The sequence below is a fragment of the Symphodus melops genome, assembly GCF_947650265.1.
Source record: "Symphodus melops genome assembly, chromosome: 14".
Lineage (NCBI taxonomy): Eukaryota > Metazoa > Chordata > Actinopteri > Labriformes > Labridae > Symphodus > Symphodus melops.
In genome coordinates, this window is record NC_136704.1 from 24,093,003 (window position 1) to 24,224,564 (window position 131,562).

Sequence of the window (131,562 nt, forward strand, 5' to 3'; positions counted from 1 at the left end):
ACAGATTAACAAATGAAAAATGGAAGTAAGAAAACAGTTCCCCTATTCTTAACTAAATTAGACATTTTAAAGGTAAACAAATACCACCTGTGTGCTGTTAAAGTGTCGTTTAAACCGTGTAGATGTGATCATTGATGATGTTTAAATATAAAAGGTGTTAGTAGTGCAGTGTGTAGATCTGATCATTTATATTAAATGTTAAATATAAAGGGTGTTAGTAGTGCAGTGTTCCAGTTATAGGTCATCCATTGAACGCTGCCCCTCCCCCACCCTGCTCCATTAAACTTCACTAACCGTCTTCCTGGTTCACTAAAAATTACACAATTCACTCACCGAGCGATTCTTTCACCACAGGCAGGAAGAAAAATCAAGTCCCCGACTTGTCACACTCGGTTTATTTAAACCTGAGAAGTCAAACTGTGAAGATAAAGACTATAACGGCCCGACGCTTTGTTGTTGCTAACCAGCTAACGGTGGGCTAACTAGCGCCTAGCTCGACGTGCTAAAACAAGCAGCTCCTTGTGTTTTAATTTAATTTAATTCGCATTCGGACGTAAGCATCTCCAGCAAGTACTCGGTCGAGGATGAGTTATACTGAGGCCTCTTAAATTTATAGAAAAACTGCTCTTCCCGATCAAATGCGATGAGATTAAATCCAAAGACTGCTGGCGTCCGTCGGAGTCTGTCTGCAGCGGCATCCCTTTCCACCTGGTTATTTTAAACAAACGACTTCGTGTTAAATAATCAAGTCGCTTTTTTCTCCTTCCAAAAGCGACTCGATCGAGTGGCAGCAGCGTAACGAGCGAACTGTTCGAGCTTTTTTCCTGTGAAAAATAGTCGATTTCTTCAGCGGGACATCTGTTCTCATCAAAACAACGGAATCGACTGTGTGAAGAAACCCCGCCCCCTTTTTTCTGGTTATATAGTCTTGGGAAGACGCGCACGCCCACGCGCTCCAAAGCCCCTCTCGTGATTGGCTCGTTGGAACGTCAGTCTTGATCCCAACTGATATGATTGGTTAATGCTAGCTCTGTAAATCCCCAGGCTGACGCTGTCAAATGTCTCAGCCGTTTGTCAAAACGAAACTGCTGTTACAAGGTAATTCTTCTCTCGTATCGTCTCTGAAGGTCCAAACATCGGAACAGCGATATAAAAGCACACAACAAAGACATATAATGAAGTATAAGTGCATATTGCTGTACCCTGGAGTGGCATAAAAACGTTAACATGGCCAGTTTCCCTTGTTGTGGGTCTATTTTACAAAGAACTTTGCACTTCTTGTGAACCAGTTTTGTGGCTTTTCATGCAATAAAATCATGATGGATTTGATCTAAATTGCATTTCAGTAAAGGTTTAGCATTGCCTTAACTGCCCTGAGCATCATGAAAACAGAACAATATTCTGAAATGAGAAATCAGCTTGATTCCTCTCATCATTTGACTGCCCACTTTAAACACAAAGTGTTCATTTGAAATCAGCACAGTGGCATCATCAGCGTCCGGAGCTGTGGATCGTGGGCTCAAGTCCCACCAGGTTCATTTGCCAACTTTTATTTTCGCCGTGCTATAATGTGTGAAGATGCAATTTCAGGCACAGCAACGACAAACATGTCAAAAGAAAACACATCCGTCATAAAAACAGGATCCTGCGGGATATAAAGAATCTGACATGTCTTTCAAAGAGACATTTTATTGACAGAAATACACACAGCATATTGAAATCATCTGTACAAAAAGTGAGTGTCAGGTCTGTGCGATATAGTCAGAAACATCCTCCAGGCCTGTGCTATCATTGTCCAGGTACTCCAGGATCACGTTTCCCCCGTTGTACAGGGGAGCGTCTGGGTGAGCGAGCAGCAGGAGTAGGGTGTCATCCATCCGGAGAGCGTCGCCTGTCTGAGGGTGACACAACCGCAGCTTCTGCAGGCGTAAGAGAGACACAGTTCAGGCATATTCAAGAGCTACCGTTGCTTTTTTTGAGGAGGAGTATTTATCATCATTCTTGTTTTCATATTCTTAATGTTGCAGTGCGCTGTTGCAGATTTGTTTACGTTCTGTGGAAACCTGATGACATCCAAGAACAAATTATAAATAAAGGCAAACATGAGCCAAGCTTCAAACATAAAAGTCATTTAGGTTTATTCAAAGAGAATTAATCTGCTGATCTGTATTTAAATATACACATATCATGTTGAGATGTTGGATGTCCAAACTAAACTTCTGCAAAGTTTGTATGACACACAGCACGAGGCTTCCTGCTGCTCAGAACAAGACGCTCTGGGAACTTGGTGAGACTTGGCAAGAAGCTGAAGTCCACCCTGGCAGCTTCTTGGAGTACACAACCTGCTGGAAGCTTACTCGACATTCCCTGAGCCGGCCAATCAGAGGAAAGAGGGCGTGTGGCGAGCGTGGCCTTAAAGAGACAGCAGCTGAAATGAAGTGATTCAGGCAGAGGCTGAAATGAGGGATTTTATTGACGCCAGTTTAAGATTAAAAAAAAAAAAAAAAAAAGGTTTTTAAGCTCCGGATTCTGCTGAGCCACTCAACAGGAGTCCCCGTCTGACATATTAATAAATGTCATTCAGGGAGTTTCACTCAGCTCTGAGCTGAGTTAACTGTCAGCCTCAGTCAACAAGCACTTATTTAATCCTCATTTCAAAGCAGACTTTGTGTTTTGTCTTCTTTGTCACAGTACTGGTTCAACAGCAATCAACAAATAGAGAGCACAGAGGAAAAACAACAGAACACATTACTCGACACTCGACAGGACGTAACGTGAGTGCAAAGAGAGGGTCAGGATTTTATCTCAGGAAAAAAAGGAGGTTATGATGAGGAAGCCCAAGATGAGGTGGTGGAAGGAGATCGCGACGTGCATTTCTCACCTTGGCAGTGAGAACGTTGTTGTTGTTCTTAAGTTTAGCCAGTGATGCTGCATAATCCACCACTTTGCCCACACTCCATTTGGAGCAGAAGAACATGGGCTGGCTGGAGTCATTGGAGTCTTTGGGAAGATACACCTGGAAGTAGGTTCTTTCTGTCTGTGAGGCAAAACAGGAGGAAGATAATTGGATGATAGACAATGAACAACACATACAAGAGTGCTGTGTATTTCATATGTGACCTTATTCAAGTCAAACCGAGAACACTGGGACTTCACCTGAGGCAGCCCCTTGTCTCCTGCAGCATGCAGCTTCAGTTTCATCAGCGCTACCTTAGCTGCGGTCGCGCTGTTCTTTGCTCCCTTTCGTCCTTTTCTTTTGGACCCGTCTTTAGACTCTGAGTGGTAACAAGAGAGTCATGACAAAGGAGAGACGGCGAGCGTGAATACTGATCCCAGGTGGACAACCAGGTCACCAACCTGACACTCACCCACGATCTTTTGCACCAGCTCCTTTGTGGCGGCCATTCGAGGCTTCTGGACCTCTAACTTCTCACACTTGTGATCGTCTTGGTGGCGATGTCTGCGAAGCAAGAACCAAATAATAAACCTACCAGGGAAGCTGTTTCAGCGTTTAAAGTACTAACACTAAGTAAACAATGACTCCTTCTTAACAGAGACCATACATGAGGGTTTAAATAAAAGGTATGTTGCTGAATCAAAAAGTGAATAAAAGAGATAAAACTATGGGGCACCGATGGCCTAGTGGTTAGTTTGTTTGCCCCATGTACGGAGGCTGTAATCCTTGCAGCGTGCGCTCCACTCTTCCACTGTCCTGTGTAGCTAACAGAGGCATGCGTAACCTCAAAATACATCGTCAAGGAAAGAGGAAAAACTCCAAACTTACGCTAAGCAGAAATGTTTTTCGCAGTGTGGACAAATTACTGGCAACAATTCTTTCCCCTTACAGTCTTGGAATGAGCACGGATAACTTTTTGTACCCCCCTCAGTCCTGGGTTCCCTTTTCGCTGGCTCCTACAGAAAGTCAGAGGAGACAAGAGTATGTAAGAAAACAGGACACAGGGCTCATCTTATGAGACATGAAGAACGCTTAACGTACCTGTGAGCACGAATGAGCATCTCTGCTTCTGTGATCGATGCTGCAACGGACAGATGTTTATAATCAGAGCAGTTTGTGTTTGAGGTGGAAAGACTTGTGAAATAGATATGTGCTGTTTCATCTTCTTTATAAGTTTAATTAGATTTTTGTACAGTTTAGTAAATGTACGTATTGTTTTTTTTATTCAGAGTAACACGTCTGAAAACATCCAGACTTTCGTTCAAAATTAGAGGAACTCCTACCAGTAAACACCGCTGCAGAGATCACAAACAAACGGGAGGAAATCTAAAAAGGAAACAAAATCAGAGATAAGAGAAGAACCGAACAAGAATCAGAACACATGGACTGATCTGTCTGCGTATCGATCGGAGTCAGAGTCAGCAAGGAATTTAACTAGACTGTGCTCTCTGTCTGAACAATGTAAACAGTAAATAATAACAACTAACTAAAAATATAAAAGTAATTAATTAAATACGAATGTGTCCAAGTCTGAAACTTAATAACAGTACTTATAAGTCAATCTAAAGTTACTGCAGTTAAACAGTAATGCACATGAAGTCAGATCAGCGATGATGATGAATGTACGCGCTATGATGAAATGTGGTACATAGTGATGAATGTGTCATAACCTGCATGATGATGTTCACACAGTTTTACAGCTTTAAGTCACAGGATTTTTCTTATTTTTTTTTTACATTTTTGTCTCAATTTAATTCTGCACTGTGTGATTTTCTTCTGCTATCCTGCTTTGCTGCTGTAACACTGTAAACTGTGTCTGTCTGTGAGATGACTAGAGGATTAGTTTATCTTATGAGTGCTTGTTTGTGCAGATAAAGCAGAGACTGGATGCTCGTGACTTGTTTTACCTCTGCATCTGAACACATGGCTCAAACTGATACTGAATATTTATTATCAGTCTGTTTCTGCCTCTTGAAGGAAGTCTTTCCTCTCACTGTTGTTTGTTTATTTTTCACCATGCTGTGTTTTGATTGGTTGCTGGTTGTGCTCCACTCTCTGTAATGTGCTCCGTAGAAAAACATTTTTTATTAAAACCAGTCTGACTGTCAAAATGTGCTAACGCTAACTAGCTGTTATGCTACATGCTAAAGAGTGAGCTGTGCACAAAATGACGTCATTAAACGGTCAAACATTAAAATCTCATCAGATGAAAAAAATAAAACACACACACCTGTCTGTTTGCAGGAGTCAATCTGACAATGCTTCCCGATATCTAATTCAGCCATTTGGTTTTTCTGTCTTGAGCTAACTTTACTTTACAAGTCAGTCATTGACGTCAACACCGGAAGTGACGTCACACGACGGGGATTTTTGTTTTTCTTCTTCATGAATTACTTGACAAACTACACAAAATTATAAGAACTAAAAAAAAGCTTCAGAAATCAACTAAAATGTCCAAATTTTGATTACAGATTATAACTCAGATTTTTACGAGGCCTGGTTGGCTGTTTCTTTCTTCTTATTATTATCATAATGATAAATTATTATCATTATTATTATATATTTTTATTAGATATGACACAAGGTTGGCAAGCAGGACTTAAAAGTAAAGAACAGAATTATACCGATAGTTAAATGACATGATGTTACATACTCTTGTACAGCAGGTGGCGGTATGCAACTTTAAACTGTCTTGGTCCAAAATTGGAGCGTAGAAGAAGAAACAGTTAATTTTTTTCTATTAATGTAAAATAATAATAATAAGATTAAGTAAGTATATTGATTTGCCATTTTAATTTAAGTAGGCCTATATAGATGATATAACTGCATTATGCACGCAATGAATAAATCCCATAAATCAAAATAAGTTAGTATCTATGGAGTCAGGTGTCTCTACGTCACGCAGGTGTGGTGAAAGGTGCGTTCAATGGCTGGTTTGAATTGAAGGCAGAAAGCGGTCGAGCAGGAAATTCTTCCTGTTGAATACTTGTGAGCTCGTGCCCGCAGCTGGAAGAGCTCGTGTGTATAAACTACCTGTAGAAGTTTACCTGCGCACTTCACACCTGAAAGCTGCTGCTGAAGAAGAAGAACATGAGTAAAATCTCTAAATTATTCAAGGGGAGCTCCTCCAGCTCGTCGAGCTCGTCGAAGTCCAAACACCACCGGTCCCGGGGGGGAGGAGGACCTTCTCCCCAGGAGGCCATCCACAAGCTCCGAGAGACCGAGGAAATGCTGACGAAGAAACAAGACTACCTGGAGAAGAGGATAGAGCAAGAAATCATGATCGCCAAGAAAAACGGAACCAAAAACAAGCGAGGTATGATCATTTCAGTGTGGAAATATCTGCCCACCTGTTCCCCCCGTGGTGGCCTATATATTTGAATGATGTGCTCTATTACTTAAAGCTGAAATTTATAAGCAGCTCACAAGTTAATGGGCCTAGATGAAACTATTTACATAATTTAAAATCATGAAGGAAAGAGGTGCAGGTCCCTGTGAGGTCATTAAGCCTGACAGTGATTGTTTTTAATCTGGTGGTGATGTGTTCAAGTGTCATTGATTCATCAGGTTGACGTAACACTCTTTATACAGTGTTATGGAGAGAAGGCTCAGAGTTTCTCTTCTCTTGTTGCTCTTTGAATCACACCAGACTATAAATAAACAACGCCTTGTTAAAGGGAGGATCCTCTTTTGTTTCTTTTGGTCGGTTCACACCCAACACGAGTCGCTCTCCAGCACATAGATGTAGCAGCGACAGGTTCAGGAGGGTGTTTGAGAGTATCAGAGAGGGGCTCACATGCTTCCTTCTGTGTCTGCGTGTCAGCTGCCCTGCAGGCCCTGAAGAGGAAGAAGCGTCTGGAGCAGCAGCTCACGCAGATCGATGGCACGCTCTCCACCATCGAGTTCCAGAGGGAAGCGCTGGAGAACTCGCACACCAACACAGAGGTCCTGAAGAACATGGGCTATGCTGCCAAGGCCATGAAGAAGGTCCATGAGAACATGTAAGACGAGACCTTTAGCATTGTCAATCCCGATCCCCTCAGAGTCCTTGCAGGATCATCTACTTTTAAAATTCTGTCTTAAAGGGTTTGTGTTCGTCTCTATTCACTTTTAATTCCAAACATTATATCTTTGTTTTGATATGTATTTGATATGGATATGTTGATTAGCGATGGGACAGATCTGATCTAAAATCGGTATCAGGTATGATACTGACTGTCTGTATAGTCATTCAGATGAATCTTTAAACTAAAAGAAGACACAGTTAGGGAGGTTTTTTTGTTGTTAAGAAACTTTATTCAGTGTCATCATTGAGTTCTTACTGGTGTTTAATCCAAACTTGTCGCTCCCTCTGGATTTTCTTTTCAGGGATCTTGACAAGATTGATGACCTGATGCAGGACATCACGGAGCAACAGGACGTGGCACAGGAGATCAGCAACGCCATCTCGGGACCTTTCGGGGAGACATTTGATGAGGTCCATACCTTCATATACTCCCTCGGCCTTTTAGCTGTGTAGCTGTGGCTCTCTGTTTATCTCTACCGTGTTAGCAACACTTAACCCTGTGTGCTCTTTGTGTGTCAGGACGAGCTGCTGGCTGAGCTGGAAGAGCTGGAGCAGGAGGAACTTGAAGACAACATGAAGAGTATGGGCGGTCTGCCCAGCGTGCCGAGCACCAAACTACCCTCAGCGCGGCCCAGTCATCGTGCAAGTAAGTTCAATACGGCCAACCAACACCCTACAGACTGATTTTTTTATTTTTGTATGTGGTCGTTTAAAGGTTTGGAAAACCAAACACGAAATAAAAAATCCTAAAGGAAACTAATGAAGAGCTCAGGGAATCAGGGAAGCCAACAAAGCATGTATGGAAGTTTCCAGACAGAGCAGCAACACGTTACAGTCTCTGCTCCGACTGTCACCCAGAAAAAAGCTCCAGTAGAGCCGAAGCATTAATGAAGTGTGTCTTTATTTTATTACAGCGACCAAGAAGAGGGTTGAAGAGGACGACGACATGCGTATGCTGGCATCGTGGGCGACTTAACGACAAGAAGGCAGCCTGTGTTTTAAAGAGAGTCACACACACACACTCTTTCTGTTCAGCTTTTTTATTGACTTTGAAGGTTTCTAGGGAAAATGAAGAAATATATATACATTTTTGAAAAATACCTTATTTTGCTTCTTGGCATGTAAAGCAAGTATTTCTTTTAATTGAGATTAAATACATTCAAGTGAAGTGAACTGCATGTATTTTTAACGCCTCTTATGTTCCTTTCTGTTCTTTTCTGAAATAAAATCATTTGTAATTAGCCTGTACAGAAAGCACTACTTTCATAAGCCTTTTTGAGACATGACAAGGATATGACTTTAATGTTTTTGATACACGCTTGTTGAAGCATGACGCTTTTTAATGCAGCTGTAAATAAAGTTGGGATTTTTCCATTCATGCTGTAAATACTGCTTTCTCTATAATAAAAAGAGTCAACTAAATATAGTGTCATTTTCATGCGTGGTACAGATCACTTCCACAACATTTCTCCATGAGAGCTCATGATTTGGCAGCTTTGTTATTCTTACTCACTTTAATTGTGGCAGCATAATAATAAAAACAAAAAACAACCTAGAAAATTCAAAAATAAAATAAAATAGAAGAAGAATAGCGGGCAGTCCTTCAGGTTTGATCGGAAGTTTATTTTGAAGGATCAAACGGAAGCTGAGTTGTCATGCTCGGCTGGCTTCTCAGTGACGTCACCAAGAAGGAGGAAGTCCTTGTGCACCGGCGAAGCAGCCGCCCAAAGACGAATACTTATAAAACACCTGGATAAGGAATAAAAACCCGAGTATGGACCCTGATAGAACAGCTCCGGCGGCAGGTGAGAGAAACTTTAATCACTTTTTAAAACTCTGGCTCTCTTCAGGACGAGTGTTTCCGTGTTTATTAAAATAAGTGCCAAGTTGTTTCCTGTTGACCGAACCGGAGTTTGACACGTTTCTGTTTCTGTGATGACAGGTGAGATATGTGATAGCTCAGGTACTTTGAGTTACTTCTTACACAGTTATTAACAAAGTCTTTATGTTTATATTCCTTTAAAGTTATAACATGTAACCGCTTAGATAAATTGCATCATTAGCATTGCGGGCTAACTTTATAGGAAAAACTTAGCATTTAGGGAGAGTTGCTTTTTTTTGTCCAAAATGTTACGTTATTATAAATTTAAAAACCACCTATAAACATGTAATAACTAATAATACGTCTGAATAAATAATTAAAAACAGCACTGAATTTAAAGATTACATTTAATTCATGTTTAATATGAGCCAAAAGAGGAATGAACTTCCGTACAAATTAAAATTAACGTAATCTTTTTTTTTTTTTTTTTTTTTTTAACAAAGGAGACTTTGTGTGTGATACTTTATTTTTCTGCATTTGAAATATATCCAGCATTCTTCTCCAGGAACGGTACATATGATCAGTATGTCTTTAAATCTGCCAGAGTTAGCCAAAGGCCAGTTTTTATCTTTTTTTTAATTTAATTAATTTATTAAATTTGTTGATCACAGCAGCCTGCCAGGATCCTGGACCAGATGAGGAGACCAGAAAGGCGGCTGCAGCAGCAGCCAAGGCGGCTAACCGTCTGCCTGAAATCCGTGTGGTGATGTTAGGCTGGAGGTGGCCGGGGAAGAGCCTGACAGGAAACACCATCATCGGCCGGGAGGAGTTTCGCTTGGAGCGAGCGGCTGAGTTCTGCGTGAAGAGGCAGACGGAGGTGGAGGAGCGGCAGGTGACCGTGGTGGACACTCCTGGCTGGTTCTCTGCTCAGGATACCCCGCCCTCCTATAAAGAAGAGATCCTGAGGGGGGCGTCTCTCTGCGCTCCAGGTCCACACGCCTTCCTGCTGGTCATCCCCGTGGGCATGTTCACCGAGGTGGACAGGGCTCGCATCGAGGAGCACGTCTCCCTCTTTGGCGAGCGAGTGTGGAAGCACACGATCGTGGTTTTCAGCTGGGCAGAGGTGCTGAGGACCATTTCTATCGAGAGATACATTCGCAGGGAGGGCAAAGAGTTGAAGTGGGTGCTGGAGAAGTGCAAGAGGCGGTACTTTGTCATCAACAACAACATATTCGGGGAGCATCCCCAGGTCGGACGCTTGCTGGAGAAAGTGGAAAAGATGGTGGCGGAGGAGGGCGGCTTCTACAACATCGACGAGGTGGAGAAAGAGACGAAACCCGTGGACGAGAACCAGAATCAAGGCCGGGACGCTCGGGAGCTGGGGGCGCGGCCCAAACAGAACTCTGCGCTGAGTTTGTCTAAAGCGATGGAGGTGGACCCGCTTTCCCGTGAGTAATGAAACGACCTGTAATCAAAAGTCTGTGTGAACTTCATTACAGTTTCTGCAGGACAAATAGTCTCTTTCTTAGCATCGTATGAAGCAGATTGTCATGACTCTACAGCTCTACCAAAGATATCTAAGACAGCTTTCCCTGGGTCCTGATGCATGTAGAGAAACTTTAAAGCTTCTACATTCATGTGTTTTCCTCACAAAGGAAAATTTGAGTCCGCAGAATGAAGCTGAAAACACACGTCAGACATATAATGATAAAAAATAATAACACATTTGTTTTATGTAGCGCTTTTATAAATAGCCAAAGAGGCTTTGACAAAAAATAAATCAATAAACGAAACATAAACTATGAATGTAAGGGGGACGGAATAATGTATTAATAATTATACATTTGACTTATGTAGCACCTATCGAAGAGAAGCAGGAAGTACAAGATAAAGAAGTGGATTTCTTCCTGGTCCAGTGTTTACTCTCCTTCGGGCTGTTTTTGGTTTCCACTCTCTCCTGGGAAAAAAAGTCGTGACCCTTATTTGGCTGGTTCCTCCAGCTGACTGCGTCCTGTGTGTGAGCTGAAAGTGAAGAAACAAGGCCACGGCCGGCCTGAAGGGGGCGCTGTGGGCCGACAGCGAGGATAGTGCATGTATTCATAGCATATTAATAAGAGCGTGTGTTTGGTTCCAGATTAACGGGACACACCTGGACACGTCTGGACACGCCTGGCTGACTGACTGACGGGCCCTCGGAGCCAAGTCGAAGGGAAGCTGCCTTCCTGTTCTGACGACGGCGGCGCCCGACGTTTGTTTAAGAGCTGACATCTTCAGAATGTACAAAGTGCTGTGATTAAGTGTATTTATTTGTTCAATCAGACACTTTTCGTAGTGTTTTAGTCGCGTGCCTTCTTCACCATGCTGTACCTTCATCTTGACGGGTTTTTTTTCTTCATGCTGTGTAAAACGATATGAGACTGTTTTTGTAACATGATGATGATGTATTTGATTTCCTTCGGTTTGTGATGGTTGTCTGTGCGACAGATAGGAGAAACTGTTACGTGTGTGTGTGTGTGTGTGTGTGTGTGTGTGTGTGTGTGTGTGAGTGTGTGTTTGTGTTGGACACAACTGACAACGATTCAACACCAAATGTGACTGCAAAGGGAATATCTGTTGTGAGTGATTCCCTCTTGTGTTGTGACCAAACTGTTGATCATTCTCGTACGCTGTAATGCTCCTCTCTACACTCTGACAGTACACTTTTTTTAAAGCACTTAAAGTTACAGAGTTTTATTGCTCTGCGTCCTTCCTGGTACAGATGACGCGGACAGACTGACATGTTTTATGTGGTGGCGTTTAGAGCCGCAGTGATCCATCGATCAGCTCTTTTTGAATCCTTTTTAGACGAACAGAATCTGCTTCTCTTTCCTGTGTTGATGCTCTGATTGTAAATTAAATATATTCCCAGAACTCCTCTGCCTCACTGATTTTTATTTTTATATTTCTCTGCATCATATGCTGACGTGCTGTTTGTCAACAGTGAAGGCAGGCACACGCTTGGTAGGGGACACACTTGAAATCACAGCAGGATGAACTCCTCAGTGGGACTCATCTGACAGCGCTCACGTCTCATCATCACTGTGAAAACCAAAGTTTGTCTGTGTGCAATAAAACAGACTAAATATATACTAAAGCTCTGCAAAAAGATGAATAATGATAGAATAAAGGGATCGTGGTAATAGGTAAACTGATATCAAACAGAAATAAAGCGGAGTTGTGCAAATAGAGAAAACAGGAAGTAAGGAGAAATCATCGGGACAGACAGCACCTGAGGAAGAGCTCAGTCCAGCTCCAAACGTTGTTTTCTGAAATGCACAAAGCGAATAAATAAAGTGTGTATTTGTTTGTGTCATAACCGTGTAAACAGAAAAATACTGTGGGGCGAAACGTAGCAGATAGAGAGAGAGAGAGAGAGAGGGTCAGCTACAGTGGACAGACCCTCAAATCTGTCCTGAAGCATGTGACTGTTATGATGTGTGACACAGTAAAATGACCTGTCGGTGGAAACACACGAAACAAGTTTTACCCGACTTCCCTCTCCCCAGCTATGTTTTCCAGTTCCTCCTGGGTGATCTCTGATGTTTTCCCAGTCCAGGATGGAAATGTAATCCCTCCAGAGAGTTCTGGGTCTCCTCCCAGTGAGTCGGGCCTGGAAGACCTCCAAAGGGAGGCGACCGGGAGTCATGAGAAAAAGTGCGAAAGAGACAACTTTATAGAGCATGGACTATGAATGTTTGCACCATGCTCACAGACGAATCATCATGCTGCTTAATGTAGCAGAAAAACCTTTTTATCAAAGGATATAAAGTTTCTTCTGATCATGATGTTAGTTATTAAAACCTCAAAGCATGCATCGACCTCAAGGAGCTGACATGTTTTATGTGCAGTCTGTTTTTTGACCACTGGATGGCAGTGAACACATAGATGTTGGTGCAGCGGCTTCAGCTTGAAAAGCATCTCTTATGTTGGGTCATTTCCGAGTAACCAACCTTCTTCACCCTCCTGTCGATGTTTTTGTGTTTCTGTTGAACATCTCGTTCTTTTCTCCCTCCGTCCTTCAGTTACCGTCAAACATGTTAAAGTTATACCCACACTTTCAAGAAGCAAACATGGAAAACTCTGCCCGGCTGAGTCCATAATATTTACATTCTTCCTACTTCTCTCCTCTTTTCTCTCGTTTGCTCAACAACCTAAAGAGCTTAATCTCCTACATTTTTTCAAGGGCTGCTTTAAAGGTCACATATTCTCCTCCTCTTCAATGTAAATAAGTCTCAGAGCTGGAGTGTGAAGTGTGTTGTTGTAAATCCATGATCATGTCTATAAACCCCTCTATTTCAGCCATGCTCAGAACAGGCTGTTTCTGTGTCTGTAGCTTTAAATATGTAAATGAGCTGTGTCTGACCACGCCCCCTCTCTGGAAGGGCTCGGGTGTACTCGCTGCTTTCTGGCTCCATGTCCTATTGTTTACGGTGAGAAGGCAGACTCAGAGGGCAGAACAAACACCTAGCTGTGGGGAGTGTCACCCACCTGGGGGAGGGGCTACTGCCCTTTGTGATGTCATGAAGGGAAATCTCCAAACGGCCTGTTTGAGCACACATGTTCTGAGACGTGGAGCAGGCAGAAGACGGAGAGCTTGACTTGCAGAATGAGCATGTTTAACTACCTGACAGTCGAACTCTGCCTTGTTCAAGTTGATCTGTCTAAAACTTTTTCTTATATTTGTTTTTCATTTAAAGAAAATAATGTTCAGCTCCTCTGCAGCTTATCGTGCTTTAGGAGTTTAAGGATGAAACGTCTGCTCGGATAAAATAAAAAATACAGGAAGAAGCAGCAGTAACATTCAGAGGATTTCTTTGTATTTAACAAACGTTTATTATTTGAAAAGTAATCAAAACAACAGCAGTCACAGAAATTACAGACAGCTTCGATACTGTGTGATTTGGAGTGAGATAAAACCGTCTTGCAGGTTTTTGTCGATGTGTTTTATTGAGCCACTACGGCGCCCAACGTCGTGTAAAGTTATCGTTGGAGCGGGAGTGAAGGTGGTTAGTAAAGTCGAGTGAACTCAAGTGAAGGTTGACGTTCAGTCAACGTGTTCCAGCTTTGACCTTTCCTCTGCCTGCATTGGGAGAGTGGTCATAAAAACACTTGCAGGTTCAGGTGCGAGTGTGAAACAAGCAGATGTTCCAAGTAAAGACACCAATCTAAAATAACCCCCCCCCCCCCCTCTTAAATAGCCCTCATCAGAGTTTAATCGGAGTCAGACAGTGGAGTTTGCGAAGCAGAGGTTCGGACCTGTCGTGGTTCTTTGGATGTGTGGATAAACTTCTGATGTGTAAAAATAGATTTTATTCAGACATTGAAATGGTTCCACGTGTTAGAGATGAGAGATGTTGGACGCCATCTCAGGTGACAGTATTCACAGATTGGACTCTCCTACTTTAAGTTTTTAAAAACAAACCGCTGCTCTGACGTCATGTTGAGGACTGATGCAGACTCTTCTAGCCTCGTCGTTTTCAGTCACACTTCTGCAAACTCTGCGTGCGAAAGTCTAAAATATGATGAAGCTTTCGACCCATATCTGGATCGACCGAACGGCAACCTGTTACGGTCTTGAAAAATGAAGCTGATGCAGACGTGCAAAATCCTGCAGTTCAGTGTTCAAGTGTCTGCTTGAGTCTGTCTGCAGGAACACAGGAAGTCACGTCTCCACCCACGAGCCAAAAGAGCCAGTTTGTTCGGGCAGAAGTGGACGTGTTTACAACCTGGTACAAAAAAAACTAACCAAAATAAGTTGGATTAATTGTTGTCATGAAAGACTGCTCCGTTTTGATTTTGAAAACGCTATGTGTTCCCCATAGTTAGGGGCGTAGCTGACATGATTGACAGGTGGGCGGCGGCTGCTGGTGAGCCTCCAGAGTCCCCTGCAGGAACAAGTGTACGGGTCTGACTTATAAAATAAAAAGTCTCTGAGGACAAAGAAATTCAGGTTGCAATCTTTTATCATAAATTGCTTTTTTAAAAAAACACCAAAACCTGTCATGTAACATAGTGGTGTCTAACGTGGGGGGGTGGTTGCGTGGCGGCTGAGGTGGAGGTGGAGGTAAGTGAAAGGTCGCTCACTCAGATTCGTGTTAGTCTTTGGTCTTGATGTGATGACAGTGACATGAGAGTAAAAAAAAAAAAATCCAGATGATTTTTATTTGAATGTATTTTCAGCATCAAACTGAACAGATGGCATATTGCACACTTTATTTGTCAGTAGATTTCCATCGTGTCTGAAGTCTACAATCATTGGTGTGAAAACACGGAGTCTGCCGTGTGACGGCGAGGACGACGAGGATTTAAATCAGTCAGAGGCCGAGCGTGTTGATTGGTGACAGTAATGATTTGTACAGTTTTCACATTTGAGTAAAAAAGTAGAGAAAAAAAGGCCACTCATAAAAATAAAAAAGTTTGTCATCTGTGCTAAAAATGCTAAAGAAGAAGAAGTTTGCCGTGAATTACCTGAATCTGCAAATGTTTCGTTTGGTATGTACATGAGACGTGTCGACACCGATGAGCCAATCGTCTAACGTTAGCACGGACGAGCCCAGTGGTTACCCTGGCAACACTCCGACCGTAGCAGTGAGTCATCTGGCTCGCACAAACCGCATCACCACACCTCAGATTCAAATCATTACTGTGCAGAGCCAGATCACACAGATCCGCCATCCCAGCGTAGGAGGGTTCCCAGAAACAATACTGTACTCACACACACACACACACACACACACACACACACACACACACACACACACACACACACCACTTATACATCAGAAAATATATTCAGCATACACACTCACAAGCGCCTGTCTTGTCGGTTTGCATTAGTACCACATGTCAAATGAGGGAATCAAATGTGCTTGGAAATAAAAATGTGCAAATTCTAATCGAGGACAAAATGACACGGCAGTGATGAAATAAAAACAAAAAACTGCTAAAGTTAAAAAAAAAAAGAATCAACAAAGTGTTTTCAAGGATTCAAAGAATCAAACGATGAATCAGTCAAAGAGAGCAGAGCGCCCATCACCCGTTAAAAACCTGACAGAAGCCCTAAGCAGACACGCAGCCGATGTCAGTACTCTTCTTTATCTTCATATTTCAGGATCACAAAGCGGGTTGTTTCTGTCATGATGACTTCATTTTGTGGCGATCCGGAAAACAAAGCAGGAGGCTCGGACACTCCTCAAAATATGGAGATCATTTCAGGATGGCTTCTCCTGCTACAATTCATCCATCCTCACAGCAGGAGACGATCGCTGCGAGGCGGGACGGGAAATAAAATAACATTGCAGAAGTAGCGGATGAAGCTACTCGATGCTATAATGTGAATATTTGTCTTCACATCAATGTTACGTGTCGTATCATAAAGAGCGAGCCGATTTCTCCTGATAGCTTCCTGCTGCGTTCTCACATCAGTTCACTGGGAATTTTTTGGGGGGGGGGGGGAGTCTGAGATGAAAGATTCAGCTGTTTGGAGTTTTCTACGAGACCACAGACAACTCAATACAAGACAAAGACATGTCGAGGTCTCCAGAAAACTCCTGGAAATGATTTTCCAGTCATGGAAAAAAATAAACGAGTAAATAAAATATAAAGATTCATGTCTGTTTAAGGCTTCTGTGGAAAACAACAAAAAAAATACATTTTACTTACACTTTCTTTTTTTTTCCAGAAAAAGAAACCGCTCAAACGTCATCCACGTATTTAACACTCACACTGAGCGTGCTGAGCTTTCTCACCGAGCTGCTATCGATTGCAGTGATTGGCGTTCAGCTGGCGGCGTATCACGCTTCTGTCTGTGCAGAGCCGGGCAGTGGAAAAGTCAATGAAGCCTGCGATGGCATTGAAAAGCAATACGGACGGGTCTGCACGGATCAGACGTGGCGAGCTGTGTGAAAACAACAAAGAGAGGCGGACAGCAAAAGAAGTGGAAACCTGATGGATATACAAAGGCCTATACAGTTTCACCCCACCGACAATAAAAGTGGAAATCTCTGTTCACATACTCTGTATCGTTTCTTAAAATATATATTGTATAATTCACCACCTCAGACACACCAGAATCCAGTCAAGGCAGTCAGGCTGTACCATCTCCATGGCAACGTGATTGGAGCCGTACCAAACTTAACCCAAGCAGTCAGAGTCCATGACTTCAGTCGTGTCCCTCCCCCCGTTCCCCGTCGCTCAGCTCAACGGCGGGCTCGTCTGGGATCAGGCTTTTCTCAGTTCCTTCAATCGGATCAAGTCTGTTGTGTTACACTGAGCGTCCTCCACCAATAAGCAGATCCTGGAGGTCTCTTCTGGAGACGTCCGGGAAAAGGAAAGAGAGCCGGCGCTGAAAGGGTTGCGGGTTTGGGATGCAGACGCCCCCGCCCCCCTCCTCCTCACTCAGCACTGCTCGGACTCGATGAAGCCCTCCTTCTCCTGACCCACCGGCTCCACCTCTGCGTAGGCCGGGTGGCCCGAGCCCCGGCGAAACTTCATGGCCGGCCACCTGCTCGGGCGTCTCTGCAGAGGAGGAGAGGACATGCATCAGGAAAGAGTGGATGGAGACGCATTGTCCATCTCAGCTGTTTGACATGTGAAGTTGAAGACTCGATATGATCAACACGCTGGTTTGCCTGACGTTCACGATGCATGAAACTTAACTTCAGGCTGTGAAACACGACATCAGAGAGCCTCTGTGAGTGACGGCGACCTTGTGATTCGTGGGAGGAGAACGTCTGTGAACATGTTTTGATTTTTAAAAAGACGTTTGAGCACCATGTGTCGTACTACACGCTGCAAACAGCAGCCTGCACCTCCACCCGGGGAATTTAATTTCACTTATTAAGAAAGACTGTGCACCAAGTTTCATCATCCTCATGCATATGTATGAGCCAGGAATTAGAGGATGAAACAACACTGAGCTTCGGCAGCTCAGCGTGTTTTTGTGCAGATAACTTTTCCTGCCGTCGCACGGACGCGTCTTCACGTGTGGGAGAAATGAGACTTTGTGGAGTTTGCACTTTTAGACGTCTCCGTGCGAGTAAACAACAGTTCAGTTCCCTTAACGTCTGTTCTCACCTCGATGAGGAAGAGGCTGGCCGCCGAGGTCGGGTGATGGTAGATGTACACGGTGACCAGCACGCCGACAACCATGATGAGTATCACCAGCAGGATGCCGAGGACCAGACCGATGTGCAGAGGGTGGGACCCGGGCATCCTGTCTGCAGCGCTGTCTGCAGGCATCACTGAAAAACAAACACAGTTTTATAGATGTGTTTCACGCTTGCATGATTGCAATGACCATATAAGGTAATTAGGATAACCTATGATGCAGTGATGCTTTCTGTCTTTGTAAGGGAGGAGTGAAGGTTAGCTGTTAAAACAAAGAGCTGGTGTGCTCGACAGTTTGTGAACAGCTGATGTAAGCCGTGGACATTTGTTTCCTGGAGCTGTTGTTTACTTCCTGTTCTACTTTTATAAATCATTAAGAGTGCTGAAGACTTGAAGACAGTGTTTATAAAAAAAAGACACCTGATATTCTTATATTCTGCTGTTCATTAGCTGGCCAGCAGGGGGCACTCATCATTCAGCAATACTTTCCTTTCTTGCATTTGCAAATTGAGCCTTAAAAACATAAAGTATGTGTTTTTCCTAAAGCTTTGACGTTTGTTAAACATCAGCTCATTGACTGAGAGAACTGAGACACTTCCTTCACCTGTGATAACGGAAGTGTCCGACACTCCTGGATCATGCTCAAGGTTGGGGTTAACGCTGGGTCTTCAGCACGCTGTGGCACAACATCTTGGTTTATATTACGATATCTATGAGCCTCCTGTCAGTACACACACTCCTAAACCTAAAGCAAGGTTAGAAGCACATGTTCCTGATAGGAGCTGAGAGCTGGCCCACAGATGCAGATAAGACGAGTCTCCAGCAAACTGAAGAGGCCGTGTACAGTGACGACATAACAAGTCTGTCCTTCACCGAGTCTTTGAAGGCATCCGTCCTCTTTCAAGTATCTCCTCAGATACATAGTGGAGCCTCAAAGCCGACCCAGCAGGTGCTTTCTGTTTTGAAGACGAAGAGAGCGTCCTTTAAGGTAATATCTGTTTTCATCTACTGAGGCACATTTCCCAACTCTCAAAACAAGAGAAATTTCAGCAGCAATCTGTCGGCTGGAAGAGCTAATCAGAGAAGAAAAAGAACAAAACACAAGGGGGAAACTGTTCTGAGATTTAAAGCAGGTTCAAGAGCAGATCTACGCACAGATTCTATCTTCTCTGCCCCCCTCTGACAACCTCCTCCTGGGCTCCTCCCTGCCTTTAATTAGCAGCTCCAGCCACCGCCGAGCCTGTCAGCCAACCAGACGCTCCCCCTTGGCTCCCCGCCTCATTGATTTCCAGCTCACAGAATATCTGGGTGGTAATCAAACCTGTCCAATGCATGTGGGCAGTCACTGTGAATGCCTGCTTGTGTAATTCAGTGAAGCCTCTGTAGGATTTGGAGTCGTCGTGCCGAAACGTTCTCTGCAATGGTTTCACATTAAACTGACAATAAAAGCTGAATAAAAAGCATCTCCATAATCCAGCTCACAGCTGAGTTAAAGATGCAATTGTTCACATCCACTGAGAAGAAAATCAACCTGACAGAGAGAGAGACATTATGACTTCCCCGGAAAAAAAAAAAACATTCAGTGGAAGCTGATTTTCTCTCTCTCAAAAAAAAATTAATAAATAAAAAAAAGTGTTTTTCTTGTGTTTTTTCCATCAGAGCTTCAGAGTTCGAGAGATGTCTACGTCTCACTGAAGCCCAAACAATGTGACAGACTGTTCGCCAGCGTTGTTTGTAGGTTCGGCAGGGGGGCAAGGATGCAAACACAACGAGGAATGAAACAGAAGCTAAAGTGAAGCCAGAGACAGATCTGGACTCTTCCTCGCTCACCATTTCAACATGTTCAGGCTTCACACTATCATTTATACTATACTTGTACTACATGTGGCATAACCAAAAACACTAAATCTACATGACTGATGAAACACCATTATGTATTTTACTCACTTTAACCATTAACTCCCATACTGGAGCCCCTCCCCATGTGTCCACTTTCTGCCTTTTCTCGGTCAGGAAGGCACCGACTTCAAAAACCTATTTTCACATTTTCTCTCCATATATGAGAGGTTCAAGTTTCAACGGGTGAAGTGTCCCTTCAGAGTCATTTCTCGACGGGCTAACGAGCCTCGATTATGTGCTTGGGACTCCATTTGCTCTTGCATGTTTGCACCTCAGTTGGACCCAAACTATTCTGCACACGCTCCACATCGTCCATGCTCAGCTAAAAAGTAGCCGGTTTGCAGATTGCTAACTTGTTAGCAACTGGTTCAGTGCAAAAAGGTCAAAGAAGAAGCTCATCTCCACCTGCTGTGGTCGAGTCAGACGTGCTTCTGTGGATGCATCGAGTCTCCCTTCATACTGGGACAGAACAGCCGTTTCATCCAGCTGTAACTGTAACAGGAACTCACTGTGCGTGTAGCTAAATGTGCTCTGTATTGTCTGCATTCCTTCTCCATTAGCTGTGTTAGTCTGTCTGCTGGAAGCTGGGGAGACTAAACACTAATGGAAAGCGGAGCTCTTCAACAGTAAACACACAGGAGGAGGACTGATGAGGCCGGGACCGGCTTCTTCTGCTTCCAGCTTTTCATCAGCGCTAACAGAGGAGCTTAACAACACTGATGGAGTTTCTGGAAGCTAACAATGCAAAGTGAGCGCGTCGAGAACTCAAACTCTTTGTAAACGGAAATGATGCTACACCTCCTCCCTCAATCAAGGTGAAAAGAACGTCTCATGTGATTCGACTTACTTAAGAGTCAAACAGGTGAAACACCTTAAATCTACTCTGATCACTGTTGGAGTTTTTCAGCCTTTATGATAGTTTCAGTAAGTCCTCCGTCCTCCATTCTGTGTCTGAAATGAAAAGTAGAAGTAGAATTTCCTGCCTGATACTTCGTCCTCTCCTGGTTTAATAACCGTTCCCCCTCGATTTACATCCAAGCCAGGTGTGGAGGGAGAAGAAAAGGTTTAGTCGCATGCAGAGCGATATCATGACAGCTGGAGGTGGCGGCCTGAGCGCGCCGCGTGGCTAGAGAGAGACGCAGCAGTTTGGACGATAGAAGCGTTTGAAAGGCTATCTCTGAAAAGTGACGGAGATGGAAGTCGCTGCATAAATTTGCACGTGAAGCATGTTGACCTTAGTTGAAAACAAAAACAGTGATTTCTGACATCTGTAAGATATTTACAGCCTGCACAGCAGCGTTCATGTATCCTGTCACCAAAAAGACTTTCTGCTATTTTCATGACACAAATTCTCTTTAGCTGCAGTTATCAAGGTTTTTAAAGTCTTTTATTCCTAAAACGTTTCGTTTCCTGGGAGCTCCTGAGCTCTCATGAGTCTCGGAGGTTTCTCAGGATTGTTGGAGGGGACGGTCTGCTGCTTTGCAATCCTCTGGAGAGGCCTTGTCCTCTCGAGGAGACGTCCCTCCCATCTGGCGTCCCTGACATAAATCCTCCCCCCCCCAAAAAAGAAGCAAACTCAGGGACAAACACCTCAGCGGTTTAAAAAAAATTCAAGAGGCGGGCAAAGAAGCACGCACAGAGCGACAAAAACCAAAGAAAGTAAAAGGCTCAGTTTATCTGCAGCCATGGCAACAGCAGCTAAGAGACGCGTCAGCGGGGGGGACAGATGGGGACCTACCTTGGTTGTCTCTGAGATGCAGGGCGATCTTGGTGTCATCTGTGAGGAGACGGAGAGAGAAAGACACATCATTCAATATTTCTCCTTCTTGTTTTTCAAGCTCCGATAATGTAAATAATTCCCTGCAGAAATGAAGCTTCTTTCATTAGCGGCTCATTATCCTTTCAACATGAAACTGAACACACTTTCAATCGGATTAAAAATTGATGCCCTGAATATAATGGTCCAGCATGCATAATTCAGCACGTAAAAAGCTGTCTGGGGTTAACTGTACATGGGAAATATGGAAATGTGGCGTGACCCAGTTCTCCTCCAAGGCTAGCAGGCGTTTACACACCGCATAGGATTCACATTATGCAAATTCAGCACATACACCAGCAGATACATTTCACCGCACTGTGGTGTTCAAAAGGAGTTTCCTTTTCAATTCACAGAAGAGCCGACGCCGCCACGTTTAGGTGTCTGGAATGAGTCATTAAACGACTTATCACGCTGCGAGTGACGGCTCGAAAATACGAGCGAGGGTCATGAATATGTATCGGCGTCACTGCTGGAGGAGGAAGAGGCGACCTTAAGTCTCCCCGCGCCACGAGAGGAAGAACACAAAGCGACGGCCTGCCTTTGTTTATTGATGATAAACATTCATAAGAATCAAAGCAGCCTGCGAGCCGCACGTTGTCTCGACTGACTCCTCTGATGAACTCAGACATGTGACAGGTTTGAGCTCTGATTCATAACCAGGATGTCTTGTAGTGTAAGAGGCAGAGAGAGAGGAAAGGAGCCACAGGTTGGATTCAAACTTAGGCCGCCTCCTCTCGAGGACTTCAGCTTCTGTACGCCGGGCGCACGCACTAACCACGAGGCCCGCGGTGCAACAAATGAAGGGTTTGTTTTAAGTTAGCACACAGTAAAATACTGTCGAGTCAGTTTCAGCGCATTGAGGCTGTGCACGAGGTTCCCCGCTCGCCATTCTTTGTTATTTAGACTGTTTCATAATAAATATCACCACACAGTTATTACAGCTGTTTCCGCAGTACAAAGGTGAATGTTCCCGACTGTTACTTGCTTCTTTGACCGGACTTCATTTAGACGTTTCACGAAGGAAGTGGCAGGAAATAAATCTGCAGCCGCGTGCCTCCTCACATGAGATGAGTTTAAATCAAGCCGGCTGCGTTTGCTCTGAGGTTTGTTGTTTAACGTAAACAGAGAGAGAGAGCTAAAGTTTCTCCTCTGCAGTCTGTCCCACCCAGCCTGCTCTCTCCTCTGACCTTTGACCCCTGCAGACTGAGGAGAGTTTGAAAACTGATCCGTGGCAGAGAAGTGTCTCTGTGTCGGCCGCACAACAAACGGCGAAGAATGACCTTTTGACCTCCTTCATGTTAACTCACATACAGTCACACATGGGAGCCTGACGCCCTCTTCTTTTAGCTCCTCTGTCAGCTCTCTCCCACGGGGACACGGTCTGATCTCTGCCTCCCAGCTGGAGAGCTTTCACACTCTGCATCCTGAGCCGCTGCAAGCCCACCTGCAGCGTGAGTGTCCATTTAAGCCCCGCCCCCTGCCATGGAGGAAACGATGGGCCGCTGAAAGGGAGAGTCTTTTTCATGTGGCCGTATTTACCACATAAATCAAGACGCCACGTCAGGATAAACTTTAGAGCGTCCTTCAGAGGCTCGCCCACTGTCAGGCTCTTTAATCACATCGATAGGAGGGGACGTCGAAAATGATTGGCTGTCCATCCTCTCTGTGCATCACACGACTAACACGACAGAAACGTGAGCGTGCGGTTCTTACATAAACAGCCCATCTTTGAATTGATGACACCGGGTGAGTGGCTCCATCCCGTGCTTTTGATTGGACACGTCCACATCTGGAGCTGATTCAGGTCGACTCTCTGTTTACTTCAATAAATAGCTACGAAGCCATCAGAGGGGAAAATGAGCTGAAAATTGGCCCCATAAATGCAGCTCAGTCAACTTTCTTCAAACTCCAGAGAAGAGACGTTTAAAGGAGGCCTCTTCTCGGAGATCGTTGTGATGTCATGCAGCGCGAGGGTTCGGCTGTTGGCCTCCAGCGAACAGCGAGGTTGATGGTGAGAGGAGCTGCAGCGACGTGATGGAAGTCAGGTTTGAGAGGAAAATGTTTCAAGTTTTATCTTTATCGGTGAAAAGTTAAAAACCAAAGACCCGTGTGTACTGTGGTCTGTCTCTCAGGTCTTTCAGTTTCAGAGTGATAATTACGTCACGTGACGTGAAACCATGTAAGGAGGCTGCAGTCTTTGACGAGTTCAAGTCACCGCCCACTTAAACTCCAAACGGGATTGTCAAGTCACTCTCCAGTCCAAATCAAGTCCTTTTTTTTCCGTCTGTTTTTCTGATTAACTGTTTTTTTTTTTTTTTCCTGGCCTCCGCTGGTCTTTTGGGTTCATTTACAATCAACGCTGAAACGACGATGAAGAAGAGGAGCAGCGGCTCTGTGAAAACGCCAAGCGACGGCTCATCAGAGACGTTCTGTTTGAAAAGTGAGATTGATGGTGAGCCGGTCGGGCTGCACGGAGCCATCGCAGGTTTGTGCTGGCGCGTGTGTTTTTCAAACTGCTTGGATTTGCTCAAATTCAATCTGCATTGTTAAAAACTTTGTATAAACACAGCTGCGGCGCTCTGCTCCAGCAGCCCGCCAGCTGGAATCTTCTTCTTTTTTTTCTTCCTTTAACTTAAGTGATGAGCTTCAGAGCATATTTATGTCTCCAAAAGAGAAAAGTGTCTCGTTCATGTTGTTAAACGCATCAATTCCAATAAAAAACAGTCCCAGCAGATGCACTTCACTCCACATGCTGCATCCATCACGACTCGTCTGTTTCTTACCTTCGGTGGGGACGCTGGTGGGAGGGTGCGAGGTGGAGGACGAGTCCTCGTCCGCCGTGGCGTCTTTGCTCCTGGGTGTTGTTTTGGAGGCGACGGCGGTGGTGAAGGGGTAGAGACGCGTCGTGTCAGTGATGTCACACAACTTGTCCTTGGTCTGGAAGATTAAAAAAAAAAAAAAAAAAACAGAAGAAGAAAGCGTTCCTTATTGGAGCAGCTCCAGAGAGTCGTGGTCAAGAGCGTCTTCATTGTTTACCTCATCTGGGCAGCTGTTGTCGACCCAGTCCTGCCGATGTCGGTCAAAACCACTGGAACACCTGCAGGCGGAGGGAACAAATACTGTTCAGATTCAGATTCTTATAAGAGCGACATCGGACATAAACAAACTTGCCTTGACGATAAAATCAGTTCAGAGCTCGTAACGGAAGCAGAACTCCGACCGAAGATCGTGAAGTGTAAAGTGGAGGAGTGTGAAGGTGCAAAGAGAGCAACCTGAGGGCTGCGAGCTGGAGGCGTTCAGTGTTCCTCACAGGAGCACTGACACGACGACCTGAGGGTCAAAGGTCAAACTGTCTGTGAAGTGGGTGTTTGAAATGGTCAGAAGGTGTGACATCATTCGCCTCCACATCCAACATAAACTCCTCCTCGCTCCGTCGTACCTCGCCGACCTCCGACACCCCCCCCCCCCCCCCCCGCCCTCCCACACACACACACACACAAACACACCAAACTGGGATCCTTTGGTGACAGAGACTTCCTCCCCCCACTGCTGCATCCCCGGACATTTTCAAACATCTTCTCAAACATCACCTCCAAGACCGTCGGCCTCAGTTAACACTAATAAACACTTGTTTTGATCCCTGACATGAGCAGAGCTCCGTCATGTTCCAACAACACATCTCTTTACTTGATGTCCTTCTTGCCTGGACAACAATCCTCACAGTCAATGTGCAACGCCAGTGTGTGAGTTTAAGATCTCAGTTTGGGATCTGAGGACGAGATGGAGGGAGTTGTAGGATCTATCAGGAGAAGTTCAGCGGGTCACGGGTTCTTGGGGGGGAAAGCTGTGTGTGTGTGTGTGTGTGTGTGTGTGTGTGTGTGTGTGTGTGTGTGTGTGTGTGCGTGCATCACGGTCCAAGACTTTTAATAACCTCAAAAAGGCAGACGGGAATGGAGGCGGCACTCACTAATCCTTCATGCTGTAAACGGATCAAACTCGCCCACCGGTGAGCCGGCTGTCTCGGCCCTTTGGCACAAACAGCATCGTGTTTGGATTTAAAGTAAGAGAGTGCAGGGAGGAAACAAACCACCCACTCTGCGTTGTGTTCGAGTGAAGACGCTGGAGGAGGGAGACGTGCAGAGAAAAGACGACAAATGAAACAACATGTGACCCACTTAGGAAGCAGAGCAGCTGTGGATGTCCTCACAAACAGCCAGCAGACCCAAACTCTCCGGAGAACATATTCTTCATGTGAAGGAGTCACTTTCATCATTCCTTTGTGCCCCCCCCCCCCCCCTACTAAATCTGTTCAATCAACCGAGACAGATTCCTCCTCTTAATCCTTCTCCTCTCTCCTCCACGGAGCTTTAAACTTGGACGGACTTTTACTTGTAGTTTGACGGTTTAGGTGCATTTCACTGGACCAGGCATGATGGAAACTGGAGGGTTGCCGGTTCGAAGTCCCGATGCGGACTAAAATAATTCCAGTGTGGGCAGCTGCCGCACTCTGACATCGACGTGTGTGTTAGAAGTATGTCTCTACAATAAACACAGTGTGAACCATAATTTCCCCCTCGGGGATTAAAAACAAAAAAAACCCAACGTGTGTGATTACGAGTTAAAGAGTTTCAAATCCGTTTTCTTGCTTCGTTGTCGACTCGTCGTGTCCTTCTTCATTCCAAACATCCGCCACAACAACCTGATGTTTACAGCTCCTCTCTCCCTGTGAGAGAAGTTCATTAAGACTCTTCTTTTTTTAAATGTCAGCGCCTTTCATTAACCCCGGAGCCAACGAGGGGCCGCCGCGCCTTTTAATTAGCGTGCGTTTAAAGCGCGCGTGCGGTTTTTCTTTTAAAGGAAGTGGCTGAAGGAAACCGAGGGCAGAGTCTGGCTGAGCAGTCAGATATTAATGCTGCTGGAGAGCTAATTAAAATGCAGCTTAATGAAGTCAGTGCCACAGGCGTACAGTGTCTCTGCATGGCGTCCTTAAATTGCTGAGAGGGAACAAAATAAAAACAGGTCTTTACGTCGCGGCGCTGTAAATGAGCTCGTCGGGAGGCCGTTCAGATGCACAGCGGGCTAAGTCACATGTACGTGTTAAAGCAGATGAGGAAACTGTGCTGCACATCTCTCCAGTCAAGCACATGACTCGCAGAGTTAAAAAAAAAAAAAAAAAAAAAAAGGGCGAGGGATTAATATTTAATAAAGACTCTGTCAGACTCTGACAAGATGAGATGGGTCAACTGAACCTTCAAAATAAGAGTTTAAGATACTAATTACGACAGTTAACATTGAGTTCATTTAAATTCAAACATCCTTAAAAATCAGTCTGTGAAGGATTTGAAATCACTCTCTTCCTCTTTTCCCAGCTCGGCTCATATTTAGGCTTGACAGGAATTTCAGTGGGAGGAACTCTCACACTTTCTTCAGCAACTCAGATATTGACTTTAGTTTGAAGTGCAGGGAGACAGGAAGGGTGAGATAAGGAGCGCAGCAGAGGCTGACAGAAGGTGTGTGAGTTGAATGAATGTCGAATAAAACTGCTGTCTCGTCTGGATGGTAAAAAACTCCACTTCCTTTCTTTCCAGCTCTCTAAAAAGGACGTTAACAGAGACACAGGCACTCGGCCTTGTTTGAAAATCTTTCTTTCTTTTGGGTCTTAGTGACACAGAGGTTAATTTTGTGTTCATGTTTGGCTTTTTTTAGGACATTTAACTGACTCATCAGTGAAGCGTTTGGAGTCACCTGTTGAGCCGATGGCACCAGCTACAGTTGAAGTTGATCTGTGAGTCGATGCAGGCGCTGCAGCTGGTGAACTGGAGACAAGCTGGAGGGGAGAAAACGGGTCAAATCACAAACAATTCACACAAGCTCAAAGATGCACTGCAGCGGTCTGCAGGGTAAAACATCTCTCTTAGAGGATAAACTCTTCTTACTGGCTAAAGGGAAGATTTCCACAGCTGTAGAATTGGTGATCCTCGTCTTGGTCAGCTCCACGCGGTGGTACTCGTAGATCGTCCGCCGCCTCACGTCTGTGTTTTGAGAAGAGTGAGAGAGTGAGCAAAAGGTCGCCAATCTCCCGAGCGGAGATGAAAACTGGGACAAGGGGGGGTCGGCCGGAGAGCGAGCAGGAGGCCATGAGGGACGATGCTACCACAGCACTTTATTTCTTTGTGTCACCGTGTCAGCTCAGACTCGGCGATGAACGGGGACAATTTCCCCCAGGAGCTGATACCAATCAGAGGGCGTTGGAAAGGCCGCCTTCCCGGTCATCTGTAACCGCAATCATCCACCGGAGGAAGGATGCGGCGATTGATTAGATACGTCAGTGATTCTCATTGACGAAGAGCATGCATCAGCTGAAATGAAACTCTTAATAGTTCATGATGTAGACCGAGCAGGTGTGAGAGTCGGTTCTTGGTTGATACAGATCTGAACTCTTAACCGGACTGTGTTGTGATTTTCAATAAGTCGCTGCGATGCGATCGGCCATCGCGCCACACGTGACATTTCCGATCGCACTCGTGTTTGGCAGAGCAATGAGCTACAAAATTGAAATCCAATACTCCAGCTCGCTGTGGCTGCGGAACACACGGCGTGAGAGGAGGCTCGTTCATCACGTCGTTTCTGTGCTTCAAAAAACAAAAGAGGAATCAGTGGAGACCTTCCTCAAAACAGGAACCAACAGAAATAAATAAATAAAGACTTAAAATACTGGAGTCCGCACGAATCACTTAAAATCTAACAAAGGTCAACAAATGAGTTTAAAAACATGTTGAACTATTCATTTCTTTTTATTTCACAGTGGATGAACTGCTGACTGTGCTGCCGGTCACGTGACAGGACGTTGTCTCCCTGCAGACCTGCTCGCTGTGATTACACACAGGACAACTGATCAAAGAAGTAAATGTGAGCCAGGCTAACCTGAGTAAGTCTCCCCTTCCCCTCCTCCTCTTCCCCCCCCCGGTGCCTGACTTCCTCTTGCCTCTAGCAGAGGGATTATCAGGTGCCTAATGACACGGTGGGGGCCACAGGAAGGTCAGTCCCCCAGCCTGAAGCAGCTGATGTGTGGTCAGACTGACGCCAGGCCGGCACTCTGGTTTGTAGGTGGAAGAAAGCCAAGACTCAGATCAATTATGGCCTGGATTCAGCCACAACACAAACAACACCAAATTAGGATTTAACTACCTCTCGCTGATGGCAGCAAACGAGGCAGATTAGCAGACTAAGAATTGCAAATATGCAAAAATAAAAAGATCATTTGAGAGTCAAATTAAAAGCACATTAGGAAAAGATAACACATTAAGACAACATGCAACAACGCAGCAGCCAGTATGTCCTCCTTCTGACTTTAGATTCTGCTCCTGAATGCTCTGGATTTGATTGGACCAGAGAAGGTAGGCGGGGCTTTGAAGGCTGTTTTGGACGCCCCTGGGTTTGCCAGATATGAGAGCAGTTATCAGGTGAACAGGTGTTGCAGCCATGGAAGCGGGCAGTGGAACTGCTTCAGATAGAAGTGATTGTACCCGAGCTAAAAAGCCTCTGCATGTTTCTAATAAGCTCCAGCAGCAGAAAGCTGCTCAAACTAGGATCAATGTTGGAGATGCTTTTGAAACATGGAGAGAGGTTAGAACGCAAAAAGCTTTACAGACCCATGCAGAGCTGGCTAAACACTGAAGCTACAGTGTCCACCACATGCAGAGCTGGCTAAACACTGAAGCTACAGTGTCCACCACATGCAGAGCTGGCTAAACACTGAAGCTACAGTGTCCACCACATGCAGATGCACATGAGTGAGAGGAGGGGCGGAGCCAGCTCTCTGTGATGATGAGAGTTTAGACTGCAGTACACATTTTAAACACCAGGGGGCGGAGCTACATACTGCTCCTTTAAAGTGTAAAATATGTGTCGTCTCGTGCTGCTTATTCAACTGATCCTGACACGAGAAGACGACACGGACTCTCTGTTTGGTCCCATTCCTTCCTTCGACCTCTCATCACGTCTTCTTCATTAAGATCTCCAACATGCACACAGTGATTCTTCTTTTTTTTTTTTTTTTTTTTACATGGAGATCAGCTGTGAAACATACACACAAATATATCCAACCAAACCAAACAGACTCCTTCATGGAAGTTCTCGCCCTGGTCTGATATAAAAAAGGTCAGGGCAGACTCTGTCTTCATTTCAGACTAACTCACTGTGACTGATCATGTTTAATCCTACAGTATGGAGAGTCCATTAAAGTCAGGGGTCTTCATATGTTCTTGTCCCCTGCCTGTTAATTACACACCCCGACCACAGGACACCCACATGTCTCTCTCATCTTGACGGCCTGCCCTGCCTGCAGGAAGTGTAAAATGTTTTATTAGAGCTTTTAATCTGCAGCGAAGCTCGTGTCGGTAAAAAAGAAAAAAAGAAAAGTCCTCTGGTTGCCATGGTTGCGGTGCAGTAATTGGCTGCAGAGACAATTAACTGAGATGAAACGCTTCCTCGCGGCGCTCGCAGCTCTCCTCTCGGTTTAGCTCCCTGGAGAGATTAGAGCTCGATGTCCTGAAGACAGGGACACCTGACGCAGGAAGCAGAAAGGGTCGAACCGAATAAGATCCTTTTAAAAGGATTGAAAACGATTTAGCAGATCAAGACGGGTACATTCAACGTTTCCCGACAACTTTTGTTCCTCACACGTCGTCCTCAGGTCAGTCTCTGCGCCTTGACCTTCATGATGATGTCAAGTTTCACTCTTGTTTTCTTCAGCTGAGCAGCTGAGATGGAGATCATTCACTCTGTCTGAGCCCCTGATCCTGCTTGCACTTCCACAGTGGACTGCAGCCTCACTCGTATGGAGGCGTGATCAGGATGTACGTGGATGTATGTGCTGTTCTATTTCCTATTTCCTGGGCGAGGAAACCAGCCATGTTTGTTTTCAGCTGCAGCGAGAATAATCGTCTGACTTTCACACAAAGAAAGACACAAACACGAGCAGACTGTTCTGGTAACTCATTCATATTTAAGTCGACACGTCGGCGTCTCAATCTGCTTCAATCCAAGATTTCATCACTCCAGGAGCCGGCACCCTCGGGTGTCGTCACACTGTGACACGGGCGTCAAAGACGGCGGGCTGTATGAAGTCTGGGAGGACCGCGCTAACAGCTTTAAATACAAATCTCTCAGCCTTCTTTACAGACATGATGTAGCCTTCAGATGACACCCTGTCAGTCTTTTTTTAAAACATGCCCAAGTCTCCGAAGACGGGACTTTCTGCTCTCCAACCTGACTTTGTAAAATCCCAGAACCCTGATCACAAAGAACAACTGCATACTGGGTGAAGTTAGAGTACTTCAAATAAATGCTTTCCAAGTTGCACACACACACACACACACACACACACACACACACACACACACACACACACACACACACACACACACACACACACACACACACACACACACACACACACACACACACACTGAATGCTGTTTAAATGTTTAAATGACTGAATAAATGACGATTGGCAACTCATTACGGTGAAGGACGTTGAATCAGAACGGACGAGAGAGGGCAGAGAGGGGGAGATGAAAAGGTTTGAAGTTCTCCCCTTTCGCTCACTTTAACTTTAATGAGGCTAAATTGTAGTTACTGAAAAGCGAACTGGGGAAGAGGGAGAGGCAGATCTGGAGCTCGGCCCACTAAGAGGAGGTGGGCCGAGCGTTTGTGAAAGGACGTTTGTGAGCACGTTCAGACTAATGATATGCAGTAATCACAGTTTGGTAACATGTTAATCTTACAGGGCTACAAAACAAATAAACGCAAAGTCACAATTTTAAGTAAAGTGAAATTTGCATGCAAACTTTTGTACGCTGTCCAACTCGCAAAGATTAATTTATTGCCAATTAAATCCATTTCAAGTCAGACAGCGTGAAAGTTTTGGATTTTTTTTTATGTACAGAAAAAAGTATTTATTTACAAAGTAAAACTGTTTCAAACAGTCAGAATTGTTGATTTGTAACTAAATCCCGCCTCTGATCAGGCAAGTAGCCAATCACAGATTTGGATTGTGGAGCGGCCAATCAGATTTGAAGGCATATCTGGACACGCCCCTGCCCCCATCTTCTCAGATTTGAATGATTAGAAAATCACTCGGGGAAAGGTTTAGACGGTGGATGTTTTCTCCCTCGTACGGAGCGTTTGAGACTCACTGGGAATCTGCTGGATCTTGTGAACCACCACAAAGGCATCCGACAGGCCCACCTTCACCGGGTGATTGACAGAGCTGATCTGAGACACCTCAACGGGGATCTGAAATAGAAGAAGAGAAAATCAATTACCAGCAGCACGGCAGTCTGTCTGGAAACAGAAGCAGGCCACTCGGCTCTGACAGCACTTCAATTCAAACCGATTTATTAGCGTCTCCCACACGGGAGTCTGTGACGGCAGGATGCAGCTCGAAGAAGCATACGACCTCTTTTGTGCAGAGGATCAACATTTCAGATGAAAACAAGGAGAATACCATGAAGATAAATCAGACCTGGATATCATAAAGAACCACGTGAAGCCTCAAACATGTGACTCCTTTTTAGACCAATCACAGAGCAGCAGAATTATATTGATGAGAAAATAACAACTCACATAAACACTTCAATTATCGTGCATCATTACTTGGTGCTCGCAGTTTCCCCACTCTCACCAGCCTGTCATTTTCTATAATTAGTCTTTGTTCAGGTCCATTTGGACATCGAATAGAAAAGTCAGACGTTCTGTGTTTGATGACATCACAGCTAAATTAAGCAAGAGGAACAGTGTGAAGACATTAAGTCACGTTTTCTTCATCATATAGTGTTTTACTGTCTTCGGACTGAACGACCTGAAACATCATGTTTGTTCTTGTGTCCAGCGCTGCAGCAAATGTAACTGAAATAACATCCAGTGTGTCCTGTGTGTGAATGTGTGTGTGAGTCCTGACTGTCTCCAGTGAGGGAGAAGCTGGAGTCCCGCTGGCTGTGTTGTTGTCAGAGCTGTGTTTACATCCTCTCCTTGTGTATAAGAGCTGTTTTTAGTCAAAGACGAGAGAAGAAGAAGAACATTGTGGGATTTTCCTGAAAGCTACCGGACTGTCAAGAGGCTTCAAACCTGCAAAGAATCTAAATCTGCAAAGATCACATGACTCTGTATCCATGCTGGAGGGTTTTTAAACTGCAGGAGAGAAAAGATCAGCTCTGCCTGGTTGGATGAGTACCGACCTCTTTGTATGCAAAAACAATCCTGCCCGTGTTGTGCAGCGTGGCCTGGAAGGTGAAGCTCCCCAGGTTGTAGTTGTCCTGCAGGTGGACGTGGTCCCACTGCACCACCAGAGCTGTACCTGCAGGAGAGAGAGAGAGAGAGAGAGAGAGAGAGAGAGACCTAAAGTCAACATGTGGAACTGAACAGAATCACACGGACTGTCAGAGCAGTTTTACAGTCTACAGATAGAGATCACTGTCTCGTGTTTCCTCCCTTTTGAAATATCATCTGCCTCTGATGTAGCATGAAATGAACCGCTGACGGGGAAGAAGCCTGTGAATAAGAAGACATCAATGTTTGTTAGGCCGTGTGTTTTTGAGGGATTGTTTCCTGGCAGAGGCTTCGGTTTTTCCCCCGCGGTGGGCGTGACGGGGTCGACGCGCCAGGCGGCGTGAGCGCTGATTTAAAAACACGCAAAACAGAGAAAGAGAAACAGAAGTGAATACTTGAGGCAAAACAAGGCGGCGGCGGTGGTTACAGCGTGAGTCAGCCTGAGTCAACTGTTTGCGTTCACACATGCAAAAGGTTTCTGCGAGTGTGAACGCCCTTTATGACCACATGATCAAATGTTTTAGTTTGTAAAATTGGCGTCTTAACAGTCAGTACGAGGACGTGCGTGTTTCTAACTTTGAATATAAATAAATCAGTCAATCAGTCAAGTTTAAGAGAAATTTAAAACTACAAATCCCACTTCTCCGCATGGAGTCGTCACGAGTTGTTAGCCCGCTAGCGCTAGCAGCAGAATCACATGGCGTTCAGCCTCCCATCACTCTGAGCACCGTTCTGATTTACTGTGGACTTTGGAGAAGTTGTCGATGTGAAAGCCGGTCATTTGGCTTCCAGCCGGGGGGGGGCATAAAGGTTTGTTAACACATCTTCATCCATCCTCACTGCTTTCCTCTGCGAGCTCACGGAGGAGCGTGCTCACTGAGTCAGCAGATATAAGTCTGATAAACATGCGTCGAGTTCAGGAGGGGAGCTCGTACTATCAGGGGCTTTGTGTCTAAAAATACAGAGAGGCTGAGGCGGCGTGGAGGGAGTACACGCTGGCCTTGTTTCTAATCCCACTGACAAACTTCACATGCTGCATGAACACAACAAACACGATCCATCTCTATCACACAAAGCTGAGTGGAAATGTTCATCAGGAAGACATTAAAGGAGGATTAGACGACGGCTCCTTTCAGGGACAGAAGTAATAAACGCTTCTACCAGCTGTGTGATCATGTTATACATGCTGGAAGACGACGTCATGTTCCCTCCATAACAAATACTTTATGATAACAATAAGATGCGTCACATGTGTCTTCAGCGTGATGGAGGAGTGCCGCTCTGCTGCTGACTGATGGACGGCGTGTTGGGGATCACGCCGCCTGAGAATCGATCGGCTGCCACTTTTCTGAAAGTCTGATGAGCTCCACAGCAGAAGGTCACTCGCTGCACTGCAGACTGACGTGATGGAAACGCAGCGGAGCAGACGGTAAAGAACAGACAGAGAGAGGAGGGGCAGGAAGCCAAATTTAACTGGATGATGAACAACTACATACAATGACAAGAAATGCTTTATGCAGCTTGTCGACAGGCAAGCCTGGGGCCAATAAGGGGCCCCTGAGGGGGGGGGGGGCCATCAGACAGCATTCACTCTCATTGCTCTGCTGAGCGACATGATGGCTCTCGACTGGCTCGGCGTGAACATCTGGACTGGCGATGTAAACGAAATCCTGACATTTCTTTTTTCAGTGCTCCTTGTTGTTGCTAGGTTACGACAGTTAGCTCCTGCTTCCCCTCGGCGATGCCCTTCAGGTGTGTTTTTTGACTAAACTCGGTGTTCTTAACATTTGCTTTCATTGTCGCGGCTCCAGCAGAAGCTCTGCAGCTGCACGTTTCCCTCAAAGAAGAGGCGGACGAGCGTCTGTCCTGCCCTTTGTCGTTGTTGACAAAGCTGATATCAGAAGCCCTGCCCCTTTTTGATTTTGATTTGACAGCGAGGTTTGATTTGACTGTTTGTGTTGGTGTTTCACTGCAACACTTTGAGGACACTGGAGGAAAGATGCTGTTTACCGTTGTCAAAGTAGATGACTGTAGAGTTTCTGGAGACACTGGGGTCAAAGTTCGCCATCAGAGGAGCGATGTACTGTGTAGCTGTTAGCATCCGGTGCACCACGTCTCCCGTGTAGATGAACCCTGTGGAAGACAAAGACACCAAAAAATGAACCACAGGTACTCTGCAAACTCTGATGGGTTTTTTTCACCTGTTCAGCGTAACTTTACATTTCTGCGCCTGAGTTTGATAAACAGTTCTCAGGGGGATTTAGCCTTTAGCAACTCAGAAACAAACAAGCATCAATCCCTCCCTCCTCTGAAGCTGTTATCAGTTCAAGTCTCTCCATGAAGGCATCCAGTCCGCCCTCAAGTCCAAAGTTAAAGGCTCCTCGTTTACACACGACCTTGGCTTCTCCTCGTGCTGCAGGCTACTCAAGCAAGCGATGAATTATTGCTGTTATCTTGATCAAAAACAGAAGGCCAAATCTGAGCTGCTAAATAACCCCCCCACAGTAAAAGGCCGACTTTTACACTCATGCTTTAACTCGCCATCATCGATCACAGGCACTAACGAAGACACGATGACAACAAGAAAGGGATTATTCTAACTTTATTTATTCTCTCCACAGGGGGGGGGGGGGGGGGCGGGGGCTGCATCACTTAGGAACCTGTAAACACGGCTATAAATGGACTCCAGAAAAGGGAGGAAACACCCACAATTCATCAGGAGGGAACAGTGTTTGCATAGCCGATAAAGCTCCGAGGACAACAGAATCCAACACGCTCTTAATTTCCCTGCTGACAACGTAAACTTTAGCAAAGTCAGCTTCTAATTTCAGACGTATTTAAAGGTGATGATTTGGTTTATTTCACTGACTTTGCTTGAAAAATAACAAAACAAACCTCAGAAGAAGGAGATGAACTTTATTAACCCTGCGATGGGGATATTCGATGTGCTGATGTCACGGTGAGCGGGCGCTCCTGAGCTGGAGGCCGGGTTCGGTGCCTTGCTCAACGGCACGGCTGAGGAAGTGACCTTGCACCTCTCCAGCTATCAAAACCAAATTTCAGATTTAGTCTGCACCAGGACTTGAACCAGGGACCCTACGCCTCCTGACAGACTGCGCTTTTGGCCCCTTAAACTGTCGCTGTTTTCAATCAACGTGCATTTATCTGAGACAGTCACATGACTCCAGTGTCACATGACGTTTGATCTTACACATCACATTATTGAGAAAGGGAGCTTTGATACGTCCCCTGATTTTTTCAAACTGTGGATTGGTGCACGCTCGTGCTGCGACCCGCGCCTGAGGCTGAGAAAGAGAGGAATTTAGGGTAAAGTCTTTTTGAAGCCAGGCCTGTAAACCCTCCTTTCATGACACCATATGTCTACTCAGCCTGTAGGCGGGCTATAAAAACACATCTATCACGTTCGAAACCAGGCGCAAACAGAGAATATCATGGGGGGAATCAATCTTCCCCCAAAGACCTCCAAGCTAAAAATTACCTCGTCGAGGAGGCTTATAAATTACAGCGAGAGGTGAGGATGTGACTTTATTTAGCTGTGTGAAGCGCTGACTGCGTCCACATCCACCTGGAGGTAAAAGATCCGGTCCTTTAGGGCGCCGTTGCCATGGATACAGCAGGTTGTATTACAGTACAATCAAAGGTGACACGTTCATTTAAAGCAGGCCTTTCAGTGTCCTAAATATGAACATTTATATTTATAAAGCCTTTTTGATCGTGCTTCGATCAGTCTTTCAGCTTGTGCGAACAAAGTCTGGATGTTGGATGTGAATAAACTGGAAAATGAAAGCGACAGATCTGTGAGTAATGATTTATATTTAAGTGGACACTCGAGAGAAACAAGTCAACTCCTATTACTTTAAGTGACCATATAAAGCCTTATACACGTGTGCTTTCTCGTCCCTTTAGTCTCACACGCGCACTGACCTCCAAGCTAACGACACGCCGAGCACTTTGGAGCTGAGCGTTGTAAATAAAGTCGGACTTTCTTACTCCTGCACATCATTAAAGTCGTGCTGCTCAGTGTTTAGGCTTCAGATTGGGATTGGGCCGAAGAGTCATGTTTACATGTTCTGTGATCCCAAAGTCCCGACCTTCGTGTGTCCAATGGAAACATGAGGAGGAGTAAAGCGTCCCCTCGCTTGTCTTCAAAGTCGTTGCTCTTGCAGCCAGAAAAGCATCAAACACACATTTATTATGAGCGGTTTAAGATGAAGCACAAGGTTTTATCTAAATTAGATTTTTGTGTTTTTATGATAGTTTTTTTTTTTTTTTTTAAAGATTGATGCAAAACAATAGTGAGTCAGCCTATGATCCATCCAATATCTCTCACAGAGCATAAATCCTCTGGAGCCAAGCTAACGTAGAACTGGCAGCGAACGCCACCTTGACTGAACAAAAGAGTCTCACTTAACGGAGTGAAAAAAAGCAAAAGGTATCTGCTGACAACCAAGACGGGTGAGGACAGGAGGTGTCGTGGTGAGGAGGAAGAGGAGGCTGAGAGACCCTGAAATGGTGGGATAAGACGAGGGTCTCTTGGAGACAAAGCCCCCTGAGGCCTGCCAGACACAGATAGTCGCCTCCTCCTGCTCCTCGGTTTCTCTCTCCTCCGAACGCTCATCCCTCCATCTCTGCTTGAAGGAATGCAAATGTCTCCTTATCTCCTCCGTGCTCGCAGCCTTCTGCAGACGTCCGTCCCATCGAGGAGAGACAAACTCAACGCTGCGCCAGTGACGCGGGCTGGAGTGGGAGAAGGAGTCAGCGATGAACGTGGCGATAAGAGACAGATTTCTTTATTATTCCAGCGGCAGCTGAACGCAGCATCTCTGGAATAGTTGGATAAGAGCAGGGCTTTGGTCTTTGATGTGATAATGGCTGGTTGGGGTGTTGTGGTTTCACCGTCAAGACTCAAGTGGAAAATTGCTTTGCACACTCCGGCAAACACGTCTGCTGTGTCATGTGTGCAACCCACACACACACACACACACACACACACACACACACACACACACCTCCTTATCCATGTCTATCAGGGTGTGCGAGGCCACTTGGCACAAACGCTCCAGTTTCCAGTCCAAAACCATCCGTCTGGTTTCTCTCCCAGTGAAGTGCGGTGTGGCATTGGTGGTGCTGAGTGTTGGGAGTGGTTTGTTTTTTTTAATCCCTCGCTCCAGCAGGAGGTGCGAGCTCGTACCAGACCGACTGCGTGGGGTTTGTGCAAGACGAGACTTTTCAACCTTCGATCTCAGCTATAACAATCTAATAAACAGTCAAGCATTATGTTGGCACACGCCTCACACACTGACACCTGGAGAACGCCAAGTCATGAATATATCACAGAGATGCATCCACGTGTGATGTTGGGGCGGCTGTTTCTCAGTCGGTTATGTCTGAAGCAGAAGTCGGGGGTTCGATTCCCCAGCTCCTGCAGTGCCAACATGTCAAAACAGCTAGCGGGCGCAGCGCTCCTTAAATAGTGCTGTTGGCCATTTGGGAACTTTACGTAGCTGTCAGAAGACGAAATGAAGCGTCCAGCGATGTAACATCAATATCAGCCGATCAGCGAATACTGCGACATGCTCTGATGTCAGTTCTTAATGTGTCTTATCAATGTAATACTTAATCTAATACGTTTTCACACACTGGTTACTGCGAGTAAAAACAAGCTGCAAACACACAAAGTACACAAAGTACCAGACACACGTGCAGACCCACTTTTTTCTTCTCTGTTACATAAAGGCCTCTGCGTAGTCCAGACTCATTTTTATAAATCTCAGCACATTCCCTCCTGAATCCAGCAGCAATAAATTCAGTCTGTGTGCAAAGCCTAATATGCCAAGCACACACAGTGTGTCCAATAACAACAGTAATCACTACTGCTGAGAGAACAGTGCACACTTACCGCCAGTCGCCACGGTGATTTCACGCAGGAAATGTCCATAAAAAGGGAAGTCGAAGGACAGGTTAACTCTCTGTGAGGGGGAAAAACAGACAGATGAGAGATGAGAAGAGAGAAACTGGCACAGGAATGAGTCCTAAAACCAGGAAGTGAGTTAGCATTTTAGCGCCATGCCGTTCCTACCTCTAAAAGTCGATAAAGGATTTTAAACAGACGACTGACATAAGGTCTGGGGGTGAAGCTACTTCCGGGTTTTCCCAGCCTATATGATCACTTCCTCATCTCCTTTGTGGACGGCTTTTCACCCCGACTTTTGGTGGATTGGTTTGGAAACACAATACTTTAAAATATGATCATGCAAAGCGGTGGTTTTTGCACAAGCGGGACAAAAACGATGAGATCAAATAATTCAACTTGACGAGGTCGGTTCATGTTTTGACAGATTCTTTAAACCTTTTTATAACGGATGGCGAAGTATCTCGTTTTTTTCTTTACTTTCCTTTATTTTTCACGTTTTGTTTTTTTTTTTCCTGGCAAAAATGAGCTTCTGTATTATTCCGGACAATGTTGACAGGAATTATCACATACTAAAAAAAAAAGCCTTTAAGAAGCTATAATGTTATAAAATGACTCTGGGACCGAATGAGGAATGAACCGCTTTCCACAAACGATGGTTTATACGTGCATTATTTTACACCCCCCCCCCCCCCCCCCCCCCCCGATTATTATAGGTGATCGTGGAGCATGCCGGGGGGAGTAATCCTGAGGCCGACCACACTCGATCTCACAGACTCTGCAGCCGATCCGGAGCTTAACTTTTCTTCGCTGCTGTGATGAGGCTGAACTCTGCGGCTGTGTTTTTGTTTTTACGACCTCATTGGCCGATTCCTCTCTGCGTCTGGGGGCCAAAAGCTCGGGGTTGGAGGGCAGCTGTGCCAAGAAGGGAGCTCTTTTTTTTTTCCACTGCTCAGAGTTGAATGCCATCGTAATAAACTCTATTTACTTAAGTCTGCCGACACGCTGGGTGACTTTAAAAACAGATGGTTTTCACTTCTTCTTGCTCTGCAGTCTCCAGGCAAGGATTTTGTTTTATTTTTTTTGTCTCTGCATTGATTGGTTGGCTTTTAAACTGATACTACATGAATGACTTTGGAGAGAAAACTCCCTCTTTTACATTTGAAAGAAACTCCTCGCCTCGTCGACGGGCCGCTCGGTGGCTAAAAAGAATAGCTCGCCGCAGACTGTACGCTTCAATCCATCATGACACGACTGAGGGTGGATGAGCGGAATACACAATGTGCAGCTCTTTTCTATCTCCTCGCTGGCTATTGTTCACCCGGGGGTGCTGTCTCTTTTCTCTCTCTCTCTCTCTGCCCTGCTGCCACGCTGCTCGCTCTCTTCAGTCAGCCTCTGTGTGACTCCATCAGTATGCTCCTCACATGGGTCACCTGCTTTGGCGGAGGTGGGGGTGTGGGGGGGGGGGGACTTTACTGCAGAGGAGTCCTGAAGCTGTTTCAGTTCTTACAGTCACTTTTTAAACCTTTCTTTGAATCGCACAGGAAACATGCATCTCCACGTTTCTGTGTCCCTGAGATATCAGGCAGCTTTTCAGAGTTTTAAAAACACACAACAAAGAGAGAACGAGGCTTAACTTGACTCATTAGTGCGAGCTTAACGATAGCATGGTCTGTCACAGAGACCAGTCTATTGTTGGACGATTTCTAGCTCTCCAGGAAAATATCCCATTATCACAAATAAAAACAAACGAGCTTTGCTATCCGGAGATAACGTGACGAATAATTTGAGATTTCAAGGGAACTGAAAGAACTCGTTATCATCGGGAAAATGGAGAAAATAAACATGTTTGGATGCCTTTCTTCACTCAGCATTCGTGGGGAAACAAATCACCAGTGTGGTATTACACACCGGATAAATCCCGTCTTTGGTTTAAATGAATTTAAAAGTAATCTAAATGAAGTCATTAGCCACAGAGAGCGAGCTGAAGCCTCCTCTCAGCGTGTTGGACTCATCACAGGTTACACTCAGGAGGCTGAATAACACAGGGAGAGAGACTGTTGGACTTTGGATGGATCTACTGTGGCTTCAGCTTTGTTGCATTTATTCACATTTCAGCCAAACGGGACGTGTCGTGAGTTGAAGTTAAAGTCTGATCCGAGTGGATTTCTGTATTAAAAGCCGGGACGAGATGAACCGGTTTACTGCATCGACTTCATGACAGGTACAGGACCCCCCCTCATGCACTCGATGAGTGCAGAACATAACAGTGTGTTTGGGTTTTCGGGATAAAATGAGATATCTGAAGACGTCATGCTCGACTCTCCTCTTACATTCTCTGAAAAGTTACAGATCAAACGATGAACTTCGAAGATCATCCACTCAGACAGACTTCACCTTGAGCTGCAGACGAAGTCACCGAGCGCAGCGCACAGCTCACTATGAATCGATCTGACGTCAAAGATGAAGTCCGGTGTTTTCTTAAACTTCCTGAGACGCCTCAGAGGAAATCTCCTTGTTGACTCACCGCTGCTTGTCTGTGTGTGTTGGACAGAATCCCGTGGATCTTCACTTTCTCCTTGTCCATCTGGTCGATATCTACCCACAAGTCTTTGCTCGTCGGATCTGACGGGCTGTATGTTTTTGACGTGTAGTAGTCGTGGTCTGCGTCCTCCTGCAGACACAGAATGAATAGAAGCTGTAAACATGCAGAGAGTTATTAAGAAGGATGAGATGGAGCGGGGAGGGGAGAGTGGACGTTGCTGTGCTGCTCTGTGATTTAAACCGCTGCAGCCTGTGCTATTATCATCCAGCGTGCAGAATATATAAACACATATTTGTAAGAACATCCTGTGGCTCAGCTGCTGTGAGCTCAAATCTAACTCTAATTTAATCCAGCGGCGGCAAAACAGAAAGCGTGCACATATGTGAAAATCAATATAGAGTGTTTTTTTGTCTTCTTAATTTGGCTGCAGAACAAACAACCTGCTGAATTAGATGACATTAGAATACAATGTTTTCCATCATGTGTGCATTCAATCAGTGCTTCTCATTAAAGCACAATCAGCACAGGAGCTGGTTTAAATGTCTACTCATCAAATTAAAGCCCATTAACCTCTGCACAGTCAGGATTACATTCTTCAGCAGAAACATTTTGTGGACTTTTATGAGGCGTGTGGGAGCGGCACGTCGGCTTTTACTGTTTCCTGTGCAGAAATAGGAAGAATGTTCGTGTCTTGCCCGACTCTGGAGAAACCTCACATCTGTGCTTTTATCTAAAAAAACATGTTTAACACTGTGATCTCGCTGATAGGAGGAACTCACACGGCTCTGTGATATATGGGCGTTGTTGTTTGGGCGTGTTGTCAAAAAGGCAACGAGACAAGCGTTAATTAAAGCACAACCCGTCCCTGTTCTGCTCGTTATGCTTCCAGGAGTTTGATTCCCATCAGAGAGCTGTAATCTAACACCTCTACATATTCAGCCTGCGGCGTAAAACACTGAGATAATATTTCAGGCTTAGCAAAGTCCCCGCAGGATTGATAAATATCAGAAATCCAAATGGAGTTCAGCCATGTTGGTGGTGTTACTTTTGATTAAATTGAAGATTTAAACAAACATTAGCTGAAGCCTTTCATGGCAGCCGAATCGTGTCAGGGCAAAAAGCCCCTCCAGCAAGCCTGAGTCAGCACTTTGCTTTCAGAATAGAAAAGCAAAGGGCGCTTGTAAAAGAAGCAGCAGACACAAATACAAGAGCTGTAAAGCTTCGTCTTAATCAGCACAAGATGTTTTCTGCTCCGGCAGGGGAGAGGATGGAGGCTCCTCCTCCTCGGAGGCCAGAGAGCCCAGCTGGCGGTTGTTTCCCTTCGGGGGGGGGGGGAGGGGGGGAGATGTTCGGCGGCGTGCCATTGTCCAGCTGGGTGGAGGTGGACGCGAAGCCGTGAGGACCTTTCGGGGCCGCAGCGAGCAGAGCGCGGGGAGCTTCGCCAGACAAACAGCCTGACACAAACACGAGAACAGGTGCTGCTCCACAAAATCTGCCAGCAAGTGATGTGAGATCGTTGATGTTGATGTGTGAAAACACACACAAGGTGGGAAACGTACTGCTGCCGCTCTGCCTCTGTTTTACACAGACTTAACTCTGAAAATACAATTTCAAGTGTTGTGTTTTAAAAAAGCACTTAAAGGACGCCATCGCTCATGGCGTGATACCTGTGATCCATTATTCATCGCTCAGCTGTGTCTCCTTGTATCTGCTTGATAGTACTGGTGTGTGATGTGTGTGTGTGTGTGTGTGTGTGTGTTGAGCGACTTGTTGTGAAGACTCTGTTGTGCTGCGTCAGCCAACTTCAGAAGCTGTCGTGTGATGTTCTGAATCTTCTCTGAACCTGATCCGAACAGAGGACAGCCGATCCTCACGACGCCGGCGTCGCAGCTCCAGACGACTCCGGCGGTCCATCCAGTGTGCGGAGCTCTCTCTCTCTCTCTCTCTCTCTTTCTCTCTCTCTCTTTTCTCTCTGTCTCTCTCCCTCTGATTTTCTTTTCTTTAAACGTTGATGTCGGCTCAGCGTTCGGCCAGGAACCGGCGGTTTGATGACATTCAAAATGACGGAGAAACGGCAGGCTGAATACGCCTATTACAAAAGGATGACATTTTAAGAAACGGCTACGAAAGTGTCCATCCGTCTGTGTGGGATTGTTTAAAAGAGAACAAGAAGAGAATAAATCAAATAAGTAGTGTGAGTTGAATCCAGGCTGCTGATACATTATTTAAGGTGTTCTGCTCTTTGGTTTTTTAGATTTCATACTTTGGTTTTGGGAGCTGTCTGCCGGGTTCAAACAGAATACGCTTGAACAGAGATGTTGAGTTTACCACTCAAACTCACCATCTCTGCTGCCGTCTCTGACAGGCTGCAAACCAACATGTTTGGCCAAACCGCCGACAAAGACGCCACAACCCTGACTCCAGAGGAGGACGGGAAGCGAGGGTAAAACACAGAAGAAGACCGAGCAAAGCTGCAGGCACAGACGAGCATTATAAAGACAGTAAACATTGCTTTCCAAACTCAATATCCTCCGGGAGTCTTTTAACAAACTTGACAAAGTGTGACTCAAAACAAACAAAGAGGGGGGGGGGGGGGGGGGGGGGATAACTCATTTGCATTCATTGGAGGTTTAGAATATGGAGCGTAAAAGCAGCTCTGGGAGTCGAGGCAGGGGAAGGAGAATTAGCGCGCTGCTCACTGCGTGAATCTTCTCCTTCAAGAAATCCACAAATAAACAGCAACTTTAGTGAAGCGTGCAGCTTCCAGAGCGCACGCTTATTCCTGCACGTCAGAGCCATCAGTCGTTTCTACAAACGCGAGGTCAGGACCCTCACATCGGCATGTTTGCTATGTATACAAGGTCGAAGGTGATTCTCAGGCTGAGCAGGTGTTCAGACCTAAAATAAAAAAATCAAACCATCTGAAAAGGAAAAGATACAATCCAAGATGACTAACACAATCACAGGAGAAACGTGGCCTCTTGTGATTCAGCGTCCGCTTCAAAGTGGAGATTTAAACTTTGACGATCAGCTTAAGAAGCCTCTAACGTAGGTTTGATTAAAAACAGCGTCCGTCACATGTGATGAGACCACACACACACACACACACACACACACACACACACACACACACACACACACACACACACACGTGATGAGACCACACACACAAGATCTGACAGAAACTCTGCAGGTGATCAAACACGACTTGAACGAGCAACAGCAGGTAAGAACTCCCATGATTCCCCGCCGGCCTCCACGTCATGTTCTGATGTTTTGATTGATCGTTTCGTGTTTTTTTGTAAACATTGACACATGAAACGATCGTTCACATCCAGTGTCAGGTCTTCTTTCATACAGGATGGCCAATTAAAGTAATAAAGTAATGCTAAGCTTTTATCCAAACACACCTGGATGGATCAGACAGACTTTAAAGCTGAAGAACACATATGGAGCTACCTGATGAGTAGCACGGCTGTGCACCCATCAACAACATTGTGCAACTTTCTGATTTAACGAAGCAACACCAAGCGTCAGTGAGCGTGACTCACAGCTGAGGTTTTAAAATGCCTCGGAGCTTTGACTCAAGATAAACGTGAGAACCTGAACTCTCAAAAGATCCCAACGTCCAAAAACAAAAACCGTCATCCCAAACAAGTCGAGACGCGCGCCTGTGGATCCTGTCGGGTTGTGTAAAAGAAACTGATGAAACTTGCGATAAAGACTTGTTCGCTTCTAAACGCACAGCGACCTGAAGACACGGCCACAGTGAGTCACTCAGAGTCATCCAGGGCGCCTGGCTGTCTGCTGTTCAGACCGCACTTATAAAGCTGCATGCTCAGGTGAGAGGAAGCTACCGTTGGACGATCGTGTAAAGGCGCCCGTTAACCCAAACACAGGCTGACCTGAGAGCGGAACAACGAGGAGAAAAAAGACGCGTTTGTAATCGTCCTTTTTTAAAAACACATTTAATTCTTCACCAAACGAGAACCATCAGAGAGTTTTGCAAATATGATTTTTTTTTTCTGTGACAAAACTGATGCGATAAAAGTGACCACAGCTCTGCTTTTCAAGCTCCTGCAGAAAAGAAGCTTTGGGCTGTCTTGGTTTTGGCGCCCCCTGTGGTCAAAGCCGTACATGTTGTGACTTTGCTGATTTTTCACAGAGGACAAAAACATTTTAATGCAAGGCAAGCCAGGGCAGAAAAAGATACCAAAAAAACCCAACTCTTTGAATGTGTTTAGCATCACATATACAGTTTACAAAGTTTCATGAATTTTTAAAGTGTCTGCAGGCAGATTTTGTCCTCCGGGTGGACACAGTCCCTCAGCTGTCTCCTTCTCTGCTCAGTCTAAAGACGAGACTTTAACTCCTGCTGCTGCACTGTCTCTGCCCTCTGAATCTGACGGCTTCTCTCATGTCAGCAAAGTGTCGGTGGCAAGTGAGTGTGTGTGTGTGTGTGTGTGTGTGTGTTCGTGTGTGTGAGTAATAACAGGAGGAATGACGGGGTGTTTGTGCAGTGGACTGCTTTTCCATCCGGCACAAACAAATGAGCCTCGGAGGGCGACAACAACGAGGGACGGGTGAGTTTGTGAGATTGTGTGTTGCAAGTTCATGCGTGAAGTCTGAAGAGTCAAGTGTGTGTGTGTGTGTGTGTGTGTGTGTGTGTGTGTGTGTGTGTGTGTGTGTGTGTGTGTGTGTGTGTGTGTGTGTTTACAGCTGACGATCAAAGCTCCCCCCCACACGCCCCTCCTTCCTCGCTGGGAGACACGGCTCTGTGAACCTGAGATGATTAGAAGCTACTGGTAAACTTAACGAGCCGCCTGAACCCAAGCGGCCGCCTTTGTAACGACTGAACGCCTCGATGCTGTGCGCGGGTCAAAGGCGCCATAACAGCGCGACACGGGGCGACGCCTTTCATTTACATAAAGGCAAACACAGGCTGAACCCGGCTATTAATCTCCAGCAGCTCCAGAGAGCCTCCTGGAACCGTGGGAGGCCGGGGTAATTTCCTGTTGTGGTCGCTCTGAGGTCAAGTTTAAGAGGATCCAGTCTCCCGCAGAAGGTGGATGATCACCTGAGGCTTGGGTTTAATTTGATATAAAATATTCATCCACCTAGTCTTCTTTTCATTACAATACCTCCACGCTTTATGGGAGATTTATAATCGCTCCAGGGAAGAGAGGAAAGAGTATTTTTAGGTGAAGCTTCATCGATTCAGTCTCCTCAGACGAGCCGGCTGGAAGGTTTACCGAGCGAGACATTTTGTCAACAATCACAGCTAGTTTGACTTCACCTCGAGAATGATGTCGTATCTAATAATCTGCCTCAGCTTTATTCGCCTGTGCAGAACCATATATTCCACAGGATGAAATTACATTATGGGGTCGGGGTGGTAATCGCAGGGAAACACGAGAAATGTGGCCAAAGATATTTGTGAAATCCTAATAAAGCGATTCTGCAGCGGTGTTTGGGTCAATCTGCACGGGGACGTCGGCGTGCTTACCAGAAACTAGACGGACTCAAAGAAACAGGAGACTTAAAACTGCATAAGAAGAATCACCTCATTCTGCCAAATATTTCATCTCATACTTGACATCTGTAGTTTAATAAAACATGAAATAACATCCTTTCAGTTTTTGCTCAATCAGCACCCACCTCTATCTGCGAGCTGTTGTCTGTGTCCTCTGACGACAGCAGCCCGGGGAGACCCTCAGGCTCCACCTGCTCCGGCTCCTGGTCCTGCTCCGGACTGGCCCTGTTGCTGTCCATGTTACGAGGTTTAAGTGGGAGCCATCTCCTCCACCTGTGACTGTACAGCTTCACATCCACTGCTGCGTCCTCCTCTGCCACCTGCCCCTGCACGTATGAGTAAGAAACCCCTGAGGAGACAGAAAAACACGGATAAATTAAAAATTACAAGCAACACAATATGATATGACTATATGACAAGAAGTATTATTGAAGTCATTCATCTTGTCCTGCTGTATCGTAAGTCAGCGTCTCTGCAGACTTTTCTCATTGCACTGGGGAGAAAATCTCAGTGCCTCAAACAGATGCACATTAGGAATGACTCAGCAGCCGTCACACAGACCAGCGGGCCGCAGACTTTCACAATCATCCCTTCCCCTGAGTCTGAAATAAGGACGACAGTGACAGGGGGGAAAAATGGAACTATGTTAATATAAACGCCGACCCAGCCTGAGACAGAGCGCTGAAATGTGCTCATTATATGAAACGTGTTCCTGAATTGAAATGAGTCAAATAATGGGAGAAAAAAAAAAAGACATCAATCATTTGAATATGCAAAAGAGATTTCTGCTGTACAAAAGTTCACTTCAGTTCAACAAGTCTGTCTTGCTGTCGAAAGTTTGGTCAAAGTAGGCTTCAAGACCTGATTGGTTGAAACAAACTTTTTCGGGGTGTCATTTAGTGTGTTTGTCCAGAGTAAAGCTAAAATCCTAAACTAGACCCAAAGTACATTAAAGGGGACAAATTATGAACATTTATTTAAGTAACCTGAGTGTCTACCGACCCACAAAATGTGAAATAAACTCATCCAGTCTTTTGTTTGGGTTCTGCATAAGTCTGACATCACAGAGAAAAAATGCTCCGTTTCAAATTTGCTCTCTTTGTGATGTCACAGTGGGATTCTGGTAACGTCTTTTTTCAGTGACTGAAAACAAAGATGTCCAAAGTGTGCAGAAAAGGCGTCATTTTCAAAGATGCCTGCCTCTGGTGTGGACGACGCCTGAGACACCAGTGACAGGAAGCTCCTGAAGCAGTCAGAGAGTGTCTGTTTATCTGAGAGCCCCGTTTCCTCTCCTCCAGGCTGTAACGTTTGGCATGCTCGGATAAGCTCCTGCAACCCCGAGACCCTAATAGGATTAAGCAGTTAAAGACAATCACTGATAGAACTTTATTTTCATAGCGTTCATTCCAACACAAACTTTACAACGTGCTTACATGCTGATCCAGCTATGCAAATTGTTCTGGCTCCAGGTGAGACAATACTGCTGATTCCTCCTCTATTACTCCCTGCTCCTGTTTTATGAGACAGAGGTCACTGGGTTTAACTCGCAGAGCGCTTCTTCTTACGCTTTTCCTCTGCCTCTTTTTTTCCTCTCATGCTCGCATTTCTTTCTCCATGTCGTCCTCTCTCTCTCCTCTCTGAGGGCCCCCCTCCCCTGTCTAGTGCTTCTCAGGAGAAGACGAGAGAGTTGGTGAGAGAAAACGAAGGGCGCTTCAGATGCTAATTCACCCAAAGTGGAAGCTGACAGATTCACTTTATAATGAGCGTGGGCAAAGCAACAGAAGCAAAGAGAGCAGTCTGCTCTTTCAGATAGGTGTTGATGTACATTGGAAGGCTTTAAGTGAGCAGAAGGCGCAGAGTTTGAAAGAAGACTCGGGGTAATTTGCAGCTAATTGTTTTTGGAGCCAAAGAAGAACAGTAAAAAGTTAGAGCCCATTTCCAGTAAGCCATGTTAAAGACCACAAATCAGACCAGGAATCTTTATGTTTATGTGCAGCCTGACTCACTTTAAGACTAATTACTAAATTGGCTACCGTGAATGAAAGAGTAAATCAAACAGAGAAGATCTATTTTTCAGCAAGGCCGATGAAAACGTGCTAATTATTCTATTGTCAATGGGCTACATTATATTTCTCTGTTAAAGTTGGCAAACCCAAACAAAGAGCAGCAGTTTTCATTAACATGCTTCTGGTATTACTGAGTTTAATTTGAGGACACTAATTTACATCTGGCTCTAAACTAAAACCACAACACTCAGACTGTTTTTCCTCATGCTATTTTTTCCAAGTTCTTTTTTTTTCACTCTGTGTTGGGCTTCTGTATCTCGCATTAACGCCTTTCATGCACAAATAAACACGCCTGGCCTTTCCGTACAACTTCATCCATCTTATAACTACAGCGGGGGAAAACCAATTTAGGCTGCTTTTGGAAAAGTTGAACAACAAATATCTGCTCTGCGCTCTTGTCTCTGGCTATGCAGTGGGATAAAATGGATGAACTCTATTAAGAGCAAATTAATGTACTTTGTTTGTTCCACAGTGTGAGAAAATAAACAGAATTTATTGAGTATTTTCTCTTAAGAACTAGAAGACATCCTCCGTGTAGCTGATAGCCTTTGTTACCGAAAGAAAGCTGCAACTTTATGAAACAATTTTATAAACAACTTTAATAATATAGATTTACATGATTTGAAGGCCTTCCTTAAAATAGTTTAGCATGATAGGTGATCACTGATTATTTTGATTTCACAAAAGAGTTTTTAGATCATGCTCATTCTACATGCATGTGAAGCCACAAGCTTCTAAAGGGCGCTAACATTAGCCCGCTAACATAACAATGCAGGACACAAGAGATTGCAGCTCGAGCTGAGGGTCAGTTTTGTCTGCCAGTTGCGTTTAATGGTGTTTAATTATGGTGCCTTCCACTTGATGATGCCTTCGTACAAACATTACAGTTGGAGGAGAGCGGACGCTTTGTGGCTAAGATGTCGCTAAACAGCACAAAATTTGGCTTTATGCTGGTGCCCAAAAAGTTGCACATTCTTCTTTTAACACAAGATGTAACTTGTAACTTTGGGTTTTTACATCCTTGATGGTTACAGTGTTAGCAGAATATAAAAACTTTGTCAAACAAAGCTCAGAAAAAGCTGATTCAGGAAGGCTATAAACATTTAGCGCATAAAGCGCTGAGTCATGAATGGCCCACCTATCAAGCCTTTAGCAACGCTAGCTCACAGTTAGCTGTACATAAGAGTGAACTCACAGCTAAAATTTAGGTTGAATAATCTGCAGGGGAGTAAAACTGCAATGAAAGCACTCATTAAAAACAGTCAGAAGAAAAACTCATCTGTGAAAGGCAGAAATATTTAGGACAAATGCTGAGTCATAGGGCGCTCTATGCTTAAGTATAAGCTTTTAGCAGTAGATCACTATTTTCTCAGTTTCAGACTTAACCCGTGCAGAACAAAAACATTCATTATGTTCTGCTTCAGTCACCTAAAGTCAAAGCTCCAACGTCTGCCTGTGCTGCTAATGCTGCTGCAGAAGGACTAAAACAATTATACAGAGAAAAGACTAGCTTCTTGATGATTTATACTGCACACTGTTATATTAACACACAGTAGAGCAAGTTGCAAACACACGTCACTGAGAAATAGCATAAAATTGAGCTGGATGTCCTGATAGAATATTTTAAAAAATCAGTTTAACAGTTTTCTTCTCGTATCAAAACAAAGAAAAACACAAAAAAATCCAATTAACACAACACATTGCCTGTTATGAAAAGGAAACAAATAGATAGCCCCTCATTAAATACATTTTAAGGTGTAGGGATAAATAGCCTGCTGTCGTTAGCCAGTTCCCAGCATGCTCAATTCCGTTTCCATACTCGCCCGGCTTTTTTGCCACAGCATGCCGCCCTGAAAAATCCCAAGGCCATATCATTTTACAAAGACTCGGTGATGTTTCCGTCGTTACATGTCCAACCACAACGCTTCAGGTCTTTCCAGAGACAGTTTTCTTCCCGTATGCATAACTTCAGTCTTGTTGTTTTGGGGGTTGCAGCAGCTTTCATGGGCCAACTTTTCCCCTCACTGCGTCTTTGTCACATACCACTAATACTTCCTGACACTCACTCTATCCCTAATGGTCATTAGTCACACCCATGCGGACAAAGTAGCCCGGGCAAACTTCCTGTCAACAGTTAGATTCTTCAGTCCAAGAGGCACCTACACACCCAGTCCACTTACGCATAAACATTTATTTTCAACCCCATAAAGGGTCTTTGTCAGTTCCTACATATACAACGGAAAGCTGGCAAACTTTGGACACCATGATCACAACATAAGGGCTTCGGATAAATGGCTGCTCTTTTCCCAGCAGTCCCTCTAAATCGGCCATGATGAGTCACACATGCACCTGCATTTCTCTTGTGAACGCCACCTCTATGAATCAGCGGCAGCACATTCTCTTCTTCGCCAGGGGAAACTCAGGCTCTTTTGTCCAGCCTTTGGGAGGGCACCGAGGGCGGACCCCTGAGGGACACCTAAAATACACCCCCTGCAGAACGGGGCTTCTCCCCAGTGCGAGGCTGTTTCTCCGCTTTTGTATGAAAGGAAATCTTTCACCTCTACTTTTCTTTCAGCGTGTCTGAAAGCCCCCGCATACCTTCACCCTGACTCTGTCGAGCGGCCTTGTTGGCGGGACTCACGCCTGTCAACACCTCTGATTCACAAACACCAGAGGGGCTGTAATTTGGTTCCAACTAAAACCTTTCAAGGACGTTTGGGGAGGTCGTAAAACAGCAGAACAAAGTTACTGTCTGCACCCCTTCTTTCATTCTGTTTCTGCTTGTTTTCACGTCTATTCTTTCGACAGTTCCCACCTGACTCAGTGTTGCAGACAGGAGACTGCAACGCATGACTGACAAGTAGAGGAGGTGTGAAGCCTCATTGCATTTTTGCATGCTTGGATATGTGTGTGTGTGTGTGTGTGAATAATTTTGCAAAATGCATAAAAGAAGTCACATCCCATAACAGTTCCTTAGGCTTTCTATCTGCAGGTGTCAGAGGGCTTAATGTAGTGCCCACTGAAAGCTGCTTTATCAGTGTACCAGCAGACACTGCCAAGACCTCCTCTCCAAGCCTCTTTTACTTCCTCCGTGCACATCAACTCACCACTGTTACCGTGGATTAAGTTGAGGTTACTGTTGCCGAAGACAACTGTTTAAATTCTAGGTTAAAAAAAGGAGGGAAAAAATAATATTGCCGGGAATTTGGTTGATAAAAGACCAGCCCACTTGTTGGAGAAAAACCACCAATTCATAAATCAAGAATACATAATTTGATTTAATGAATCATTTGGTGTCATGAAGGAGAATGTGGCCATTTGTCCTCCATTCAGCTCGTCTTGTTCTGAGGTCACAGATTATTTATCATTCGCACACGTGCAAAGCTTGCAAAGAAAGTCGGTGATGCCATCAAAAGAATACATCTCTGATCAAATCAACAGAAGCACAAGAAATATTTAGCAATTTATTGGCTCACTAAACCGACATGGTAGCGATGGTGGTTTCATCCTCCATTTGAACAACCTTAACCTGCAGGACATCGTCCACTGAACTGGCAACTCAAATAATTGGATAATTCCTCAGATCACATGTCTGCTTTTTAAAAGATCACACACTAAGTGTTCTGAATGCATCTTTATTTTTAATATGCTTAGAAGGCATTATTACTTTCCAAGCTTAAACCAAATCCACAAGAAAGTCAGTCTGACTATTAATAACAGAAACAAAATTGAAATCAGAGCCTTCCAGTTTTGGTATTATGGGTAATTTCTTGTTTTTAATTACGGAATAAATGCAGGCAAACTGTGTGGACTGCACGCATGCTTCGACAGCGTTGGTGTGTTTGTGCAGCGTGCAGGGTGTTTGCAGCGTGCAGGCTGCTCCCTGAAGTTCAGTTTGACACAGACCCATCAGTGAGCAGAGTGATAGCATGATGAGTCCTCTCAGAGCAGAGGCCCCTGACAGTGAGGATTCAAAAAACACACAGACAGCTTGTGATGACGCTAAAGTGATGATAAACTCAGCCATTCAATGTGACTGATGAGACGATGAAGTGGCTTTAACAGGAGATGGATGCTGCTTTGATCTCGCGAAAAGCAAGATGTGAACTATTCAAACAATCTGCTGAGTTTTAATGGATTAATAATCGTGTACGGGATCTTAAATACGACTTGTTTAATGTCTAAATTGAATTCTTCAAGTATAAAACAGTCCGACTGCAGACTCTTTAAATCTCTGTCGCTGAGGGTTCAGAGACACATTGAACACGACTGCATTGAGCACCGTCGACACAAATTCCAAACATGCAAACTGTCTGAAATTATTATGCGCGCTTTCCCAACCTGCCGTAGCTTGCTTTTTACACATCTCCCCCTAAAAACGCAACCTGTCATTAAGAAAAGGCATAAAGACAAACAGCTGACTGCAGGAGAAAGTTAAACACAGGTACAGAGAGAGAGAGAGAGAGAGAGAGAGAGAGAGAGAGAGAGAGGCAGCACCTGCAGAGGAGAAATACTTTCACGCAGCGCTCATAAAAAGATTTAAACGGCATAATAAAAGAAGACGTTTGAACTAAATCTCCGATAATGACTACACAGGGTATGCTAACAGAGACAGCTACAAACTAAATACCATTATTCCCTGCAGAAGCTTCAGTCCTGTTGGAGGCTCAGTCCTCCTGAGTGTGCGCCCGGCCTTCCATGAACGCCTCATTACACCAGAGATCTTGTTTTGCCAACAATTAGTCCCGTCTTTCCGAGTCATAGCACCGCAACAAGAACGTCCCCCGAGGTTCAGATTGGGGACTTTAGATAGCAGCAGCTGTCTCCTCAATTCACATTGATTTACATGCATCCAGTTTCCAACAGCTAATACTCCTCAGACGAAACACAAAGAGAGAAAAATGTTTCGCCAATACAGTTTGGTTCAAAGGTAAATGGACTTGAGCTTGTGTAGCTCGTTTCTAGTCTTCTTACTGTTTTTATATGGAGCTATACGCAGTCCGCCACTCTAGTCAATCATTGTGTTTCCATAGCAACCTGCAGCGGTCCATCTGCAGAGCGGGCAAGCAGCACCACTAACCCTCTGCAAGAACGCGTGAAGCCGAACAGACCACAGGGAGCCATACAGGAAGTAGAGAACCGCGGCGCTGACGGATCACAAGCAGCACGCAGGACTTTATGGAAAGATACCGCACAGTCACACACCGACTCCACCACTGAGCCACAGCTGCCCGATAACTGAACAGTTTTAACCACAGAGAAAAGCAAAAAGGTGTCAGACATTATTTCTCAACAGACCTGAGAGGAGAAACAAATGCTAAACTTTCACCTCAACCAGCATCATCCTGCATAAACAATCCATCTATGAAACATGATCAGAGAAAGCAAACAACTTGAGCACTATGGAAACTTGTAGCACAGCCTACTTTGTAGCTGTTGTTTTATATGTTTAAGGCCCGTGAGTGAGAGGCTGACTTGCTTTATGCTCATCTATAAACAAAGTAACAACAAATAAATAAATGAATAACGAAACATCTTAATTTAAGCAGAAAATGCGAAAGGACATCTGAGAAACAAACAAGAAACACATTCATCTCCAGCGTCTCGGATGTCGCCCGAATGAGAAAAAAAAAGAGGCAGGTGCAAAAAGGGAGCTATAAATAAAAGACAATTTTCGAACCCTCAGAGTGATGATTACTTTTCTGCGGCGCCTGAAAGGAGACTGATGTTGCTTTCCCCCGAGCCTGGCGTGACGCTGTGCCTACGAAGAGGAGCGGCGTGAAAGAAAGGACGACGAGAGTCAAATATTAGATCTGTGTCTAAATATTAAATGATGTGGCTGCTAACCCCTGAGCTGGTGGGGGTTCGGTGCCTTGCTCAAGGGCACCTCGGCAGTGCTCGAGAAGTGGTCTGGCACCTCTCCAGCTACCATATTTCTATATTTTTGATCAACATCAGGACTTAGACCACATACCACATTATCTCTCGCTGTATGAACTTCTCGGTCTCGGAGCTCTGACGCGGAGATTTCCAACATTTAGCCCATCAGTTTTTTAATTTTTTTATTAACGTTGAACTTTTTCTGAAAGTTGCTAATTTCCCCGTCAGTGTCTATTAAAAAAACCAACTAAACACATCGGACACAGAATCCAAAGCACACAAAGCCACAAAGCATCCAGAGACAAACCCGAGCACACGGACTCAAAACCCCAAAACACAGGGTTTTAAAGTGGCGGAACAGACCATGGTGGGGTACGCTGTCACCGCTGCGGCTTCTCTTCCTGTAATTGGTGGTCGTCTTGGTCAGTGCAGGAAGTGTACACAACAGTTATTTGGGAAAGAGACGAACAGAGAGAGGGCACCAGGGAGGCAGGAGACAGTCGGGATTCATGGAGAGTAAAGTGTGCTTCCTGAGCGACACGGAGGATTCCAGTCAGGCACGGCGTCTGTCTCATATTTCAGGAGTCCACCCTTCAGCTGGAAGTCTCCAGCAGCCCGAGGCCTCGAGCCCAGGCAGCCTGATGTATCACTGGACACTGGACCTCCTGCAGCGGCTTATTCCTCCTCCCTCCAGTGCAGACCATTACCTGCTCTTACATTACTGTATTCTTACAGGTCGTCGGCGAGCCACAACCGCCCCCCTCCCTTGGCATTCATCTCTCCACAAAAACACAAAAATCCCTCCTTTCACTCTTCCCACAGTCCTCTCTGTGCCTGCTCAACAGACCTTAAAATTGGAAATGGTCAAATCTGAGGCAGCTGAATGGAGAGAGATGGAAAAAGGACAAAAAGTCTGCACTTTTATTCAGACGCGCCGCGTCACAAACAATAGCCTCGCCTTAATCCGGCGGGCTAACACACACTCTGCAGCTCAGCTCCTGTGAAAAGAAACACATTCAGACACATGAGATGCACTCAGCAGCCTCTCCAAGAGATGATCGCTCCATTTTCTCAGTTTACAAACTCACTGACTCGGGTCTTACACAACACTTGTTAGGCTGACGACCTTCAGTCACACCTGGGATGACAGATAGTTATAGTTGGAGACACACAGCTAAAACACCAACACAGCTAAGTTCTCTGAGGATAAGTTCAGTTTTTTTATATTCATCATTTATTCATCACTCTCTCTCTCTCTCTCTCTCTCTCTCCTGTTTTCTTCCTCCATCCCTGAACGTAAAACTTTGAATCTGTTCTGCACAGCACAGAGTCAAACCCACCGCTCACGACTTTGACCTTGAGCTCGTGGTGCAATAGGCCCAAAAATATAAACCAAACCACCTCGCACATATTCTTCGTTTCAAACAAAGTCCCGGGGAAACTTCATCAAAGATAAAGAAAAAAGGAAAAACCCCTCACCTGCACACACTGTCGTCAAAGTAAGCGTGCATAAATGACAGACGTTTAAACGTCTCTTCATCAGCGTGGTGAAAAACCTCTTCTATGAATGTGTTCCCTTACAGACGATGGATTCAGCACGTGCTCGTGTGAGGAACACTGTCAGGCAGCTCTGCTCCTCCTGAAGATGGATCCCCTGCAGCGTGGACAGCGTGTGTGTAGAGGTGTGTGTGTGTGTGTGTGTGTTTTCACGTGGGGCTCGTGCTGCAGGTGGAGATTGATCGACCGGGTTTGAGTGCGAGTGTATTAACTGTGTTTTTTCCACTTTCTTCCCGGGCCGAGGGCGAGGCCAGATGGGGCCCTTGGGCCTGTCCTCGTCGTTCCTGCTAATCCATCAGCATCAGCGAGACTCTCCCCCCCCCTCCGCCTCCGCCTCCGCCTCCGCCCTGTCAAAACTCTCCACACGCCAATGTTCACTAAGTAAACACACGGAGACACGCTGAACTCTTCAGCCCAGTGGACCTGCAATTCCTCATCATTAGAAAGAGAGTCCAGAGTGGGAGAAGCCCAAGGACAGTTACACACACAATATCTTTAAGAGGCGCACCGGGTAGCTTAGCCGACTCATGTAGGGAGGCAATATCTACTCCACACGGATGGCCCGGGTTTGAGTCCGACCTTTAGCTCACACATGAAGGAAACAAGTGCGGCCTTCTCTTCAACAAAGCAGCAGCCAGTGTTTCCTCCTCCTAAATTCTGATTTATTTTTTTATCTCCCACAGAATTGCTGAAACAAATCTGTAAATGTTTAGTCCGTGATGCGTCCTCCTCCGTCTGATCCGTCAGGACAAATTGGACGAACAACACGCTCTGTGGTCGTCACATCTCCACGGCCGGCCCGCTTCCCAGCACTTAAAGCAGCCCTCACATCCACTTATGACATTCCTCATCACCGACTTAATTTGCTTCAAATACAGAACATGTGAGTAATACACTGCCTCCTACAAAACATGCATTTCTAATTTAATTGTTTTGCCAGATCTGAACGGAGATGTTAAGCCAAAAAAAAAAAAGTGGGATAACATACTTGCCAAATCCCAAATCCTCCCACCTAAACAGCCTCCAGGCACAAAGACCGAACGTACCAAATATTTACAGCACAGCATCTTGGGAAGTTCAAGTCTTTCTATTTCCTGGAAATTTACTGAGCAGACGGGGAACACAAAGAGAAAGAGAGGACAGGCTCATAGCTGCACATTTCATAAATCTGTTGACAAAGTGTGAGGCCGTCCAACTCACACGCTCTGTAATTGCTTCAAATCTCTTCCCGTCCAGCGATGGAGACTTCAGCAGCTCCAAAGAAATCAATACTAAAAACACTGTTCATAACACAGTGTTGTCAGGCTGAGACCTGCAGGGCTGCGTGTGACCGAACACACGGCAAAATATCCTCTACTTCAGACTCTCCACTTGCCATTCAATCAGGAACGAGCTCTGCCAAATATTTGGATTGTGAATTTGAACAATAAGATTCCCGCCTGTGAAAATATCTAATTATGCAGATTAAGCAAAGAAAATATTCCACGGGAGCTCAGAGCTTTACTTTTGACAGGACGAGAAAAGCACGAAGGGTTTCTCTCCTCGTCAGGCGAGCTTAATCAAATTCATTCAAATCAACAATTCATCGGATTTCTCATGGAGCACTTTTCACAGTAATTGCAACGGCCCTGAATGTGACAGAGGGAAGTGCATGAAAATGTAAAACAGGCTGTGACGACGAAACTGTTCAGCTGCTGAATTTCCCTCCATCACTCCGAGATGATTATTTCTGTCTTTCAGATCGGACGTCTCGCTGTCTCATTAGGGTTCAGCAGTAACTCTTCATGTTGATATAGAAATAGAGTTGACAGATCGTGTTTTAATGTAGCAGAGGATTTCTCTGGATGGTCACCAGAGGTCGACGGGTTGTTTTGGTTTCACATCTCTTCACAGCTGCAGGCTGGAAAAGGACAGTAAAGGTGACGTGTCTGCATTTCCTTTTGTGTTGCTGCAACTTACGTGACTGTCATAGTTTTGTTTTTTGTTTTAGTAGTTTTCTTTCTTTCCTGTGTTTGTGACAAACACCCAATTTATCTTAGACAGCAGGAGTCTGAAGGGACGAGGAGCTGGAGAGTCAACGTTCACTTACATTTAAACTTCTGTTTCCAGTTTGAGAGAATGAAATGATTAAATGCATTCTCCTCTCATGTGTCTTATTAATACATATCTAGATGGTAAGCATGTGGATTGCTGCGTGCCTTGCTAACGTGCTAACATGCTAACGTGACCTGCCCTGACTTTAAAAGACTCCAAAATCAACTGGTCTGAAATGTTAAAGAAAAACTGCTTGTTGTGCTTCTAGTCCTTCATCTGACCGGACAGCAGACCGGTCAGGAAGCAGGAAGTCAGCGAGGAAGGAGAGACACGCGCCTCGGGTCAGACTTGAACTTGGACCGTCTGCTTGGAAGACGCACAAACTAACCACTAGGCCACCAACGCCCCGGGTCCCGAATACTTGAATCCTTAGCAATGAAATAGGTCATGTCAGCTTGTGTGATCGTGCACACAGCGGCAGCTTCACATACACACAATCAGACGTGCACACACACAGCACTGTTCCATCTTATCGGCTCTTCTCTGTTACAGTCTTAGAGGGCGGATCGAAGGCTGATCGACGTCCACGTGTGACACGCTTTAGAAGAGGCAGAAATCACCCGCCTTGTAATAGCGAAATGAAAACCACATTAAAATCATCACTAGACATCAGCGGTGACCTGCGACCTGCAGACACACAAATATAAACTCAATGATAAGATCTGAACCTGGCGCCTGCCTCTCCCAAACATCTGTTCCACAAAGAGAGCAGGTTGGAAACTTGAGTCACAGGTGAGCTGAGGTCACACGTCGCCGCTCGTCTCCACAGCCTCTGATTTAAACGCTCGGCAGCGTGACTCACCTCTGCTGCGTGTCGTCACACTTCCTGGTGCTGACATGCATGTTTCATGGTTAAAGGTTTTGAGCGTTAATAGAGAGTGAAATTAGCCAGCCAAGGTGGGTCCTGGTCTGTCTGCTGTGCTCCATCGATTCCCTCAAGTAGGCCTATTGATCCAGCCCAAACACATTTGTGACCCCTGTAGAGGACACAGGAGTAATTGGTCGTGTCAGGACTTGATGGCACTATTTGTCTTGTACAGTTGAGCCCGGCTGCGGCGAGTCGTTAATAGAAACGGACAGTTCAGTGCCCTCTGACAGAACAGCCGGGGGAGACAGCAGCTTCGAATGCAAATGGAGCAGACTTAAAAAAAATATCCCTCCGACTTTGTTTCTCCTTCTGTTTGTCCTTCGCTGCTTTCTTCGCCAGTGTGCTGAAGAAGAGGAGGAGGAGGAGGAGGAGTGTTATTTGGTTGGAGAGACAGATGCACCTTGGCAGTCTCTGCCCACACTTTCAAACCCTCGTGAGTTTTCCCAGGAGGAGAACGACTAACGCTGCCTTTCTTTTGGCTCGGAGTCAAGAGGAAAAATCTCTAATTTAGTTTTTTTGATTTAGAGACAAACAGAGTGGACTGCTGCCTTGCTTGAAGGTTAGGGGGCCGGGGAGAGAGACGAACAGGTGCTTCTTCTCTGCATGTTTTGATATAGCAGTATGGGATTAGTCAGTTCGGATGGCTTTCACTACATGGAGACCTCGACCATCAGTGTGTGAGTGTGTGTGGGTGTGACATGCGCCCGCTTCCTTAAATAAGCCAAGGAGGAAAAAAATCAAACTATTACGTCCACAACATTTCCTTGTGGTTGAGTGGAAGTTGTGGCTCAGATTAGATTATAAGTGAACAGAGACGCACAGTGTGGGCGGCTTGACATTTCATGGGAAAGCTGAGACCCCGACTCACTCTGCCTTTGAACATCTCCCTGTTCAAGTGTGACAAGTAGGCCTGACCCCCCTCTCTCCTCATGCCATGCTTCTGGGCGCCCTGCCATCAGCAGTGGGCCCCATGTCCTGCCTCTCTGGGCTTCATTGATCAAACTTAGGGGCCCACGGCACAGACAGCGCTGGCCAGCATCTCCAAGCAGCCTGAAGAGGCAGACACACACACACACACAACACTGTGGAGAAAATCTGAATTCAAATGATAAACAAGTCAGAGGAAAGGTTTCTACAGTGTGAGGAGTCAACTGTCTCTCTGTCAGGAAACATGAACAACACGTGAAAAAAAAAAATTTGTTTTGTCATTGTTGAGGCAGATGTGGGAATTTAAATAAGTACGAAATATGTGGAAAAAACAAAACATAAATATATATATATTTCATAGGGACTCAGATACACATTTCACAGCTGTTGTGTGGGACTAAAATAAATGTAAACTGTTTGAAATATTCAAAAAAAGGGGCAGCACAAGACCAGTGCTTAAATAAATGAACTAGCTTGCTAGCTTATAAATGCTGTTCAGTTTACATATTAATCTCCATTAAGACGAGGCGATGCAATGCACCAGATGTAGCTGATTCCATCTGCAGTCCCTGTGCAGGTGGAGCCACCAGTGATACAAAATCCAATACCCAGTTCATCCAAACAAAATGTGATAAAGAGCCAATAAACCCGGCTAACATCACAGCTGTGTTACCTATAACCCGACACCTTCCCAAGCCTCCTGTTCACAGGACATATTTCAGATACATGCTTCTTCTGGAGAAAAACAAATTGGTGAATAAAACATGAAAATCTCCCTGCAGTGAAAATCTTCAAACCACTCAGATTCTTTTATTCTGATACAGAAGAGGAACAGAAGCTAAACCCTTGTTCTGTTTGAAGGTCTCTTGTGATGATTCAGTAAAGTAGAATTGACAAGGAGGTGCAAAAAAAACAAAAAAAGCTCTCTCATGTGCTTCAGCTCGTGATGCACAGGCTGGATTCTGGTGAAGGAGGGAAACAGAAAGCGGGATGGAAAAGGCCCCGAGGGGGTTAAATGTTGAGTCACTGTGTTACCTCTGAGCTGACTCTATCGTCAAACTTCACAGCGCCCGTCTCTGAGGAGTCAACGGCAGGAGACAGCACCGCCGGGGGGGCTTTACCAGCAGGAAACACAGGCGCTATTACTGCGAGACACACGAGAAGGCCAACGCGGCGCTGCACCTCACACAGAGGTCGCACTTCTGATCTTTTCTCAAATAACTGCAGAGTGATAGAAGCCTGAATTTATCAAGAGCCAACAATCAGCACGAGGTAACGGTGGCCGTGTGGGCTGCAATCTTTCATCAGCATCTAAAACATCTCAAGTGTAATTTTGTCCTTGAGGATAAAAGACGACAAAGTTTGGTGTTTGACAAGGAAAGTAATTACAGCATTAGCATGCCATTACTGGCTGGCAGGGAGACAATAGATCAACAAGACTTCTCTTTGGTCCTGCTCCAAATGTAGCTATTAAGTTTGGCAGATAGTGAGATGATATCCGTCTCTCTGATTGATTTTCTATGATACTCTAACCAAGATTAAATACTTCATTTTGAAAGATGTTTTAAAAAGCATCAAACTGTGACAAACAGTTTCAGATTCAAGAACTGTAAAGTCGCACTAAAACAATGGAGGATTCAGTCAAAGTCGCCCGTCACGCTGGGATCCAAACAAAGGAAAACGAGCCAGTAAAGCCAGTTTGACTTTCTTGTTTTTTTGCATGGGATCATTTCCCAAAACCTGTCCTCTGAAAGTCCACTAAAGCTGCAGACAAAGTCCAGGTAAGTCTTTGGTTTTGACCTGTCTCACTGCACGAGGTCGTGAGTGTTCACGGCCCCGTCAGCAGACAGGAAGTGGGACGAACCTGTACAAACTTGTCGCAGACCGCTCGGCGGTGCGGCGTGATGTCAGTGAAAAATGAACCTTGGCTGACGTGCTCGTCTTCCTCCTCCAATACAGAAACAATTACTCCCATTCATCTCCTCTCGGGTCCACAGCTGTGACGGGGATCAGTTTATCAGACCTCTGCAAACAACTGCACAAACATCTGCACATGTAGCACAAATGCATTTCGCTCTTTCATACATGTAATAAACACTACGAGCATCGTCAACACTTGAAAGCAACATCTGGCATCGAAGAGGCTCCTTAAGTTAATATTGCATCACATCCTCAAAAATCTTGCACGTAATGTTCGACCACATTTGGACGCACGATGAGCGAACGCAGTTGGCTCAACAGTGAGTACGCTAGCTTAAGCTCAGCGTTAGCATTAGCTCAATGTGAGCACAGCTTGACACCGACAGCAGGATATTGTTGACGCCAAAATTTGAGGAAATCCAACAGATTGTTTTCTGAATCAAGACGGTGGGCTGACTGACGAGGAGGGAAACTATTAATAAAACCATGTTGACAGTTTTTAAGCACATCATGTAACAAACTTTGTAAAGACACACATTATAATTAATAACCTTTCACAGGTCAGAGGTCAAAGTGACACGTTTTAAGTAACTTCTTCAGGAGATGAATGTCGGGCTTAAAAAGAGATTTTCCACCTCCCAAAACAAGAGGGCATGATGCCACCCTGCCATAAAGCCGTGTGAGCGAGTGCACTTAATATATAATGAAGCACCACGTACAGTTTCTGTGCTTTACCATAAAAAATAAATGAACACATTCCTGGCCAATGGAGCTGAAGCTTTCCAGAGCGAGGGGAGAATTCTGGGATGTTTCATGGCTGACAAAAGCTTTCACATCTGCGGCAGATGAAAAACAAATAATAATACAAATAAATTAAAAAAAAGAAAAAATAAGGCTCTGTTTGAAGGAGGAATGTCTGTCTCAAGTGTTTGTTGAAGTCAGAGCGAGGGAGAGGAAGCGAGCAGAAGAAACAGAAGAGGAGACTCATGGGAGTGGAGGAGCCACTCAGGAGGCTCCAGCCTCTCTGTAACGCAACATTCAGAGTCTATGCGCTCACTTCAGGGCGACCTCTACAAAGTTGCAGCCATGAAACATTTATTTCACTCAAGTTGCTTTTCTGTGATGTCATGGTTTGCAAAATCACCTCCTGCAGCTTTTGGCTCAGGAGGTTGTGAATCTCTTGGCTGGCGAGGAAGAAGCTAAAATCCAGCTGTTCAACCCCGGTGGAGTTCTTCCTCCCGTTCACTCTCCAACATCTCGCTGTCCTTTTTTTACAAGGCGTAACCTGTTTTTGTTTTTTTTTCGCTCTTGGACAGATGTGCAGTCCCACATGTTATTCCCATCGCTCGATGGATCCCGGGACTTTCACTGAGACAGAAACAGCTGACAGGACGAAGATCATTTCCCGGAAAGTGCACAGCAAGCTGTGACGAATGTGTCGTTAACTCGACTTGTTATCGGCTTTGAAAACTCCCCACTCTTCAAACTAAAACTGCAAAATCTCCAAGAATACGGGAAGAAACGACCCTATTTAAGATGTGTGTGGACACACGCCATTCGACTGATTTAGTGCGTGTACAATCCGAGCAGATAACCCGAGACCGCCAAGACAATCAGGACCTCGAAGCAGTGCCACCCCATAAAGAGAAACGCCTCGACTGACAGGGTCAAATTATCGCCGTCAATCACTCGACGAGTGGGACAGTCGAGGTGTCAGGGAGATGAGGCCTTTCATTACCTTCCTGTCAGTGCAATTGTAGCCTCATATCAAGCCGGATGTGTTGCCTGTCATGTCTCGGCTGTGGGCTGTCACCGCAAATCTGCCACGGGACACAAACACCCAGGGTGATGCAGCGAAACCCGGAGTCAGCCGGGTCAGAGGGAGTGATTTAGCATCCAGCATACAGCCTGCACAAACAGCAAGAAAGCAGCTGCAGTGAACTTTTCTTGCTAATAGCTAGAAGACTGCATCAGTCTGTAAAGCTTTCTGTAGCTTCAGTGTTTAGCCAGCTCTGCATGGCTCTGTAAAGCTTTCTGCGTTCTAACCTCTCTCCATGTTTCAAAAGCATCTCCAACATTGATCCTAGTTTGAGCAGCTTTCTGCTGCTGGAGCTTATTAGAAACATGCAGAGGCTTTTTAGCTCGGGTACAATCACTTCTATCTGAAGCACTTCCACTGCCCGCTTCCATCGCTGCAACACCTGTTGACCTGATAACTGCTCTCATATCTGGCAAACCCAGGGGCGTCCAAAACGGCCTTCAAAGCCCCGCCTACCTTCTCTGGTCCAATCAAATCCAGAGCATTCAGGAGCAGAATCTAAAGTTAGAAGGAGGACATACTGGCTGCTGCATTGTTGTCAGAGAAGCTTCAACACAGCATGTTTCCTTCATGATCAAACAGGAAGAGAGCGTCATCATTTAATACAGAAGATATCTTACTGATCTGCACTTCTAGCTTGAACCAGTTAGAAGCTGAAACGTTGGATATTTCCCTGTAAGGGGCACGACAGAGATAAGAGAGAGGGAAGATTGGAGCATCTCTATAACGGACCTAAAAGGCAAGAAAAAACTCAGCTCGATACGGATGGTGACTCGCAGGTTATCCGTCTTCTTAAAAACATCGACACTTGATCTGGCAGTTAGTTTTTATGACGTATTTAGAGAGGGGCAGAGTGGAAAGTTTGTACTTATATTGTCAACTTTATCTCTCCTGATAAAAGCAGAGCCATAAAAGTTTATGCGTGAATGTGTTCTTAGTGTACGACTGATTTTTTTTCGGTACTTTTAACGTTCTTCGGGTGAAGAGTGCAAACAACTCCAGACTTACTGTAAAGCAGAGAGGAGGAAGAGACGGCACTTTTTGTTTTTCCACCTCAAAGAAAATCAGAAAGTTTGCGAAGCTCTCCTGAACCTCACGACCCTGAAAGCCCCCCCCCCCGAAAAGCTGCTTTTCCTCTGTCAGCAGCAGCGTGCTGCAAACAAAGATTTCCTGTGAGCGTGCTCCTTTGCAAATAAAGAGAGAAAAACAAACATTGTGCAAAATGATGATCCATGAAATGAAGTCCAAAAAGAGACACAAGTGCTTAAACAGCCCGACATGCACGTCCAGCATTTGTATTGAAGCCAATCCGACTTCTGTATTGATATATTTACACGGGATGTGATTTAATTTACAGAAATACGTTTGTCCTAAACGAGTTTTCAGAAGTTTCTGTGAAAATTTTTTTCTTTTTAAATGAATAAATGTGTGCAGGACTTCTTTTTTCAGCAGTCACAGGAAGTCTTCACAGAAGCTTCTCGGACTTTCACACTGGCAGAAAAACTCCTGAAAAAACTCTCGATATTTTGCAGGAGGAGCTGCCGCGTGTGTGAATGCAAACAGCCGAGCTCTTCACTCAGACTCTCAGTTTCCCCTGTCGGACCACTTGTATTTAAATCCGACAGAGCTGCAGGAAATCGTCCAGAGAATTCACCTCGAGCACGTTAACCTACACATACAGTAGCTCTACGATGAAGCCAGATATTCTCATGACAGCATCGTTTAGCAGGCTCTGTTTTCACATGACGTCTTGCCTCAGAGCAGTCCTCCCAAAACGATCTAGATGCTTCTCTAAACAGGAAAGCATAATCATGTATTTGCTCATTGATTAGAACCTTCAAGGATCTGTAAGCCTGTATTTACCTTTGCCTCCTCCTCGGGGGGGTTTTATGTGCGAGGCCTGCTGGCAAACTTTTATTTGGCCGCAGGCCGACACGACAGCTTTAATGTGTTTGCCTTCCTCTGCCCAGACAGAGCCATGAATTTATCTAAGAGGCTGTCCAGTCAGCGAGCCAGAATGAGGTCTTGCTCTGTCTGTAAGAGAAAGCTCAAAGGTCGAGAGCCGAGGGGAATGCGATCACACCGACTGACTGACGTCCCTCGTTAGCTCCTCGCATCGTGCAACCCTTCTGGTTAAAGAAATATGAAGCGAGTTAAGAGGCGACATTTCCTTTAAATGTCAAACCCGTCCTTTGACAAAAAATAACAAACAAACCATAATGTCAAAGCACGAGAAAATCTCCCTGTTGGCACTTTAAGGAAGTTTGTTTTCTCTTTCACCCTGAAAATGTGTCAGAAAGGTCTCTCCCACTTCAGTGTCCTGACCTCAGTTCCCTCTAAACACTTGAATGATCCAGAACAACATTTCCCTGAACGACTTTTTCAACGGTTTGATTCGTTTTGCTGTTTTTTTTTTAATCTGACTTTTTATTCGGAGAGCTTCGACTTCGCCGTCGGCTTGGATTGGAAGATTTCCCGTTTTGGGACGAAGTGTGGAACAAACATTTGGCTGATTTAACAACGAACACATGAATCAATCATGAAGATCGTTATCAGCTGCAGCCCAGTTGCTAAATTACATCATCGCCTAATTTGCATAATTGGCACCATGCATGCAACCGTAATGGATACTGTAGGAGAGAAATAAGGTCGTAATGTTTAGAACTACAAATGAACTCTCTTCTGCTGATTCTTTGTTTTTAGTTTTTTCACTTCTTGCTAGATTTGTCGCTTGTAGCTTTTGACAAATAAAGTCACCAAGAGGAAATGAAATGAAATGACAAGTCGGCAGATTCAGTGAGAAAGTCTCCAAGTTGGCATCACTGTGTGGCTGGTTGTCTGTCTCAGTCTGGCGAGCAGTCCAGGGTGTAACCCTGCCTTTCAACCAATCACAGCTGTGATCAGCTCCAGCCTCCCGTGTCCCAGATAGAGAAAAGAAGTGAATACAATGGATGGAGCTTTCATACAGAGTATGAAAAACTAAATCATGAGGAAAGAAAACACGAGAAGTGTCAGGAGCAAAGAAGGAGCATGTGAACAGCCGTATAGGATGAATTCCCATAATGCACCTCTCCACCTTCAGGTACTCCAGGTAAGAGATGAGGGAAGAGAGAGGGAGATCTCAACAGCAGACTAACTGTGACCTCCAGCTTATTAAAAACCCATCCTGTGTCTCTGTCGTCAGGGTCGCTCCGAGCAGGCGGACCATCACTCACGCTCTGTGGCTAATCACCTGTGAGACGGGAACATTAACAGGGAACTAAGAAGTGTGCAGGATGAGGTCCTGATTGTGTCAATGAGGAAAGAGACTCGACGAGCACCAGATAAAAACAGGTTTGATGTGTTTGGAGAAACTGTAGAATCAGCACAGTTCACGAAAATACAAACTGATGATTTATCTTCTATATTTGTGGAAACAATCAAAGCAGAGAATCAACAGGAAGATTAAGATGCCTGTTTACAATGTGCACAAGAGAAATACAGTACGGGTTCCGTTTAAGCTAGGAAACAAGGCTAACGAGCAGTAAAAACTACACAAATTAAAGACGGCTAACTAAGCTAACTCCAGCTAGCATGATAAAAAAAAGAAGATAGAAGAAGAAGATTCTTTATTTGTCATTGATACAGTACAGGTACAAGTACAACGAAATGGCTTTTTTTTGGTCGAGGACCGGTCTGCAGCGATACTTCGCGCTGACCTTCATACGCCCCAGACGCAGCAGGGGGGAGCACTTTGGGGTTAAGTGTCTTGCCCAAGGACACAACAGACATGTTGCTCGCAGGAGCTGGGGATCGAACCCTCGACCTTCCGATTGAGGGACGACGACTCTACCAACTGAGCCACAGCCGCACCTTAAAAAGGACATTTCCTCAAATATTTCCAAGAATGAAAAAAATCTGTAAATGTAAAGTTGTAACGGGACGTGTCTTGTCGTGGCGGCCGTCATGACAGGCGAGACGTGTTTATCGTTGCCATGGAAACACCAGATTGTAAGATCACAGACCGCTGCATAGGAAGCAGGAGTTTGTACTGAAAAGCTGCCGTCCTGTTGCTGTACGTGCTGCAGGGATTAAAACATCATTAAATTATAATTATAATTATCGGATACATTAGCTCTTCGGTAAAAACATCGCCCGCTCGTCTTGACTACGGTCAACTCAGAGAACAAATGGAGTGACGGAGTGATGCACGGAGTAGCATATTAGCATGCTAAGTGCTAAAATCACGGATCAATGTGCAGCCAGCATGGCTAGCTGTCCGCCTGCTGAAGTCCTGAGTTTACTTCACTGCGAGCTGAAAGCGTCTCCTGACCTTCATCTTTATTCTACCATCACCATATGATCCCTGTTCGTCCTGTTTACACATAAACAGGCGACACAACCCTCTGCTGACGGGCAGCCGGACTCACACGTAAACAAACACTAATCACGCACACGTGATGTTGACCTTTCCAGGTTTGACCTTTCGATGAACCCTCCGTCATAATTGCGTGCAGAGATGACGTGCAAACAATGAAACCCCTCAGTGCAACGTCTGACCAGCTGATTCGAGCTCATCTTACAGACCACTGAGGAAAAAAACAAAACATCACGCTCCTTCAGATTCAGCTATTTATGTTTATCTGGAACATAAATAAACACAGGAACTCCTTTCTACACATCACAGGACAAAGCTGGCTTCACAAAATGTCAGAGCATTTTCTCCACCATGACTTTCTTGCGTCCTCGTTCATGGAATAAGTAGATTAGTAGTATATTTGACTTTGAATTGAATATGAAAGTGATGTTAGGGCCCAAACTTCCCAACAGGCTTTGGTTTATGTCATCCAGACATTTGGGACCGGCCCATGGCGAGAAAAGGACATTAAATGACTCATTCATATTCATATCGCCACCTTTCAATTTCAATTCTGGCTCCCTGTGGATGGATGTGGTTTTCAGGTTATACATCACAAGTCTGGCAGCTCTTTGTAGAGAGGTCTTTTCAAATTTGACCCCCGTTCGATGTGTGCTGGGAAGTCTTTTATTCATCAGTCCAAAACCAAAACAGAGAGGGGCAATTTATCGCATCACAGATGTCAAATTACCTTCCCGCAATGGTTATTTATGACTGAAATGAATGTGTTTAGATGGAGTTGGGTTGGCAGCGAGCAGGTGAAAGGCGCGATGATGCACGATGCGTTGGCACATTGACCACTTCCAGCAGCAGTGATACCAGAGAGGGCTGCGGGTGAAACCGAGAGCCAGCCAGACGTTTAATCAATACCTGGACCTCCTCGGCCCGACACACCTATCAGCTCTCAGCCGCCGTGCAACAACAGTGTCATGATAAACCTTTAACACTGCCTCCGGCTCCAGCAGCAACATGACGCCAGATTTGTCCTCAGAAATGAGGAGACGTGTTTGTTTGTAGTTCTGGGTGGAGACGACGACGTGCCGAACAGAAAAATCACACCAAGACAACAAATGCATCACAGGAAACATCAAGTGGGAAAAAAAAAACTGTGTTATGGGAGAAACAATAAAACATCAACCAGGGAAAATGAAGACAAACACAACCAGAAGAGAAGCCAATCTAAAGTAAAATAAAAGTCCGACAAGCACAAAAACAACTGTTAAGAGCACACGAAGGCCTCAAGGTAAAACACAGAAGGAGAGCACAGACGCTGCTCAACGGCCGTCTGGCAACGTGCCGCCTCCTCTGCTGCTCTTCGCACCTCAGGACCTGATTGCTGAGGGTCCACAGGTGTGGTTGGGAACACTGAGGAGGACATGAAACCATCACACATGGAAGAGAAACACGCTACTCCGGCTCGGCATCACGATGACAGCGCTTCAGTCCCTCTCGACGTTGGTGCTTCCTCTCGGGAGGAGCAGGTGGTACGTAGGCCGGGGTCCTCCAGGTGGGCTCCAACCTAAAGCTCCTTTCCCTACATGTCAGCTTTTGTGAGACTCTTTCCTTCACTATAAACCTTTAAAAAACAGAGTGGTCTCTTGTTCTTCTGGTCTTAGGAAGTGTTTTGTTTTTGTATTTTGCTTCTCTGCTTCTACGATCCTGTAGGTATCACACAGCATCTATCAGGTATGATAGATGTTCAGTTCACCATCAGTTCACTCCCTACCGGTTTGAGAGAGGGGCACGTTTATTACCTCTGTGCTGCGGTATGACTAACATATTCATAATTAAACTGCTCACACTAATTTAGCCTCCATATAATGAGAACATCCTGGGTCAGCGGAGACAAAGGCTCTTAAATGGGAGTCAATTTATACTTTATGACGCGAGGGCTCCTCGCCCCACCTTACAAAGGAGCTCCTGCATAAACACCGTTTAATGACCACACACAAGCAGCATCCATCACCGTCTTCGGACAGGGCGCCGTTAGCATCCTAAAAACGGATGCAAATTAGCATTTTTGATGCAACGTTTCTCTTCAAGGATTGAGCGTATTAAATTATAAAAGAACAGAAACACATCCAAGCGAGTGAATCCTCAACGCTGGGAGACGAGATTAAAAGACAAATCAATCCAAAGCAGCGTGAGCGGCCCGTCGCGGGGAAGGTTTCTCTCCAGTGCACCGACAGGCAAGAAATATTTATATCCCCTAGACATAATAAACACCTGTATTTATTAGAGATGAAGCAAGCAGTCAGGCCAAGACTCACAGACCAGCTTACAGCCCACAAAGCCAAACTGCACGTTGACATATCACGCCTGTTACTCTGACGTACCGTTGCCCACCTCATCCAAATGTCCCTGATATCAGGACGCTGTGTGAGAAAACACAATCAGCTCCCACAGTCGGTGCAGGACATGCCACCGGATTAAGACCTGAGGGTATTAGTTACATGGGCAGAGTTTCTCCACTTTCTCCCAGACAGTACTCTCTCTCTCTCTCTCTCTCTCTCTCACACACACACACACACACATAGAGGTTACACCTTGCAATTTATCGCCACAAAGACTCAAAGAAAGCCTTTGTTCATGCCTCTGCAAAGAGCTCTGGGAGAAAATCTCGGCAAGTACACACTGGCGAGGAGACAGAAACCTGAACACCTGGCACAAGCTGAAATGATTTAGCAGAGTTACATGTTGATTTTTTTTTTCTTCTACCTGTCTTCTTCTTCTTCTTTTTTTAAGGTTTGGCTCACTTTCATTTTCTAAAGAACTGTTTTGATCGAATCAGAGGGAGAAGAAACAGTCAGGACAGGAGGATAGAAATGAAAATGTCTCGCAAATGCAACTCAAGACGAGGACTGAGCCGCCAAATGGCCTCCTGTTTACAGTTCCAGCATGAGCTCAGCGCAGAATTAGGAGGCGGACAGCTGGGAGACACTAAAAACAAGCTCGTCCAGAAATGCATGCATGCAAACAAGGATCCTCCTGACCTTAAGAATCCTTTTCCCCTTCTGGGAAGACGTCTGTACTTTCCTATTTCCCGCTGATCTGATGTCTGACTGCTGAGGTAATCAACGGGAGGGCAGAGCGGAAAGGAAGAAAACTGCGGTGACTCGTCTTCCTTAGAAGGAACGAATCAGCCGAAACAATTTGTGGAGAAATGTTGACCAATCTCTGTCCAATAAAAAGACTGACAGATGAACTCGTTTTATTTTCCCTGAGGCAGCAGGGCCAATAAATCAGTGTCATTTCAGTGATTCCGGGAACCCGGTCATAACATTTAAACGACCGAAAGAGAGAATAAAAATAAAAGATATTTCTACAGCAAAGCAAGACAACAACAGAGACAACCAGTTTTGTCCACATTGGTTGAGGGCGGATGCATTGATGTAAGTCTGCAAACGAAACACAGCTTTGATGCAGTCATCACTGTCGCAATCGATCATCTGCCTGCCAGTAGAAACACACTTGTGGCTGCAGCCTCGCAGCCTTGTGTTGCTCCGTGCAAAGACGTTGCCGCCGGGCATGCTTGTTCTTTTGTCGCGATGATTTTGGTGCAGGGAGAAGAAAAAGTTCTGGACATGGGATGTGGAGACATTTTCCGGGCAGAGTAACAAAGGCAGTGCTGTTGGACCTACGGCGAGGAAAACACTTCAATGTGTGGGAGGGGTCAGCTTGGCACGGCTTGAACGTACTCGAGGGTGTACAGCATTAGCAGGCTAATGATGGCAAAGGCTACGCGTTACATCAGCGGAGGAAGGGCAGGGCTTTGTGTTGTTAAAACGTTATTTATGACTTTTTCAAGTGAGCGTGCTTCAAACACCGGTAAAGAGATGAGACTGAGCTTCGCTTAGCGGTAAATGTAATGCACTCCCCGTTATAAATCAAGTGTTTTACATTTGCTGACTCAAACGTCTTTAAAAGGACAAAATTCATCAATCACAAAGATCAGCAACTTGATGTGTGCAGCACGCTTCACGTTTCACTCTTTGCAACAGCTGCTATATTTGTCAGAAATGTCTATATTACTCCTTGATAACAACTGCAAACTCCTTTCTTTTTATCATCGATATATGATGTTGATTTTAGGGGAAGACAAATGCAGCTTCTGATTTCAGCCTCTGAATGGACAGTGTCGTCTTCAAACTACTCGGAGGAGTTTTTAGACGGTTGTGAGGAAGTACAAAAGTTAAATCAATCATGATCAACAAGATTACATATTCTCTTCCTCAGGTCGGTTTCGCCTGTTAGCTAGCAGAGAGAATCACTCCCATGATTCGCCGCCAGCTTTAACGTCATCTTTTGTTATTGTTTTGACGGAGAGCAGAATTTACAGACTCTGAGTTTAAGTTCAACTTCTCAGTGTGAAAGTATCCGATACGCAGCTGCTCGTTCACGTAATGCAGAGATGGGTGTTGCAAAACTGGAAATTGCAGGACAGCCAACTGCAGCACGTGTTAGGTATGCTGTTTATCTGTCTCAGACACTCTCAGGAACTTGTATATTTGGGTTTGTTTTTTTAAACTACGAGCGGTTTAGGATGAAGCCAATTCAACACTTCAGCCCAAAAAAAAAACAAAGAGCAGGCCGAGCCCTCGCTCCAAAGTTTCTATCTGGACTGGAGGAGGTTTGAGAAAGGTCGAGGTTTGAAAGCCGGCCCAAAAGCAACATAATCATCTCTGCTGTCTGAACTTTAAAACAATATAAAACATGCAAGAAAGTCAAACTGCAGTGAACTCAAAGTGCACGGACGACACGGTGTGTGTGTGTGTGTGTGTGTGTGTGTGTGTGTGTGAGAGAGCTTTCACACACAGTTGCACATATAGGCAGAGGCATGTAGCAGCATGCCGTAAACCGCGTGAGTGACACTCGCTTTTGTGAGACAAAGACAAGCCGCCGCTCCTGCCGGGCTCAGGATATGAAGCCCGCTTCTGGGTGGGGGGGGGGGGGGGGGGCATGAGCTCCTCCGCGGGGGCTGGAGCCTTATCTTCTTTCAGCATGCCTGGACGGCCTTTAACACACTCTCTGCTCTTCCTTCATGATAGCCACGCGTGTAACACTTTGTTCCCCCTTTGGACAGCCGCCTCTTTCAACTTTCTTCAGCAAGCGAGCCGCTGGAATCTTTTCATCATTTCGGTGCAGGCGGTGTGAGGAAAAGTGGCAGAGAGCGTGTATAATGTTCACTTTTTTTAGAGAAGGCCGCACAGCCTCAGGGTGGTGCACCAAATGGATGTTTCAGCTGGAGGTAAAATCAGTCCCTCTCTCGTCAATCATTTTTGGAGGAAAATGACATTAATTTTGTCCTGCATGTCATTTTAATTTTTTGCACATTAGATACAAAATAAAATCCTTTCCAACATCTCCATCTTACATAAACGCCTGTGTTCCCGCCAAGCACTAACAAGCCAGCTTTCTATGCTTTGTTATTCATCAAATTAAAAACTTAACAGGTACATGCTGATATATATAATGAAGGGTGTAGTAACATATCAGCTGCATCACCCAGATGGAATCAGGAGTGTTTGTTCTTTGCAGCTTGTAAAAACATTCAAACTAAGCTCCTCCCCCTGCACATGCTAGCTGCAAGGTTAGCATGTGCGTTTACAGCTTGTACTGACGCTGCAAGCTAGCTCACAGTATTACATTTGTTATAAAAAAGACAAGCTGAGGATTTAGCACGAGCTAAGAACGAGCTTCATCAGCGTATTCGCCTCGCCGTGGTTATATCTTCTCTTCTTTGCTGCTGCGTCCGCTCCACATCTGTCGGATTCGCTGGTTTGAGAGTCTCCTCTCTTAAACTCACCTGCACATCGTCATTAGCTCCAATCTTTCTTCTTTATTTAATCACTGAGGCCTTGAGTTTTACTATTTAACACATTTCAAGTTCAGATATGAATCTTTATGTAACTTCTTTAGAGCTGATGCTTTTCCTTAAAAAAAAAAAGAAAAAAGTGCATTACATTAGAGAAACTCTTCAGAGTCTTTGAAAGGCTGAAAAATGGAAGAGAATTGAGTTTTTTTGGCCTTGGACTGAAAGTATCCTGCACAAACATTAAAATCTGCCAGAGTGGAGAAAAGTGTGAAGAGATAATTCAAAGGTCCAGCAGTCCTCTAAAACACAGGCAGGACCAGAGTGACCCAGGTTAGGACTTTTAAAGGTCCATCCTTCAACAACATGCAGCATGTCATTCTTCCAAATCGTGCCGCCCCATTCTGTTTCTTTTAGTGAAAACTTGATCAAAAACAATCTCTTCAGTCCTTTTCTTCTGCCATCTTTTGTCGTCTTCTCCCTGCAGCAGTTTTCCCCCTGTAACTGGGCCACCCAGATTTCCCCGGCGTAACTGGTTTATCTCTGTGCCCTCGACGTGATGTGGGCTTAAATACACAAACAGAACAAAACCACAGAGAGCTGTAACTTCTCAGGCATATTTCAGATACTGCTGAATGTGCCACAAAAAAACTCTAATGTTTTCATGGACTATGTAAAGTTATAAAAATATTCACTTTGAAAACACACCTCAAGTTCTCTCTGAAATATCTGCAAATCCATCTGGACAATGACAGAAAACCGTCAGAGGGATTCGTTTTAAATTCCCATAAAACATGTTCCTGTAAGCTCTACTTTAAAGTGTTCGACGGTATTTGTGCTGTAATTCTTTCCTCGCATTAGCAAACAGGCCTCCTCCCTCTTATAATCATCTCCTGCAACTTTTCCTCTGCATCCCAGAGAAATTCCACGCCTCCGTCTCCAATTAACACATTTCCCTCCTCTTCCTCCTCAGCTGATGATGAAGCCTCTCCTCTGGCAGCAGAGTCTCCGGGAGGAGCCGATAACACTGCGGTCTACAGCTGTGGATCTGCGGGCTTGGCAGGAACGGAAAATGCTCGTCACCTCTGACTGAAGCGCTGACATTAAGACCTGTAGAGTTTCATAACAAGCCCCCCCCCCCCCCCCCCCCCCAAACACACACACACACACTCGTTCAAACTTTCTCCAATAACGTGCAGAAAGACGCGAGTGACTGATTACTCGGGTTGGAAGTGAAGGAGCTTTTTTGAGCCTGATGAAAGACAATGAGGAGAAGCTGAAGAGAAGCTTAACTGTGCTTGGTTTCATTAACTACAAGCCTCTTTGCTCTTTGTCTCGTAGCCTATTGAACTCCGCATGCTGCTGCAGCCATCAAACTGGGCTTCTTTACAGGGTGAGGGGGCGGGGAGATCAGCGACCAGCGCCGGGTGTGACTAATGCAGGAGCCTGGTGCTGCGACCCTGCCTCTGTGCCTCCATGATGCATGGCACGACCCAATGTGGCCACCGCCGCCGCCCCTCCCTGTCTCTTGAAAATCGCCCTACCCCCGTCACCCATTCATGGCAGGTCCTTTTCAGCGGGTCATTGAGAGGGCCAATAAAGAGGCCAGCTCATTCTGCCCGTCCTGAAATGTGCAGTGTCAGAAAGAGTGGGGAGACACAGGAGGGAGGGAGGGAGGGAGGGGCGGCCGGCGGTGAGATTCCAAGGAGGCTTACAGTCTCCTCACTAAAGGAGGCCGAGCTGGACCTCCCATTTTGTGGGGAAACTTCTGTGCAGAGAGTTTCTGTCAGGAATCATCCGACTTGAAGAGAGTGACGAGGCAGAATTTATTCAGTCGTAACTCTAGTGTGAAAAGAAAGGAGCTGCAGATGTGTCGACAGCTTCAATTCTAAAGTGTGCAGAGGGTAAAAGCCTTTCAGCGTGTATTCTGTCACTGCTCCGTGACGTTTATTAACTCTGTGTTTAGACATCGCTGCGATGCATGAGGGTCGTCTCGCGCTGAGAGACGATGCAGTATGAAGCTGGGCGTTTAAAGTTCAAATAAAACAAATTCATCAAAATAAAATCTGATTCGTTTTTTTTGTAAGCAAGGCCCACGTCACGTGACCCACGAGCACAACGAATGTGAAAGGTTTATGTTTCTTTAACAAACCTGGACAGACAATGAAAGGGTTAAAATACCATGAGAGACACAGTGAAAGGTTAAAAGGGACTGTTACAGCTTGACACACTGAGTTCCTGTCTTACTGCATTCATGTCCCACAATGCATTTCAGCAGCTTCATACTCTTCCATGTCTCCAGATTTGTTCAGGTGAGCTGCTCGTGTGAACACCAAAGGTCAGATTCTCCTCTCCACTTTACTGTCAAGGTCAATCGTCATGTTTCTCTGCGGCTCGCACTCCGATGTGCTTCTGAGTGTGTGTTTGTATGATTGCGTGCCTCGGAGTGTGTGTTGGTATGATTACGTGCCTCGGAGTGTGTGTTGGTATGATTACGTGCCTCGGAGTGTGAGCTTGTATGATTGCAGAGGAGCCTTGCTGGCAGCATGATGGATGAGGAGCGCTGGAGACGTTCACACTGCAGCCTGTGAGTGTATTAACCCTCTGTACCAATCTCCACCAGCCTGCAGAGAAACACAACAAGCCTCATTCCACACACAACCGCAGTCTTAGCACATTAACAGCAGGCTCTCCAATCAAACCACCTTTTTATGTGAGGCTTCCTCCTTCTCTTTGGTTCGCCCTATCTCTCTCCAGACTCTTTGCTGGAACATCTCATATCCAGCCGAGTGCAGATTAACCTCCAAATCAGCCCCAATTTTGCAAAATGTGCAACTAGTGAGAGCATCAGCTGGTTAACATCACAGGCTGAAAGCTTTTTCTAAAAAAAAAAAAAAAAAAAAAAAGAAGCATTGAGCTCACAGGATGTCGTGTAATTTCGCCCAGATGTGCTCCACAGCTCATCTGAGCGAAACATGCAAAGAGGGGAATGAAGGCTTTCAGCAGTCTGCTCATTTCAAGCTCCGCTAAGACACTTTATAAAAGCATCATGGGAAGGTTTTCAGGGGGTAAAAAGTGCACTTTATCGACAACCTGCATTTCTATTAATAATCTGAGGAAGGACAGGGCTGCTCCAGCAGAGCAGCACGAGTCGAGGTCAGTCCACGACGAGGGAAGCACCGTGCCTGGATGTCTAAAAATACCGTCCTACATGCTAAAAGTGTCCAGCTCCAGAAGCTTTTAGAGGGGAATGCTCCGTGTGTTTATGGTGCTTATGGTGTCGTAACCTCGACGACAAGCCTCATTCTCAAGTTTCCCTATGAGCAACTCAAAAGGTTGTGTAGAGGCACGCGAGCTTTGTTTCCCACTAAAGCGCCAACCTATCAGGAGCTGGAGTCCAGCAGCAGATGAATTTACAAATTGTGTGAAACCTGAAAAGTGTTTGCGACTGATAGCGTCCCCCAAACAAAGACGTTCAATCCAGTAACTCTGTGGTCTGCACACACACACACACACACACACACACACACACACACACACACACACACACACACACACACACACACACACACACACACACACACACACACACACACACACACACACACACACACACACACACACACACACACACAGGATTAATTTACAGTCACTGTCAGCAGCCGAACATTTCTCTAACCACTATCTGATGTGTGATGAAAAACTGCAGCCAGCAATAAAAGCCCTGGGAAACAAGAGCTCGTCTGTGTGGACAGAACCAACGCTGGCATGAACTTTCCACCAATGTCACAGGGCGTGTGTGTGTGTGTAGGTGTGTGTGTGTGTGTGTGTGTGTGTGTGTGACACAAGGGATGAACTAGATATGAGATTAGAGGACTATAGGTGTGCACGTTATGGCTTCACAGAAAGGATGTTGTTCACACTATACAGGAGACCACAAGGTCATGGTCATGCATTTCCTCTCCAGACTTTGAGAAACACACGCTGTGCTGTGCAGAGTGGACGCATCTCAAATCTGATAACAGTTTCCGAAGGTTGCAGGACTTTGCAGGTCATATTAAGAGAGAAAACCTCACCTGTATGAAAGAGGCAGGTGAGTTCCAGGTCAGGTTTAAAACTGAAATATCGTGCACTGATTGTTTGCACTGTGCAAGAGCACAACATATAGTAATAATTAGCCCGGCCTGGGTGGGGGATGTGCGTGAGCAAATATTAATAAAGCCAATTAATTCAAACTTGAAATACAGAAGATGTGAAAATATGATAATTGGAGAAAAGCAAAGTGTTTGATCTCTGCAGAAAAAAGGAAGTTAGTAGGTCAACATAGCCTCACACACTGCCTAAAAATAAGATCATAAAGAGAAGCAGCCTCGAGGGTGTCTGTCTTCTTGTTAAATCCTTGCACATGCAAAACCTTTATTTCCTTTAAAGAAGATGATTTAAAGGTTTCACAGAACTGCAAAAGATGCACTGAGCAAAACAGAAAGTTAATCTCGTGATCTGAGCTCTCCTCCACCTGTGTCTGTCAGCGCGTGAGCAGGACGAGTCATTTGTGTCCTGCATGACTAACACAAGCATCTGACTTCTACATGAAGAACCGGACCTCAGCTCAGCCTGCAGGTCTGGTGAAATGCACAAGGTGATGTTTCTTACCGTTACTGGATGAGATCTCGGCTCGTGCTTTCGCCACACAGTGCCAAACTAAAATAACTCCAACGAGGAGGTCGACCGTCTTCAGCGCCGCCATATCCAACTTCTGCTTTCTTCTCAATATTCCGTGTTTTTAAAAGAGAGAGAGGTCTCCGTGTTTTTCTGCCTCGCTTCCCCCCACGCGGACTCCGTAACTCCTCTGCCTCTCCTGCTGCTTTTAAAACGGAAACCTGCCTGCGCTGCACTCGCTGCACCGAGCTGTTTTTGTTGTCCGGCGTGCGCCACACTGCGCGCTCCTGGAGAGAAAAACGCGCTCGTCCCAACGAGCTCTCCACACACGAAATACACACACAAATAGTACCAGCAGAGGAGGACAAGAAAAGTTCCCAACTTAGGTGCTCATCCCAGCTCCACAGACTGCTTCCGTCCCACAGCTCGGAGGTGCAGTGTGTGTTCTGCTGCGCTCCTGGCGAAGACGGTGCGCTCCCTCCGTCATCAGCTCCTCTGAGCCAATGGTTCTTCTTCGTCTGTTTGATGCTCAGTGTGTGTGTGTGTGTGTGTGTGTGTGTGTGTGTGTGTGTGTGTGTGTGTGTGTGTGTGTGTGTGTGTGTGTGTGTGTGTGTGTGTGTGTGTGTGTGTGTGTGTGTGTGTGTGCAGGAGAGGGAGCGGAGGAGACGAACACACAGAGCGTCTCTCCGGCTGCCTGGGAGACTTTCAGATATCTTGCTTTGGGATATAATGTGCAGCGTGTCTGACAAGCAGCGCGTGAGTGATGTGCAGAGACGCAGCTTCAGGAGCCTCTGCTCTAGGCCTCCTTTTTGTGAGCAGACAAAGGATGCTCAACACCTTACAGGGATTCCTTCGGGAGATGTGTTTCAATAAGCACGAAAAATAGTGCATATTAAAGGGTAAAAAAAAGTGTGACGCGTTATATTAAATGCTTAGAGTTTCGTTTGAGTCTAAATGTATTTTGTTGTTTTCAAAGACTGTTAAAGAACATGTGAGTAACTTTTTGGTTGCGTTAATTAATTTTTCTTTGCTTGTCTTGTTGTGTGCACGTGTATCTAATCATGCTTGTTTAAACAGACATGTTAGTCTGTCCCATAACCAGCTACAAACTCCGGAGCTTTAAGTTATCTTCTTTCACTTTGTGTCTTTATATCGTATTATTATGACCCTCTACCTTTCCATCTATCCTCTACTGCACAGCCAGGTGATTGAACTGTGAGGGCGCCCTCTACAGGTGGCTCATAGAAGCACTCATTGCACTGCATTCATCCTTATAAACGATGCACTTTAAAGCTCCTGTGAAGGACTGTAACTAAGCAGTGGCCGCTTATATCTTTGCTGATCAGTCCTGGATATGCATGAGAAACCGTTTTGACAGGAAAATCTCATCCTGCTTCTTTTAAAACGTCAAAAGGATGTTTGTTGTGACCAACTTCTTCTGACATTTGCCCGGCAGCAGCAGCAGCAGCAAGCATTAAATCACTTTCGACTTTGCTAATCGAGCTGCTGATTTGTTCTTGTTGGTTTTTGTAAGCCATATAAAAGGCATCAGTTTAAATTTCAGGCTGTTTCAAAGACCCAGCCGTTACACAGAGAGCTCGTGACAACGTATTTAACCATTCTTTATATGAATCAGATCAGACGACTTCTTCAAATAAGTCAAATTAATGAGCAATATGATGAAGGTTAACAGGGCTATACATTTATACATTTTACAAACTGATACAGATGACAGATTTTCTTTGTTCCTTTTTTTCAGAGAACACGAGTTATTAATTTCTGTCAGGACCTAAAGACAATTTCAACCAAAATCAACATGACCGACCATGAATTTAAGATCTCATCTCGTCACATCTCAAATGAAAACAGCCGACACGTTCGAGAGAAGGCGACCTCTCTCTCACTCAGGACTCACTCCACTTTTTCTTTTCGCATGTGAAGACGTCGGACCACATGCTCGTTCCCATTAAGACACACTCTGTTGGAATTCAGAAGCCACAAGTCATGGAAAAGCTCAACACTGGGAGGAAAATCTTGCATAAAGGACCAATTTTAAAATGTATTAGACTAGTTCTCATGCATGTTGGAAATTCAAACTATATATATTTTGATACCAAATTCATTTTTACGCATTCTACGTGGTTAGAAGTGGTTTAAAAAAAACTGCAGGGATCTAATATTCAGTGAATGTCTAACATCACACAATTCTGGCTCCCAAAATGAGCACAGATCAATAATAAGCAATTACCTCCGTAGCTTTGGCAATAATTAGTCATTACCTTGATTATCTTCCTCAGCTACAGAAAGTCATCTGTACCATTATCTTCACTGAGTGGCCACTGCCAAGGAAAGAGTCTGAAGCAGCGGTTTGGGGAATTGTTTGTGCAGAAAATGAGTGCAGCTGGCGCTCTGTGCCAGACCCGTGAACACGACTTCACTCCAGAGGAGCCCCGGAGCTTTCTCTGTTTTTACCCTCGAATCACAGCGAACAGTCTGAAGCCGAGGGGAGAGATAAGGAACAGCCAAACCTGAATAATTTAAAGAAGTATATTAGTATAATGAGGCTTTATATACAGTGGAACCTCGACTGTGCTTTTCTTTAAGGAAGAACTTAATCTGCACCTTCAGGTAACCTATAATCTTCTATCGCTCACCTGCATGTGGAGTACCACAAGGTTCAACACTAGGTCCCTCATTATTTTCTGTATTTCAAACTTCCCTTTTGTCTGACACAGTGAACACAAAGGGATTCATTTCCAACTGTTGGAGCCCAAAACCTGAAAGTCTGAAAATGATCTAAAGCTCGATTATTAAAAACGAGAAAGGATGTCGTAAAGTACCAATCAATACATCAAAGATATGGAGAGCTGCCTCGCTGATCTGTTTGTATTAAGCACTGACAGGAAATGTAACAATTAACCTTTGACCCACAGATTAAAAAACAACTATTGAGTTGGCTTTCTTATCTTATCCAAGACTTTAACAGGGACGTCTTTAGACTCGACCACACACACGCTTTGGACTCTTTTAGAAGTCGTAGAAGTGCCGATAGAAGGGCGTGCTGATTATTATAAATCTAAATATTGTGATTCACAAGGCTTTTCCTTCCATGTTTTTCTGTGAGGTTAAGTGCTATTCTGGCACGTGTTTAAAACTCCTCGCCCAGTTTGTCCAAACAGAGGCAGGACGTTTTCCTTCTCTTCTGTCTGAAACAAGCTCATGAATGACAACACCTGTCCGTAACAGAGTCAAAGCCTCTTAAATCTGAATCACCCTCACAGTTATTCAACTCAACACTGAAAGGATGTAAATCACAGGATGCACAAACACCAACTATCAATCCATTCAGGCTGAAGAACAGTTCTGTCCCTCCATATACATATTTTCTCTCTCTCTCTCTCTCTCTCTCTCTCTCTCTCTCTGAGACTCTTTCTGAAGAGTTTAATCATCAAAGTCGAGACTGGGCGGCAACATCTCTTCAAGCAGTCTGCTGCTCTCATCACCTCGTTTCACAACTTGAGCTAAAAGAAGCCGAGCGAGTCCTCAGTCCCCCCCTCCCCCTCCCCCCCCCCGACGTCGAACAGGAACAGTCAGCCGTGCCGTGAAATGAACTTTAGCTTGGCTGCGCACCACACCACACTCGTTCTCCCCAGGGTGACCTTACAGAGCATCAAAACGTCTGTGACTGAATTAATAAAAATGAAGTGGCCGACTTCCAAAGACATCAAGGCACTTTGATTTGAGTATTGGGGGTAAGTGTAAATTCTCCACAGAGTGCTTAAATGTCTGGAATTGGCTCCCGCTGGTTGAGTTTGGGAGCAGTATGTCACGGCAGCGTTTATGACATTTGGCTGCTCACTAAACAGAAAGCAAAGTGAGGTGGAGAGGCAAACTGAGAAACAGACAAGTGAACAAGCTCCGCTCTGTTTCTGTCTTTCCATTATAGCAGCGACGCCCATTATTAGCGTTTCCATTCCACCATAACGCTAACAAGAACCTGAAAGCACACCATCATTTGCTTTGCTGTGTGGAAGATTGAAAAAGGGTTGGGACGATATTTAGCAGCTTTGAACTAAATTACGCCAAAAAAAAAAAAAAAAAGTCTCTCTCTCTTTTTTTTTTGTTGGTTTTTAAACAAGTTGAAATGAAACGATGAAAATCAATGCTGACACAAGAAGAAGAAACAGTTTACTCCACTCCTCCAGCCGAGGCGTTTTGGATATCTCCCATCTTTATGAAGACGCTCGTGTGCCAGTCTTTTTCTCATTACATCGCCAAAGATTTAACTTCCCCTCATTTAACAGTATCGTCAGTGTGTGGTCAAATTAGAGCCTCAAACCCGAACAGAGAGGAGCCTTACGTCACAAAAGATGGCCGACATTACCGCTTTAAAAACACTGTAATCGCAGGCAGAATCGATGCAGTTGAAGTTTAAACAGCCCTAAAAAAAGCCTCATGCATATTCTACTCAAGTTCTCTAAGACATGATCATACACTGATCGATCTCCCGTTTAGAGATTCTTTACGTTTTCTCTTTGTGGCAGAATCAACGGCACCTCAGAGACCTTTCATACCGAGCCAATTATCCTCCAAAGCCTAATCTGTGTGTCTCATGAAGTGAATGAGAAACTTCAGAATCTCGTTAATTCAGCGGGTTGGATGCAAACACTCTCGTATTTAGAAACTTAATCAAGCATCAGCTCCCAATGAGGGAGAGCAGCGGAGCATTAGACAGGTCGATGTTTACGGCAGATCAGAAACGGGTGTAATTGGCTGCACAAGGTGCATAAAAAAAAAACAACAATTTTACAATTTATCTCCGTTCATAATTAACCTTCACTGCTGAACAAATGAGGCGGTTAAGACAGAAATAAAACTCTTTAAGAGACCCTACACGAGGAGCTCTCCAGCAGCGTCCTCCTGGAAATTTGTAGAAGACTGGTCAAAGTTTATTAGATACAGGGAGAAGAAATAAAAACAATTCTGAGCTATGCTGTGAAAGGAAACATGGTAAATGTCACTCTGACCCCCCCGCAGGTTGACAGCCCAGGATGGGAGAGGACTCAGCTGAGTGGTTATGTAAATGATGAAGCATTGACTATTATTTTTGACAGAGGGAGTCCACCTTACAGGCCGTCATTGCTGAACCCTTCAGGAGCGTTTTCATTACAGGAAGCTCTCTGGAGCCCAGTTGGCTGGCAAACAACACGGTGACCTTTAGATGGACTCGGCTCTGTGATTAACAAAAAACGGTGACAACAATAGCTCCGCCGAGAAAAGCTGACTAATGTTGCTTCACCAACAACACAAAGACAAAAGCTGGTGGAGTGTTGCAGCTCTCCTGTGTGCTATTCAACGGCGCAAATGACGAAGCTTCCAGAAACACAACGGGACAAAAAGCATTGATGTTTTTTCAGTCAGCAGGAGGTCATGTGAGAGAGCGCGCGAGCTAGGTAAGGCGGCATTGTTTGTGTGCGTTTCCATGTCGTTGTTAAAGGTGTTTGTTTAGCTTTGCTGGGTCAAATGTCACAGCGTTGAGACAAACAAGCGTCCATGTAGAGACTGAAAAGGCTGAACTGGTGATTTACAGAGAATGCCTTCTCCATTTATTCCCCTATTTAAAATTGGCACCAATACAAAAGACCAATATCGGTTTTTTGTAAGCAGGCTGTAAACATTAAATTCTTGATTTCAGTCTCGACTCTGTTCTGACCTCATGCAGCTGCAGAGTCGAGACTGTCAGAGGAAAAGGCATTGGGCCAATAAAGGCGGCGAGGAGCACCAACTATAAAACTGTGAAGCAGCTCAAAGGCAGAAATTGATCTTCTGGACCTCCGATAAATCTCTGACCCAGAATCCACCTACAGACTGAGCAAAGACCAAACAATGATGGAGAAGGCAGCTAAGGAGTCATGACTTTGGAGATTGTGTTGGTCCAGCATCTAAAAATTAAAGATTCATAACTTCAACTTGAACCAATATAAGGGAACAAGGGTAGGGGTGGATGGGCTTTCTGAGTATGTGTGCACAGTCTCAGAGCACTCACCTAACAGACGGACCTACCTGACTTTATTTATAATGAATGGGATGAAGACTGTAACGCTTCGAGGTGAACAATCATTCTGCAACTCCCTGAAGACTGAAATCAAAAATACCATCTTAAAGACAAGAGCAATTAAAACAGGTCCTGCAGTCTGTACTCTAATCACCACAGAGAGCTGGCTCCGCCCCCTCCTCTCACACAGGTCGCCATGTGGTGGACACTGTAGCTTCAGTGTTAGCCAGCTCTGCATGTGGTGGACACTGTAGCTTCAGTGTTTAGCCAGCTCTGCATGTGGTGGACGCTGTAGCTTCAGTGTTTAGCCAGCTCTGCATGTGGTGGACACTGTAGCTTCAGTGTTTAGCCAGCTCTGCATGTGGTGGACACTGTAGCTTCAGTGTTTAGCCAGCTCTGCATGTGGTGGACACTGTAGCTTCAGTGTTTAGCCAGCTCTGCATGGGTCTGTAAAGCTTTCTGCGTTCTAACCTCTCTCCATGTTTCAAAAGCATCTCCAACATTGATCCTAGTTTGAGCAGCTTTCTGCTGCTGGAGCTTATTAGAAACATGCAGAGGCTTTTTAGCTCGGGTACAATCACTTCTATCTGAAGCAGTTCCACTGCCCGCTTCCATCGCTGCAACACCTGTTCACCTGATAACTGCTCTCATATCTGGCAAACCCAGGGGCGTCCAAAACGTCTCATTTAAAGTTGTTTACACCTGTGCTTTAACTACTGTGAGAAGTTCAAGTTGTCTTGTATGAATGCATTTACTGTAGCAAATCAATTTTGGAATACAACAGTAAGGAAACAATCTGGATAAACAATCAGAAGAGAAACGTTTAAGGGATGATCATTTAAGTGTGAGGTAGAAGTTGTTAAATCAGTTTGAAATCTCAGCAGTGCAACAGTTTGCAAAGTGTGTGTAAAATAAGGGGATTGGATTGGAAAAGACGGCACAATGGTTAACGCGTCCTGCTCTTACGAGTCACGATGTGGACTGTCAAATATAAAGAGGCCCTTCATGGTGTCATGTGTGATGATCTAGAGCTGAGAAGAAGCCATGACTTTCCATTTGTGACGTTTATAACCGACTGGTTAAAGTGCACCATCTGCTCTGCTCTGAGTCAGAGTCAGCTCACACAACGCAGCTGCAGTGTGCCGACTGCTAATAGATTTTCATTTGCAAATAAAATAGGGGCAACCTTTTTTTTTTATTTGCACTTGTGGGGGATTAACTCGGATCAGTAATGAAGTCAGGACTTCGTTTGGAGGCTTTTTGCTCAGCGGAGCTTTTCAGTCCAGTGAACTGGATTGTTTAGCCAGCTCTTAAAAAAAGCTTTAATCATCCATGCACAAGACATCCACAACCATTTCTGAAAGTAGGGGTACCATTGCATTCTCAATGAACTTCTACACAAGCAGTAATAAGTGCACAAAGAGGTGAGCCCCCTCTCTTCAGCTGTGCAGACAATATATCAGATGTTATTTGACTAAAAGGAAGGCGTTCTCTTTCTCACCCGTGTGTTCTCTCCATGTTGCTGCTTCTCAGCCTCGGCGTGCATATCCACACCTGTGGCAACTGACCAATCAGGAGCTGAGGTATAAAGAGCGGGAGAGGAGGCAGCATGTTGCCAGGCGGCCGCTCATCTCGGTGTGTTTAATACAGCTTCTAAACTTTGCTTATACTTACTTCCTGTTTCCTCTTTCTGGGTTGTATTTTATTTTTACTCCCGTCATCCCGTGAGTCATCTCGGGGAGCGTAACAAAAAGGCGTTATCGGCAGAAACCTGGGACTTGGCGGCAGGAGAAGGGGAGGAGTCAGTAGAGAACCGAGGACTTTATGAGGGATGTGAGGGAAGGAGTTTATTTTAAGGACAAAGGCAACAATCATTATTTATTTGATAAATTAATAACGCTTTTCATGCATTCAATTAACTCCTTTCCAGATTTTTCTCAGCCCTCTCTCGCTTCGTGCCCCAGCAGGTCAAGACAAACTGTCCAAGTGAGTGCACGCGCTGTTTGACCCTAATGTACTGCAGCGTCAATATGTTAAGTTCATTGTCTTTATGCTTCAGAGCCTCTGCAGTCAGCGCTATTAGCATTGGGGGGGGAACTGTACAACGGGTTGATGAAGGACAGCTTGGCATCTTTCCAGGTCGAAGCCTGCTGTGGACGAATAAACACACAGAGAGACATGCATCAAGTCAGCGACTTCTGCACAGATAGTTAGAGAAAAGCCTCACACGCCTTACCTCCACCTCCCTCCCCCAGGGGTAGACGCTGATCGAAAGCCCACGACCGTCGCTCCTGCTGGGGTCAACTCGGGGACAGCGGCGTGGCCTTTCATGCTGTTGGGATAAGGGGTGAGGGAGGAAAGAAAACAATGTTCACTAAGGTTAAAAAGAGATGAGCTTTAATATGTGAGAGCGCATGAAACGCAGGCGCAATTAAATTCATATTGCCCCGTGAAAAGGTCCTTGATTACCCCTCTAACCTCCTTCAAACGTCTCATCACACATCGGCCTCACTGCCTGGTTAAACAAATGTGAAACCCTTCGATCGCACATATAGCTGTGTCCTCACATGAAAGCAACAACTGAGATACGGGAGAGAATCAAATACAATGTTTCTCTAACATGTGACCCTAGTCTGTCTACAAGCCATTCGGAGATCTTCCCTTTATGACATCACAAAGGGCAGTAGCCCCTCCCCCAGGTGGGTGACACTCCCACAGCTAGGTGTTTGTTCTGCCCTCTGAGTCTGCCTTCTCACCGTAAACAATAGGACATGGAGCCAGAAAGCAGCGAGTACACCCGAGCCCTTCCAGAGAGGGGGCGTGGTCAGACACAGCTCATTTACATATTTAAAGCTACAGACACAGAAACAGCCTGTTTCACACACATGTTGAAGAGGAGCTCTGAGACTTATTGAACCTGAAGAGGAGGAGGAGATGTGACCTTTAAGAAGACACACACACACACACACACACACACACACACACACACACAGAGAGCAATAATTAGCAGGGTTACATCAGTGATCATTTCCATCATGTCGTGAAAGTTTTTGCTTTCAGCATCACTTTCCCCTTTAATGACTGTCACTGCACACTCCAGCAGATAAAATGTGAGTGCACTTGGACATGTGGTCATTTTTAGACTCGCTGTGACCGTATCTGCTCTGGAGCTGGGATCTTTTTCTGTGATGGCAGGAAAAAGAAGCAGAATACACAGCGATAACACACAATGATGGGAACATCGTTTTTCTCCATGTTTAGGTTTTTGTGTTTTAGATTTAATCTGATAGCGAGCCTCAGAACAGAACGCGTACTAATACAAAGGCTGCTCGGGCTCATTGAGATTTGTGGGGGGGTTTTGGCAGCAAAAAAATAACCCTGGAGCTGAATTTGAATTATATGAAACAAAACTCTCCATCTTACCATGTGAATGATGTGATGTAGATGTGACGCAACGAGTCTAAAATCACGATGCCATTCGCTTTCGATTTATTTGGCTAAATAAGACTGTAAACAGACGATGAGTGAAACAGAGTCCTTGGAGCTGCGAACCTGCTCGTCATGTTTTTATTCTCTAAACAAGGGGAGCTGATTGGAGCTTCTCATTGTGCTGTTGATTAAATGCTGCGTCATGTTGGTCGTGATGTTTGCTCACAGTCTGTCTGTTATCTTCTCACCTCTTTTCATTTTCTGTCTCGGTGAAGACAAACTGCTCTAAGTACCTTTGTTTTTCTGTGTCATACTTTTTCTTTCTCTGTGGCAGAAACTGGCGTTGTGCATTATGATCAGGCGCCATTGTTCTGTTGTTGTCTCTGCTCAGCCTTGTATGTGTAAATCTAACACACACATACAGAGACACACAAACACGCAGAGAGAGACACGATCAATAATCCTAAATCAAAAATCTAATCAAGCAGAAAGCCTTCACCGTCACCTCCTGACCTCCTCAGATGTTACATCCACTTATTGAATACATGTGGTGGAAAAATGAGTTTGTATAGCCGAGAAATCTAATGTTGTCCGAGAAGAATTTGCTGACGATTGATTGGATATTTTTCGTGCACTGACCTCTGCTCTGCAGTCATTGGCTAGGTTATCCATCACGCCGTAGTCCATCAGTTTGGGCTTTCTGTGGGGCAAAAAAAAAATATAAAAATGCAAAGACAACTCTCATCACTTACACAATCCTCGGCTACATGTCGATGTCTTCATAGTGATTTAGAACTCACATTAAATGGCGTTTCTTTGCGTATAAGGCCAGAACGCAGACGGCCACTCCGGCTACGAGCAGCAGCAGCCCGACGCCGATGCCAACATACACAGGTACTAAAGAAGAGGGAGGAAATGTGGATCCTGGCTTAGAGAGCAACCTTTAATTAACTGCAGAGACATTAAGAGGGCATGCGAGGAAGCAGGGAATAAATCGAGGTGAGACACTTTAATAGAGATGAGCAGGGAGGTGCGTTTGTTTATTACCCAGCCATGTGTCCTCTGGTGTGGGCGACGCTGTGGAGTCACCCGGTTTCTCCCTCACATGGCAGCGGTTGCCGGTCCACCCTGGACTACACCTGTGATCAGATTTCATACAGTTTGAACGACGATGTTGGTACAACAGGCTTCATCATAGAACGTCACAATTTATTCTTTTTAAACTGTATTCATCCGATGGTGAATGGTTCAATGGTTTATTGGGAATTCAATGGCACAGAGACGCACTAACACCTGACGCCACAGGGGGAGCAATTCAGGGTTAAGTGTCTTGCCCAAGGACACGTCGGACATGTTGCTCGCAGGAACTGGGGATCGAACCCAGGACCTTCTGCATGTAAAGCAGACATGATAACCACTATGGGACCAGATCAGTAAGTCGTGTTACATAAAGAAGCATCTGCATTTAAACTTTAAGTTTAAGTAGCAAGCTTTAATCTTTTCCTTCTAGTTAAATATTTTAAATATTTCAAAGCATCACTCTTCTTGAGCCTCTGCTAAAGCTAATTCAACCTCCTGCCTCTCTCTCCTCGTGTTTGATTGGATCTGACTTTATTGTCCCACGTGGTCTGGTGTCTCGCATCATGACAAGACACAAACAGCAAATATTCAGAGAGCTCAAACATGCATTGATCTGTGATCGTTCACATCGTGGTTAGCGTTAGCGGCGATGCTGTTTAAAGTCTGTGAGCAGATGATGGAGATGTTGGAGAAGTTTAGTGGACAGACAGGCGCCGCGAGGCGTTACAACACTGTACCACATATCGCATCTCTCTCCCCCCTCAGAGTGTGAATGTTTGACATCCAGCACAGACAACAGACTGATATCAGTTTGGTCCTGAAGTTCATCTTCTTGTTCCAAACACAGCTCCAAGACAACATCTGCTCAGCATCAGCTCGATGTCTGAGTATCATTGATAATAACACTCCCCCCTCTGCAAACCAGGCTGTGTCATTCTCATTCAGAGGGGCTCAGGGTATATATTGTGTGACGGGCTGGCCGTGGCAGTCGGAGGTCCCTGGCCTGGTTCCCCCGGTGCATCCTGCTCAGCAGAGTGGAGGAACGTGCTGCACATACTGAGCCAGAGATGCCCTCCAACGCTGGCCTCTGGAGCAGCTCCAGCAGTGTGCAAGTGAATCCAGTTATGTAATGAGAGGAGGCAGCGGTGGCGGCGTGGCTTTAGGGAATGTTGGAATATGGGTGAATCGAACACAAAGCATACGAGTTGGTGAATGATGGAGACAAACGGGAGTGCGGATGTCTTCCCATGCAGCTGATTCCAGATTCAGTCAAACAATGTTAGTTTTTTTTAGGGTCAGCACAACTTCAAGCAGGCTGCTCCAGGAATAACTCCCTCACAGCAGGAGATATCCCTGTTGAGGGGGGGAGGGGCTTCCTTTGAAAGACGATGACAGTTTGTTGCTTTTATACAAACGTTAAGTTAAGTTGGACAATTTCAGGTTGTCAACAAAAGATGTCAGTAGCAGTTTCATGACATGAACAGATATGGCACCCTTCACGCTCCACAGTCAAACGTCATCCAGCCCCCCCCCCCTCCGACTCACTCACACTGAATCTTTTCTCACATCGTCTTACCCTGCCTGAACGTGGAAAATGCACAAGGTACGGACAGGGAGAATTATTGGGTGAAGTCTAAGTGAAAAAATAAAAACATGTCCGTCTGTGTTCACACATTCAGCTCGATCCGAGTTTTGTTCATGTGAGAAATCAGCACACTCTGGGGGTCCAAGTTCAGGACTTTTTGAGGCTGATGAGATTTTAAAAAAGGGGGTCCATGCCACCCCTGGAAACCCTTTTGGACACGCCCCTGTTTCCAGTTTGAATATTCACATCCTGTTTGTGGAAAAGGCTGACAGAAACAAACTCATCCCTGCATTCTTACTTTTATCATGAAATATCTCACTGCAGTTATTCCACGCTGCTGATGCAGACAACTACATTCATGAGCTTCCTGAAAAGAAAAGAAAAAAAACCTCCAGCTGAGTGATCACAGTGTGTGGCTTCATCTTTGTGCCATCGTGACAGCATCTCTGCAGTTTTTATCTGCTGCATGGGTTCTTGTGGTTAACCCAGCGGGAGCATCAGGAGCGTGGGTCGTGTGTAAATATTGACCAGGAGAAATCCATGAGAGAGCCCCAGGACACATTGTGCTGGTGGATAAATGAAGGCTGAAGCACGCTGGGGAAGCTGTGTGTGTGTGTGTGTGGGGGGGGTGGGGGGGATAAGCAGATTCCCACATGCTTCACGGATCATGTCTTTTCCAGGGGAGAGAAAAAAAAAAACAAGACTGAAGGGATTTCCATGTTTTAAGTCCCTCAAAGGGAGATAAAGGAGGAGAGGAGGAGGCATGATGTTTATCTTTGTTTGTGCAGTCTTAGAGGGTGGGTGTGTGTGTTTGTTAACTCACATGCAAACAGGCCCGTGCTTCCTCAGCAGGCATGAGCCACGATTCAGGCAGAACAGCGCAGGACAATCTGCAAATCACACAAAATAAACCGACGAAAGATTAAACCATCCAAACACTTTATCTCAGCGTCTACGCCTACAATCATCCGTCCCTTTCCTTTCCTCTGACAGAAAACAGATGCACACTGAAGAACTCTGCCCTGACATCAGTACATGAAATCTGTGCATTAGGTTGCCGGGGAAACGCTGCACTATCGAGCATCATCCATTAACGTCTGCAGAGAATGTCTGCGTGTAAGCACTAAGAGCATGTGATGAAAAATACGCGGGCCGCCGCAGGTTGAGTGAAGGTTATCAGGGTGGCCTTTTAAATAATCATCATGTTTGAAACAGCATTATGAAAGCCCGATGTTGGGCTCAGCCATGATGAAGTGATTTTGGCACTAAATGTGAAGTTTGGTCCTTCCTCCTGAGCACGCAGGAAAGCCGGGTGTTTAATGGATCTTGGCAGCTCACAGTAACCTTTGAGGTGAGCTTTGAAGACTGAACAGGCAGACATGACCCGGGAGGCTCTGCTGCAAGTGAGCAGACATGGAGGAGGAAGCGGCAACATTTAAGTCGAATGTGACGAGCGTCTCATGAGAGATACATTCATGAATACACGACCAGGAAATGTATAGTTTTTACTGCACACCTGGCGGGCAAGAAATGGAAATCCAACTGTGCAGAGAAAGAGGTTCACTACATCTCTAAAATGAGTATATCTCAGCCTCAAGGTCGGGGAATCGTAACATGGTTAATGGCAGAAAGCTTAAAGGGGAGATGGTAGGTAAAAAGGTGTTACCATGGCAGCTGGACTCATCCGAGTGAAACGGCAGACAGTCAGCAGAGTGGTCACAACGCTTCTGAAGAGGGATACACCCGAGCGATCCTTCACACACCAGCTCCCCCAGCTCACACTGCAGCAGAGCTGATGGGGGGGAAAACAGAGAACAGGCTGTTTTTAAAGGTTCGTTCACGGAGCTGTTTGAGCGTCTCGTGAGAGAGCAAGGGAACACCGTTCAGAAACAATATTCAGAACAATGTTCAGAACAATGCTACCAGAGTTTCTAAACCACAGACTGTGAATATTACTGGACGAAGCCTGAGAAATGTTGCATGTCTGTTCCTGCAGGGGGCGCTGGAGTCCCCCCCGTGTGTTCCTGCAGGGGGCGCTGGAGTCCCCCCTGTGTGTCCCTGCAGGGGGCGCTGGAGTCCCCCGTGTGTTCCTGCAGGGGGCGCTGGAGTCAACCCCCTGTGTGTCCCTGCAGGGGGCGCTGGAGTCCCCCGTGTGTTCCTGCAGGGGGCGCTGGAGTCCCCCCCGTGTGTTCCTGCAGGGGGAGCTGGAGTCCCCCCTGTGTGTCCCTGCAGGGGGCGCTGGAGTCCCATCGGCGGCGGTCTCAGTGCTGGAAATGCTGTCTCAGGCTAACTTTGAGTCAAGCTAACGACAGGCTGAGAGCTGAGGCGGGTTTTAAGCCTCCTGACAAACCGTTACACGGCGCCCACCTGTCAATCAGCTCAGCTACACGCCTTATTGTGAATAACTCTGATCCTTCATTCAATCAAAACTGATGAGTCATCAAAACATTCCCCCCGTACAGTGTGTGTGGATGGAGACATGAGCTAATCACACCGACGGTTGCTCTTTTCAGTAAACAGGACGACTTACGGCAGCTGTGTTCATCCTCTCCGTCGGGACAGTCCGGCACGCCGTCACAGCGCAGAATGGACGGGAGGCAGACGTCATTCAAACACTGGAAATAGCCAACAGCGCAGCGATCCTGAGGAGGAACGGTACCCGGCTCCAGAGTGGGACAAACCTCTTCATCGGAGCGGTCGGCACAGTCGGGCTCTCCGTCACACCTCCAGCTCTCAGGGATGCACTGAAAGGAGTACAGACAGCGGTACTGGTCCGCAGCGCAGGTCAGAGGCCGGGGAGTTACGGGTCCTGAGTGACATCGAACAAAGAGCATGCACATGATCACACACATGTGAAGGTTTTCCAGGAAAAGTTCCAAATCCAATCATGCAAGAATTCAACTTTGCAAGTCCAAAATGTTCCCCATTTACCCAATTTATCGATAATTTATCAAAGTAGGTCACGCTCATGCTCAAAAACCTCAGCGTTTGCTTTAAGGACACAGAGAGGTACGCTGGGGATCTGTCGGACCTTTCGAGAGGTCTGGAAACTCAGCCATAAAAAGAAAGCTTTAGAGGTGAAAGGAAGCCGGCAGGGTGGAAGCGAGGAAACAGAAAAATATAAATGTAATTGCTTTCAGCCCCCTGTTGCCCTCTATGCAGTCCCCGAGCTCTGTTCCAGTCTCAGCAGTGAATTCATACAGACCTACAGGGCAACAGGCTCCATTAACTCCCTACACTCTCCCCGAGGGCAAGCACAGTTTATATGGAAACGGAGCACAAGAGCGAGGATGTTGGAGGACAGAAAATGTGGAAAAAGAGGGAACTGGAGAAGGTGAAAATTGAGAGAAAAAAAAGAAAAGAAAAAAAAAAAAAGATTGAGAAATGAGCCCAGAGCTTAAAGGGCAGGAAATTAGGAAAATAAAGAAACCAAATGGACGAGAAAGACAGAAAAAAAAAACAGACAAAAAGGAAAAAAATGTGGCTCTACCTTCTTCCATACAGTCTGCAGTGTAGGAGATGTCATCCAAGGCGATGTCTGCCCACACATCACCACCCGCCTCCGCCTGGAAGGTCACTTTGAAAGGTGCTGGGTTGGAAAGTATGACATTAGCGTATGTCCAATGGCTACCATGGTTTCCAGTGGCTACCCACATCAGTAGTCTGGTTCCACTGGGTCCAACAGTGTAGATCTGGTGAGTAGGAAAACATTGCATTATGTGTCCAATAGTTAGCTTATATTAGATAGCTAATGTTTGCATGTTGACTTTACATGGAGCTGAAAGTGCTGCTTAGCTTAGCAGCTTTAGCTCGTCCTCTACATGGGTTGTTAAAGTTCCCCTGCACTGCTCACTCAGAAGACATACTGAGGTGATTAGTTGAAAGAAATGAGAAAGGAAGGGACTCGTCCAGGTTATGGATTTGCATTAGCCCAAGATTAGATTAGAAAACTTTATTAATCCGCGGCGGGGGAACTCATTTGCCACTTGGTCGATTCATACACAACAAACAGTATCGACAGTGCAATCCCTGAACACAACAAGTAAATAAATGAACACCACTGAAGCATTTGAGAAATAAATATAATATAGCCATGAATCAGAGCCACCAATACAAATGTTCATCCCAGTATGTTCACCCTGCGTCTGGAACAAAGGAGCTCCTGAGTCGGCATCACGAGTCGCTCACTGAAGGAGCTGCAAAGAATCACCTTCAAAAATCAGAACCGTTTTCAGTCTGGCCCTCTGCAGTTCAAACTGATACTGTTGTTATGAACATTGACTAAAGTCACGTGCCGACCCAACGCTCGGTACTGTGCTTCATGGGGAGGTAGACGCCTGTAATTGCTCCAAACTCACCTTTTTAAATGAGCTTTTAACTTTTTTCTTTTCTACTGTTTTTGTGTTTTATACGGTCTTTTGCTGTTTTTAACACAAAGAAAATTTATTGTTATTATTATTATTAATATTTGAACCTGAGAGTGGTACTGTATACGAGTGCAGGATGAGTCGTCACATTTTCATCTTGGATATCCCAAACTCTTGAATATGAAAAAGAATACCTTCACTGTGATTTTGTCATGTTTAAGTATAAAAATCATTATTTCAGAGATAAATACATTAAAATATTCATACAGCTTAAAACTGTCCTTGTTCCTGCTCAGCTCATTTGTGAATATCTGAAGCTGCTCTTTTCCTTACACTTGAAATCAAACCAAATTAGTTCATTTTATTTTTACATTTGCTTTTTTTTTTGTTTGTTTATTGCCTTGAAATTAACACACCCAACAAAAGATGCCGAAAAAAGACATAAAAGATGGAAATGATAATGAAGTGTGCGAGGTGTCACGCTTTGATCGATAATTTCCTGGCAGGTGAGGCTTTCATTTCTCCCGCTGGATGTCCGCTGATTGACAGTAAGCAGAGTTAAACGCAGCGACAGGAACAGTAAGAACCAAATTAAGCCTTCAGGTTTGACTGTGACGGATCATCTGACGACCGAATGACAATAAACAACAAATGTTTTTGAGAGCGAGACGCCCACAAAGGAAGACTTTGAATTATTTATGGAAATGTGGCGCTCAGATTTAATCACCTTGAGCGTTCCCATCCTGTCAGAGCCGTGCATGTAGAACCAGAAACGAAGGCGACACAGGCCGATACTGGCCGGGAAGGAAGTCGTGGTTGTGACCTTGGCAACGTCGCCCTCCCTCTGAGTGGCAGATTGAATGTACAGAAACTTCCCCACACCTCCTTTAAAGAAAAAGAGTAGAATGATATTTTTAGCACCTTTATGTAAAAGCACGAGCAGGAGTAACGTTCTTCTTAAGCGTCTGACAGACATCATATTTGGACACAAGTGAGTGGAAATCGCTGCAGCTTGACTCCGGCTCGGCCAGGCTCTGAGATAAGACGATTTATGTGTAAGGCCGGAACAAAGGGAACGTTTTCCACGTGAGTTAGAGGGATGTAAAGCCTCATAATCCTCAAAGCTCCTAAAGTCAACTCTGAAATCTTAAAAAATGGAGTCTGTGCATTGATCAGCCTCGTCCCGTCCTCCTGTGCAGTGGTTGGCTAAGAATAGCGGACCGGGTAAAATTAGTCTAAACACCCTGATCTACGGTAACTGACCCCGTGTAGACAAAAAAGCCTCTGCATGTTTCTAATAAGCTCAAACTAGGATCAAAGTTGGAGATGCTTTTGAAACATGGAGAGAGGTTACAGACCCATGCAGAGCTGGCTAAACACTGAAGCTACAGCTCTCTGTAATGTGTAGAGTTTAGACTGCAGTACCCATTTTAAACACTAGGGGGTCAGAGTTACTGATTGCTCCTTTAACTCTTTACATTGGATTATTTCACACACTGGTCAGTCTCATCTGCGGCAGGGAAAGGCTCGTTTACACTCCTCGACTCCTTGTCATTTATCAGTGGGAGGTAATCTTGTTTTGATGCAGCCGTTTCCCCTGCACACGATAAACAACAAGTCCAATGCTGTTAAGCTCAGTTTGACTCGGGCTGATGTTGATCAGAAAGTGTTATTAACCCCGCCTTCACACGCCTGTCGGAAGCTCCAATTTCCCCGCTGTCAAGTTGTAATTACAACAGCTCTGCGTTGCCTGAGAGCTGAAAACATGGAGGATGTCAGAAGGAAGTTGTTTATTCCTCATTTCAGGATAGTTTTTTTTTTTTTTTTAACCAGGACTAATCATCCAGAAAGAAGACAGAAACAAAACCTTAATGCGAATGTTTGTGTCGGAAAGTAAAGGGGTCAAAGGTCAATATAACTCACAAACCTTTTCCTTCCGAGAGTGGCAAAAACTCAGGAAGTGTTCTCTGTTTGAGAAGCAAAGTGTTTTCTGAATGTCAGGGTTTAGAGAGGGGGGGGGGGGGGGGTCAGGTACTTACCTGGACTGTGGTCCTCTGGAGGTCCAGGTCCTGGGGTGTCTCTCCAACGACCGATCCTCCAATCGAAGTCATCATCCGTGTCCTGAGAGAGCAGGCAGCTGTCTTCCCACTGATCGTCGGCCATGTTGAAATCACAAGCGCCCAATGTGTGGTCTTTGGGAGAGAGAGAGAGAGAGAGAGAGAGAGAGAGAGAGAGAGAGAGAGAGAGAGAGAGAGAGAGAGAGAGAGAGAGAGAGAGAGAGAGAGAGAGAGATCAGAGATACAAAGTTGTTTCTTTAGAGAAAAGTAAAATAGAGTCTCTCCTCACTACACTTCCTCTCGTCTGATCCATCAGCGCAGTCGGCCTTCCTGTCGCACACCAGGTGGGACTCGATGCAGCGCCCGCTGTGACACACAAAGTCTGTGACTGCAGGGCAACTGACTGGCTTCACAGCATCTAAACACACACACACACACACACACACACAGAATCAAATATAGGACCAAACTTGGCCATCACGTTGATCTTTTTTAAGAGTGAGTAACGATCCCTCCTCCAGTCAGATCAAGTGAAACGCTACGACTGTTTCACTCCAGTCTTTTCTGTTCTTTAAAGACACGGAGAAACGGCGGAGAAGAAGGAAGACTAACCGAGGCCTGTCGTGGAAATCAAAGCCTCGTCCCTTTCAGCTCGGCATGAGAGTGAACAGAGAGGAAGGAAACGGAGAACGACAGCACACGTGTAACTTCATCATCTGTGCGTGAGTTTGGCAGGTTAATAACAAATAAGGTCGGTGACTTGTGTTCAAGCTTGATGGAAAATTGGGTGAAAGTTTCATCTCGTTCTGAGCGGACTGCTGGACGTCTCCTCTCCTCGTCTGTAGGTCAGTCGTGTTTCTCTGTGTGTTCGTTCATGTTTGGACGTCGAGAGGGGAAGCCTCCCTCATGGTGTCCGGCCTGATGTGGAACATCTGTTTCAGACGTAAACATCAAACGCCGCCTGTCACTCCTCTCGCTCTCCCTCTCCTTTTTTTTCCTCTTGTCGAGTTCCGGTGGGAGAATCGATTTCATGCGCGCCAACTATCAGCTGAAGAGATCATAAAATCATTTCACGGCACATTTATTGAAGATTGTTGGACGTGGACTTTGATGAAATGAGGACGGAGGGGATCGCGAGAGACTTTAAACATCTTTCAATCCTCATTATGAGCAACAATAAAGTGTTTTTAATTGAATGTTTCCGGCCACTCAGCCAGTCGCTTCCTCTCAATGAGTAACGAGGAAGTAACCTCAGATTTGGAGACGTCCGAGTTGTGCTTCCTCGCCCCGAAGTGTGACCACAGAACAGATGTGACGACTTTTCCAGGTGTTTGAGATTTTAAACAACAAAGAAAAAAAAAAAGAATCTCCTCAGGTTGCTTTGTTTTATCAGAGTAAAACTTGAACACGTTTTCCCCTCTTTTCTCCTCAGCAGCTTTTATCTTAAACACCTGATGGATGAAAACGTTATGAAACATAAATGGTTAAATTTCAAGCTGTTAACACGTGTTTGAGAAGACTTTGACCTTTGCTTAATATCTGAGTGTTTAAGCAGCATCCTCCTTTAAAGGGGGGGGGAGCTGGGGTGGGTAAGAAATGCTGGGTTCAGGCTGGAACGTCACTGATCTGTGGATTTTATCGTAAAAAAAAAGCTTCCCGATTTGGGGGAATCAGGGAAAATCGGGTCCGCCTAAATGAGTTGCTTCTGTTTAATGTATTTTATTTTGGTTTTAATTCCTGCACGGTTGAGATCACCTACTCCGGGAGCAGTCGATGAACTCCAGGTCGTCCAGCGCGGCTCCTCCGCTCACGTCCATCGAGCGAACCCCCTCGAAAATAACCTCAAAGTTCCTCAGATTCCTCAGCGGGATCTCCGCTCGGTTCCACCTGTTCCCCTGATTCCCCGTTTTGTTCCACACCTCCCACAGGTCGTTCTCCGTCTATGGGAGAAAAAAAAGTAGTGTTATAACGCTACACAGAGGCTCACAGCGAAGTGAGTGAGTCAAACACTGAGTGAGTCAAAATGAGCTGAAATTAACTCGAGGACATTAAAGTGTGATGAGCATTAAACTGTGGTGATAAGTTCCCCCGTTTGCAGATCTACCATCCAGGATAGACCCATGCCTTCCCTGAGTTATGCTGATGGGTTTCTCCCATGCCACATGTGGAACATGTTAACACACAGACTGTCTGTCTTTCCCCTGCGTGCACCTCACAGGCACTAAATCACGACTCACACAGCGTCCAAACAACAAATGGGACTTTGAAAAGGGATTTTTACGAGCGAGCATCCCACCGGCGGTTTTTTTAATGTGTCGAGAGCATGAAAGAGACTTTTACAAAGTCCCATCACGTCATATTAAAGACATGCCGAGTTGATTTTTAGATTTATCGGTGATGGTGCAGAAGCTGTTTACTTCTCTGCGTTCTTTATTATAAGTGTAACAATAACGCCGAGGTTTCACACTGTGATAAACACACAGTCACAATGACATGGTTCAAAGAAGTGCAACGCTAAAAAGAAATCAAAGAAGACGGAGCCTGTTAAACACTGAGATATCAGCCTCTCTGCAGCTCAACATGAAAACAGACTGACAGAAAGAATTCACCTGAAGAAGAAGCTCTGAAGGTTAAGACATCAGATCATCTCTTTATTATTATTATTATTTTAAAAGGATTTCGTGAGTGAGATGTGCAGAGAGTAAACATCCTTCTGCAGGTCATCCTCCTCTCTCTCCTCCCAACATGTCTCGTCTGCCTGGTTCAACAACTCCGTGTTTAATGGAGGACTCTGGAGTTAACAGCCATCCTGCAGAAGTTCATGATGTGTAATATTAAGACTGCCTTTACTCCGCAGTTATCCATAACGGCTTCCTCGTCCTTCGGCCTCTTTTAAAGGTGACTGCAGCTCCACGTCTTCACATCATTAATTCAGTCTATCGTCTCCGTGAGAATCAGTGTCAGAACAGTCAAACTTTCTGGACTCTGCAGGTGAACAAAGCTCACACCACTCCCATCTTACTGTACTCCACATGGCATGATCCGGCCCGAGGCTGGACCGCGCTAAAGGAGACCAACTGGAAAGCAGAGGACGAGCAATGTCACACTTTAAAGCCTGTTAAAACGCACCCTTGGGTGAGGCATTCATAGGCTGCACACCGGTGGAGCTCTGGCTTGAAATAATCTCGTTACTGCGAGAGTAGAGCGTCGATTAATAGGCGGCGTTACAGCAGGACTCATCCAGATTTATGTCATGGCGTTAAGACTCAATCTATTAAAGCAGCCTTCATGATCCCGGCACACGTGTATCAGCAGAGGCTTTTATTCCATCCATCTGAAGGCTCATTTCCTGAGCTCTCAGTCAAGGCAAAGAAACCACAAATTCAGGTTTTTCCCAAAGTGTAGACTGGATGTATTTGCATTTGAGCATTTGATTTTTCCCTCCTGGTGACGCCAAGCGAGAAATGAGGAAACTGTAACCGTGATAAAAACGCTTCTATTTATTGGACACTTGAAAGTCCCCCCGTGTTTTCACCAATCCGCCATGTGAAAAACGGTTAAACACTAACAAGGAAATTAGCATACCGTTGCATGGTTAAGCTATCAACATGGAGAAGTTATGAGATTTGTCGTTCCATATTTTCCTCGGTTTCGACATCGTTTGTTTGGCTGACGTGCAGACGTTTGGTTCACCACAATGGAGCCCACAGTGGAAGCCCACAACGCCATTAACAATTTAAAAAATGAGTAAATGGCAGGCTACGCAGCTTCATTTAGAAGTCGTTACTCACAATCATCGTGAAAGTTTGCAGATTTAAAGGGTTTGTAAGAGAGAAAGTCTGCTCCATCTGGGAGGGAGGGAGACAACAATCCTGCCTTTTCTGGCATCTAATCAGAATCAGACGTGTTGTAAATTCACACTGTCCTCGTCTACAAAGCGTTAAATAGATCGAGGAACAGGATCCTGATTGGTCCGTTAAGTCTCTGACACATGATTTTTTTCTCTTATCTTAGCAGCTATAGTCTTTGCGGTGTGTTTTCGTGCAACTTTTTAGGCCGTGAAGAAAGGCGACGTGAGGCGACGTGAGGCGGCCTGCTTGGCGTGTCAGGACCTTCACCTTCCACCCATCTGAGGAGCAGATCAGAAAGTTATAAATGTGTGTAAGCTCCTCGCTCCGACTCTGCGTCCAGCATCATCACCATAACTGCCTTTGTTCTTCAACCTTTAGAGACGGCTCCCACGCACCACAAGGCCTGCCATGCCTGTCTGATTGTGTTGTCACGTTTGTATTTATGTTGTCTCTTTGACAAATCAAAGCTGTATGATGATGCAATAAATCCCAGCACAAAGCAGTGACGTGTGTGTGTGCTAATGTCTTTGACCCTCCGAGGTCAAACATGCACTTAACTTCAGTAGTGTGTCAGAGGAGACCAAAGGGACACGCAGCTGAGCTCACGTATTGATCCTCTCATGCTTTCTCTCACACTCTCATAAAAGCAAAAAGTCAGGCAACACACACACACACACACAATCAGAAAAGATCCGATATAATGACCTCTGATTTCTCCACGCTCTGTCTGTGTGTTCCTCATTTTCATGTCGAGCTCTAACCTTCCTCAAAGGCCAAACTTTACACTTTGCAGCTCTATGAAGATGGAGAACATGCAAAACACGTAACATGTATTCATCACGTGCAGCCTCGCACGCAGACGCACAATCAATCACATAACCAACCAGGATGGGGGAAAAAAAGGACACTTCACGTGATTTGAATTTCTGAAAGTGTCTTCCTTCCTGTCTGCACGACGCTTCATGTGAAATCAATAACACAGTATGGTGGTGGAGAATTTAAAAAAAAAATACAAAAAAAGGATCAATACATGCACTTTGTGCTTTTTTTTAGTATAGCAGCACTGGTGTTCATTTTACTGCTCTGTGTGCCCTTGCATTGCCACCAGTTATAAATAAAGTTGTTTTTTTAATTGAACAGCTACATCCACAGGTGCCCTGAATCAATCCAATGCATATAAGATTAAAACAATATATAGGGCTCCAAATGCAGAGTTCAGACTACATGATTCGTTGGAAGATGAAATGTTTTCTTTGGTATTTTCATTGGATTTTCTGACAGTAGGAAATAAATCAAACATACTGAGCCCTTCTTGAATGCATCGGTCTGTCACACAAACTGATGAAATCACTTGTATAAAAAGAAGCTGTGTTTTATATGTATACTGTGTTTTCTGTATTAAATAAGCCATCTTGGTTGTTTGATCATTTAAGGTTTGGTTCTGTTTTTTTAAATAAGTGACAATAAAAAATATCCATTAAAGCAGTACGAATTGTAATTTATGATATCAATAACAAGTTTCTTCATGTTTTAGGTTTAACAAACTAAACACAGTGATTTTCTGTTCTTATATATTGTGATGACAGGAACTCTGTTACCTCTATGACTTTGCTGCTGCAGCCTGAGTCGGTATCAGTGTCCTTCTTTTGCATTTTATGATATGCAAATTTCCAGAGTAGGGACTCGTCCTCTGCTGCTTTATTTTAAATTTAAATAAAAACTCGCTGACGTGTTCTGCAAAATGCATATGTTTCTGTAGTTCACATAAGGACACTCTGACAATCCCACATTTGCTGTGAGTAAGAAATAATCTGCAGCCTCAGACACAATCAAAACACTCGAAGAAGGAAATCAACTCCACCTTGACCTTGAGTCGTACTCCACAAAGTCAAGTGAAGTGAAGTGAAGTGGAGAGAACGCAGGAGGTAAACCGCAACAGAATTTCAATGGCGGCAAAAGCTGCAGCAGAAGTGTTAATCCCTCCCAAAGTCAAGCATGAATACACAAACTAGATGGCTGAGTGCCTAACAAGCCAGGCGCCTTGAGAAGTGGAAGAGCTGGTGTGTGCCCAGATGGTGGAGAAAGATGCTCAGGGTCCGAGGGTTGACCACAACTCCCATCATTCACCTCCATATCTGATGGCTTCAATGCACTGATTGATTTTACCAGACTCACCAGCCTGGACAGTAGTCCTGATATAATGTGTATAAACAGTCTTCATTTAATCAACTCAGCCATTTAAACAACGCTTGATGGAAAGCACTGGGTCTGATGGGATCGTGTGAGATCAGTTAAAATCATCGTTTCTCATCTTCTTTTTTTTTTTTGGCGTGAGTTCAACCGTATCCAAGTCAAAAACACGGCTCACCTTGATCAGCAGGCGGATCGTTCCCGAGGCCGTGTGGGAAATATAGTACCAGAAAGAAAGCTTGCAGATGGCGCTCGACTCTTTCCAAACAGAGCTTCTAACATGAGCTTTATCTCCTTTTAGTCCCACAGGTGTAGCTTCCAGGTAGATGAAATGACCTGCAGGGAGAAGGAGGAGGGAAAATGGAGGGGGGGGGGGAGTGAAACGAGGAGTTGATAACTATCTCTGTGCGGGGAGCTCTTGCAGCCAGTGACAAATTACAGCGAGGTGAAAGCAGCGTGGTTGGGAAGGGAGGGCTTCGGGTCACAGAGTTATCTCTGACACATCTTCAAATAGCTCAATGCCTTTGGGCACACGGGGGAGGCTCTCTGGAAGACTTCTGGGTGAGTCAGGCTCATAAAGAAACGAGGAACCTTAAAGAACAGCTAAATATCAAACGGATGGGGAGGATGTCTGTCTTTCTGCAAATATGTGACAGTTATTCTCTATCTTACCCACTAAAATATTTAGCAGAGAAAACTCCCATGATTCTCCACTGGCGTCAATGTCATCTTTTGTTATTCAAGTATGGACTGAGAGACCCTGGAGGCAAATGTATCTTTAACACGATCAATAAGTTTAAATAGCTGCATACACTGGTGCAATGTGAAGTATATGAGCTGCATTATGTAACTCTGACCCCCTAGTGTTTAAAATGAGTACTGCAGTCTAAACTCTAGTCATCACAGAGAGCTGTCTGGCTCCGCCCCCTCCTCTCTAGAGTGGATGCTCACACAGGTCACCATGTGGTGGACACTGTAGCTTCAGTGTTTAGCCAGCTCTGCATGTGGTGGACACTGTAGCTTCAGTGTTTAGCCAGCTCTGCATGTGGTGGACACTGTAGCTTCAGTGTTTAGCCAGCTCTGCATGTGGTGGACACTGTAGCTTCAGTGTTTAGCCAGCTCTGCATGTGGTGGACACTGTAGCTTCAGTGTTTAGCCAGCTCTGCATGGGTCTGTAAAGCTTTCTGCGTTCTAACCTCTCTCCATGTTTCAAAAGCATCTCCAACATTGATCCTAGTTTGAGCTTATTAGAAACATGCAGAGGCTTTTTAGCTCGGGTACTGTAACAGCTCTCTTTCCCTCTTTGTTTTTTTTTTTGGATCCCTTTTTATTGTACACTTTGCATAAAGGCATTAAAGCCGTGCATCAATTGCTCCGAGCTCACCTGCTGAACATTCACATTCTGGGAAGGAGCTCATTGATTTTGTCACACAAGTGGGTGAAACATGAATTAAACATCGTGGAGAGCTACTGCAACATTTTGAATGCAAACAGGTGAGCATTTTAAAAGTCAGCTCAGTTTCATTTTCGCTGGTTATACAAAACCACCCACAAGTGTTCATGCACTCGCTCAATTACACGATGGTAATTCAGAGAGGAGGCGAGAAAGGCGCAGAATCTCATTGTCAGGAGAAACTGGACCCAACAAAGTTGAACAACTTTTAAATTAAGGGACTGTTAAAGGAGCATGTGTACTGCAAACAACGTGTGAATACAAACCATTTTCATCTGTCAGTGTGTGGTCGTGTGGCGGCCGCATGCTTCTGACGGATCCTGTTCCCAGCGTCCAATTGAAATTATCGGCCGGGGAGCTCTTCCAGCCACAGCGACCGCTCTCAAAGCTGCAGGAAGTCCCACAATCCTTTTCATCAGTGCCGTCGCCGCAATCGTCAGTGAAGTCACACCTCGTCCCTGGATGGAAATACCGGCCATTCTCACACGGCAGAAGGTCTGAAGGACAGATGCCTAAGAAAAAAAACAGAGAATGGTATTCACAGTACTTGTGTTTGATGTCCGACATTATAATGGTTACGTTTTATCGTACTGAGAGAGACTGAACGTGACGAGGGAAAAAGTAAGTCAACTTCACTGGGGGTACAAATCTACCTACCAGAGCTTCAAAAACATACTTCTTTTTAAATGTTATTTTCTGGACTGCCCCCCATCAAGAAATTAGTATTTTACTGTCCTGTCCATTCATACGTTACATATCAGTTTAATTAAATGATACACAATGTGTTCGATTAATGAACTCTAGAGATGCTGGTGCTTTCTTACTTTCTGACTGTGCCAGGCTATCGTTTTCCTCTGTTTCTTGTCCTAATGCTAAGCTAGGCTAATCTACCGCAGGCTTTAGCGTTAAATTTACAATGCAGACATGTTTGTTTGGTGTTGATCTACTCGTCTCAGTCTTGGCAAGAAAAATATAAAAAGCTCATTATTCCTTTAAGAATCACATAGCAAAGGGCGCCAGATGGCTTAGTGGTTATGTTGCGTGCACTCTTGTACAGAGGCTTTAGTCGCCAAGCATCCACTAAATATTTCATATCCATCCTGAGATGTTTTATGTAATAAACCAAAACATGTAAAAGAATGGGAAAGTGTAATACAATACTGTATTTTATAACTTTTCGTCTAAGATTCACCACCGTAACAAGAGCTCAGTATTATCTCTGAAGTAATGAAGTCAGAGTCTGGTGACCATCTGCATACAGCATCACAGTCTCTTTAAGAGGCTTTAGAAGACAAAAGAGCATGTAGCTATAAGCTCAGTGTATCACAGGGTGCTGGTGCTAAAGTTAGGGGGGGGGGGGGGGGGGGCTGGAATCTGATTCTTTCGTTGCAAGGCATTCCAGCAGAATCAGAGCCTGGCTATGGGGAGTTCTAGAAAGGGAGATGAGGCGTGATGAAGGGGGGGTGGTCTCTGTAAGTAAAGGAGAGAAAGGGGTGTAAGTCCCCCCCACCCCTAATCCTTTGTTCCTCTTCAGATGCACAGGACCAGAAACAAAGCCACAGAGGAAGCCATGAAGCCACGGCTCCCGACTGTGAAGCCAGACCGCCTCACCTCCCGTTACTGTCGGGAGCAAAGTGGAGCAGTAGGTGGATTCACATGGAAGACGTTTTCATGTAACAGGGCATTTCTACTGGAAGTCGCTCACACTCTCTCAATTCATTTGTCTTTATCAATTTTATTACATAGATAACTTTGAAGCTCTTCTGTTGTGTACAGTAGGAAAGGCACACTGCCCCCTCCTGGTAGGATATTTCTTCAGATCATTTACTTTATACTACTTTCAACAGTGCTGATTCTGGAGTCTGTTTGGGCCCGAGGCGAACATTAATGGCATTATGTCTCCGACAGACAGATAATCCCTCTCTTCACTTTTCTGTGTTGACTTCCATTGACAAACTTTGGTCAACACTGGGCATCAGGGTGGGTGCCGTTATGTGGGTCCCCCCCCTTAGGGAGGTTTCATACTGTCGTTGCAAAATTTGCACAGTTTGAGTCAATGTTATGGTTCCAAGTCCGTTAACCCTCGAGGACCACGTACTGATCTGGGGGCCCTGAGCAGTTTACACGCAGCAGCTCTCCCTTTCCTTCAGACAAGAAAGGTTATTAGCAGACACAGCCCAAAGTAATGACTGAGGAGAGTTCAAAAACAGACGTTTACCTTTATTAATGACCTCCATGTGAGTGAAACCTTTCTTAATTCTCCTCTAATGAAACTAATGATCCTTCCATGACTTTAATTAATCCACTTTTTATTATCTCTGCGGCCTGGTTTTGAAGTTTGACAGAGCTAAAGTAGGAACTCAGTTCGATTTCTGATTCTAAAAGATGTTGCTGGATTATTTGTTTTACTCTCCGTGTGGGTTGCATCGACACATCTGCAGCGTCTGAATGTGCTCAGTCTACGTTGAGGGTTCTGCTTTGGTCTATAATGTCTATTTAAAAAGGGAGGAAAAAACACTCAGCCAGAGCATGGCTCATGCTGCAGGCGCACGTGGTGCTTCCACACTCTATCATGTAATGAGACTGTGTTTCAGAATGAACCAGCAGAGGAAAATGGACCTGAGGGGCTTCAGTATGTAATTACAGCTCCTGCTGTCTTTGGGATCATCAGTATAACTGTACATCCACTTCAGCCTGCGGCGGCTATAAAGCACCCTGCACTCCCCTTAATTGTAGGATGAACTTCATTTCACTGTCAGAGCAGAGGTTGTACTCCCTATCCAAAACTTTACGAAATACCTGCTGTCCACGTCCCACTTTTAAACGTCTTCAAAAAAAAAAAAGAAATCTGTCCTGTTTTGAGTTTCTTTCTTTCTTTTCAACGTTTCTGTGATGGGATCTACATGACAGACGCTGCCAGCTCGTTTGCTGTAACTTATTTAAATGAGGTTGTTTGTGAGTTTTAAGCGCTCAGCACAATTCGCCCTCTCCGTCAGCTGTTTTTTTGTTTTTTTTTGTCGCTGTACTCGCAGCAGCCTCAGTTAAAAATAGTTCAACTAATCAGGGTCACTTTATTCCCAACTGACCACCAAGATATGGTGGGAAGTATGACATCAACTCTGTGAAAAATAAAAACCAATGGTGGAGGAGAAACTAACACGGACAGATAATTTCATCATTTCATTCAGTAGATATCGTGACTGACTTCTTCTTCAAGAAGATGAACATCTTAGATGAAAACATGAAGCTAAATGGGATTAGTGCTAATCTGTAGGTGAGATACTCAAACAGAGATTATAACCATGGAAGCTTGTTGAGTTACATCTGAGCGAGGCCTCACTTCCCCTGAGCTCTCCACTGACTGATTGATAATCGGACTCTGAGTGACTCTGAGCACTAATACTGATGAATGTACGGAGACAACAAGGCAGAGAAACCGCCTTTCGCCGCACTGCTTCTGTTGAAGGATCTGGTCTCTTTAAAAAAAAACAACAACAACCGAGAGCCTCGTTCTCAGCTTCACAGTTTCACTCATATCCGAGCACAGTAGGGTCGTGAAATTGTTTCCTCTCCCGGCATCCAATACAAGAGAAAGACAATCCATTTAACAGACCAATTACAGGCCCGGTAACAAAGGCAATAAATCAGCCCTTGTTGTTCTCCAGCCACTGAAAGTTCCCCCATAAAGAGTGGAAGGGAACTTTAAAGAGATGAATCGTTCCCCAGCTACAGCTTCAGACGATGAAGGAGCCGGCTCGAGTCGGACTGGGACAAACACTGTGTGGGACCCTCAGTATGTCACGTTAATGTGCCTCATGGATAATGAGTTTTTATTGGGTTTTTTCCACATCTGAACAATGCTGTGGTTAAAAGAAGAAGGCTGCTCAGATGTCCAAAAATATAAAGATACAGACTGCCCTAGTTTGCTCCTTTTTTACCTTAACACTGGCAGATGTGATGTCAATAAAGACTTTTAATGTTGCAGGGCTTAAGCTGTCAGCGACACAATCCTCCAGACACGTTAGCCAATACCAGCTAGCCGGTTGCTAGTGGCTTGCTATCGAAAGAAGAAAATGCGAGTCTCTCTGAATGTATGTTGTCACTTGACTCTCCATGACCAGAGTGTTAATGGAATAAGCAAACAGCAGGTAGCAACCTCAGGGGTGGAAAAATCCTGCAGTTCCTTGAGTGTCCACTAGAGGCTGGCTGCAGAAGCACCAAAAAGTCACACATAAACATGCAAAAAAACCCATCTTTAAAGCAGAAATGAACGGCCCACTCAAACAAAATGAAGGCCTGATTCGTTCTCAACCAGATTCTGAAACTTCCTCCAAAATGAAGAGATGATTTGACCGACCCAGCAGCTAATTATTTCTCTGATCTTCGTATCAGCACGCCATCACACAAGTCATCAAAACTGCACTTATCTACTTTTAAGACTGGGATAGTTTCCTCAAATGGGAAAATGATTTGAATTGACCCTTTGGGTTTTGTGAAAAGAAGCACAGCTTAGTAAAAACAGATACTTCAGTCCTCTCCTTTTTAAATGGGGGATTAAAAAGCTATTATTTAGAAGCTCAGCCGACAAATCCCCCCGGTACCGTTCAGACAGTTTTAACAGTTGTGACAGTGGAGAGCGTACCTGGAGGAGGCGGAGGAGTGCTGTCCTCCGTCTCCACCGAGGAGGCGAGGAGACACCCCGGAGAGAACATGATGTCATCCAAGCAGATATCGGCCTTTTGGCTGCGGCCCACCTTTCCCTCCAAGACCACCTGAAAGTCTCCGGTGTGGCTGAGCTGGATCTCCCTCCTCTGCCAGTAGTTCCCCTGATCCCCCGTCAGGTTCAGCAGGAGCTGAAGGCGCCCTTCGCTCTTCCTGTACACGCTGAGGGTCCCGATGCCGTCTCCGGACATGTGGAGGTGGAAACGCATCTGGAGAATAAAAAAGGTTTCATTTAAGCAACTAACTTGTGAACAGATGTGGACGTCATATATAAGTAAAGAGAATAAAAACATTGCTTTTATATATTACAGACATGTTATACAATCTTAAGGTACCCTTTTTTGTTTGTTTTTATTTCTCATTTTGTTCTCAGCGCTTTGAGCCTTAACTCATCACTCCTGAGGGGTGAAAAGAAACTAAAATGTGGAGGCATAACAGAGGTGATTAAGTTTAAATCTTTTCTCTAGAAAAACATATTTTATTCTCAGTCGACGCTCGGAGAGACATTGAGACTTTCCTCCAAGCGGAACTGAGGCGGCGATGTGTTTTATGGCTCTTTTCTCCAAACAGAGGTGTGTTCACGAGCGAGCACGACTTCACCCTCCATCTCAGGAGAGAGATTGCACATACGTTCCTCTCTCTCTCCCTCCCTCCCTCTCTCTCGCCCTCCTCTCCCTTCACTTTAATTGGTGCCTTTTCGCTGACTGTTTGATTGATTGACAGGTCGAGAGTGGGATAAGACAGGAACGACGTGCAGAGCAAATCAAGACATCGCTCTTCGTCGGAGCATCAGGCTGACAGCCGGGACGACACAGACACACACACACACACACACACTTACACACACACTTACACACACTTACACACACACACTCAGTTACTAATTGCTTGCTGTGGTACAACATATCTGTTCATGCATGACCAAAAAATGATTGATTCAAAGATAGCCCGATGATACAATATGAGACTTAAATTACATGTGTGCAGCACTTCATCGTCATGGCAACATACTAACTTGTTTTACAGGTTTATAAAAGATGAGATCAGATGAGTATTGATTAGCCGTTGACTCCAGCTCACCTCGCACTCTTTGCTCCTGCGGCTCAGTAGCGGTCCTGATATGCGGGCTGTGTCGCCGGCTGCCTGGGGGAACGAGCTCTCCAGGTAAAGGTAGTGCCCAGACGGGTCTCTCAGGGTGTGGTCACTGGAAGGCCCAGCGCCAACTGTTGGAGTGCTGCCCGCTTTTATCAGCCAATCAAAGTCGTCCTCCTCCCACTGACGCCAGGCACAGAGGTCAAACTCAAAACTGCAGCGCAAGCCAAAGCCCTCTGAAAGGCAGCGAGGAGAAAATGAGAGAATTGAAGCTCTACGTTAATCTTACTCAGGGTGTCATGGGGGGGGGTCTCACTGCAGATGTAGGGGTCCTCGTCAGATTCATCTCCACAGTGGTTGATGAAGTCACACAGGTTGTCCTCGGGGATGCACTGGCCGTTGGCGCAGGCGTACTGCTCGGGTGTGCATGGCCGCTCTGGAGGAAGAAGAGGGGAGCAGTGCAGGAAGCTGACGTCATCGATCACCACGTCGCCCATGTAGCTGATCCCTCGCTTCACCCTGAACACCACCTGACAGGGACCACAAACATTCAATCAACTCTCAGTCCTGACAGCCTTAGCTAAGCGCTAAATTGGCGTTCTATAGGCCTGCCTTCGTTGTGGACTTTAAGTCACTTGCCCTGATAAAAACCCCCGAGAGCATCCTCTGATATCCATTGACTTCATCCCATCTTATCTTTAATAATAACTTCATGACCTTTAGGGTTACATTTTGTCTCCTGACTAAGCTGAAGACTTCCACTCAGTCTTATCAACTGAAGGATGAAACCTTCGAGGTTGTCACCAGGCCCAAGGTTGATGCCTGATCTCATGAGACACAGCGTTAAAAAATAAATAAATAAATGAAAAATGAAGGGGCCAAATGCTGCAGTTCTACTGACGGATGTGAGTCTGTGTCTGAGGGCAGTCGGTTGATGAACAGCTAAGAGACAAGAGGAAAAGGGCACCTCAGCTGCTCCTCGCACCATCAGTGCACATCCGAGTGCGTCCGCTCTGACAAAGGTTAATTTGCATCGAGGAAAATGTGCAACGGCTTTGATATTTGGTCGAAGAGACGACCGCTCCTGTCACGTGCAATCGAGACCCCTGTCCAGTGTGTGTTTTCTAGAAGGGTGTGTGTGTGTGTGTGTGTGTGTGTTGCTGTCCTGGAATAACCTCAGCAGGCAGACTCAGTGGAGGAAGGATTGAACCTCTGATTGCGGTCACAGTCAGACGTAGAGACTCATTAGACTGAATTAGACTCATTCGATTCATCATTGATCAGTGAGTCCACGCTTCCATTAGGCACACCTGAACTGAGAAGAGCCTCATTACTCTGATGTGGAGAGGAAGCTAAAAGGACGCTCTTCACTTCCAACTGAATGTCAATGATCCAAACTGCACTTTGCATAATGTCAAAGTGGACACATGTATTTTTAAGTCTGAATTGAACATTAAAGTTGTGCTATCTCATCGAAGTCAGTTTGAAATTTAAGAAAGTGAAACATGAATAAATGTAGAAGTTTGAGACACATTTGCTTTCTTTATGATACATAGCAGGTTTATTTATTTATGGTTTACTTACCTTTGTCTCTGTGTTTCAGATCCTCCTCCTGTGTTCACCTTGTGTGTCAAGTCTCCGCCCCTAATTACCTGCATGTGTCTCTTGTTACTCCTGATCACCCGCACCTGTGTCTCGTGGTCCCTGATTGTCTGTCCTATATAAACCTCATGTTTCTTCCCTAGTGTTTCCTTAGAGTACCTCGTCCCAGCGTTTATCTTGTCTGACCTTGTGTATTACCTTGCCTGTACCTCGTTTTTGACCTTAGCGTGCTCCACTGGATTTGTTTGCTCTTCTTCACATTTTGAAGAGGAGCTCTGACACTTATTTAAACTACAGTGGAGGAGAATATGTGACCTTTAATTTTACAGTCTACATAAACTAAAGAGAGTGTGTTGAACATCTTCATTATAATTAATGTGCACCAACGTGAGAACAAAATATCCCATGTAAAGGCCTTCTCTCATGAGGTTTTCAATGCTAAGTAGCTATAAAAACGTACAGACCTGAAAGGTATTTAATAACCCCAGAAACACTTCTCCTCGTCTCCATTTGTTGCCTTGGTTACCAGTCTGAGACCAAACCTCCTGAGTGACGTTCTCATTCTTCAGCAGAACCTGCAAACGCAGGTCGACACGAGAGACAGCTTTAACACGAAGCTTCATTATCACGCCAAGCACAGCGCGTTCCCTCTCCTCACCTGGAGTGATCCCACGGTGAACCCGCTCATGTGGTACCAGAAGACCAGGGTGCACTGTGGCCCAGTGGAGAAGATGACGGGTGTGTGGAGGTCGGTGGTTTGACCGTAGCCCCCGTTTGAGCTGTCGGCGCACATATACCAACCCTCAGGACTGCCTCTGTGGGAGGACAGAAGGACCAGGATCAGAACAAGAAACCAGAGCGGTTCATTTTAACATCAAAGTGCACAATCATAGCTTTTATTGTGAGGCACTCACATTTCACAAAAAACATTTTGCAGTATTGATGTTTTGTCCCAACAGTTCTGTAGAGCTCAACAAAATAATCTATTACTTCTTTAAAGATCCCTGAAGTTACTTAAAATGTGTCTTCCTCGATTACAGTCTATGAATGCAGAAAATGATTCATCTTCGTTTTAAAAGTTCAACACCATCCTTCCAGAAGAGTCCACACTCAGTGAAGTTGCACTCAAGGTTTCAAATCCTGTGTCATTTTTCAAATATTGAACCAGGACCGGCTTCTGAAATTGGTTGTGATGTAAGAAATCCCACTCATGGACTCATGTGTCAGGTAAACTCAGGTGAGTTGAGCACAGAGAAAATCTTCTCCCTTCTGCAAACTAAAGAGGAAAAACAACCTTCTGCTGTCAAACTGTGCACATAAACCTACCTGCAAAGTGAAGGCCAGACATTCAGCGACAACATAAAACATGTTTTTCAGAGAGGGGGTTTGTTTTTATAGCCTAAGGTCTCATTTTTATAGCTCTGAACAGGTTTGATATATGATGAGTCGAGCTGCCTCGGGGGAAATAAACAAGTATCCATAAGCAACATGTGTGACCGCTGATCGTTTATTTATTGGTTCATTTTTCAGCCAAAAGCGTCAAACGCTCAGGAAACACAAATAAAATATGGCATCAAGACATTTTCGTTTTTCAAAAAGTGGTGTTGTATCTATATATATATATATATATATATATATTACAGAATAAGAATAAGAGGGAAAATAAGTTCAGCACGTTGGCATAGCTGGGCTGTCTTTCAAAGAAAAATCAAATTGTTGTGATATATATAGCGCCCTCTGCTGGAGACAGCCAATAAGAGTTATGCTAGTATAACACAGACAAACGACTGCGCTTTAAATATTAATACGTTTGTATTTTCTTTGTATTTCTACATTTTTTATTTATCTTAGCGACCGTGGATACGTGCTACTTTTTACAAGGTAATGTGTAAATGTTCCTCCGAATACATGTCCAAATTATTTTAATAACTAATACTTCTTCTTTATGAGACTACACAAGGAAAAGTCAGAGAGCATAGAAAAATATCTTCAACATTCTTGTTTTATCCGTCCATGGTATTAAAGGAGCAGTATGTAACTCTGACCCCTAGTGTTTAAAATGGGTACTGCAGTCTAAACTAATCATCACAGAGAGCTGGCTCCGCCCCTCCTCTCTAGAGTGGACGCTCACACAGGTCGCCATGTGGTGGACACTGTAGCTTCAGTGTTTAGCCAGCTCTGCATTGGTCTGTAAACCTTTCTGTGTGTTCTGACCTCTCTCCATGTTTCAAATTTTATTATTCAACAGATGAGATATCTTATTGATTGGACCTTTAAAATAAAAATTGAAGATTGGGCTGAACCAACTATTTGTATCCTCATTATTCTAAAAAATAATGTTTAAGACTGTTGTGAATTTAGCAGGTTCAATTTGTGATGAATTGACTTGTTTATGTTTGGCTTCAGATGTGTACTCACAGAGTGTGGTCGTTTATAGGACGGTGGTATTGCTCTCCATCGTGAATGCTCTCCCCTTGTTCAGGTGACCAGTGAAATGTTGTTTTGTTGCTTTTCCAACCACAAGTGTCACCACCTTCAAAATTACACCACTCCTTCACTGGAGAAAGAGAGATGTAAATAAGAAGAAAAAGGTAGGCTTAGAAATCACACAAAAAAGGGAGACGACTTAGAAGAAAAAGCAATAAGATGGAAATTTGCAAAAAATAAATGTCTACTTAAAAATTGGAAGAGAAGCAGAGAGAATTTTTGTACCACAGTGTAATTCGTCCGAGCCATCAGAACAGTCATTTCTGAAGTCACACACTTTGCTGTTTGACACACACTCCCCATGTGCCCCACACACAAACTCTCCATCAGGGCAGCTGTGGGGCCGGACTGTGGAGGTTGGAGGGGTCACTGTAGGGGTTGTTGTATTTGGGTTGGCGAGCTCTCCTAGAAATAAAGTCAAAGTAAAGGAAACATAAAATCAGCACCTAAAACTACCCATTACTGACACGTCAAAGAAAATAATCTTTTCCAGAAAAAGCAGCAATATGTAAGATATGTAGTGAAATAAACGATAAAGCTCTCTTCTTTTTGGACTGCAGTACCCATTTCAAACACTAGGGGTCAAAGTTACATACTCGTCCTAAGGCATAATCACTTACCTTCATATGGGACACAGTTCAGGAAGGAGAGGTCATCAATGGCGATGTCTCCATAAAAATCATCTCCGACTGTACCTTCTATCAAAATCTGGCAAAAAGAAATAGAAATCAAGATTTGGTTGAACTAAGTTTTTGTTAAAGGCTTTAAGTGTAGCTTACAAGTTATAAGCTAAACTGTTAGCTTACAGGCTCCAAATCATTTCAAACTCTGTACTGTTAGGATATAGTTGGGATTTCTTAAATTAAGGCATTTCCTGTTGTATTGTAATTTAAGCATTTTGAAGGCACATTATGATCAGCTTACAAAAACCCACATTTAGAAAATAACATGACATGTTTTCTGCTTTTAATGTTGCTGTGTTTATCAGGCCAATACACGTCTGCATTTTATTACAGAGAGTGTCATAAATATGAAAAAGCCTGTTAAATATTTGAACCGCTATCTGGAAGAAGCACCGTGTGAGTGTTCGCTGTGGGAGTTTAAAATGTCACATCAGCATGATTCAAGAAGCCGTGTTTTGCACAAATATTTAGATTTTTTTTTTTCAATAATCCAAGCGCTGCCTCGGTAAACAATTGAATTTGCTAAGCTCATTTCTCAGTGTTTTTAGCATAAGACAGACAAAGACTGATGGTGCGTTAAATCTGGTTAAAATACTCACTGGTATAACTGATGTACTAAACAAAATGTTTAAATACTCACTGGTATAACTGATGTACTAAACAAAATGTTTAAATTGTCATTCTGTGGCTCTATGCCCGCTGTGGGAGCAAACTGAACAACCTGAGTCTGAATTGAATTGATCAATATCTCACCTCCCTCCACGATCAGTGAAGGTCACAAACAGAGCTCGCTAATGGAGAGAAAGTCTTTTACTGCTCGTCAGGCTGCATTTACTCAAAAGAAATGACAACAGGACATCCATCCTTTACCGTTCAAGTCAAGTGGTGAAGTTATTAAACTCTCCATCACAATGATGCTGCGCTCTCTTAGAACCGACGCTTCACTTCATCGTCGCCTGACATGTAACTACAGTATGTTTATCTGAGTCTGCAGGTTATCCTTAAAACTCTGACAGTACTTGTTCACATGAATTGTGAGTTACCTGAAAAGGGCGACCGCTGTTGAGGTAGAGAGTTTTCCGGTGCCATAGGTTTCCTTGGTCTCCGTATTTTACCCACAGCATGTGCCCACGGCCCGTAGTGGTGGTCCGGAGGTAAACTGCCAGGCAGAAAACCTGTGAGCCGAACATGTGGTAGTGGAAGCGGAAGACGCAGTGTTGGCGTGAGCGGGACTGGTGGTCCTTGCCGTGCTGGTTGGTGGGTTGGAAGACTCTGCTCAGCAGCACAGCCGTGTCCTTGAACTGCTGGGGGGCGGAGGACTCGATGTACAGGTAGTGGCCATAGCTGGTACCCAGTGTGTGGTCCTTCCAGGGTCCCGTGTTGAGGGTCGGAGTTGGGCCTTGGATGCGGGTCCAGTCAAACACATCTCCTCCGCTCTGTTCTTGTGTCCAGCTGCACAGCCCGTGCTCAAAGTTACACTGCAGCTCTGGAGCTGCAGAATACAAGAAAACATGCGTGTGTCACTAATTCAGACATGGTGGGAAAATATCAACTTTAAAAGTTACATTTTTAGAGGATTATATCAACATGTTTTAAATCAATTCTTTAACTGAACTTAAGGCTGAATGTTCCAGTTACTACTGAACATGGAAAACCTAAAGAGACACTCACAGCACCCCTCCTCATCAGATCCGTCCCCGCAGTTATCTTCAAGGTCACAGAGCTGCAAGTGCTCCACACATGCCTTGGTGTGTGTGCAGTGGAAGTGTGTGTGCGCTGGGCACTCTGCCACAACTGGGGGCAGGGAACAGTTCTCGAAGGTGACATCGTCCAAGGCGGAGACCCCGTCAAACACGGCCAGGCTTATCTTCGCCAGAGCAATCTGGAAGGGCTGGGTGATACGTCCCAGCTGTACGGTGACCTGGTGCCAACGGGGTCCTTGGTCGTACAGAGTTCTCCATATGACCGTGTTATTTGGGACTCCGTCAATTCGGAGGTACATATCTGCAGCTCCAACAGATATGCCGGAGTTATAATGCCTGAAGGAGAAATGGAAGTTTACTTTTTTACTGCCTTTGATTTAGAGACAGGTCAGTGCAGGAAGAGAGAGAGGACAAAGGAACCACAGGTCGGATTCAAACCCAGGCCACACACCTGGAGGACCACAGCCTCTGCACTCTGCGTGCATACCAACCACTAGGCCATCACCAGCTTTTATTATATCGCATCTGCACCAAACCTGATGCTGTAAATCACTTCCCTCTTTGGGAAAGATGCATAATGCTCACTGAACATAAAACATGAGGCTTTTGATTATTCTGCAGAAAAAAAATCTGAAATGTATAAACCTCACTTCTGCTGGGAGTACCCATCAAATCATACAGTGGAGAAATACAATCTGTCATTTGGCATAAAGGTAAGGGCCCATAAAAGTGTCAGAAAATGACAAATGCAGAACAGTATCTTCTTCTCTTGGTGTTTTTTTTTTAAGTTAGAGAGATGCTGAGGAAGCAGACAGGTGGAGAGGTGGTTGGAGGAAGTCGGGGAGAAATCAAGAAAATCACAGAGGAAGAAGAGACAGCAAATGTGACGACAGATCATGTAGCTTCTCTCTCTATACTTTATATATACACATGTGGTCAACAATGGGACTCTCACCAGAAGGTCATCGTGCAGCCAGAGGCCGACTGTTTGAACCAGGGTCCTCGAAGAACAGCCCTCGGATACAGACTGCTGCTGTTCTTCATTATGAACATGAAGTGCCCTGCAGACAGCAAGATAAGAGTATTGAAACGAAATGCATCGCCTTCTTAACGACACATAAAGCCACATTCAAGCAGCCCAGACAGTGAATCAGCTTTAAAGAGAGCTCAGACTGACAGACAGAGGAGAGGTTCGTTCACTGTTGAGCTCAATGGCTTGGCTCATTGTCGTTGTTGTTGCCAGATGGGCCAATTTCAATAACTCTCCTGTTGGGGTTTTTGTGCACAGCAATGACATTGAGTATATTTAGAAGCGTTGGATAAATAAAACATTTCCTGTGGAATGCGGTCACCATGCCAACCCTGTTTTTGATGATGTCACAGTTCATCATTTATATCGACTCCCGCTGCAGTTTTAATGCTGAAAACTTCACACTTCCTCCTGTTCAGATTAATTTTACAAGAAAACCAATACATGTAGTCAGAAAATTCACAGGACTTATTTCTGCTTTACAAAATATTTGTTCTGGTACTTTTCTGTTCTGAAAGATCAATGTTTAAACAATATATTAAATCTACCAATTTGCCAACAATTAGACCCTGACTGATGCTTATTTCCTACCGTTACATGTTTCATTAAAATGTATAATGGGGGTCACCGTGACTTTTTATACAAATATCAAAAGACACTTTGATTTTGCAGACATGTAGAAGGACAAGACGGAGATAAGACAGAGACAGAGACAAAGAAAAGACAAAGACAGAGATGAGCAATTCTGACGTTAAAGCAGTGTAGGGACTTTACTGGCTTCATGGGGGAGTTTAGATGAAATATAATTTGAACCTCATCCACAAAGCCGTTCTGCCGGATCCACACAGTATGAGGTAGTGTTGTGATTGAGTTCTTTTCCTGGCTCCTATTAGCTGCCATACTGCCAAAAAGCATGTTATAAGCACCGCCACAAAATACCTACGCAATGTCTTTGGATGGATATTTTCTACATCTCTGAACAGATGCTCCCACCAGGAAACAAGTCATTTTACAAAAGCTTGAAGGTTGCTGGAACAGAGACTTCACTTCACTGTCTGCACATGTCTCCAAATCTGAGCCTAACGGAGCGTCTTTTCACAGCATGTTCACACAATGTGCACAACAATACAACAGATGGTGTCACTTTAAAAACGCTGCACAAATCGAGTTCACCTGCCACAATAACATGTTACAGACGGGCATTAAATGTAGCATACAGACATAACAAGGCATGACATAAAGACCCATGTTGAAGTCTTGTGTCAAAGCGAGCTTATTGTTGTGTATCAGGGAATAATGTGGCTTTAATATGCAGAACGGGTACAGCGTGTCAGCTTTTTATTTCTTTTCAGAGAAATGAGAAATCATTCCTTCCTGAAGTGCTTATCTCTGAATAAACATGTCAAGAAATCACATTTGATTTGATGTATTGATAATACATTTCGCCTTTTATTGCTGACCAGCTACCCTGGAAATGATCTTATCAGTTTGTCACCGTTCATACAGTACCATCAAAAGCGGCCGATTGGAAGCGGCAGTTCTTAAACATAAGAGGTGGGTGCTCGTGTGTGTGTGTGTGTGTGTGTGTGTGTGTGTGTGTGTGTGTGTGTGTCATTACCCTCTGTGCTGTTGTCAGTGTGGTCCAGCGGTGGTGGACGGCCATAGTAGTCTGGAGGAACTTCTGCAGAGGAGCCTCTGACCCAGTCAAAGCCATCACCGAGGGTGAGCTCGTACCAGCCGCAAGAACCGTCCTTGAAGTCACACTTGGAGGCTGAACGAGCAGAGACACAAAGAACCGATGAGTCATGTTTAGACTGAAAGTTTGGGGCTTTCAAACACAACACAAGTTATCTCTCAGCTGACAGAATATCCTCTGTCCTAAAGGGATTATTCCCTATTCTCCTCCCTAGCTTTTACTGTGAAGTAGCCTTTTTTCAAACTCAAAAACTTTAAACTCGAATATAGAAAGGATGATTTAGACAAGAATACAGTCAGACATATTTATTCAAAGCAGAGTTTGTGTGCTGAATACAAGCGGCTGTGGCTACTTGAACACATTGATATGTGATGCCATCAAGGATAAACGTTACAAGATTTAAATTTGAGGGTCAGTAGCGTATAGAACAAACTTAATTTTTGTTGACTTGACTACACAAAGACAGATTGGCGCCAGAAAACAGGGCAAAAAAATGTCCCAATTTGAACATATAGAGTTTGAAGACATCTGTGTGAAGTCTGTCTGCTGTCTGGATGTTTTACATGTACAGTCTGGAAATGCCTCAGAGTCCCCCTGGAGGATCTGAAAAACTTAGCTGGGCAATCTGAACAAAGATTTGTATTTAAATGTGTTCATCACATCACAGCACAGTTTTTGGTCGAGTGTCCAGTTGAGGTGTGGATTGTTTGGATGTGTTTTGGTGAGAAGGTTCTTACGGCAGCTGTCCTCGTCCTCTCCATGGGGACAATGATGGGTGAAGTCACACACTTTGCTCTCCTCGATACACTGCCCACTGCCACAGGCAAACCACGACGGAGGGCAAATGGGAGGAGGGGGCACGCTGCTCTCTGCTAATGGAAAACCAAAAAAAATAAATTCAGTCACTTTCATATCCAAGCACTTCATCATCAGATGTGGAACAAGCAGGTACGAGTTGGGATTTTATCAGTGAAGAGCACTTATGGGAGATCATGGTGGATTAATAAAATAGAGCGCAGCTGCTGCTTCAGAAAGTACATTAGCTGTGTTGTGGGAGATTAGACCCTGCAAAGTAATGATTGCATTTCATGTATTTGGATCAATAGTGCATCCAAGAACCATCTCTTTGATGAACTGCTTTTGAGGAGTATTGGGAACATAAGTGAAATATGTAGGATGTTTAAATGGCTTTTGACTGGCTGCTCAAAATGCCAACTCTTTTTAAAGAGTTATATTTCTGCAGAAGCTAGCTTTAAAATGCTAAGTATTTAGGTTATTATTAAAGATGAAAGTAAATGCTAGCAGTTGACCTTACAAACTACATATGAGAGCAATAAAGACGGACCCAAATGAACAAATCAAACGAACAGGTGTAGCTGCAAAGAAGAGGAAAAAACAGCATGGTGAAAAGTCAAGCGGATAAAGCCTATTCCAAAACAAAGGTGAATTTAGCTGGTCTACTTCCTGTTGGACAGGCAGGTACCAAACACCAGCGATTAGCCTGTGCTATCATGCGCTAGCTTGCAGTGTGGATACACAACCAGTAAACACACACACACAAACATGCGACCAAACAGTTGCCTAAAACAAGAATTTAGTTAGCACGTAATGTCCTTTTTGTCTGTCTTGTTCAATTTCAACCTCTAAAGGAAACTTCGTTGGCACACTTTTTATCGATGTTCAGTTGACTGTTGCTAAGCTAGTTTACAAGCTATCTCCACTATGTTCAGTTACTTGGTGTGAGCACTTTGTTTTAGCTACTTTTAAGTCTCTTTTAGCTTATTTTATTCACATTTGTATTTAATTTCTTGGTGTTACCCTGGTATATGAGCTACTTTATGCTCATCCATGTTTTTCCTTGTTGCTAACAGAGTACACACTTACTTTATTCTGTTATGACAGCATGGACTCATATTTTTACCTAATGTCGATTTAATGTGGATTATAACACTTTATCAAGCTTGCTCCAAAAGGCTACAGCGTTTATCTCTGAAATTAATGCAATTCACATCTTAACCAAGAGAAATAATTTTAACACAAGATGTCAGACGATTCCTCATTTCAAAAGCAATATTTAGAGGCAATGACTTCTTGAGCTGTGATATAATGTACACCAAGAGGGCCATAAAATGAAGCAATTAAATTAAAATTACTTGGCAAGCTGAACACAAAATAGCCTGAAGGGGAAAATGTATATGCATAATTTGTAGGAAACAGGGTAGGCACTACAGTGAGGGGATATTACATTTCATCAGTGTCTCCTGGGCGAACTCATTATAAAATACAAAATCAAGTGAATAAAGCTTCATTGTTGATAGCAGGCTGTGAAAACCCCATCCAGTGCAAGACAACCGGGAATATCAGTTTTGAATAAAAGAAAGGATAACTAGGATAATTCATAAGCTAGCTAGCTCATTCCCACAACATGGAGACACTGATGCATGCTTATGATTTATGATAATAGGGATTAGACGACTAGCATTTAACATTCAACTTCCATTCTTTTATTCCCACATTCATTTATTCATGTGGACACATCTTGTGTTCATAATGCTATTATCCCTGACAGTTTACTTAATCTACATTCAGAGATGTTGTGCATCCATTAGTTATAGAGCAGATAGGATAATTAATGCAGGACAAGGGCCACAAATAATCCTTTATCGAAGATTGTAATAGCATGTTAGCATTATGAGATGTGAGCAACATATGAAAACAAAATCATGACCTTTCCTCATGTAAGCGTTAAGTGTTTTTAGCTTTTAAAGATTGTGAAGAAATGTGTCTCTTGTCTGTCTCCAAACCCCCCAGTGATGAGCAAAGTCCATCCTCTCCGTCTTCTGCCTGCTCCACTTTTCAGAAAATGTGTGCTCAAACAGGCCGTTTGGAGATTTTCCCTTCATGACATCACAAAGGGCAGTAGCCCCTCCCCTAGGTGGGTGACACTCCCACAGCTAGGTGTTTGTTCTGCCCTCTGAGTCTGCCTTCTCACCGTAAACAATAGGACATAGAGCGAGAAAGCACCGAGTACACCCGAGCCCTTCCAGAGAGGGGGCGTGGTCAGACACAGCTCATTTACATATTTAAAGCTACAGACACAGAAACAGCCTGTTCTGAACAGGGCTGAAATAGAGGGGTTTATAGACATGATCAAATACAGGATCAGAGTGGACTTTTTGCAGACATTTTTATGGGTACCTCTGAAAAGTATTTTAGCTCTGAGGAAGAGATAAATCGCCTGCATTTCAGCCTCTCCATAAAACCCAATGAATGCATGTGGAAGTAAAAAGAATGATCAGATGTTTTTATTGATGTATATGTTTGAAAATATATTTTTTTCTTTTCAATCCAAGCTGACTATTACTGGAAAAATGTGCATTAAAACTCTCTGGCCTTGATGCGACGGAGCAAAAAAGCAAAAAAAAAATGTTGTGGCCCAATTGAGACAACCAATAAATAATATGCAACTCTTGTTTTACACGCAGAAAGCAGCAGCATCGTCCAATATTGTATGATTAATAGCTGCTGTAAAAATGTGGTACTTTGTTCTTGCTGCTGAAATACCTGTAAGTCACCAAACACCAGGTGGACAGTGCTTTATCAAATGCTCCCAGCTAAGATATTCAGCCATTTATTTTTTATTTATCACAGAGGTGGAGGCAGCGCTCTATAGCAGACGTAAATAAGCCCATCTTGTGGCCTTGACTGTGCTCCATATTCAGAGCAGGGAAATGTCTCATAAGCACTTTTTTAATGATTCTGTTATTCTGTTATGACGCCCATCCTGGGTGCTTTACTGTCATCCCCTTCTATCAGTATTCAAAACAAGTTTGTGTGGTCTGTTTATGTGTGGTGATATTTCAAAATGTCAAGGTCTGAACCTGTCGCGTCTGTGAAGTGAGATGTTATTAATGGTAGAAGTACCCGGCACAGTCAGGCAGCCCAGACCGAAGGATAGGTCATCGATGGCCAGGACCCCGGAGGCTTCGCTGTCTGCTGAAAGCTGCCCTCGGATTACCACCTAGTAGACACACAGCAAACATTTAAATATTCACTCAGTCACCTCTGTTTGTTACCTTTGATCACAGTGTGTTTGTATGTGCAACCTGCTGTCTATAATATCGAGTCTGTTGCTATTTAGGGTGGTTGCCTGAAAGGCAAACCACACTACTACTATTGTAAATATTCTTATTATTATTATTATATCCTCAAATTTACGCGCGCTACTCCTCCCACAGCGTTTGCGCCACACGCACAAAAAAGGTATGAAAACGAGCGGCTCGGTCATGACATGGGTGCTATTACTTTGTGGAAACCTTGGACACATGGTGTGGACACAAATCGAGTTTAAACGACAAGAAATTGACCCATTGAAAATGAATGGCAAAATTTGAAATCCTAGAGTGTAACTGCCAAAAAGTTCAGTTTTGGAGACATATTTGTAAATCGCCATCCTGAAGTCACTGTTGCTCACATATATAAACAAAATACATCAAAATAAAGCTCTGAGTGTCCTCTCACTCATAAAGCAAAAAATAAAACAATAAAATGTTTCAGTCTCCCAGGGGAGACATTTGTTTGACAGTCACGCACCACATACACACACATTGGGCTCTCACTCTACCTAACCTCCAGAATTTCACAATTTTCATTCATGTTTTAAAATTGCCACTGTGGTCCCAGTCTGAATGTTACATACAAATAAAATATATCAAAACGTGCGCCTATTTGTGCTGTCGCTCACAGTCCAAACGGATCAGTGATATCATGTTTAGTTTTTAAGATATTTGAGGCTTTGCGAGCAGTGGTAAGCCCATTCAACGACTTTGGTTGACATTCAGCTTTGATCTGCCAAACTGCCAGAACATTCCATCAATCAGTGAGCAGCAGGTATTCAGAGAGTGATGACATCATCATTTGAGTGGGACCATAGCAGTGGGACAGAGTTCTGTCTTAGCTGTTAGCTGACTACAGTTAAATAGTTTTACTGCAGTATAACTCAGAAACACATATACAGACGGCAACCACCCTCACAATTTCTGCTGGAATTGTCTAGTTAATCTCTACTACATATTCAGGCTAAATGATGCGTTGAGCTAAATGCTAACATTAGCATGCTTGAAATGACAATAGGATAGTTTTGAAGTTGTACTTTTGTACCCCCCTCCTCTCTAGAGTGGAGGCTCACACAGGTCACCATGTGGTGGACACTGTAGCTTCAGTGTTTAGCTAGCTCTGCATGTGGTGGACACTGTAGCTTCAGTGTTTAGCCAGCTCTGCATGTGGTGGACACTGTAGCTTCAGTGTTTAGCCAGCTCTGCATGTGGTGGACACTGTAGCTTCAGTGTTTAGCCAGCTCTGCATGTGGTGGACACTGTAGCTTCAGTGTTTAGCCAGCTCTGCATGTGGTGGACACTGTAGCTTCAGTGTTTAGCCAGCTCTGCATGTGGTGGACACTATAGCTTCAGTGTTTAGCCAGCTCTGCATGTGGTGGACACTGTAGCTTCAGCGTTTAGCCAGCTCTGCATGTGGTGGACACTGTAGCTTCAGTGTTTAGCCAGCTCTGCATGGGTCTGTAAAGCTTTCTGCGTTCTAACCTCTCTCCATGTTTCAAAAGCATCTCCAACATTGATCCTAGTTTGAGCAGCTTTCTGCTGCTGGAGCTTATTAGAAACATGCAGAGGCTTTTTAGCTCGGGTACAATCACACATCACACTCTGTCTACTACAGGGCTGGATATCAAAGCTGTACTGAGCAAAGTCCACAGAACAGTTTGATCTGCACCACTGGAGTTACATAAACCGTCATTTATGACTAGTTTGAACCAAATGAGGGGTTGTGTGATAATAAGTTGGTAAAATGCTGCCAAATATCCTTTGTTTACAAATATCAGCTGGTATTCCTTTCTCTGCAAAACAACCCTGAGCTCTGAGGCCGTGAAAGACGATAGTATGTATACTACTGTTTAAAATACCAAATTTAAAATACCAAAATAAACCATCCATGAAAGCTGCTTTAGTTAAAAACATCCAGATTATTTAAGAACTTGGAAAAGAACTGAAGAGATTCTGCTAAAAAAGCAAAAACCAACAAAACAAAACATTTAACTGAACCGGCTGTGAAAGAAGGAGATTAATGGAGGAGAAAGAGTTTGTTGGCAATGAATTGACCTCTCTTTAGCCCCGGCACTGCCTCAGACAATTTTTTATAAAACTGAGCTGGCTGCAGTCGGTGACAGATGGTAGAGGCAGAGAAGAGGAGAAGGGGTGACACGCTGACATTGTCTGAGGATAGAGGAAGGGCAGGAACAGCAGGTTTCAGAAGACTCCAGATGGCCTTAGAGGGGTCCAGTTGGGTCAGTACCCCCCCCTCGCTGCTTGTAAACGACTCCTGCTGTGTCACACATCTCTTTTAGTGATGACTTGATCAGTTTTACCTAAAAACTTATTCTGCGTTCAAACTCACATTGTGAGTTTTAGCCCAACATGAAACATAAAAAAATAAAAAAACTTCCACAAATGTTTTTGCTCATGTTTCAAGAATAATATGCTCATGGTGAAGCATGGGCCAGTTATCTGATGTAAAAATATACATGCTTGTAAAATGTTTAGATTTTTTGACCACATGAAGGCCGTAACTATGAGCTGTGACATTAACAAATGCACATATACTCAACAAAAATATAAACGCAACACTTTTGTTTTTGCTCCCATTTGTCATGAGATGGACTCAAAGATCTAAAATTCATTCCAGATACACAATATTACCATTTCTCTCAAACATTGTTCATAAATCTGTCTAAATGTGTGATAGTGAGCACTTTTGCTTTGCTGAGACAATCCATCCCACCTCACAGGTGTGCCACATCAAGATGCTCATCAGACACCATGATTAGTGCATAGGTGTACCTTAGACTGTCCACAATAAAAGGCCACCCTGAAATGTGCAGTTTTTGCTTTATTGAGGGTCTGGGGACTCAGAACCAGTCAGTATCTGGTGTGACCACCATTTGCCTCATGCAGTGCAACACATCTTCTTCGCATAGAGTTTATCAGATTGTCAATTGTGGCCTGTGGAATGTTGGTCCACTCCTCTTCAATGGCTGTGCGAAGTTGCTGGATATTAGTGGGAACTGGTACGCGCTGTCGTATACGCCGGTCAAGCACATCCCAAACATGCTCAATGGGTGACATGTCCGGTGAGTATGCTGGCCATGCAAGAACTGGGACATTTTCAGCTTCCAAGAATTGTGTACAGATCCTTGCAACATGGGGCCGTGCATTATCTTGCTGAAACATGAGGTGATGTTCATGGATGTATGGCACAACAATGGGCCTCAGGATCTCATCACGGTATCTCTGTGCATTCAAAATGCCATCAATAAAATGCACCTGTGTTCTTCGTCCATAACAGATGCCTGCCCATACCATAACCCCACCACCACCATGGGCCACTCGATCCACAACATTGACATCAGCAAAGCGCTCACCCACACGACGCCACACACGCTGTCTGCCATCTGCCCTGAACAATGTAAACCGAGATTCATCCGTGAAGAGAACACCTCTCCAACGTGCCAGACGCCATCGAATGTGAGCATTTGCCCACTCAAGTCTGTTACGGCGACGATCTGGAGTCAGGTTAAGACCCCGATGAGGACGACGAGCATGCAGTTGAGCTTCCCTGAGACGGTTTCTGACAGTTTGTGCAGAAATTCTTTGGTTATGCAAACCAATTGTTTCAGCAGCTGTCTGAGTAGCTGGTCTCAGACGATCTTGGAGGTGAACCTGCTGGATGTGGAGGTCCTGGGCTGGTGTGGTTACACGTGGTCTGCGGTTGTGAGGCCGGTTGGATGTACTGCCATATTCTCTGAAACGCCTTTGGAGACGGCTTATGGTGGAGAAATGAACATTCAATGCCCGAGCAACAGATCTGGTTGACATTCCTGCTGTCAGCATGCCAATTGCACGCTCCCTCAATGCTTGCGCCATCTGTGGCATTTTGCTGTGAGACAAAACTGCACATTTCAGAGTGGCCTTTTATTGTGGGCAGTATAAGGTACACCTATGCACTAATCATGGTGTCTGATGAGCATCTTGATGTGGCACACCTGTGAGGTGGGATGGATTGTCTCAGCAAAGCAAAAGTGCTCACTATCACACATTTAGACAGATTTATGAACAATGTTTGAGAGAAATGGTAATATTGTGTATCTGGAATGAATTTTAGATCTTTGAGTCCATCTCATGACAAATGGGAGCAAAAACAAAAGTGTTGCGTTTATATTTTTGTTGAGTGTATTTTAAGGTGACCTATGAAGGTATGAAGGTGCATAAACCTGCCTCTCCTTTGAGCTCTGTTATCGTCTCAGGCAGCCTCTCAAACAGGCAAACACTTCACAATCTCAGGCCAATTTTGACGCAATTTGAAAGTCCCAATTGCTGAATCATCTGCTTCTTTATAATGTCTTGTGTGTTTGAATTTCAGAACGGCTCAAACAGGGCTTTTTTTTTTTTTTTTTTTTTACCCCAATTGCACCTGAGTTTCAAAAATTTCAAAAAGCAACATCTTTGATAGTTATAATGCATGTAAGTGTTACTGACCTGAAAAGGATGATTGCTGGAAACCTTTATGACTTTCTGCAGCCATGTTTCCATGTCATGGCTTGTGGAGGCTTTCCACACCTCTGTGCTCTGACCCGGAGTTTGAGTCTGGACCAGGACATGAAGATCTACATGTTGTGTTTGTAGAAAATAGTAGAAACTCAGCTGTGGGGGCCAAAGTGGGGAAAGAAAAGATGTCACTATTTGTTAAGGAGTGGTTGTTGATTTTTTTTTTTTAACTCGAGGGTTTTATTACCTGACAAGTCTGAGTGGGCAGGAAGACAGGACTGTTTAGGTCTGCTGTGGTTCTGTTCCCTCTGACGGGTACGAGAGACAAGAAATGTGCTGAAGGAGAGAGAAGAAGGGAGAGAGGTGTCGTGTTGCATGTATCAAAAAAGTATGAATAGATCAGATTGGGGGGGCTGTGAATTCAAAATGCACCGTGTGTCCCCAGAGTCTCCTACCTGATGTGTTGTTGGTGTGGTCACAGTTGAGTCCCTGCACCTCAGTTGTTCTGGTCCATCCTGGTCCATCCTCCGAGCTCTGGATCAAGTCACAGAATCCCTCCTCAAAGTCACACCTCTCATATCCTGAACCTTCAAACAACATAAATGACACTCACTTATTATAACAAACAGATAGAAGAAGAAAGCTCTGTGATTCATTTCTGGATTGTGGCTGAAAGCTGGATGATTCGTCTCTGTGCTCTGTTGCTTTTGTTTTACGGAGAAAAACACATCATCCTGTTTCATCTGGAAGGCAGAATGTGCAAGAGGGGTTGGAGGTGTGACGCTGGAGGGGAATAACGGTGTGGCCAAACAATATCATCAAAAGGCGACATCTACGATGTGAAAAATATGAAGTATTTAAATCAGCCTGACTCTTTGAATTGAAAGCAGCATGCTGTTCTTTGCTGCATTCGACTTCTACACCGTGGCAGGGGTGACAGGTTTATAAAATAAGAATGAAGAAATAATCTGCTCCCTGACGGTTATTATAGCGTTTGTCGGTGATAAAGAGGAACCACTACTGTTTTAATTCAGCTAAAACTCACAGAAGCTTTGATACACCCTGCCGAGTTAACTCTCCTTTCACTCACCATTTACACTTTCAGGAAGTGTGGGAAAACATTTCTGATGATCCCTTTACCGGCATTACATTATGGTTTTTAAAATCTTACTTCTTATTCTCTCTATTCAGAAAACAATCCTGCAAACGTCACATTTTACTCACAGTCCGTCTCGTCGCTGCCGTCTCCACAGTCGTCTGTGAAGTCACACTCACACACCTCTGGAACACATAATCCCTGAGAGCAGGTGAACTCGTCAGGTGAACAGGCCCAAACCCACACGGGCGTGAACAGCAGCAGCAGCAGCCTCACCGAGCCCGGCGCAAACATCATCAGCCCGGTTAGATTGTGTCCCTTAACACCTTCTTTTCTCCTCCAAGGGAAGCATTTTGTTTTCAGTGTTTAAGGAAGAGTTTCAGCCGAGGTAGAGTGTTTCTCCACGACCATCGATCACCTACCTGTGTTTGAGCTGTTAGTGTGTTGTAAAAGGTAATAAATGGCTTTTATGGCTGTTACTCAATAACGTCACTTTGTTGGTTCATGTGGAGCCAGACCAGGAGGGAGGAAATATATGTCACAAAACCGCCAACATGTTGGGCTTTTAAACTTTCAGGAAAATGTGTTTAACACTAAAAAGGCAAAAAAAAACAAAAACACCAACCTGTGACCAAGACTTGAACCCAGACGACTTTTAAAAGCCACCTACAATGTTATTAATTGAAAACTTCCACTGGAAAATCAACAAGATTTAAAACTTTATCTCAAATGAATTACACATCGTTGGATTGAACATGTAACAAGGGAGATGAGAGCCTAGTTTAGGATTATGAAGTGCACTGAGAGGATCATTAACTGTGTCCAACGGGCCTTTACAGTGAGGCATAATTTCATTTTCACAGCAATCAATAAAGACAGGCCCTTAAAACAGACTAGCTGCAAGCAGTACAAGAGCTCGTGTAGTTCAAATGAAATTAACCTTGAGAGAAAAGACGAGCTCCGTGGGACGAGGGACCGATGGAACAAGGAGAGATCAGGTGTTTATTGACTTCCACTGGCAGCATAATGAGAATGTATAGAGTGCAGCTGGCTCACACTGAGAACGTGCCGTCTTTAATGTGAAAGTGAAAATGGACCTGTTTTTATTTTAAATACAAAACCTCCTTTTAAATGCACAGTATGTGAACTCCGTCGCCAGAGGGTTAGCTATCAAAACAAGAACAAAAAGGATGACGTAGAGGCCGGCGGGAAATCACGGGAGTTCTCTCTGTTTCCTTACGGTTTTTACCCCGAGCTCCGTCTGACTGTCTGAGCTCTGTCTCTAAAGCCCAGGCATCAAACAGAGGAAACTCATTTCTGCTGCATGTATCCACAAGCTAATTCTTGAAGTCGCCACCCGATACCTCACGACCAAACGTGATGATTGGAACGACGATTGACCGATGAATCCAGAGCTTTGCCTTCAGGCTCAGTTGCCTCTTCTCCACATGAATAATTGCCGATGCTCTGTGCACGCAGCATCTTATCCCAACTCATGGCCTTGCAGGTTCTAACTAACCCACTTGGGCTGCATGCCACCAAATGCCTGCTGGAGACCCTGCGGATGCGGACACAGCTCCCACTTTGGTCAGACAGGGACTGGATCTTAGCATCAGTCCTGTGACACCATGTTCCCACAGAAACTCTGACAGCTGAACAACCAAGGACACGTTAAATACATAAAACAAATGTGAAACATGAGCGCTGCAAACCATATAACAGAT

At 44.7% G+C, this 131,562-nt stretch overlaps 6 protein-coding genes across 9 annotated transcripts in view; 2 read left to right on the top strand and 4 right to left on the bottom strand.

Annotated features, from left to right (window-relative positions):
* Nucleotides 1–900, bottom strand: part of maf1b (MAF1 homolog, negative regulator of RNA polymerase III b) — a 5,315-nt gene extending 4,415 nt beyond the window's left edge. The window contains exon 1 of the mRNA XM_079361939.1: nucleotides 334–900. The gene's annotated coding sequence lies outside the window, so the exon portion shown is untranslated. The remainder of the gene's footprint in view (nucleotides 1–333) is intronic.
* Nucleotides 901–1,534: 634 nt separating this feature from the next.
* Nucleotides 1,535–5,326, bottom strand: zfand1 (zinc finger, AN1-type domain 1). Its single transcript, XM_079361638.1, has 8 exons — nucleotides 5,187–5,326; nucleotides 4,240–4,282; nucleotides 3,998–4,037; nucleotides 3,785–3,912; nucleotides 3,369–3,460; nucleotides 3,157–3,275; nucleotides 2,882–3,037; nucleotides 1,535–1,919 (listed from the first exon to the last, which is right to left on the bottom strand). Exons 1-8 carry the CDS (start codon nucleotides 5,239–5,241, stop codon nucleotides 1,743–1,745), a joined length of 810 nt encoding a protein of 269 aa, XP_079217764.1. The 5' UTR covers nucleotides 5,242–5,326; the 3' UTR covers nucleotides 1,535–1,742.
* Nucleotides 5,327–5,837: 511 nt separating this feature from the next.
* On the top strand, nucleotides 5,838–8,444 carry chmp4c (charged multivesicular body protein 4C). The gene is made up of 5 exons (XM_079361688.1): nucleotides 5,838–6,272; nucleotides 6,780–6,957; nucleotides 7,325–7,433; nucleotides 7,542–7,668; nucleotides 7,937–8,444. Exons 1-5 carry the CDS (start codon nucleotides 6,047–6,049, stop codon nucleotides 7,996–7,998), a joined length of 702 nt encoding a protein of 233 aa, XP_079217814.1. The 5' UTR covers nucleotides 5,838–6,046; the 3' UTR covers nucleotides 7,999–8,444.
* Nucleotides 8,445–8,681: 237 nt separating this feature from the next.
* gimap4 (GTPase IMAP family member 4) lies at nucleotides 8,682–11,754 on the top strand (the record flags this gene model as incomplete). Of its 3 annotated transcripts, XM_079361701.1 has the most annotated exons (3): nucleotides 8,683–8,827; nucleotides 9,516–10,292; nucleotides 10,979–11,754. In XM_079361701.1, exons 1-3 carry the CDS (start codon nucleotides 8,797–8,799, stop codon nucleotides 10,981–10,983), a joined length of 813 nt encoding a protein of 270 aa, XP_079217827.1. In that variant the 5' UTR covers nucleotides 8,683–8,796. The 3 variants fall into 3 exon arrangements, with proteins under 3 accessions (XP_079217828.1, XP_079217827.1, XP_079217826.1); XM_079361702.1 differs by lacking the exon at nucleotides 10,979–11,754 and having other exon boundaries at nucleotides 8,682–8,827; nucleotides 9,519–10,300; XM_079361700.1 differs by lacking the exon at nucleotides 10,979–11,754 and having other exon boundaries at nucleotides 9,516–10,300.
* Nucleotides 11,755–15,026: 3,272 nt separating this feature from the next.
* Nucleotides 15,027–79,531, bottom strand: plxdc2b (plexin domain containing 2b). 2 transcript variants are annotated; one of them, XR_013780530.1, is made up of 15 exons: nucleotides 79,043–79,531; nucleotides 47,176–47,399; nucleotides 41,500–41,646; nucleotides 38,961–39,030; nucleotides 35,051–35,173; nucleotides 32,950–33,068; nucleotides 31,909–32,008; nucleotides 27,646–27,741; nucleotides 27,455–27,536; nucleotides 24,746–24,806; nucleotides 24,493–24,646; nucleotides 21,629–21,667; nucleotides 17,959–18,125; nucleotides 15,625–17,400; nucleotides 15,027–15,588 (listed from the first exon to the last, which is right to left on the bottom strand). XR_013780530.1 is itself a non-coding variant. In XM_079360823.1 (14 exons), the coding sequence occupies exons 1-14, from the start codon at nucleotides 79,134–79,136 to the stop codon at nucleotides 17,281–17,283; spliced, it is 1,596 nt and encodes a 531-aa protein (XP_079216949.1). In that variant the 5' UTR covers nucleotides 79,137–79,531; the 3' UTR covers nucleotides 15,027–17,280. The 2 variants fall into 2 exon arrangements, 1 of the variants encoding a protein (XP_079216949.1); XM_079360823.1 differs by having other exon boundaries at nucleotides 15,027–17,400.
* Nucleotides 79,532–86,933: 7,402 nt separating this feature from the next.
* malrd1 (MAM and LDL receptor class A domain containing 1) lies at nucleotides 86,934–130,230 on the bottom strand. Its single transcript, XM_079361619.1, has 33 exons — nucleotides 129,967–130,230; nucleotides 129,198–129,329; nucleotides 128,990–129,078; nucleotides 128,734–128,898; nucleotides 124,055–124,151; nucleotides 120,868–121,002; nucleotides 120,053–120,205; nucleotides 118,360–118,465; nucleotides 117,373–117,740; nucleotides 116,745–117,193; nucleotides 115,639–115,726; nucleotides 115,244–115,423; nucleotides 114,950–115,088; nucleotides 113,190–113,346; nucleotides 112,996–113,106; nucleotides 111,246–111,459; nucleotides 110,918–111,165; nucleotides 109,758–110,046; nucleotides 105,382–105,627; nucleotides 103,841–103,998; nucleotides 99,381–99,561; nucleotides 97,911–98,039; nucleotides 97,604–97,756; nucleotides 96,292–96,449; nucleotides 94,688–94,889; nucleotides 93,728–94,006; nucleotides 92,864–92,989; nucleotides 92,021–92,087; nucleotides 89,580–89,671; nucleotides 89,333–89,429; nucleotides 89,172–89,232; nucleotides 87,340–87,435; nucleotides 86,934–87,253 (listed from the first exon to the last, which is right to left on the bottom strand). The coding sequence occupies exons 1-33, from the start codon at nucleotides 130,133–130,135 to the stop codon at nucleotides 87,152–87,154; spliced, it is 5,436 nt and encodes a 1,811-aa protein (XP_079217745.1). The 5' UTR covers nucleotides 130,136–130,230; the 3' UTR covers nucleotides 86,934–87,151.
* Between the last annotated feature and the right edge of the window lie 1,332 nt (nucleotides 130,231–131,562).

Bases quoted from the DNA above. Each gene is read 5' to 3' on its own strand.
- zfand1 (XM_079361638.1), bottom strand. From the start codon at position 5,241: ATGGCTGAATTAGATATCGGGAAGCATTGTCAGATTGACTCCTGCAAA. The intron at 4,283-5,186 runs GTGTGTGTGTTT...TTTCCTTTTTAG, and splicing joins TGACTCCTGCAAACAGACAG to ATTTCCTCCCGTTTGTTTGT. The intron at 3,038-3,156 runs GTGAAGTCCCAG...TTTGCCTCACAG, and splicing joins GAGACAAGGGGCTGCCTCAG to ACAGAAAGAACCTACTTCCA.
- chmp4c (XM_079361688.1), top strand. From the start codon at position 6,047: ATGAGTAAAATCTCTAAATTATTCAAGGGGAGCTCCTCCAGCTCGTCG. The intron at 6,958-7,324 runs GTAAGACGAGAC...TTTTCTTTTCAG, and splicing joins AAGAAGGTCCATGAGAACAT to GGATCTTGACAAGATTGATG. The intron at 7,434-7,541 runs GTCCATACCTTC...TTTGTGTGTCAG, and splicing joins TCGGGGAGACATTTGATGAG to GACGAGCTGCTGGCTGAGCT.
- plxdc2b (XM_079360823.1), bottom strand. From the start codon at position 79,136: ATGGCGGCGCTGAAGACGGTCGACCTCCTCGTTGGAGTTATTTTAGTT. The intron at 41,647-47,175 runs GTGGGTGCTGAT...CTGTGTCTGCAG, and splicing joins ACAACAGCTCGCAGATAGAG to GAGGACGCAGACCACGACTA. The intron at 35,174-38,960 runs GTAAGTGTGCAC...TGTCTTCCACAG, and splicing joins AATCACCGTGGCGACTGGCG to GGTTCATCTACACGGGAGAC.
- malrd1 (XM_079361619.1), bottom strand. From the start codon at position 130,135: ATGATGTTTGCGCCGGGCTCGGTGAGGCTGCTGCTGCTGCTGTTCACG. The intron at 115,424-115,638 runs GTAAGTGATTAT...CTTTATTTCTAG, and splicing joins GAACTGTGTCCCATATGAAG to GAGAGCTCGCCAACCCAAAT. The intron at 113,347-114,949 runs GTGAGTACACAT...GTCCTCCCACAG, and splicing joins CCTATAAACGACCACACTCT to AGGCAGTCCTGAGGGTTGGT.